Raw genomic sequence first — 144,179 nt, 5'->3', positions numbered from 1 at the left:
GAGTGCATTTTTAGCTCTAATTTCAAGTTAACTGCTAATTTAAACAAGCATTGGTTGCCTTATGAACAACGGTTAGGCAGGCTAGGCTTGTATCTGCTGGAGTTTAGAAGAGTAAGAGGTGACTTGATTGAAACATATAAGATCCTGAGGGATCTTGACAGGGTGGATGTGAAAAGGATGTTTCCACTTGTGGGAAAATCTAGAACTAGGGGTCACTGTTTAAAAATAAGGAGGCACCCATTTAAGATGGAGATGAGGACTTTTTTTCTCTCAGAGGGTAGTGAGTCTTTCATTGGAACTCTCTTCCTCAGAAGGTGGTGGAAGCAAAGTCTTTGAATATTTTTAAGGCATAAGTAGATAGATTCTTGATAAGCAAGGGGGTGAAAGGTTATAGGGGGTAGGTGGGAATGTGGTGTTGAGGTTACAATCAGATCATCCATGATCGTATTAAATGGCAGAGGAAGCTTGAGGGGCCAAATAGCCTACACCTGCTCTGACTTCGTTTGCTCGCATCACTGTCCAGCCCCTGACCATTCCTGCTTTCTGCCTTCCTGAGTGAGCTCTGAACCTTTTCTCAAATTTGGTGTCAAATTCCTGGATTTCTCTGGACATAATGACTATGCTTCTACATTGGGTATCACCATAAGATTCAGCTGCTATATCTCTGATCTGTTGCTTATATTTTAAGGTAATTCTGATCAGTTTACAGCCCTCTTTCCACCACTGCTGTTCACTGCTGAGCCTGTGCCTGACTTACTGGAATTACAGGTTTATCACCTACATTTCCATCTTTTTCTCACTCAAGGGATTTTGGTAAGGTACACAAATTTCAAAACAAAGTTGAGTATGAAGAAAAGAAACAACATGCTGAACAAAAGTAAAGCAATGTCAAAGCAATAAATTAATTTTTTTAAAATAAGTAACTAATAAAAATGACCATAGGAGTGTAAGAGGGTGTGAATGTGTGTGTGTGGCTCAATCCCAGTCTCAAGGTGTTTTCTCACTCACCCTCACCCACTGTGAGAATGGGTGTGAGTATATGTTGGTAAATGAGGATGAGGGTGACTGAGAATCCTGAGACTGGGGGCTGAATTTATCCAGAGTTGCACTAAGTGCAGTAGCGGGTGGGTAAAATGGATTCCTACCCGCCAATGAAAATGGCGGGCTTTCACACCGTATCTTCCCGAGCCCGCCTCATTATATATTCACTCCCGCAAAACACGCCATCTCCATGGCGGGCGGGCTCTCATTCACCCGCTCGCCATCACCCCGCTGTTGTATCACGCTGGCCGCCATCTTTAAAAGGCAGCCGCCAGCAAAGCGTGCATCACCATCAGCTCACCACCGCTGCCTGGGAGACATGGCCAGCAAATGCAAAAAGACTGCAGGCCCCAGCTTTAATGATGGGTCCCTCAAGCGACTGCTGGATGCGGTGGAGGCCCACCGGGATGCACTCTACCCCTGCCCTGGCCGCAGGATGGGTAACAATGTTACCAACCCAGCTTGGGAGGCAGTGGTCAGCATGAATGCCCTGCGGAGGAGGACAGCCACCCAGTGCCGCAAAAGGATGAATAATCTCCTCCGTTCTGTTAGGGTAAGTCACTATTTCATCACTTCCAATTCACAGACCCATCACACATCCACAGGGCCCTCACTCACTGCCAGTGCAAGGGACATCACCATTCACTCATTCACATGCAGCTCCTCCATCTCCTCAGCCAGGTCCTTACCCCTGCTGCCCCTTCTTCATGAGGTAGCTGCTCCTGCCTTTGTACAGCCAGGTGCCTCAGTCACTCTCTCCTCCATCTTCTATGGTCTCTGTAGGCCATCAGACATGCAGCTAGGTCACCAGGATCGATGATCCTGATGTGCACCTCCTGCAGCATGAAAGAGAGAGAGAAGTGGTATCATGGCTGTACTTAGCACCTTTCCTGGCCCTGTGTGACTGCCCCTTAATGCTTCCCGGAGAGTGCTGGTCACCCCTCAGATGGGCAGGGATGAGTGCACTGCATGGCTGCCCTGTCAGCCTGCGACATGGGGGACACTGGTCCAAACCAGGATGCTGAGATTGCAAGGGACTGTGAGCACCTCCAGCAGTGACTGCTACATGGCCTGGGTTGGTGAGGAGATTGTACGACCTGTGCAGTCCAACTGCTCTGCAATCCAATAAAGTGGCGGGGGGCTTTAAGTCTGTGCTAGGGTGTAGGGGCGGGGGGGGGGGTGGGGTGAGTGGTTGGGGGGGGTTGTGTGGGGGGGGGATAAGGTATGGAGCGCTTGGTGTCCCTTTGGCGCCTCCATGTAACTTGCATGGGTGGGCAGGCTAGGAGCCTGACTCCTATCATATCACTGTGGCTGCGGCTGATCTGCCTCAGTTGCTGAGCCCTGGTCAGTTTATACAGGTGTCCCTAATGTGTGGCCACTTCCCTCGCTTACCCTGTCCCCCACCTGTCTGCGGGATGCAGCGACAGGGCAGCACTTGACCCTCCCCCCCTCAGTAGTTGCCTCTGAGGCTGGCCAGCACTTGCCCCTGGACACCCTCACCCCTCAGCAGTCGCCTGCAGGGCCAGGCATCAGTTGCCCCCGCCCCCCGGCGCCCCTGAGGCCTGTAAACAACAGGTGAGCTGTGGTGAACACTGTTGCTCACTCACCTCAGTTCCCCCAAAGTGAAGGACGCCAAGTGCACTGCGGCTGTTATGAAACACGTCAGTGTGCTTTCCCGCCGACGTGGACGGACGATACTATGGGGTTCCAAGAGCCTGGTGGGATGGCCTTTTATTTATATGCTAATGTATTAGAATTAACTCCCCTTCGATCGATGGCGGGAAACGCATCCCGCCGTCGGGGGGCAGAGCGGAAGATCACGACCTGCCTTAACACCGTCGTGAAGTGGGTCCCACTATATTTTCCACGCATGTCACCTATCACATCCACTGCCAGCGGGCTGGGAAAACTCCGCCCTGGGAGTGAGCCAGACATACAGTGACTCACTCACTCCCTCTCTCACACACACAACACACACACTCTCCCTCTCACGCACACTCACCCCCCCTCCACCTTTCTCACAACACACATTCTCTCCACCTCTCACACACACACACTCCCTCCCTTTCTCACAATACACACTCTTTCTCCCTCTCTCTCTCACACAACCCCGCCCCCCCTACCCCCCCCACCCCACCACCACCACCAGCCCCGGCAATACCCCCATCGACCCCCTGGGTCCCGCATCTTCTTTCTCTCCCTGGGCCCCACAGACTCTGTCCCCCTGGCCCAGACAGCTTCCCTCTTTCTCCCAGGCTCCAGAGCCTCTCTCTCTTCTATCCACGCCCCCTTCAAATCCTTCTCCCCTCAGCACACTTACTTCTGCCGGTGTTTGCTGCTCATCCAATCAGAGACTGGTTCTCTCCCACTAGTGAGCCTATTATCAGCAAGCGTGGGAGAATAACGGCCTGTGATTGGAGGAGCAACCCCTTGCAGAATCTTCAACCTCATTTACCTGTCTTTCTGGCATTTTGAATAGTGGGTCCGGGGCCACATAGAATGACTTCAGGGCTATAATCCAGCCTCCAGGCTACATGAGACATGCCTGAGTTACAGGTACAGTATGGTCCCTGGCCAGAGTTCCACTCTCCTGGGCTGAATTACATTTCTCCACCTCTTCTGGATTATTTAATGACCTTTCATTTCACTGTCATCTTTCTGCCCTGCAACCAATTCAGCACATGGCCTGGACCTTCATTCTGACTGAAATACCTCCATCAGCGCATCCTTCAATAATACTCTAACCTTTGAATAACTTCAGCACTTATTGACACACCTGTTTCCAAACTTGAACAACGGTTTGTCAACCCCACCTATGCCAATTTTATCTCACTCTGGGATTTCTAACTTTAACTCTGCGGTCCTTCTTATTGCTTTCTCGCTATTCCCCATTTACTACCAGGATATGTGCATCCTAATGCCTACTATATAACCAGGCCTTTATAATTTGATTTTTCCCTGGGTCTATTCATATATGCATTTTGGCTGCTGACCTGGACCCGAGTACATGACATCCATTCCCATTTTTACTTCTTTTCTCTTTATCCCTCCTAGATTCTTCTCTCATGTTGTTATGTCTCCTTGCATTTCACTCCTCTAGGGTACTCTGACCTCCCAAATCCCTATCCCCAATTCTTCAATGCTCCTCAACTGCCCTACTCTCCGACAGTTGCCTCAGGCTTGAGTTCCATTCAGCTTCCCTCTCTGCCTCTCTCGGCATCCTTCAAAGGGCCCATCAAGGCACATGTTGCTAACTCCTTATGAGCAGCAACCGCAACTACCCCATTCTACTTTCTCGGCAACCTTTCCATCAGGGCTGATCTTGCCAATCTCACCAATCTTCCCCTCATCCAATCCATCCCCACCCCCCCCCCCTCCAATACTCATCTTATGGACTTTGCCAGTGGCTCAACTAACACCATCCCTATTCACACCTCACTTCAGAATGTCAATTCACTTGTGATCAAGGCTATTGCCATCCATAGGCTTACAGTAAGTCCTCTATTAAAGTTGTGATTGTGTTCCTGAAAATCACGACTTTATGTAAATCACAGGTCCCCCATAGGAATCAATGTTAAAACCGGAGTCAGGTTCCTTCAGATATTTTTTGCCCAGAAAAACCAATGTATAAGTTGAAATACTGTACTGCAGCACTGTGCAGTCCTAGCTAGATTAAATTGCAAAATGAAATAAATCACTGAATATAACAGAAATACTATATACATTGAAATCACATAACACTAAATCACCCAAACAAGCCCCAAGTAGCACAGCTTCTGTGTCTCACCCACAGCACTCCTGAAACTCAGTTTAACTGTTTGCTTATTTTCCTTTCCCACTGTCTCTCTCTCTCTCTTTCTCCCCTTTCCCACTCTATCTCTCTCTCTCTCTCTTCCCATTCTATCTCTCTCCCTTTCTCCCCACTCTGTTTCTCCTCTTTCTCACTCTGTCCCTCTCTTTCTCTCTCTCCTTTCTCACTCTGTCCCGCTCTCTCTTTTCACACTGTCTCTCCCTCTCTCCTTTCCCACTCACCCTCTCTCCCTCCTTTCCCACTCTGTCTCTGTCTTTCTGTCTCCAGAGCCTAGACCCGTTCCTGACAGCCTGCAGGGGCAGTGAGGTGCCACAGAAGAGGCCAGTGGGGGCGGCATGGAAGAAGCCAGGGTGGGGGGAGGTCATAGAGGAAGCCGGTGCAGTGGTGGGGGAGTCACAGAAGAAGCCAGGGCAGGGGACAACAGAGGAAAAATAGAAAATGCTGCAAAAGCTCAGCAGGTCTAGCAACATCTGTGGAGTGAGACACAGAGTTAACGATTTAAGTCCATTTGACCCTTCTTCAGAGCTGAAGGGAAGTGGAAAATGAAATTTATACTGTTTAAGTGGGGGTGGAGCAGGTGGAGCTGGATAGAAGGCCAGCGATAAGTGGGGACAAAGGAGGGATTGACAAGGATATCTTGAACTAAAGGACAAAGGGAGTTTTAATGGGAGTAGTTAGTGTTAAAAATGATGCTGATAGAGGCATAAAGGTAAAAAAGCAGTTTGTGATAATAGCAGAACAAGGGTAGCATTGTGTGAAAGAACAACATGGAACAAGTAACAGATGGCCCTGTAGGGAATGGGGTGGGGGTAGGGGGCAGTGGTTGGGAAAATAGGATAGAAAATGGGTTAGAAGGGAGATTTTAAAAAGGGGATAAAACAGCCCTATGAAAGTTAAAGATAACATCCTTCGTGACTGTGACAAAGGTAGAGTATCCCTCCTTGCCCTTCTTCATTTTCTTTCAAACTTTGACATGGCTGACCACACCATCCTCCTCCAACACCTTTCCACTGTCATTCACCTGGATGAGATTGCACTCGCCTGGTTCCACTCTGATCTATTTAATCATAGACAGAGAATCACCTGCAATGCCTTCTCTTCTTGCTCCTGCATTATTGTTTCTGGTATCCCCAACGATCTACCTTTGGCCTCCACCCCTCCATTTCTCACCACATAATGTCCCTCGGAGACAACATATCAGGTTCCACATATATGCTGATGACACCCAGCTCCACCTCAGCACCAGCTCGACATTCTAATTGTTTCTAAGTTATCGGAATGTTTAACTGACATCCATTACTGAATGAGCAGAAATTTCCTCCAATTAAACATTGGGAGGACTTCAGTCTCTGTCACAAACTCCACTCCCCAGCACTGACTTCATTCCTGCCCCTGGCAACTGGCTGAGACTGACCCTGAGATGAGCTTCTGACCACATATCCAAGCCATTACTAAGACCGCCTTTGTCCACCTCCAGAAGAGTGACTCTGTTCCTGCTTCAGTTCATCTGCTGCTGAAATTCACATTCATACCTTTGCTACCTCTAGACGTGACTATTTTAATGTATCCCTGGCCGGCCTCCCATCTTTCATCCTCCATAGACTTCAGATCATATCCAAAACTCTTCTGCTGTTTCCTTATTCATATCAATTCCATTCACCCAACATTCCCATTTAAGCAGCGCTTCAATTTAACAACTCTCCTCCTTGTTTTCAAATCCATCCAGGGCCCTACCTTTCCTATCTCTGCAATCTCCTCCAGCCGCACATCCCTCTGAGACATCTGTGCTCCTTTAATGCTGGCCTCTTGAGCATCCTCTATTTTGATCAGTTCACCATTGATGGCTGCGCCTTCAGTGGTCTAGTCCCTACAGGTTTCTACAGCTCTCTCTCTTTCTCTACAGCTCACTTTGTTAAATTTCAAGTTTGGAGACAGTGAGTCTGGGAATCCATGGATTTTAAATTTTGGTAAGCCCATAGACAATCGAAGATGTGAATTCCACAGACAGCTTTGTCTCAGAATGTCAATTCAAGGAAGGGCACCCCACCCAGGGAAATTTAATTAAGAACTTTTCATAGATTTGAGGTCATCCTGAGTCACAAAAGTCACCTGATGCTACAATTTGATAGCCATTACAGAGACATAGCTATAGGAGGGCATGGATTGGGACCTGAATATTAACGGGCACAGGATATTTAGGAAGGACAGTAAGCGAGGAAAAAGTGGACGGGTGGCTCAGTTAGTTAATGACGGTATTAAGGCAATAGAGAAGGACCTAAATTCAGGAAACCAAGATGTGGAAATGGTGTGGGTAGAGATGAGAAATTGTAAAGGCAAGAAGTCACTTGTGGGAGTCATGTACAGACCCCCTAACAGTAACCACATGGTAGGGTTGAGCACAAAGGAAGAAATAATGGACCTTGTCAGAAAGGCACCATGATAATTATTGGAGATTTTAATTTACATATGGACTGGAAAAGTCAGATGAGCAAAGATAGCCTAGATGAGGAGTTCATAGAATGGTTTCAGGATAGTTTCTTAGAACAGCATCTTCTGGAGCCAATCACAGGGCAGGCTATACTAGGCTGGTATTGTGCAATGAGATGGGAGTAATTAATGATCTCATAGTGAAGGGTCCCCTAGGTAGCAGCAACCATAATATGGTTGAATTTTACATTCAGTTTGAGGGAGAGAGGAATGGATCTGAGACTAATTTTTTAAGCTTAAATAAGGCAATTATGAGAGTCTGAAAGCTTAGCTGGCTAAAGAGAATTGGCAAATTAGGTTAAGGGATAGGTCAATAGAGATGCAGTGGCAGACATTTAAAGGGGATACTTCAGAATACACAGAATTGATACATTATAACGAGTAAGAGCTCCAAGGGATGGACACACCATCTGTGGTTAACTAGAAATGTTAAAGATAGTATCAAACTTAAAGAAAAAGCATATAATTGTGCAAAGATAGGTGGAAGGCCAAAAGACTGGACAGAATATAAGGCATGGATAGAAGATTGGTTGGCTAACAGGAAGCAGAGGGTAGACATAAATGGGTCTTTTTCAGGTTGGCAAGATGTAACGAGTGGTGTGCCACAGAGGTCAGTGCTGGGACCTCAACTGTTCACAATTTATATAAATGACTTGGATGAAGGGATTGAAGGGATGGTTGCCAAATTTGCTGATAAGAAAAAGATAGGTAGGAAAATAAGTTGTAAAGAGGACATAAGGAGGCTAGAAACAGATATTGATAGGCTAAGTGAGTGGGCAAAGATCTGGTAGATGGAGTATAATGTGGGAAAATGTGAAATTGTCCATTTTGGCAGGAAGAATAATAGAGAAGCATATTATCTAAATGGTGAGAGATTGCAGAGCTCTGAGGTGCAGAGGGATCTGAGTGTCCTAGTTCATGAATCACAAAAAGCTAGTATGCAAGTACAGCAAGCAATTAGGAAAGCTAATAGAATTTTGTCATTTATTGCGAGGGGAACTGAATACAAAAGTAGGGAAGTTGTGCTTCAGTTGTACCAGTGAGACCACATCTGGAGTATTGTGTGCAGTATTGGTCACCTTATTTAAGGAAGGATGTAAATGTGTTGGAAGCAGTTCAGAGAAGGTTTACCAGATTAATACCTGGAATGGGTTTTCTTATGAGGAAAGGTTGGACAGGCTAGGCTTGTATCCGCTAGAGTTTAGAAGAGTAAGAGGTGACTTAATTGAACATATAAGATCTTGAGGGGTCTTGGCAGGGTGGATGTGGAGAGGATGTTTCCTCTTGTGGAAGAATCTAGAACTAGGGATCACTGCTTAAAAATAAGGGATCGTCCATTTAAAACAGAGATGAGGCTATTTTTTTTCACTCAGAGGGTAGCGACTCTTTGGAATTCTTTTCCTGAAAAAGCAGTGGAAGCAGAGTCTTTGAATATCTTTAAGGCAGAGGTGGATTGATTCTTGATAAATAAGGGAGTGATAGGTTATCAGGGGGGTAAGTGAGATTTCAGGTTACTATCAGGTCAGTCATGATTTTATTAAAAGTCAGAGCAGGCTCGAGGGGCTGAATGGCCAACTCCTGCTCTTTGTTCGTATGTTTGTCTGTTCGGTGGCCATCTTAACAGCTTTCTGCTTCAGTCCTTTTACAACTTAGTGATTTTCAGCCAGTAAATTCATAAAATCATTTTTTGGTAAAGTATGGCTTGTAACAATTAACTGTTATAATATACTTTATGTTGATTTGAAGTTAAATATTCAGGTTCTTAAAATCTGTGAGTTTCATGGTGTAATTTGGGTGGGCGTGGAACATTTTGGAGCAAGGTCCAGTTTCCTCAGGTCTCTGCCCCATTTGTGGGTGGGGAAAATGACTGTTCCTGCATCAACCCGTGGAAAGAGGCAACACTGGCAGAAGGGTGTCACCAAATGGAACTCTGATTTCATAATGTAACTTAAGTTTGCATGAAGCAGATGTACAATACTTGCAAGCAGATCAAAGTGGGGCCCACCATCTTTTTAAAGGCTGGTTTCCTGTCACAGAGTTTCCTACCCCTCCCTGGACCATGACCCCACCACTGAACATCAAGCCATTGTTTCCAGGACTGTTACTGACCTCATCTCCTCTGGAGATCTTCCTTCCACAGCTTCCAACCTGATAGTCTCCCAACCTCAGACAGCCCGCTTCTACCTCCTACCCAAACTCCACAAACAGGACTGTCCCGGCAGACCGATCGTGTCCTGCCCCACGGAACTCATTTCTTGCTATCTTGACTCCATTCTCTCTCCCCTTGTCCAGTCCCTTCCCACCTACATCCGTGATTCCTCTGACACCCTACATCATATCAACAATTTCCAGTTTCCTGGCCCCAACCGCCTCCTCTTCACCATGGACATCCAATCCCTCTACACCTCCATCCCCCACCGGGATGGTCTGATGGCTCTCCGCTTCTTCCTCGAACAGAGGCCCGAACAATCCCGATCCACCACTACTCTCCTCTGTCTGGCTGAACTTGTTCTCACACTGAACAATTTCTCCTTAAACTCCTCTCACTTCCTCCAAATAAAAGGTGTGGCTATGGGTACCCGCATGGGCCCCAGCTATGCCTGTCTCTTTATGGGGTATGTGGAACATTCCTTGTTCCAGTCCTATTCCGGCCCCCTCCCACAACTCTTTCTCCGGTACATCGATGATTACTTCGGTGCTGCTTCATGCTCTCGTCTGGACCTGGAAAAATTTATTAATTTTGCTTCCAATTTCCACCCCTCCATCATTTTCACATGGTCCATCTCTGACACTTCCCTTACCTTCCTTGATCTCTCTGTCTCAATTTCTGGTGATAGACTGTCCACCAATATCCATTACAAGCCTACCGACTCCCACAGCTACCTCGGCTACAGCTCATCACACCCCGCTTCCTGTAAGGAGTCCATCCCATTCTCTCAGTTCCTTCGCCTCCGTCGCATCTGTTCTGATGATGCCACTTTCAAAAACAGTTCCTCTGACATGTCCTTCTTCTTCCTTAACCGAGGTTTTCCACCCACGGTCGTTGACAGGGCCCTCAACCGTGTCCGGCCCATCTCCCACGCATCCGCCCTCACGCCTTCTTCTCCCTCCCAGAAACATGATAGGGTCCCCCTTGTCCTCACTTATCACCCCACCAGCCTCCGCATACAAAAGATTATCCTCCGACATTTCCGCCAACTCCAGCATGATGCCACCACCAAACACATCTTCCCTTCACAAAAACAGAATTACCTGGAAAAACTCAGCAGGTGTGGCAGCATCGGTGGAGAAGAAAAGAGTTGACGTTTCGAGTCCAACACCTTCCCTTCACCCCGCCCCGGCAGCATTCCGCAGGGATCGTTCCCTCCGGGACACCCTGGTCCACTCCTCCATCACCCCCTACACCTCAACCCCCTCCCACGGCACCTTCCCATGCAACCGTAGAAGGTGCTACACCTGCCCCTTTACTTCCCCTCTTCTCACCGTCCAAGGGCCCAAACACTCCTTTCAAGTGAAGCAGCATTTCACTTGCACTTCCCTCAACTTAGTCTACTGCATTTGTTGCTCCCAATGCGGTTTCCTCTACATTGGAGAGACCAAACACAGACTGGGTGACTGCTTTGCAGAACACCTTCGGTCTGTCCACAAGCATTACCCAGACCTCCCTATCGTTTGCCATTTCAACACTCCATCCTGCTCTCATGCCCACATGTCCGTCCTTGGCTGGCTGCATTGTTCCAGTGAAGCTCAACGCAAACTGGAGGAACAGCACCTCATCTTCTGACTAGGCACTTTACAGCCTTCCGGACTGAATATTGAGTTCAACAATTTTAGATCGTGAACTCTCTCCTCCATCCCCACCCCCTTTCCGATTTCCCCCCTCTTTTTTGTTTTTTCCAATAATTTATATAGATTTTTCTTTTCCCACCTATTTCCATTATTTTTAAATATATTTCCATCCATTGTTTTATCTTTACCTTTTAGCCTATTTCGATCCCTTCACCCCACCCCACCCCCACTAGGGCTATCTGTACCTTGCTTGTCCTGCTTTCTACCCTTAATTAGCACATTCCTTTAGGTAATATCACCACCTTCAACACCTCTTTGTCCTTTTGTCTGTGACATCTTTTGGTTATCTCCACCTATCACTGGCCCTCTATCCAGCTCTTCTTGTCCCACCACCCCCCACCCAAACCAGCTTATATTTCACCTCTTTTCTATTTTTCCTTAGTTCAGTTGAAGAGTCATACGGACTCGAAACGTTAACTGTGTTCCTCTCCACAGATGCTGCCAGACCTGCTGAGTTTTTCCAGGTATTTTTTTTTTGTTTTGGATTTCCAGCATCCGCAGATTTTTGCTTTTATCCTGTCACAAAGTGACTTGCTGCTGTAAGGAAATTGGACATTTGTGGAAAGGACTTTTTTGGTGACAAGTTTCACTCTTAGACGAAACTTGCACCTCTGGTCGCCAGCGGCTGTCCTGTGTTACTATTTGTTTTGCACCTTGTGGGCACGCAGCTCTTGTAGTGCTGGCAAGGATCTCATCATAGTTTATTTAAATTACCTGTTGCTAGGAATTCTGACAGAGTCATAATCAGTCTTGCTGTTATAGCAACAGAGTACAGTTGCAGTCTCCGTAATCTTTCTCAGACCATCAAACTTTGTGATCATAAAACCACTCTCAAACTTCAACAATCTTCTTCAACCTTCTGACCTTTCTTGGTAGCTTTTCACAATTTCTTGAGGCCTAATTTCAGGAGGCAATGGGTGGAATCTTCCTAGATTTGCATTTAGTGCATTACTAGGTGGGTAAACGACGTTTTACCAGCTGGCTGCAATGGTGGCTTTGCATGCCACATCGTCCCAAGCCTGTCGCATTAATTATGCATTCCCAGGAAACATGCCATTTTGATGGTGGGCAGGCTGGCATTCAGCTGCCAGCTCAAGGGACATCACCATTCACTCTCTTACCCACACCTTCATTGTACTCATCCTGTCCATTGCACCACTCACCACCCACACATGCCAGGCATACTTATCACTTGGCCTGGCAGGTATCCTGCTTACACACCCTCCAGATCTATTCATGCAGGTGAAGCTGGCACACAACAAGAGGACGAGGTTGCAGACCGGTGGTGGAATGCCTGAAATCAAGGTCCTCACGGATTTTGAAAACAGAGCCATCCAGCTGGCCAGCAAGGATCTGGACCATTCCTGTGCCGATGGTGAAGTCGGCGATGCTCTACCAAGTGAGGACCTAGCAGTGCAACACCCATCAGGCAACCATGCTGTGAGGGATGTGTCCTGTTTCACAGGCCACTGCCATGCATTAATTATCTCTCCTTGCTTCCGCAGGCACATCTGGGAGACAGCTGACAGAGTTCATGACCCAGGGCCTCCAATCAAACGCCGAAGACACCTCTAAAGAGGAATCTGAAGGCAGCCTCCTTGAAGTCACATCACAGCGCTCACCCACACCCTCCACCAGAGCAGAGACACACATATCGTTGGGACCTAGCTTTAGCATAATCTTGGGATCACAATCGGGTGAGCACATCGCACTTTCTGATCCACAGCAGGCGGTGACTGAGACTTTCCAGGTCCCCAGCACTCGGAGGACTGCTGGAGGCCAGAAATTTGCTAAGTCTGAGTCAGATGATGAGCCTCTGGACTCGGTCATGTCTCAGTTGCTGGAGCTGCAAAGGCAAGCTAGGGAACATCAGGAAGGGATGTCCGCTGCATTCCTCAGATTGCAAGGCACAATGGAGGAGTCCGTCCATCTTCAGTCTGAGGTGATAGCGCCAGCATTGCAAAGCACCGAGGTCAAAACTGGTACGATGGAGGCCGCCATGGAGACCTTGGTCCAGGACATCAGTCCTGCACTGCCGTGTGGACTAAACACTATCACTGATGCCATAGTTGGCCTCCAAACAGTGTTTACATGAGAAGGGTGCTGGGCAGCTTGATCTCACTCCAGCTACCCCTTCTCCTCAAGGAATTAGTCAGGGGCCCTCGGGCACCCATAGGGAGGAGGATCAGCAGGTGCACACTCCGGGGTCATCCACTGAGGTGGCTCCGGGAGTGTCTAGCCCATCTGAATCATGTCTTCCTGTGACCCCAGCAGCTGTAGCTCCACAGCTCAAGAAGGGTGCCACTGCCACACAAAGCAGGACCCCGAAAGCAGGCTGGGGCCCTCCAAGTCTCGGCCATTCAGAGGGTGCCCGTCAAGGTCATCACAGACAGGGCGTAGCAGTCAGCAGGCTGCTTCCACCCCTGCTGTGGATGTCCATCGAGCACCAAGATGTAGCAGCAGGGTTAAGAAGGTTAAGAAGATGTAGTTGCATAGCCTGGGTATGGGTGTTAATCACTTGTACATAATGTTCACTGTTGTAAATAAACTCTCAACAATGTACCCCTGCCTATGGCTCCTTGTCCTGATGAACAGTGTTCGTGTCACTCGGATGTGAAACCTTTCTACGCAAGAGAAGGCCTCTTCCGTGAGCTTTGTGCAGCTTTCAGAAAAAAATGATGATCCAGCCTCACACTCCCTATACAAATTAGTGACGCCTGCACTTCGACGGTGCTGGTCATGGCTGGCAGAATGTCGTGGGCAGACATCATCGAGTTATATCATTCTCTCCGTGTGCTCTCAGCACCTTTGAGGTTGGGCTGACTCCCATCTCTTCAGAATCTGTGGCCACTGATGCTGTGCTCTTGAAGGGGTCAGGTGCTGAAGGCGGACAAAGGATTAGGTGCTTTTAAAGTTTCATGGTTGCATCTCTGTCGCGGAAAACGGAGTGAACACTCAGACCCAGGAGGTTTGTCTTGGAAGTCTTTATTGAATCATGATATCATGCAGAGCCCAGCAGCATACAACGGAGCTAGCCGGCACTCTGAGGAAGCATCACAGTACACACATATTTATAGTAAAAGTTGTACATAGCAAAGAGCTTGAAGGTGATAAGACTGTCTAACCTTCATTAATTAATTACATTGAGAATCATTGTCTTTGGCATGCAACACACAATTAGTCTATTCTAATTTATGACTATACAGGATATTGGGGGAAGCCCATCTGGTAATAAAAAAGTGAGACTGAGAATAGATAACCATGCTTGACCTTATCTTTAGTGCTAGGGGGTGTACACTCTAGAGAACAGATGACCATTGCTTGATCCTGTCTCTTTGTGTTGGGGGCAGACATCCTAGCCTTGTCTCAAGGATTCTAGGAAGCTTGTTTAAGATACTCCTTTTCTCCTTTCCTGCTCAATTAGCTGGCAGTTGCAGATGTGCCTGCTAGAACAAGAGGGAACTGTGCTGTAGTATTCCACTATGGTTTTAACTGTTTAACCCTTAGTTGTCCTGTAGATGTATTTTATTCTTCCACAATCCCTCCTTGTTAATCTTTCAGATTAATACCAATGAGGAATAGTATCTTTATCATCATAAGGGGGCTCATAACCATAAGGGAAAGGCCGATCCCTGGCAGGGTAAACTTTTTCTCCCCACCAGTGGGCCTCACTGGGACCAGTGCATATCAATTGAGGGACAACTGGAGCTCCTCCTGATCCAGTAGAGACACTGTTAATAACCTGGGAACAGCAAATCCGCAAAGCAATACATGCACAACACTTTATAACACATGCTACGACCAACCCAATTAAAACGTATAGCAACCAACTTCCCCAACCGGAGAACCAACCTAGTATTACAGACCACCAAGAATCTTTTTTATAAAAATTGCTCAAACTTTCCGTTTCAATACATAATACAAGTTAGATCACTTGGTAACAGCTGCTATATTGTTGCCGGACAATGTCTTTTTTTACAACGAGTGGCGTGCACCCAGTCTTCCTTCCCTTTAACCTTCAAGGCAGTTTGAGTTGTTAGCAGCACAAGGTAGGGTCCTTTCAACCCTCTCATGCAATTCAGCTGCTGTTTTGCATAGAGGAAAATGAGTACAAATCCAACATTTAGTCCGATTAACTTGCGAGGCTACGGCCTGCATTCGTTGAACTGCAGAATTGGTATTCCATGCCCCCGCAAGGAACACGCAGGACAGGATCCAAATCAGAGTCAGCATTCTGACGGCTCAGTTAAAGGTCTTGCACAAGCACTTCCGTCCGAGGTCAGCGTCCGCTTGACGTGCAATGAGTGGATCCACAAGGGCATCCTTCAACGTTTACGGCCATATGGGTGGTGAGCAGGACTTGGAAAGGCCCTTCCCATCGAGGTTCCAAATAACTCTTTCTCCTGAAGGTCTTTACTGGGACTAGGTCCCTGGGCTGGTATTGATGGCAGTCTTCAATGGTGGGCTTTTTCTGAGCTTCTACTACCTGTATATGCAAGCTCTTGAGAGAATTAGTGAGCACTATACAGTATGTAATCATTCCCTCATCCATAGCGTGGATGTCCATTTCCCTAGCAGACAAGGGTGGGGTCACTGGGAGGCGCATAGGACATCCCATTACAACTTCATAAGGAGAGAGGGAGGTGGTACAGTTCGGGTGAGAGCGCATAGTCATGAGCGCCAAGGGTAGAGCTTCAGGCCATTTCAAACCAGTTTCTTCACATAATTTAGTTTGTTTTTTCAGAATACCATTTTGTCTTTCCACCACTCCAGTAGACTGGGGGTGGTATGGGCAGGAAAGGTGATGGTTGCATTGTAAGGCCTTCAACAGTTCCTTTATCACTTTAGCAGTAAAACGAACAACAATTTTACAACAACAACAGCATCATTTCGTCGGGTGGGATACGCCTCCACCCATCGCGAGAACAAACATACTTGAATTAAAACATAATTATATTCCATACATTTAGGCATTTGTATAAAGTCCATTTGTAAGTGTACAAATGGGCCCCATGGCTGGGGTCCCGTACCAGCAGTCACAGTGGGCGTCATGCCTGGGTTATGTCATTGACATAGGTATGACAGGTATTACTAATACAATGCCTATTAGTATATTACTATTCACTATACATTCAGCATTCATTCTACATACAGGTGTTAAACCCCTGAGCTGGCAACCGGTCAAGTCATGATTCTTGTGTCGTGAGAGATTCAGTAGATGCTCATTAGTTACCCATGAAGGGACTACCCCTTCTTTAGTCTGTCTTAAATTTTCTCGGGCTTGTTCCAGTGCCCAAGATCCATAGGTGTTGCATACATCATTTCTGCTCGCTTTGTCTGAAATATTTTTCCCTATTTCAATTAATTTATTGATAGTCCCCGCATGACTTTCAAGCACGGTAGCCAGACTTTGGATTAACCAATGATGTCCAACAATGTTGAATTTCGTAGCAGCATCATTTATCAGGCTGCGCTTAACGCGGTTCCCTCCCAAGCCTGATTGTATCTCGCCACTGAACTGAACTGCTTCAGTCATCAACTGGCGCGTCAGAGCCGTATAGAGTATACGGGGTATGGGTTGAGCACCATTGGGGCAGGACGACACCGGATACATTCAAGACTATGGGTACCAGCTCATGGTGTACATTATCATACAAAACTTCTGATTAACCAGTACCAAACCATTCGCCGGTCCTGGATGCATAGTCGGACAAGATGGATCAGTCGGTGTGGTTTGAGGGGCTTCAATTATCTCTACTCAGACTGTGAAAGTAGAGGTGGGAGGTGGCTGGGTATTGGCGGACCTCCCATGCTCGATCTGAAGCAAACCCTTACTACAATTTGAAAGCACTTGTTCTCCTACTGTTACATTTATCATTCCCCGTTGCGAGTCATTCGGCACTGTCCATGCTGTACCAAAGTTCCTCCTGCTGTGCAGGATGAGCAGTGATGTTCCCCGACCTTGTTGCCAGTACTAATAAGCCCACGACCAGGATCGTAGATCTGTGGAGACATTAACATCGGCTCCCGTTCTCTGGGTTACCGCTTGGTCAATTGTCATGTATCTTTAACTGTGTGTAATGCCTCCATTTACTTCCCGTTCTCATATCTACAAGTGCGCATGTATCACCTGACATAATTACCTGGTATGGTCCATTGTTGCTCTTTGGACTTGCCTGTTTCCATATCCTTAATCACCTGTCAGTCTCTAACTTCCTCTCTCAACTTATGTAATTGCCTACTTAATTCCCTTACATTGTGCTGTATTTTTCCTTTCTGTGGCCCTACACTTCCTACTATGATACCTTCAGGTAATTGCATGGCCCTTCCTGTTATCATTTCAAATGGGGTGAACCTGTCGGTACTGCTTGGGGTAGCCCACGGCGCATTAGAATATTGGGCTGTTCCCTGTCTCTTGATTGATGTTTTTTTTTAAGTTCAGTTCATTCTTTCCACCATCCCTGGACTCTGGGGGTGGTAAGGAATATGGAATTTCTGTTTAATCTCCATAAGATTACACATTTCTTTAATGTCTCTCCCTGTGAAATGAGTTCCCTGATCTGAATCCATGTGGGTAAACTCCTTCCAGTTTACTCTTTCCTGCTGCTGTCTCATGTCAGGCCTCAATTCCTTAAACAACTCAACAATGCACCTTCTTATCCTATCTTTCAATGGCTCAGTATTTTCACTTCCAGTGATGGTTCTCTCTGGGAATCGCTTAACTCTGCCTGTCATCAAGGTGTTAATCCTGTGGTTTTACTTTTTGTAGCTTGCAGGCACATTAATATAGTCAGTAATACATCTATTTAGCCTTTTTCCAGCTTTCCCTTTACCTCTAAGTTTTCTTTCCTGACCATGATCATTCTAAGGTTCTCTGGAGTTCAGTTTCTCTATTGTCTTGATTGTTTAAAATGTTTCCTTACTCTTTAGGCCATATTAACTATTCCATTTCAACGGGGATCTCTGTCTCTAGATCTTTGCTTATCTCCCCCTGTGCAGTTCCAATGCCTCAGTTGATGGCCAGATTATCAAATTCATTTCCCTTAAAACAGTTTGTACATTATGTCCTCTTTCCCTAACTCATTCTCCTACTTGCCTCATACCATTTTACACTTGCAACAGCTACCATCTTATCTTGTTCAGGTTGCCTGGAGAGACTTTAAAATATTCTCATAACAGTTTTAAAAACAGAAATCAGGTATTGACAAGTTTTGCTTCCTCTTCTTCTTCTCAAAGATTTCATTGTCTTAAAAGAAACCCACTAAATTGTGTCTGACCCTTTTCTTTTAGAATTATCCCAGATTCATTAACTCGGCCAAAAATTGGATTTCTGCCAAACTTTGTCAAGGTCTTGAGCTTAGCTTCATATTTTGGGAACAGACTTACAAACTCAAAAGCTTGCAGCATTTGAATTAGTGCCAATTGTTGTCAGACCTTTTAAAATGAAAATTCCCCTTTGAGAACTTTATCAAGAACCAAACCTCAAATTTTTAAACTTTGTAAGAACTGTAATTTACACTGTCAATATTAAAACAACCTCTTTTTCATGTGTAATGATTTGTATCCAAGTTATAATTTAAGTATGTTAATCGACACATTCTTTATCTTAGATAGCATCCTAGTGATTCAAAAGTAACCTGTTAAATTACACTGCACTTTACATCTCAAGATTGTCCCAAATTCAAATTCCAGTGCTTTTGGAAAGCAGATTTCCTTTCATATTTAATTCATCTCTTTCATAAGAAATCCCTTTTTATCCATTGGAACTATCTAGACCTTGTGTTTATGTCTTTTGGTTTTCCTAGAATCCTTCTGAATTTCAAGTAATTTCTTTTTTCTCAGAATTTTAGAATACGAACTCGTATGTATTAATCCCAATCAGCTTGGAAGCTGATGATGAGGGTTATTCCCTACTAGTCTGCGAGGGGGTGGTACAAGGGTTGGTTCATCTCAAGGATGAGATAATGGCAAGCCCTGTTTTATCTTTACACTCCCTTCAAATTACGATTTTTTCCAGAAATCTCAACTCAAACCTTATACTCAAGACTTTGGAATATTTGAATAAACTTTTCCTTTAATCTAATATGGGGCTTTCGACTCTAACGTGCTCAACTACACACACAAAAAACAATCCAGGGAAGAAAACACATTAACGCTCACATACAAATGCTTCATTGCACACAAACAAACTCATAGATAAAGGTATGTATAGATACTCCTATAATATTGAACTTAACTCTAAACGAAGCTTCGAGAAGCAGTGGGGGAATAAAGGGATCTTGAAGGCTCCACCTATAGGGACCTTCAAACTGACAAAAGCTCACATTTTCTCTGCTGCTGCTTGTCGATTGCTCATTAACCCCCTAGGGGTACCCTTTCTCTCTATCTCTCTCTTCAGCACAAACAGCTCTTGTAACTTAGATCAATTTTTTTTTAAGTTACAGAAAATTCAGTAGCGGACTATCTGCCTCCCTTAAAACATATTATAAGCGCTCAATTTGTCCCGATTAAAAGTTCCAGCTGGTGGGAATCTCTCTCCTTTACTTTGAGTCCATTTAACCCAATCAGAAACATATTGGACAATTTCAGGACGGTAATGGACACAAAAGAAAACACAGAAATTACTTACTTTTCACCTCCAGGGGACTCGAACCCCTGGGTATAATACTACTATTTTTTTTCCGTTTTCTTACCCATCTTCAAAGTTCCTGATCTAAGCTCCGGTTTCGCCGGTTTCGGTTTGTTCTTAGTACTTTGCGAAGCGGGGGGGAGTGGCAGAGCCCGCTCTGCTGTTGCAACCTCCCATTTTTCTGAAAAGAAAACACAATTAACAGCGTGGCGCGTTTCCTCCCCTATGCGCTCACCGGTGTTTAAGAGTTCCTTAACAAGTCCTCCGATTCTTTGGGTCACTTAAGTCTCTTTGGTCGGTAGCTACCCTTTTACTCGCACTCCCCCTTTCAGCTAGGTTGCAGTTCGTACTCTCCCCAACTTAGGAGAGTTGTTCCTCCCTTTCTCCGCGAGGGTTCTTTTTTTTAGAGATCCGACGACCCAGGATTTCAATCACCTCTCCAATTTAAGAGGTTACTGGACTTCAGTCAAATCCCATCCTCGTCGCCAATTTGTCGCTGAACACTCAGACCCAGGAGGTTTGTCTTGGAAGTCTTTATTGAATCATGATATCATGCAGAGCCCAGCAGCATACAACGGAGCTAGCCGGCACTCTGAGGAAGCATCACAGTACACACATATTTATAGTAAAAGTTGTACATAGCAAAGAGCTTGAAGGTGATAAGACTGTCTAACCTTCATTAATTAATTACATTGAGAATCATTGTCTTTGGCATGCAACACACAATTAGTCTATTCTAATTTATGACTATACAGGATATTGGGGGAAGCCCATCTGGTAATAAAAAAGTGAGACTGAGAATAGATAACCATGCTTGACCTTATCTTTAGTGCTAGGGGGTGTACACTCTAGAGAACAGATGACCATTGCTTGATCCTGTCTCTTTGTGTTGGGGGCAGACATCCTAGCCTTGTCTCAAGGATTCTAGGAAGCTTGTTTAAGATACTCCTTTTCTCCTTTCCTGCTCAATTAGCTGGCAGTTGCAGGTGTGCCTGCTAGAACAAAAGAGGGAACTGTGCTGTAGTATTCCACTATGGTTTTAACTGTTTAACCCTTAGTTGTCCTGTAGATGTATTTTATTCTTCCACAATCTCCATGATATGACCCTGATCACAGAGTGCAAGCGAGCTACCCTTAGCGAGACAAGAGTCAGGCAGTCTCAGAACCTATGTGACGACCTGTGGAGTGTCCTCACTGCATGTCGTCATCATCCTCCTACAATCAAGTGACTATTAGGGCCTCCACTACGCCTCCATGACAGGACCATTATCACAGAGGGTATGTGTGCTGCCATAAGCCAGACTGGAGTCAAACCTTTATAGATGCAATGTGAGAACCTGTGGTGTTTCCTCACTGCATGTTGTCATCATCATCCTCCACAAATCTAGCAGCTACGAGGACTTCCTGAGCACGCCTGCCTCCTCAGGCCAGTGTGAGGGCCTCAATGCCATCATCGTCGCCTTCTAGATCTCCTCACCCTCATCACCATCGACGTCCTCCTCATCAGAGGAGACCTCCAGCTCCTCCATCTCCTCCTCAGCCAGCTCCACTCCCCATTGCTCAGAAGATCCAGCGTGGGGGGATGATTCCAGCAGGCTGGCCTTATAATGATATCCAGATGTATTACAATAAGGTTCCTGACGTCAGATAGCAGGAAAGGTAGCCCGCTATCAATGGGCTGAGCGGATGATCGCAAACTGGTTTCACTACGTCATGAAGCCGATTTTTGGCATTCTCGCCATATTGTCCACTCATGCCGTTGAGCATGCCTGATGCCAGTGAGCATGGAAAATTCCACCCAATGTCTGACTTTAAAAACCTTAAAATGTTACAAAGGGTTTTCCTCTTCAAGGAAAATGATAAAAGGTAATCAGTTCAACCATGTGGATCACTTTCAAAGATCATGATCAATTTAGCAGATGCGTCAAGCTTATAATTGCTGAATATTAATTAGCTTGAGAAATAGCAGACTCCAAATTATTCTTTTACCCGCTTCCCCTTGCCTAAATCATGTTAAAGAGACATATTTTCTGATAAAAATTATCTGCCAAGATCTAAATGGTTATGAAGGAAGTGATTATGCGCTCAAAGACCATGACACATTAATGTGTTTGCTCTTCACTTTTGGCAGCCTGTGATTTGAACAAGTGCAAGGAGTTTAATTAGGAACATTTTGATATACGTGAGGGACTAAGACCTCACACTGTATAGTTTTATAAAATATATGTAGACATCCTCATAGCTATTTCTAAAAATTTTAAAAACTGAACAAAGATCCTTAAATTGGCTGAATCTATGGGCAGAATTTTCCAACCCCGCCCACCACCAGGATCGTCCCATCTTGCCAGAAGTACCCCCCACCCCCCACGGTGGGTCCGGCCATGGCAGGGCCGGAAAAGTTAATAACATCAGTGATCCAAACTTATGCACCTGATTCACAACAGGCTAGATTTTACAACTGACACTTTTAATGGATGAGAGGCAACTGCCTTGTTGACAACACAAGCCACAACTTTGTGGAATGGTTATTTACACTAGATAACATACCAAATTTGATTACACCTGTCTGAGCTACTCCCAGCATTTATCTCTCCCAAAGGAGTTTGATACCTAACCAATCCACAGCTCTGCTGTATTTTAGTTGATTTCTTAAAGAGATAATTGGGTTTGAAAATGCATTTTCATGATTTTACCTTTCAGTAGTTAATATTTGTACTTGATGTTTAGTTTTTAGTTGTTGTTATGCCATTTTCATTTTGCATCCAAGGCTCTGCTGCAGTCCCTTTCCTTGCTAATTCTTTGTAACTTGCATCTAACAGCATTTGATGTCCTCATTGGATTGCATTGCAAGATTAGATTAGGGCAACTTCATGAGGAGGTGTGACATCCAGGTGTGACCATACCTCTAGAGGCATGTGAACACTCATTATTACATACAAATTCAAACTTATAGATATCCATAGTTGGATCTGGGCAGATCAGAGGAGACTTGTCTTCACTGCATCTGTCTTATCAAAGAGGATATCATGTCTCTATACCATCTGTTTCAGGTTGGCCTGCAGGCAACATCATGGGGTGGCTCTTTCAGTAACTGTGAAGGTCAGCACTGTGTTAACTTACGGTACTAAATTTTCAAGGCATTGCATGGGGCATCTGCTGAATCAGAATTTTTTTTTGCCCATAGGTGCTGAAAGATGCCATCTTTGACATTCAGAACAGCTTTCAAACTTATCCTTTGCAAAGGAGGCAACAGTTGGGGAAGGCATGGAACCTTTTCTATTGGTAGGCTTCCCAAGGGTATACACCAATATTGATAATACCTCTATGGTTAGTGCACATCCATCCTTGTGTGAAGGCATTCCAATGTAGCACTGTTGCTGATTCTAGTGGTAATATTACCTTCCTCCATTCAAGTAGCAGCTTAACTTTCAGAAGGGGCAGGGCTCTTGCAGCAGAGCTTTCAAGGGCATATTGTGAAAGTGGGGGAACCTTCCTCATGTCTCCTTTGGATTGATTTTATGCCCCCTCTCTGCCAGGCTAGCCTTCCTCGCTCCCTGTAGAGATGCATCAGTGCGATGGGCAGGGATAGCCATGATTTTGGTATCTCACAAATCAGAGCTACAATGTTAAGTCAGTTATCCATCTATGATATCACAAGAAGAAAAAATATGTTTAATTCCCAATGCACACAGCACCTGCGTTCAACCCCTCAAACTGGTTGAGTGAATTATATTACCTGGGAGTCTCAGAAATAAGTGTTTCCTGCTCATTTTAAAAAATTCATTTTTGGGATGTGGGCATTGCTGGCGAGGCCAGCATTTAAGGCCCACCCCTAATTGTCCTTGAGAAGATGGCGGTGAGCTGCTTTCTTGAGCCACTTCTGTCCATGTAGTGTAGTTACAATGCTGTTAGGGAGGGAGTTCTAGGATTTTGACCCAGGGACAGTGAAGGGACAGCGATATATTTCCAAATCAGGGTGGTGAGTGGCTTCGAGGGGAACTTCCAGCTGGTGGTGGGTTTGGAAGGTGCTGTCTAAGGAGGCTTGGTGAGGTCCTGCACGGCATCTTCTAGATGGTTCACACTGCTCCTATTATGCATTAGTGATGGAGTGAATGTTTGTGGATGGGGTGGCAATCAAGTGGGCTGCTTTGTCCTGAATGGTGTCGAGCTTCTTGAGTGTTGTTGGAGCTGCACTCATCCAGGTAAGTTGGTATTTCATCACACTCCTGACTTGTGCCTTGTAGATGGTGGACCGGCTTTGGGGAGTCAGGAGGTAAGTTACTCACTGCAGGATTCCTAGCCTCTGACCTGTTCCTGTAGCCACGGTATTTATATGCCTAGTCCAGTTCAGTTTCTGGTCAATGTTAACCCCCAGGAGTTTGGTAGCAGGGGATTCAGCGATGGTAATGCCATTAATTGTCATGGGGCGATGGTTAGATTCTCCCTTGTTGGAGATGGTCATTGCCTAGCACTTGTGTGGTGCAAATGTTACTTGCCACTTGTCAGCCCAAGCCTGGATATTGTTTAGGTCCTGCTGTATTTGGACATGGACTGCTTCAGTATCTGAGGAGTCACAAGTGGTTCTGAACATTGTGCAATCATCAGCGAACATCCCGACTTCTGATCTTATGATGGAAGGAAGGTCATTGATGAAGCAGCTGAGGATGGTTGGGCTGAGGACACTACCCTAAGGAACTCCTGCAGTGATGTCCTGGAGCTGAGATGATTGATCTCCAACAACCAGAACCATCTTCCTTTGTGCTAGATATGACTCCAACCAGTGGAGACTTTTCCCCCTGATCTCATTGACTCCAGTTTTGTGAGGGCACCTTGATGCCACACTTGATCAAATGCTGCCTTGATGTCAAGGACAGTCACTCTGACCTCACCTCGGGAGTTCAGCTCTTTTGTCCATGTTTGAATCAAGGTTGTAATGAGGTCAGGAGCTGAGTGACCCTGGTGGAACCCAAATTGAGCATCAGTGAGCAGATTATTGCTAAGTAAGTGCTGCTAGATAACATTGCTGATAACCCCTCCCGCGAAGAGTAGACTGATGGGGTGGTAATTGTCCGGGTTGGATTTGCCCTGCTTTTTGTGTACAGGAGATACCTGGGCAATTTTCCACATAGCTGGGTAGATGCCAGTGTTGTAGCTGTACTGGAACAGCTTGGCTGGGGGTGCAGCAAGTTCTGGAGCACAAGTCTTCAGTACTGTTGCCAGAAAATTGTCAGGGCCCATAGCCTGTTCAGTATCTAGTGCCTTCAGCCATTTCTTGATATCACGTGGAATGAATTGAATTGGCTGAAGACTGGCATCTGTGATGCTGGGGACCTCCAGAGGGGACCGAGATGAATCATCCACTTGGCACTTCTGGCTGAGGATTGTTGCAAATGCTTCAACCTTATCTTTTGCACTGATGTGCTGGGCTCCCCTTCATTGAGGATGGGGATATTTGTGCAGCCTCCTCCTCCAGTGAGTTGGTTAATTGTCCACCACCATTTACAACTGGATGTGGCAGGATTGCAGAGCTTAGCTCTGTCTATCACTTGCTGCTTATGCTGTTTGGCATGTAAGTAGTCCTGTGTTGTAGCTTCACCAGGTTGACACGTTGTTTTTAGGTATGCCTGGTGCTGCTCCTGGCATGCCCTCCTGCACTCTTCATTGAACCCGAGTTGATCCCCTGGCTTGGTGGTAATGGTAGAGTGGGGATTGTTGTTGAGTACAATTCTACAGCTGCAAATGGCCGACAGCGCCTCATGGTTGCCTAGTCCTACTAGATCTGTTCAAAATCTATCCTATTTAGTACGGTGGTAGTGCCACAGAACATGATGGAGGGTATCCTCAATGTCAAGATGGGATTTCGTCTCCACAAGGACCGTGCGGTGGTCACTCCTACCGAAACTGTCATGGACAGATGCATCTGCGGCAGGCAGGTTGGTGAGGATGAGGTCAAGTATGTTTTTCCCTCTTGTTGGTTCCCTCACCAAGTGTCGTAGACCCAGTCTAGCAGTTATGTCCTTTAGGACTCGGTCAGCTTGGCCAGTAGAGGTGCTACTGAGCCACTCCTGGTGATGAACATTGAAGTCCCCCGCCCAGAGTAAATCTGAACCCTTGTCACTGTTATGACACAGTTGTTGATAAAGGCGGAGTTATTTAAAATCCCAGAGGGGAACTTGAACAACTGTCATAACCTATATTTTCAATTGGTATGTTTGAGATGCAGCTCTGAATTCAGGAATAAAAACCAAACCTCGAGGTTAAACATTTATTAATTTAACAACAAATTTAAACACATACACATGTCTACAAATTACTACCATAATAACTTTTAAACAAATCCCCAAATTAATCACTCCTGAAATCTTCACCAAGGCAACAACAACCCATAGACTTTAAACAGACACCAGGCAAAGCGCATTATATCTTATGAGTTCAAAATGAGGTTCCTTTCAATTTGGTTCCTTCGCACAGTTGTAGGCTTACAGGTGGCATACCTCTGAACCACACACAAAACTCTTTTCTGTATATACTTACCTTCCTTTGAATATAAATTCTCACTGTATCACCAGGCCCTTTGAACTCAACCTCTTTTAACAATAAAACCCTTTCAAGGTACAAATTTTATGAGTAATATAAACATATTGCTTGGTGTCTCCTAGCTAGGTGCAAGATTTCACCCGCAGTCTTTGAATGGTTTATTCAACAAAGTGCAAATATACCCTCTATCTTACTGTTTAACCTTTCAAAACTACTAGACATCAAAGCACCCAGACTAGCTGGCTTTAATCCAGTTAAGACACACACACTCACGCCCATAGACAAAGATTACTACAAGTCCAATTTAAAATAATTTCCAATAACATTAAATACATTAATATCTTAATGCCAGTCACCCTCAGTGCTTCCTCCAAGTGGTGTTCAACATACAGGAGTACCGATTCATCAGCTGAGGGGGTGGGGGGGGCGGGGTGGGGGGGGAGCTGGGGGGAGCAGGGTGGTGGTAATCAGCCGGAGGTTTCCTTGTCCATGTATGACCTGATGCCATGAAACTTCATGGGGTCTTGAGTCGATGTTGAGGAACAACGTATTTTGGCACTAGCCCTGAGGTGTTAGTAAAGAGGACATTGCAGGATTGACAGGGCAGAGTTTGCTGTTATCATTTCCAGTGCCTAGGTCGATGCTGAGTGGTCCGTCCAGTACCATTCCTTTTAGGCTTTTTATTGGTTTGATATGACTGTGTGGCTTGCTAGGCCATTTTAGAGGGCAACTAAGAGTCAACCACATTGCTGTGGGTCTGAAGTCACATGTAGGTCAGATCAGGTGAGGGTGGCAGATTTCCTTCCCTAAAGGACATTAGTGAACCAGATGGGTTTTTATAACAATCGGCAATGGTTTCATGGTCATCATTAGACTTTTAATTCCAGATTTTTATTGAATTCAAATTCCGCCATCTGCTGTGGTGGGATTCAAACCCAGGCCCGCAGAGCATTACCCTGGGTCTCTGGATTACTAGTTCAGTGACAATAACACTACGCCACCGCCTACCCTAATTAATAAGCTTTCTGTAAGCTTATGAATGTTTTATGTCCTTTAGCCATTTGCTCATTTTCCAAAATACGTAGGGAAGAATCTTACATTCTTCTGCTGGTGGGTTTGTAGGTGGGTGATGAGGGTTACCCATAAAATTCCTCAGATCGCCTTCCCTCTAGCCTCCCACTCACCCAGATCTCTCTGCAATTTTATGGTGGGGCAGGTGAGGCCTAGGTCCCAGCCTCCACCACCCTTGCCCCAATTGCCATTATTAATGACCACTTAAGGGCCCTTTTACACTCAGCCTCGATTTTCAGGCTGGTTGGAGGAGTTTAGGGGCATGGGGAAATGCAGAAATCACCCTGCTCAGATCTTGGCCTCTATCAACGGCCTCCTTTGAACATCGGCGCCATCCACCCCGTGCAGGTGCTCCCTCCATCCTTGGCTTTTCCACCAATGCCTTACCTTCCCTCTGTCCACACACCTGGGCTTCACCTCCCCTCCTTGACCTAATTTCCCCCACACTTACCGGGTCCTGGACTCTAGGACTTAGACTATGAGGTCTGCTCGTTAGCCCCAGTCCTGTTCATTGCAACTTCTGGTGCTGCTCAGACTAGGGAGCCGCCAGCCAATAAGAATGTCTGGCAGCTCTCTAAGGCAGGACTTCCTCCTGAGTGAATGGTGGAAGTCCCATCTCCAGCCAATTAATGCTCCTTGGATAGTTAAACGGCTATGGGGAAGCTGATATCAGCGGTGATGTGTTCTCCACTGACTGTTCAGGTTGTGGCCTGGGAAATCCCAGCATCCGAAAAGCCCTGGCCATAGTTTTCTCTATTGAAGTCCACCTAAACTTTAATTATTTTCAAGAATGTTAACACATCTCTTTTCTATTTTTCTCAAGAGGAATACAGAAGGTTCAAAGGGGAGGTGAAAAAGCATATTAGAGAAGAGAAGAGGGAATATGAGAAAAGACTGGCAACCAACATAAAGGGGAATCCCAAAGTCTTCTATATGCATATAAATAGTAAAAGGGTGGTAAAAGGAGGAGTAGGGCTGATTAGGGACCTAAATGGGAATTTACACATGGAAGAAGGGGCCATGGCTGAGGTATTAAATGAATGCTTTGCCTCCGTCTTTACCAAGGATGTAGATGCTACTCAGGCCATGGTGACAGACGAGGAAACTGTCACTAGAAGAGTTCAAAATTGATAAGGAGGAAGCGTTTAATAGACTGCCGGTACTTAAATTTGACAAGGCATGGGGACTGGATGAGATACAGCCAAGGATATTGAAGGACGTGAGAGTAGAAATTGCAGGGGCACTGGCCATAATCTTGCAGTCTTCCCCAGACTCGGGGGTGGTGCCAGAGAACTGGAGAAGTGCAAACATTACGCCCTTGTTCAAAAAAGGTTGTAAGGATAAGCCCAACAATTACAGACCAGTCAGTTTAACTTCAGTAGTGGGCAAGATTCTAGGAACAATTGTTCAGGATAGAATTAGTAGTCACATGGAAAAATATGGATTGATAAGGAAAAGCCAGCATGGATTGCTAAAGGGGAAATCGTGTTTAACTAACTTGCTGGAGTGGTTTGAAGAGGTAACAGAAAAGGTTGATAAGGGTAGTGCTGTTGATGTGGTGTTCATGGACTTTGAAAAGGCATTTGGCAGAGTGAAAAAAGTTATTGCTCATGGAATAAAAGGGACAGTAGCGACGTGGATACAAAATTGGCTGAAAAACAGGAAGCAGAGAGTAATGGTCAATGGATATTTTTCAGGCTGGAGTAAAGTTTGTATTGGAGTTCCCCATGGGTCAGTATTGGGACCCTTGCTTTTCCTGATATATATTAATGATCTAGATCATCTTGGTGTGCAGGGTACGATTTCAAAGTTTGCGGATGATACGAAGATTGGGAATGTTGTGAATTGCGAGGAAGATGGTGTGGAACTTCAAGAGGACATAGACAAGTTGGTGGAGTGGGCAGATAGGTGGCAGATGAAATTCAATGCAGAGAAGTGCATTTTGGTAGGAAGAACATGGACAGACAATATAAAATAAGGGATGGAATTTTGAAGGGGGTGCAAGAGCAGAAAAACTTGGGTGTATATGTGCATAGATCACTGAAGGTGGCAGGACAGGTGGAGAGAGCAGTTAATAAATCATATAGTATCCTGGGCTCCGTTAATAGGGGCATAGAATACAAGAGCAGGGAGGTTATGCTGAATTTATATAAGAGCCTCATTAGACCTCAGCTGGAATATTGTGCACACTTCTGGGCACCATATTATAGGAAGGATGTGAGCACATTGGAGAGAGTGCAGAACAGGTTTACAAGAATGGTTCCAGGGATGAGAAACTTCAGCTATGACGATAGATTGGAGAAGTTTGGACTGTTTTCCTTGGAGAGGAGAAGGCTGAGAGGAGACTTGATAGAAGTTTTCAAAATCATGAGGAGGCTGGACAGAGTAGATAGGGAGAAACTGTTCCCACTCGTAAAAGGATCAAGAACGAGAGGGCACAGATTTAAAGTGATTTGCAAAAGAAGCAAATGTGATATGAAAAAAAACTTTTTCACATAACGAGTGGTTCGGGTCTGGAATGCACTGCCTGGAATTGTGGTGGAGGCAGGGTCAATCGAGGCATTCAAGAGGGCATTAGATGTTTATTTGAATAGAAACAATGTGCAGGGCTATTGGGAAAAGGCAGGGCGATGGCACTAGATCATAATGCTCATTTGGAGAGCTGGTGCAGACACGATGGGCTGAATGGCTGCCTTCTGTGCCATTAATATTCTGTGATTCTGTGATTCTCCATTGAAAATAAAACATAATTTGAGTCTTTCTCCATAAATTAGTTCCCGAATGATGTCAGCCCAACTGCTCTTCCCTGAATCCTTCCTTATATTTTCCTCTTAGTCTAAGAGCAGGAGTAGGCAATTTGGCCTGTTGAGCCTGATCCACTGCCATTGCACAAGATCATGGTTGATCTTCTACCTCAGCTACACCTTTCTGCACCATCTGTTGATTCTTCTGCTATCTGAAAATCTGTCCACCTCCATCTTGAATATACTCAATGACTGAACTTCCACAGCTCTCCGGGGTAGAGAATTCCAAAGATTTACAACCTTTTAAGTGAAGTAATTTCTCCCCATCTCAGTCCTAAATGACTAACCCCTTATTCTTAGGAGTTCTAGACTCCTCAGCCAGTGAATACATCTACCCTATCAAGTCCCTTAAAATGTTATATGTTTCAATGAGATTACCTCTCATTCTTCTAAACTCCAGGAAATATTGGCCTAGTCCACTCAGTTTTTCCTCATAGGACAGTTCCCTCATCCCATGCCTCATATCCTTCTTTAGGTAAAGAAATCAAAACTATATACAGTTTGTCAGGTGTGGTTTCACCAAGTGCCTGTACAACTGCAGTAAGACTGTGAAATATGGATTAATTATTTAAATGTTTACCATTACTTATCTACCATAATATATTTTAATCTAGTTTCCCAAACTACCTGAGCCAACTTGCCCCTCATACTTAAATAGTGTTCAGACTTAAGACACCAGATTCAGACTGAATCACTTTCAAAATCAAGATAAAATTCTCTTCTCCAGAGACTCCTTTACTACGAGATTATTAAATTACTTTGTTTCATTGCGCAATACTAGCTGTAAAATATCATGTTCCCTTTAGTTAATTCCCCAACACACTGATATAAACAACTATCTTGTATACATGCCATGAATTCAGCCTCCACACTATTGCTGCAATTTGGACTGCCCAGTCTAAGGAAATATTGAAGTTCCCCCAATATCATTATCCTAAGTCCTACGTCCTATGTTCCTTTGTGTGTTACATGCATCTCTAATTTCCTGATTTATACTCAGCTCAACATTACAATTGCTGTTAGGAACCAAACTATTCCCACCAGTTATCCTTTCTGCCCCTTGTTGTTTTTTACTTCAACCAAACTGATTCTAAATCTTGATTTTCTCAGTCAAGATTCTTTCTCTTTGCTGTCTTTATTCTATCCATTATTATCAGGGCTGCCTCTTCTCCTTTTCCATGTTGCCTATCTCCTCTAAAAGTCAAGCATCCTTAAATATTTAATTCTGAACCTTGGCCACTCTGCAACCATGGCCAGGATTTTCCGATCGTCGGGCAGGCTCGGCAGGGGTGAGCGGGAGCGGCTGCAAAGCGGACCACCACCCACGATCGGGCCCGACCACGGTTTCACGCTGGCTGGCCAATTAACACTAGCCAGCGTGAATCGCGCACTGCAGCGCTCAGCTCTGCCAAGGTGGTGGAGGGAGGAGGGCAAGCACAGAAGTTCACGCATGCCTGCAATAAAAGTTCCCTGAGGCACAAAGCTGCCTCAGGGAGCTGAAGATTTTTAAAATAAAAAATAAAGAATTTGAAAATGTTAACTCTGTCACATGAGCAGGGACATGTTAGAAATTAGTTTGAAACTTTTTTTAAAAATCACTGATTGAAACCTCATCCTGCCTGTGGATGAGGTTTCACAAAAAATCCAAAGGCCTGATTTGCCTGCCCGCCAACCGTAAGGCGAAAGATTTATTTTAATTATGACTTTAATAGCCTTAACAGACCGCTTAATTGTCGTTGGGCGTGCTGTCGAGTCCCCCGCGCACCCGCCGGCCGAAATATCGCGCGATGATGTCAGGACGCTCGCCCAACGTCATCGCGCATCATTTTCTGTTCATTTGGGTCAGGCACACGCCCGCCCGACGAGTGAAATATTCTGTCCCATGTCTCCGTTATGGCTATTAGATTCAAACTATTTATCTGTCCTATTAGTTCATTTACTTGTTGTGAATGCTTCACATATTCAGATATATTGCCTTTAGTTTAGCTATTTTCTATTTTTCCCTGATGTTACCTTAATCACTAATGTCCTACTACCTTTGTTAACTCTGTCTCTTCCTGACCCACTATGCTATTTTTTCCTAAGCATCTACATTGCTCCACAAGCTTGAGAGTTCTTTTACCACTTTTGGATTTACGTTCTCCTGAATCATCCTACCCCATCCCATCTTTAGTTTAAAGCCTCGTCTTTTGCCCTAGTTATTCGATTCACCAGAATATTGGACTCAGCCCAGTTTATTTGGAACCTATCCCAATAGAATCTCCAGCACCGGCAGCATGCCCCATGAATCAAAACCCCTGCCTCCCACACTACTCTTTCAGCCATGGTCAGCTGTCAGGCACAAACAGCTCTTCTTTCTCCTTCTTCCTCTTCTTGATACCTCATGTCTTCATGACTTCTCAAATTATCCAAGATTTTTAAAATTGAAGTCAGCCTCAAGAGGTCTCCTCAGCTGCCTAGCTGGACTGAGGCCTTCCAAACTCTCTGATTTTATACAAAAACAGAATTACCTGGAAAAACTCAGCAGGTCTGGCAGCATTGGCGGAGAAGAAAAGAGTTGACGTTTCGATTCCTCATGACCCTTCATGAGGACTCAAAACGTCAACTCTTTTCTTCTCCGCCAATGCTGCCAGACCTGCTGAGTTTTTCCAGGTAATTCTGTTTTTGTTTTGGATTTCCAGCATCCGCAGTAGTTTTTTGTTTTTATCTCTTATTTTATACCTTATTTCAGGGATGGGCCTCAATGTTATATTGAGAATCCCTTACTGTCCTATAAAGATTTCCTTTATTAAAATATGCCCAATGTTATGTCAAGTTATTTGTTTAAACCATGGGGTAAAAGCCCATCCTGACATATGCACCTTCCATGAGCTTCTGAGGCCATCACCTTTCAGGTTTTACATCATCTTCCCTTATATCATCCTTTGGCGCTCCCCATGACTGGCTGCATCCTTGAAATATCCCATTTCTAGCCTTTTCAGTTATTTATGCCCATAGCTGTCCATAAGGTCTGTTAATGAGCAGTTTATAGTGGCTATTCAGTTCAACTGCTCTTATTTCTTATCACGCTATTGAACCATAATGATTCACTAAAGTAATTCCTATACTATTCCTAAGTACTAATTAACTTTTGTATTCCTGCAAGGATCTTAATTAAGCAAGGTTAAGTGAAAAGCCTAACTCAGCTTTGTAGTGTGGTTATTTATTTATGCATTTACCCTGCTATGGCTCCTTTTTGGGCAAACTGCCATTACCTAAGAATACCTATTACACTAGTTTGTGCTTCTAGAGAAATGCATCCTTAAGCAGTTTCCAAGAAAACTAAACTTAGATAAGGGCAAAGGCGCAGACCCCCTAGCACTGAACCTAGGATCCTCTTACCTACCTAAATTGCAGTCACACCCTCCTGTCCCTGACTGCTAAACAGGGCTGTACTAGTTCCTAATCTAAAAATCAGGTAAATCTTCCCCTCCCTTGTGACCCACAATGTCTAAATCCTATATTCCAGCTCAAAAATTCTGAGCTGAAGTTCTTTTAGATGCTGACACTTAATAACAATGGTCTTTTATTCAAGAAACTCTTTGCAGCCTAAAGGCTGAATTGCAGTGTGATTTTCTTCAAAAATTTCATATATAGACTAATTAATCAAGTTACATGGAAATGTGACAATCACATAGTAACAAAATAGACCAACAAATTCAGCAGGTAACAGGGAAGTGGTGGACCAAATAATTTAAAAAAGGGATATCTAATTAAATTATATTAAAATTACAAACCAATACACCTTTCCTACATTACTCTGGCCACTGACAGAGCGACAGCGCTCTCCCCTCACACAGTGAAAGTACTGGTCCATCACACAGTGACAGCACTGGCCCCTCACACAGTGACTGCACTAGCCCGTCACACAGTGACAGCACACCCCACCCCCCTCACACAGTGACAGCACTGACCCCTCACACAGTGAGAGCGCTGGCCTCTCACTGAAGTACATATATGCTTCTTCATTTAAGTGCTTCATTGATGTCGTGAACCATGTAAGGAATAAGGGTACATCTTATGGAGTTGAATTTAGCTGAGATATTGTGACCAAAACCTGGTTACTCTAGAACTGCCCTCACCATTGGCCTGTAAAATGTCAACATTGAATATTTTGTCTTGTAATCTAATATCCTCCAGATGGCCCACATGCCATAATACCTAATTTACCTTATGATAACTGTCTCCCACCTTCAGAGTATGTTCACGGATCACTTCCAAATCCTTATCTTTTTCAGCTATTACGCCTATTACTTTTGGGTGACTGAGTGTTTTAGGTGATCTAATTGGTAAATTTCCTCCAAGGCCTGCTCCTGTTCCTGGAAAACTTTTGTCATCCACAGGTCTGCAATATGTCAGACCATTAGTTGGACTTCATTTGACTGTCTGTTATGCGTCTGTCACACCTACATGACACTTGAGAACCAAAATTTATGGATCACTGGTCTTCTTCACTGACACCTGTCACCATAGGAAATTCTTGTTTTTCTTGATTTTATTATTCATTAAATCTTTACAAGTTTAGTTATTTTTAATTGTTAAAAACTATTTTGGGTGAGCCACCTTTTCTGAAATTTTTATTGCACCAAACCTTACGGAAGAGGCATTTCTTAAATTCTGGTAGTGCCAGAATTTACTAAACTAAATTACTACTACTTCACTAAATTTAACAGTTCCCAGGGACCCATGTTAAAATAGAATATCTTAATATAATACCTATCTTTGCTGTTACCTGTTCTTAAATGTCTACCCTTCATTTTTCCACATTAAAATTAATCTGTCACATATTGGTCAATCTAATAGCTGGAGATAGACAAGCTTTTCTATAACTAACTGCCTATAAAGCTTTGTTCAAATTGGCAAGTTTAAGAACGTTTACGTTCAATTTAATTGAACAAAAGAAAACCAGCTGCAGAAGGACTGAAAGAGAGAAAGCTGCCTGTTTCATGAGGACAGGACAGAAAATCCATAAATATGTTCTACCAGCCAGGATTTGGAAAATACGAGGTTATATCTGTGATTTCCCCTGTGAGTTTCTATATTGATTGTGCTGCCTGGGGCAAGCAATAAATGCCACACATGGCCAGAAGGGAAAAGTAAAGTTGGAAAACAACTCAATCAGCTACAGTCTTCACTTCCAGATTCATCACAGCATGGTGTAAGTTTACTTACCTTCTCAATTGAGTTGATACTCTTTCGAGTTATCAACAGTCACAGATTGCAACTCTTTTCAAGTACAATCACAGTTCTTGGTTTCCAGGAGTGGGACATGAACCCACAACCCTCTGATTCAAAGGCGAGGGTGCTATGAACTGAGCCACAGCTGACACCTCTCAGTTGAGTTGATAATGCACTGTATGGAAGGATCTTTAAAGGAGGAAAAAAAGTTAAAAAAAAGACTGACATAAGCCTATGGATTTTACAAATTTAAGGAAAAGATTACTACTTAAGTATTAATATTAGAAATTAGGTTATTTGACAGTTCCTCGGCAGCTTATTTTGTAAGTATCTTTGCTATGCAGATCAAAAGAGTTCTAATTTGATTCATGGTCTGTGGTGAGTTAACAGGTCTTAGCTGGGGTTATTGGAGGGCATTTAATTGGCCTTGGGTGTCCCTAGATTAGAAAGAGGAACATCACCCAAGGTAACCGATTGTTACCTAGCAACCGGTGCTGTAAGTGTGTTTGTTTATTGCGTTTGGCTGTGATACTGCCCAGAGTTGCATAATACATTGGTTCTCACTGTTAAGGCCCACATTTGAATAACGGCTATTTTGGTGAGACACGTATCCAAATGGCTATTATTCAGGATGGGTACAGACTGGGTTCTGTGGTGAATTGCATTTTCCACTGATTCAGTAAGGGATTAGGGAACATTTGTATATTATCTATAAATGATATTAGGAAAGTACTTGCAGTAATATTATTGCAAAGTTCATGCATTGTATTGAGGCACTCTCCTGAACCCTCAAGTTTACTTAGTGCAAGGAAGTATATAAAAGAGTGGCCCAGATCTTCTGATCTCTGGATAGCCCAATGGGGAAAGGTCGCTGTCTAAGATAGTGCCATAGTGCACCGAGGGGCTGGGAAAAATATAGACCCCTTGGGTTGTACGGCTCACAATAAATGTATGCATTGAACACTAATTGTATTATAATTGTATTGAAGCACCTCAGAGTGCAACATGATGTATGTTGATAACTCCAATACCATTGCACTGTCTGACTGTCTGTAATGACCATATTGAAATGATTGTAATATTCATTGATTGTATTGAAGCACCTAGTGATCCATGTAAAAAAGTTGAATCTCATTGCACTTTTTGTGATGGTGATTTAGAAACGTTTTGTAATGTTCTTTCAGATATTTTATGAATAAAGTATATTTTTCAAAAAAAAAATCTTCTGATCTCTGCATAGTCGGAGGCCAGACATGCCCTGGAAGCCCCTAGGCACTGACTCCATGGGAATTGCCTGGGATGTTTGAACTTCCAAGGGGCAATTCTCCTGGTCCCTGGGACCCTCCAAAAAAGCCTCCAACTCTGAGTTAGAGTCAGAGACATTGGACAGTTCTGATGTACTTACTTGAATAGTTACCAAGGAAATGGTGGACAGAAAAATTCTAGTCTAATACCCGGGTAACTGGCCCCCTCGATTCCCCCCTCAGCACCCCAACGACCCCCCAACTCCCTCCACCGACTCAACCTGATTAACGCCCAACACCACCTGACCAGCCCCCAGCAGCCTACTCCCCCCAACCCCCAACTACCCACTGACCTGACCTGACACAGTCTTGCCACCCGGCTTCCCCCGACCCACCTCACGTCCTGACTACCCCCAACCCAACCTGATTACCCCTGACCCACCTACCCACCTCTCCACCTGCCACCGTATCCAGCTGCTACCCTACCACCTCACTCACCTGCCACCCTACCCACCTGCCAACCTACCCAGCTGCTACCCTTCCACCCCATCCACCTGCCACCCTATCGCCTTACCCACTTACCTCACCCACCCTACCCCCTTAACCATCCTACCTCCTTATACACTTACCTTCTCTACGTAGCTTTTCAAAGAAGTTTTAGAGTATTTAAACTCCTTACTTCCAGAATACAGCAGCTAGTGCTGTAAAAAGGGAGTATAGCTTCTGTACGAATTTCCTTCGTTGATATCTCTAAGGTTTCCTGCACTGAGTTCTGCAGGATCCTCCTTCAGGAGATTTACCTAAACAATTGGAGAAAGGTAAGTGGGTATTTTTATGTCTGATTAGGGTGAAATGAAGTGTTCCGATCCTGATTGGTAGATTTAGGCCAATACATATAACTCATGTCAGATAGGCTAAGCACTATTGTTAGGTTTAGGTTCTAATTAACTCATGAGACATCAGTTTAGTGAGTCAAAGTCCATGCAAACTCAGTTACAACATTAATGACCTTTATGAATGCAGGATGCAGTTTCAAAACTTGGAAGCATTGTGAGCTGTAAGCAGGAGAATAATAGCTTCCAAGAGGACATAGACAGGCTGGAATGGGTGGACACGGGGAAGATGAAATTCAGTGCAGAAAAGAATGATAATGTTTTGTAGGAAGAGTGATGAGAGGCAATATATAAAACAAAGAGTACAATTCTAAAATGGTGAAGGAACAGAGAGACCTGGGGCTTTATGTGCATAAATTGTTGAAGATGGCGGGGCAGGTTGAGAAAGTGGTTAAAAAAGCATACAGGGTCATGGGCTTTATAAATAGAAACACAGGGTACAAAATCACGGAAGTTATGATGAACCTTTATAAAACACTGGCTCAGCCTCAATTAGAGTATTGTGTCCAATTCTGGTACCACACTTTAGGAAAAATATGAAGGCTTTCGATATTCTATTTGATGATATGTACCTGCCTTATCCCCCTACTCAACTCCCACCTCACCCTAATCCTGTTATCTCACTTTACATCCCATCACCAACTCCCCCTGACCTCAATCCTCCCCTTCTGATATTATGCTTTCAGATACCAAAGACCTGTTGCCCGGCCCCAAACCAGCCCCTGGAGAAAGAGAGAGAGAGAGAAAGAACAGCTTCACAGTGCCGGTGAAGAGGCCCAATCGTTTGATCTGACTCGCAGCCAGCAGTTCAGATGCTGACACCGCACACACCTTAGAGGCTAGTATAGCGTCAGAATATGGTGAGTCACTGGGCACAAGTGGACTTCAGCTAGGCTGGGGAAAAGATAGCTCACGTGCCAGCTCACCAGAGGACGAGGTAGCAGATGAGTGTTCCTGTAGGGAGCACAAATGAGGGGGTAGCATATAGGAGAACACTGATGAGGATGCATGAGTTGCTAGGTGCATTGGCTGACCTGCCAGATAGCCTCATGTCACTGTCTAGGAGCATGCAAAAGTCCAGCTCCAATGTATCAGGAGAGATTGCACAGAGCTTAGAGCCCATCCTTTCCAACATGGAAGTGGTGGCCAACTTCATGTCAGCACTAACTGGACCCAGTCATGATGCACTTTAGCACAAGCAGCAGCTATCCAACATCTCAGTACTGCAGTGGAAGCTCAGATTGAGGCCATGGGGTCTGTACTAGCTGTCATGCAGGCTCAGACTGCTGCCATCATGGCTGCAGATTTCAATGTTCAAAGGGACATACAGGCTTTCAAAGCAGACTAGCAATCTGTGCTCCAGCAGGATTGCTAAGCAGCTCCATGGGAGTGAGAATGCACCATGCAGCACAAACCCACTGTCCTCTCTCACTTCTACTGCCCTTGCTATTGCTGTCAGCCAGCCAGCCCGTTCAGGCTGCTGCTGCCCAAGCTGAGGTGGTGCAGCCTGAAGTTGAACTTCAAAGCCCAGAACTGCTCAAGGGCATCATCCTACAAGGCCATCTGCAGCCTCCCTGCAGTGAAAGTCAGCAGCCTTCCATCAGCCATGCTGCAGCCACTGGAGCACCAGGCCAGGCAAGGGCACCTGCACAAAGGGGAAGCATAAGAGTGAATAGTTCAGATTTTTTTTTTTGTGTAATTTGATGTATTGTTGGATAAAGGTGTTCATGAAAATATTTTTGTTGGTAGTTTTTATTGTTGGATGTTGGCCAAGGGGACCGTAATGAAGGATTCTGGAGTCTGAATAAACATTCTCTGACAGCCCATCCAGACTGAAGGGGTCAATGCTGCATTCTCCCTGCCTGCCTCCTGTCCCTCCTCCATTCCCTTCCCCTCTGCCCCCTCCCAATGTGCCTCTGGATTGCTGCTGGCAGGGGCCATGACCTCATGATAGCAATGGTATGGAGGATGCAGCAGGTCACTATGAACTTGGACGCCACTCCAGTGTGTGCTGAAGGGCTCCCTTGAGCAGACCAGGCATCAGGAGCATTGCTTTAGCATGCCAATGGTCTCACTAATGGGGTGCAAAGTAAGGCCCGACTTGAATCGTCCCCCCACGCCCGATTTACTGTTACACCAGCAGGTAAACACATCGGACCAGAACTCATCTGGTCAAGAGAGACATGCAGAAGTCAGGACTTATCTTTAGGCCCTTGCTCAGATCGTGGACATCAGAGGAGAAGATGCTGGAGCCCTACAGCTACTGGACCCTGGAGGAACACATGCATCACGTACTGGGTGGATCCTCATGCAGATGGCTCTGCCGTGAAGCAGCTCTCAGAAGGTAGGAAGTCTCCGCACAGCAGCTTTGATTTCACTGAGGTTTCAGACCTTCACGGACTTTGCCATGGGCCCGCATTATCTTCCATGGTCTCCGCTGAAGTTTCGGACCCGCTTTTGACTTAATTGACTTCGCCATTAGCTGGTATGGATGATTGGCGAAGGGTGATGGGGGCGACAGGAAATTCTAGGTGTGAGTGGGAGAGCAAGGTGTACTGGGGAAGGTGGGGTGGGATTGGAAGTGGGGGGACAAAGGTGTCAACGAGGGGTGAGTTTGAGGGGGGGGGTTGAGGTTGGGGGTGTGGGTTGAAGGTGTCAGAGGGGTGAAGTTGGGAAGGGGAATGAGGGTGTTTGGGGGGAGGAAGGAGTACAGGGGGAGGAGGGAGTATGGGGGGAGGGGAGAGTACTGGAGGGAAGGGGGAATTCGGAGGGTAGAAGGTGTCCAGAGGGAGGAAGGAGTTTGGCGGGGTGGTGTGCAGTGGAAGGAAGGAGTAAGGGTGGAGGAAGGAGTAAGGAGGATTCGAATGTCCAGGTGAACATACAAGGGAGGGGTCATAAACAAAAATTGCTGGAAAAACTCAGCAGGTCTGACAGCATCTGTGGAGGGAAAGACAGAGTTAACGTTTCGAGTCCATATGATTCTTCTTCAGAACTAAAGAGAAGCAAGAATGTGGTGAAATATATACTGATAATGGGGGGGTGGGACAGGTGAAGCTGGATAGAAGGCCAGCGATGGGTGGAGGCAAAAGAGAGATTGACTAAGATGTCATAAACAAAAGGTCGAAGGGGTGTTGACGGTGGTGATACTGGCTAAAGGAGGTGCTAATGGTGACATTAAGAGTAGAAAGCAGAATGAGCAAGTGACAGATGGCCCTAGTGGGGGTAGGGTGGGGGGTGGGGACGGTGTGGGAGAAAAGATTGAAATAGGGTAAAAGGTGTGGATAAAACAATTGTGGAAGAATAAAATACATCTACAGGACAACTAAGGGTTAAACGGTTAAAACCATAGTGGAATACTACAGCACAGTTCCCTCTTTTCAGCTAGCAGGCACATACCTGCAACTGCCAGCTAATTGAGCAGGAAAGGAGGAAAGGAGTATAATAAACAGGCATCCTGGAGTCCTTGATACGGGGCTGGGATGTCTGCCCCCAGGATCAAGCAAGGGTTATCTATTCTCTAGTGTGTACACCCCCTAGCACTAAAGATAAGGTCAAGCATGGTTATCTATTCTCTGTCTCACTTTTTATTACTACGTGAGCTTCCCCCAATGTCCTGTATAGTCATAAATTTAGAGTAGACTAATTGAGTGTTGCATGCCAAAGCTCAATGTAATTGATCATTGAAAGTTAGACAGTCTTATCACCTTCAAGCTCTTTTGATATGTACAACTTCTACTATAAGTATTTGTCTAAGTCTGATGCTTTTTCAGAGTGTCAGCTAGCTACCTTGTATGCTACTGGGCTCTCCGTGATATCACGATTAATAAAGGCTTCCGAGACAAACCTCCTGGGTCTGAGTGTTCACTCCGATTTCCGCGACAAATAATGAATGGAAATAAATTTAACCTCCTTAACCGAGGTTTCCCACCCACGGTGGTTGACAGGGCCCTCAACCGTGTCCGACCCATCTCCCGTGCCTCTGCCCTCACACCTTCCTCTCGCTCCCAGAACCATGATGGGGTCCCTCTTGTCCTCACTTTTCACCCCACCAATAGTGCCTCCTTTATCCAGTATCACCACCATCAACACCCCTTCGACCTTTTGTTCATGACATTTTTGTCAATCTCTCCTTTGCCTCCACTTATCACTGACCTTCTATCCAGCTTCACCTGTCCAACCCCCCTTAAACAGTATATATCTCACCACATTTTCACTTCTCTTTAGTTCTGAAGAAGAGTCATACAGACTCGAAACGTTAACTCTATCTTTCTCTCCACAGACGCAGTCAGACCTGCTGAGTTTCTCCAGCAATTTTTGCTCTTGTTTCAGATTTCCGGAATCCGCAGTATTTTGCTTTTATCTTATGCAAGGGAGGGGTCTGTGGAGTCAATGGCTATCTCCTGGGGAGACAACTCAGAGTGGGCATGGTAGGAGGGAATGATGAGTGTGAGTGGGGGCAGAGGGAGCCAGTAGGGTGGGAGAGTGAGGGTGCGTCCATCACAGTAGAAAGGACAGCAAGGGTGGTTGGTGCGGGGGGTGGGAAGGAGGAGGTCGAGGAGGTCAATGTGGATGAGGGTGGGATTTTCAGGAAGGTAGGGAACATGCATGTTCACCTGGACATCCTGAAAAGACAAGGGTTTGGGTTATAGGATAATGGTGGGGAAGTGGAAGGTGATGCCAGGGGTTGGACTGTGAGTGGGGAAAGGGCATGGGTGACTGGGGGAGGGGAAATGACATGGGAGCTAATCAAAAACTAAACGGCTATCATGCTATGCAAATGGAAAGTGAGCAGAACCTTGTGTTGGATGGGCACAGGTGTTGCATGAGCAATCAGTGGCTGGGTGGAGATGCAGGTCGGCTCAGATGGACAACCGAAAGGGAACCCCAGTAGGCAGCTTTGAAAAGGCTCAGGACAGTAAGGTGAGTGTGATGGATGAAGGCTCCATGTGCATGGGAGAGTGCTTGCACAAGGCTCTGAAAGGCTCTGCCACACACACACTTCTCCCTCCAGAATCACTCATGGTCCGGCTGTGTGAAGCTGAACTGCCAGTGGAGGGGGATGCAGGGGGGGACTCACAAAGCCTCTAAATGAAGCTGAAATACACCATTACACATTATTCAGTAAAAGTGAATATATTTTCAGATTATAGAGTAACAAAATTTGTCCACCTGTGCAACCACTTGTGATCAGAATTTCTTAACTTTTCTAGGCCTACCACTTCTTCTAGGTGCTGCCCTGACATCCGCAACAGGGGTGGAGACAGCCTGTGTAATGGTTGGCCTTATTGCCCCTGATGACGTTGGTGTGCATCCTATGGAGAGCCGAGGACTTGAGGGCCCCAGCTTGCTTTGGATGTCCTGCAGGACAGCTGCTCCCTCAGGAGTGACAGAGGCCAAGATTGAGGGGTCACAGGCAAAGCAGACTTGGAGGAATCAGACAGCCTCTGCGATTCCTGAGTGGATGACTCAGGGGTGTCCAGTTGCTGCTCCTCCACCCTTTGGGATGCCCAAGGATCTCGGCTAACTCCTTGAGGGGAAGGAGTATCTGGAGAGATGTTGAGGTGCCTCCTTTCCCTCTTGCATTGCCACTGCAGAACTCACGCTACATAGCTACTGCTATGGAGTGCAGGTCTGCGCCCATCTCCTCATTCTGCTGGACCAGGGTCTCCATGGCGACCGCCATCCTTCCCATGAAGGCCTCCGTACGCACACATGTGGGAACCACTTCATCAGAGACCAGGCGGACATTCTCCTCCGACTTGCGCACCGCTTTGTTGAGGGCTTCTAACAGCTCTGCATGATGTTCCCCTGCCTTCGGCTGACTCTCCACGATGAGTTGGAAGACTGAATCCAGAGGCTCATCATCTGACTCAGACCTCACAGATGCCTCTTGCCCAGCAATCCTCTGGGTGCCCTGGAGCTTGGCTGAACCTGCCTCCTCCTGTGGACATGTGTCTGTGTGGTGACCACCAGATTGTGAACCCCAGCCTGCTCTAGATCTAGGACCCACTGAGGTGTGTGTCTCTGCACTGGTGGAGAATGTGGGTAAGCGCTGTGACGGGTCTTGCATGCTGCTTATTTCCAACTCTTCAATGGGGGAGGTGTCCTCTTTGCTGGAGGTGAGGACCTAGATGGGGTTGAGGGACTGGCTGGCTGAGGGTGTCGGTCACTTGGCAGATCGTCCTGTGAACCAAAGTAGAGATAATTAGTGAATAGCAGCAGAGTCAAAAACAGGAGAGAGACCACTCACATTTGCGTTGAGAGGGGGTTGATATGGTGCAGGATCCTCACAAGAGTGTTCGCCATAAGACCATAAGACTTGGGAGCAGAAGTAGGCCATTAGGCCCATCAAGTCTGCTCTGCCATTCAATGAGATCATGGCTGATCTGATAATCTTCAACTCCACTTTCCTGCCTTTTCCCCATCACCCTAGTTTCCCTTATTGATTAAAAATCTGTCTATCTCAGCCTTGAATATATTTAATGACCCAGCCTCTACAGCCTTCTGCGGTAAAGAATTCCACATATTGACTACCCTCTGAGAGAAGAAATTCCTCCTCATCTCTATTTTAAATGGGCGCCCCCTTACTCAGATTATGCCCTCTGGCCCTAGACTCTCCCACAAGTGGAAACAACCTCTCAGCATCTACCCTGTCCAGCCCCCTAAGAATCTTACATGTTTCAATAAGGTCGCCTCTCATTCTTCTAAATTCCAATGAATACAGGCCAACCTACTCAATCTCTCCTCATAAGAAAATCCCTCCCTACCTGGGATCAACCTAGTGAACCTTCTTTGGACTGCCTCCAGTGTCAGTATATCTTTCCTTAAATAAGGGGACCAAAATTGTTCACAGTATTCTAGGTGTGGCCTAGCTAGTGCCTTGTATAGTTTTAGCAAGACTTCCCTATTTTTATACTCCATTCCCTTTCAAATAAAGGCCAACATTCCATTTGCCTTCCCTATGACCTGCTGAACATGTATGTTGGCTTTTTGGGATTCATGCACAAGGACCCCCAAATCCCTCTGTGCTGCAGCCTTCTGTAGTCTTTCTCCATTTGAATAATATTCAGCTCCTCTATTCTTCCTGCCAAAGTGCATAACCTCACATTTTCCCACATTATATTCCACCTGCCAAGTTTTCGCCCATTCACTTAACCTGTCTATATCCCTCTGTAGACTCTTTGTGTCATCCTCACCACTTGCCTTCCCACCTATTTTTGTGTCATCCGCAAACTGGTCAATAGTACATTCCCTTCCCTCATCTAAGTCATTAACATCAATTGTAAATAACTGAGGCCCCAGTACTGATCACTGTGGCAGTCCACTAGTTACAGGTTGCCATCCCGAAAATGCCCCCCTTAACCCAACTCTCTGTCTTCTATTAGTTAGCCAATTCTCTATAATGCTAATATACTACCCCAACATCATGGGCTCTTATCTTATTAAGTGTTAGAAAAGGACAGAGATAAGGCAGAAGTAAAAGTCTTGAACTGGGGGAAGGCAAATTTTGCAGAAATGAGAAGGGACTTGGCTGAGGTGGACTGGACAGCACTTCTGGAGGATAAAACAGTGGAAAACCAGTGGGAAGCACTAAAAAGCGAGATCCTAATTGTACAAAGTAGACATGGCCCCTACAAAAATAAGAGTGGTACTGCCAAATCTAGACCCCCCTGGTTGTCTAGAGGAATACAGGGGAAGATCAAACAGAAAAAGAAAGCGTACAATAGGCACAAAGAGCTAAGCACTGCAAATAGCCTAGATGAATATAGGAGGTGCAGGGACGAAGTAAAAAAGGAAATAAGGAAATCAAAGAGAGGGCATGAAAAAAGATTAGCAAGTAAAGTTAAAGATAACCCAAAGATGTTTTACCAATGTATTAATGCTAAAAGGTTAGTTAAGGAAAAAGTGGTACCTATCAGAGATGAAGATGGAAACTTGCGTATAGATGAAGAGGTTGTGGGAAGGGTTTTGAATGAATATTTTGTCTCCATGGTTACAAAGGAAAGGGAGGATGTAGATATAGTTGTCCAGGAGGAACACTGCGAGATATTGGATGGGATAGTCATAAAGAGGGAGTACTTGAAGGGTTGAAATCCTTGAAAGTTGATAAGTCACCAGGGCCAGCTGGATTGTTTCCGAGGCTGTTGAAGGAAGTCAGGGAGGAGATAACAGATGCTCTGAGGATGATTTTCCAATCTTCACTAGATACAGGGGAGGTACTGGATGACTGGAGAAATGCAAACATAGTTCCATTGTTTAAAAAGGGATCAAAGGAAATGCCAAACAATTATAGGCCAGTTAGTCTTACATTGGTGGTGAGCAAATTAGTAGAATCAATCCTGAGAGATAGGATTAACTGTCATGTGGAAAGGCATGGACTAGTCAGGGATGATCAGCATTGATTTGGTAAAGGAAGGTCTTGCCTCACAAATTTGATTGAATTCTTTGAGGAAGTGACAAGAAGGGTTGATGAAGGTTGTGCAGTGGATGTTGTGTACATTGATTTTAGCAAGGCATTTGACAAGGTCCCACATGGCAGATTGGTCAGGAAAGTAAAAGCCCATGGGATTCAGGGTAATGTGGCAAACTGGATAAAAGGCTGGCTTTGTATCAGGAAACAAAGGGTAATGGTCGATGGATGCCCTTACGAATGGAAAGTTGTCTCAAGTGGTGTTCCACAGGGCTCGGTGTTGGGACCCTTGTTATATATGTTATATATTAATGATTTGGGTTTGGACGTGGGGGACATGTTTGGGAAGTTTGCAGATGACACAAAGATTGGCCGAGTAGTGGACAGTGTAGAGAATAGCCATAATCTCCAAAACGATATAGATGGGTTGGTGGAGTGGGCGGTAAAGTGGCAGATGGATTTTAACATAGAGAAATGTGAGGTCATACATTTAGGGAGGTCAAACAGTTACAAGGATTACACAATAAATGGGAATATACTAAGAGGGGTAGATGAAGTGAGAGATCTTGGCATACAAGTACACAGGTCCCTGAAGGCAGCAGTTCAAGTAGACAAGGTTGTAAAGAAGGCATATGGAATGCTCTCCTTCATTGGCAGAGGGATAGAATATAAAAGTAAGAATATAATGTTCGAATTGTATAAAACACTGGTGAGGCCACAACTGGAATATTGTGTGTGGTTCTGGTCACCATATTACAGGAAGGACGTAATAGCTCTGGAGAGAGTGCAGAGGAGGTTTACAAGAACATTGCCAGGGTTAGAAAAGTGTAACTACGAGGAGAGATTGGATAGGTTGGGGTTATTTTCATTCGAACAAAGGAGGGTGAGAAGTGACTTGATTGAGGTGTACAAAATTATGAGGGGAATAGATAGAGTGGACAGGATAAAATTGTTTCCCTTGGTGGAGAATTCTAGAACCAGGGGACATAGATTCAAGATAAGTGGCAGAAGGTATAGGGGGGACATGAGGAAGAACTTTTTTATGCAGAGGGTAATTGGTGTCTGGAATTCGCTGCCCAAGTTGGTGGTAGAGGCAGAAACTCTAAATTCTTTTAAGAAGCACCTGGATCTGCACCTTAAGTGCTGTAAGCTGCAGGGCTATGGGCCGGGTGCAGGAAGGTGGGATTAGAATGGTGTCCTCGGGCTGGCATGTACAAGATGGACTGAATGGCCGCCTTCTGTGCGGTAACTTTCCTATGGTTCTATGGTTCTAAGTAGCTTCATGTGCAGTACCTTATTGAATGCCTTTTGGAAATACAAATATATTACATAATCTGGTTCCCCTTTATCTATCCTGCTTGTTACCTCCTCAAAGAATTCTAATACATTTGTTAGGCCTGATTTTCCCTTCATGAAGCCATGCTGACTCTGCTTGATTAGATTATGTATTTCTAAATGCTCTGCTATTACCTCCTTTTTAAGAGACTCCAACATTTTCCCAATGACAGATGTTAAGCTAACTGGCCTATAGTTACCTGTTTTTTGTCTCCTTCCCTTTTTGAATAAGGATGTCACATTGGCCATCCTCCAATCCTCTGGGACTTTTCCAGAATCTAAGGATTCTTAGAAGATTACAACCAATGCGCCCACTATCTCTGTAGCTACTTCCTTTAATACCCTAAGATGCAACCCATCAGGTCCAGGGGGCTTATCGGCCTTTAGCCCCATTAGTTTCTTTAGTACTTATTCTCTCGTGATGGTTATTGTATTTATTTCCTCACCCCCTTTTGCCCCTTGATTATTTAGTATTTTTGGAATGCTATTAGTACCTTCTACCATGAAGACTGAAGCAAAGTATTTATTCAACTCCTCTGCCCTTTCCTGGTTCCCCATTATTATTTCCTCAGCCTCATTCTCTAAGGGGCCTATGTTCACTTTGACCTTTCTCTTCCTTTTTATATATTTAAAGATGCCCTTACTGTCCATTTTTATATTACTTGCTAGTTTACCCTCAAAGTTTCACTTTGTTTTACTTTCTCCCTCTTTTTTTTTTGGTCATCTTATGTTGGTTTTTTAAGCTTTCCCAATCCTCGGCTTACCACTAATCTTTGCCACATTGTATGTTTTTTCTTTCAATTTGATACTGTCCTTAACTTCCTTAGTTAACCATGGTTGAATTATCCCCTTTCTAGAATCCTTCTTCCTCACTGGGATATATCTTTGTTGAGAATCATGAACTATTTTCTTAAATGTCTGCCATTGTTCATCAACTGTCTTTTCTGCTAAACTGCTTTCCCAGTCCACTCTGGCCAACTCTGCCCTCATTCCTTTGTAATTACCCTTACTTAAGTTTAGCACAGTTGTTTCTGAACCAGGTCTCTCACTCTCAAATTGAATGCAAAATTATACCATATTATAGTCACTGTTTCCAAGGGGATCCTTTACCCTGAGATCATTTATTAAACCTGCCTCATTACACATTACCAGATGCAAAATAGCCTGATCCCTGGTTGCATTCACAACATGTTGTTATAAGAAACTATCCCGCATACACTCTCTGAATTCTTGCTCGTGTCTACCTCTGCCAATTTGATTTTCCCAATCCACATGAAGATTAAAGTCACCCATGATTAATGTACTGCCTTTTTTACATCGTCTTATTAACTCCTGATTTATTCTCTGTCCTACAGTATAGCTACTGTCGGGAGGCCTATAGATCACTCCCACCAGTATCTTCTTCCCCTTGTTATTTCTTACCTCCACCCATATGGCTTCTAAATCTTCTGATCCAAGATCCTTTCTTGCTATTGAACTTTTTCCATCTCATACTAACAAAGCTACCCCACCACCCTTTCATTCCTGCCTTCCCTTTTGAAAATACCCCTGAATATTTAGTTCCCAGCTTTGGTCTCCTTGTAACCACATCTCCGTAATGGCTATAAGATCAGACCCATTAACTTCTGTTTGTGCCGTTAATTCATTTATTTTGTTCTGAATACTATGTACATTTAAGTAAAAGGCCATTAATTTTGCCGTTTTACCATTTTCTCCCCCTTTGACCCTATTTGCTGCTTTTTTTTATGTTTGTATACTCTATCCCTTCCTGTCACACTCTGGGTATCATTACTTAAATAGCTGCCATGTCCTTTTGCTTTGTAAGCCTACGTATTCCCTTTCCAGAACCCTCCCCCAGCTCTATTTAGTTTAAAGCCCTCTCTACAGCCCTAGTTATTCGGTTTGACAGGACACTGATCCCAGCACAGTTCAAGTGAAGCCCATCCCACCAGAACAGCTCCCTTCTACCCCAGTGCTGGTGCCAGTGCCCCATGAACTGAAACCCATTCCTCCCACACTACACTCTGAGCCACGCATTTAACTCCTTGACTTTATTTATCCTATGCCAGTTTGCCTGTGGTTCAGGTAACAATACCAAGATTATTACCTTGGAGGTTCTGCTTTTTAATTTAGCTCCTAACTGTTCAAATTCTTTCAGCATAATCTACTTTCTAGTCCTATCAATGTCATTGGTACCAACATGGACGACGACAACCGGATCCCTCCCCTCCCATTCCAAGCTCCTCGCTAGCCCTGAGGTGATGTCCTTAGCCCTGGCACCGGACAAGCAACACAGCCTTTGGAACTCACGCTCACGGCTGCAGAGAACAGTATCTATCCCCCTAATTATTCTGTCTCCTACCACTACTACGTTCCCATCCCCCCACTTGAATGGCTCCCTGTACCACAGTGCCTTGGTCAGTTCACTCATCCTCCCTATCGTCCCCGCTCTCATCCACACAGCTTGCAAAACCCTTGTAACTGTTGGACAGTTGCAGGGGCCGAGGCTCCTCGAACACCAACCCCTGGGTCCCCAAACATGCTTCACCTGCAGTCACACCCTCCTGTCACAGAACAAATTTGAATTATCTAATGTGTGGGGTGTGGCCGGCTCCTGGAGCAAAGTATCCAGGTAACTTTCCCCCTCCCTGATGTGGCGCAATGTCTGCAGCTCAGACTCCAGCTCCTTAACTTGGATCCGAAGTACCTCGAGCTGCAAACACTTGATACTGATGTGTTCGCCGTGGATCATGTTGGTGTCCAGCGGGTCCCATATGCTGCAGCGGCAACACATCACCTGTCCTGCCATCACTATCATATTTTTATTAATTATTAATAATATTATTTATCATTATTAATTAATTACACTAGTATTCCCACTCTTTACACTTTATTATAATTATTTTTTATACACACTAGTATTGATCTTATACTTAACAAGCTATCTTTAAGAAAAAGAGAATAAAGACTAGAGATCTAAACACAAACTAAGACCTTACTTTACTTTAAAGAAGAAATTCTCACCAATCCTACTCACCAATCAGCTGCTCTCTGTGCTCTTTTCCCTCTTGTGTTCTTTATTGGCCTCACACTCTTCTTTCACTCTCTGACTGTTAAAGGCCCCTCTCCTCTCGCACTCACTCCCTGTAAATGACCACACTGTTTCTCTCACACTCTCTCCCTGTAAATGGCCACACTGCTTCTCTCTCACTCTCACCCTGTAAATGGCCCCGCTGTTTCTCTCACACTCTCCCTGTAAATGACCACACTGCTTCTCTCTCACTCTCACCCTGTAAATGGCCACGCTGTTTCTCTCACACTCTCCCTGTAAATGACCACACTGCTTCTCTCACAGTCTCTCCCTGTAAATGGCCCTGCTGTTTCTCTCACACTCTTGCTGTAAATGACCACAATGCTTCTCTCACACTTTCTCCCTGTAAATGGCCCTGCTGTTTCTCTCACACTCTCCCTGTAAATGACCACACTGCTTCTCTCACACTCTCTCCCTGTAAATGGCCCCGCTGTTTCTCTCACATTCATGGGAAACATGCCAGATCACTGGCAGGCAGGTTCAGATTTACCTGTCATACCGTGACCTCAGCGCTTCCTCACTCCAGGTGCCATATTTAAAGCGAACCAGAGCACAGCTTACTTCATGTCTCCAGACCAGGACTGCTCTAGGCAACAGACAGTCTTGAAAGCAAAAGTGACTGCAGCCCCCAAATTTAATGATGACTCTATGGGGCATCTGCAGAGCCATGTGTCCTGCTCACACTCTCTCCATCTGTTTTCATGCAGGAGAAACTAGCTCCCAACAGCAGGAAGAGGCCACAGACCAGGGGTGGAATGGCCCACATTAGGCTTCTCGCTCCCTTTGAGGAGCATGCCATTGCTCTGACTGGTGAGGGCGTGGACCGTGTCTATGGCGATAGTGAGGTTGGTGGTGGTCCCTTGAGGTGTGAGATCCCTGTGGATGCGTGAGGGGTTTGTAAGTGTGTGAGTTGAGAGTGATGAGGTGGTTAACTTACCCTGGCGGAACGGATGAGAGAATTCATCCTCTTCCTGCATTGGATGGCTGACCTGCTCTGTGCTCCGTTGGCGCTGACCCCCGCTGCCTCCCAGCTGGGCCTCCTGTGGCCAGAGCAGGGGTAGAAGACACACTAGCATATCCAGAAACACTTTTATTGGAACAGCAAGAGGTATCTGGGGTTTTCCAGACTTCTACTTTCAAGTAAGTACAAGTAAGGGCAGAGGAAGGAGTTTGGAAGGAGGACGGAGTAAGGCTGGAGGAAGAAGTAAGGTTGGAGGAAGGAGTCGGGAAAAGGGAAGGGCTAAGAGGGAAGAAGGAGTCCGGGGGCAGGGGGGTGGGGTGGAGTCCAGTGGGGAGGAGTTCCAAGGGTGAAAGAGTTCTAAGGAGGGAAGGAGAGGTGTTGCCCAGGTGAACGTGCAACATCTTTGGAGTCAAAGAATGCCTCCTGGGGAGCAAACTGAGGGTGGGTATGGTAGGAGGGAATGGTGAGAATGACTGAGGGCAGAGTGAGGCGATAAGGTGGGGGAGTGACGGTAGTGATAGAAGGGACGGCGAGGGTGATTGGTGGTGACTTGGAGGCAGACACGAACTCTGGGTGTGGGAAGCAGGACATTGGCAAGGTGAATGTGGACGGGGGTGGGATTTTTGGGAAGGAAGGGAACATGCACGTTCACCTGGACATCCCCGAAGGAAAAGGTTGTAGCTGACAGGTCGCAGAGGGAGGTGGAAGGTGATGCCAGGGGTGGTCAACAGCGATGGGGGAAAGGAAGTGGGTGGCTGTGGGAGGGGAAGGGATGGGGGATCCTCAAGAAAAACTATCGCACTACCATGCTGGCTAAATCAAAAGTGAATCGAGAGTCATGGTGGGTGAGAATAGGTGCTGCAGGGGGGTGTGATCAGTGGGTGGGTGGAGATACAGGTCAGCTCAGATGGTCAGCTGAAAGAGTACCCCATCAGGCAGCATTGAAAATGCTCGGGACAGTGAGCTGAGTGTGAAACGGGGAGGATCTGTTGCGTGGCTCCGAAAGGCCCTGCCACACACACACTTTCCCCTCCAGAATCACTCATTGTCTGGCTGTGTGCAACTGAATTGCTAGTGGGGGTGGGATGCAGGGGGAAATGACTCGCGAAGCCTGTAAATGAAGCTGGAAGACACCATTACACATTATTCAGTAAAAGTGAATATATTTTCAGATTGTAAAGTGACAAAATGTGTTCCCACTACCACCAACCAACCAACTGTGATCAGAATCTCTTAACTTTTCTACTGTCAAGAAGATATAATAATGTTATTGGAAATTATTTTAAAATAGAGTTCTAGTGGGGTCTGTGTCTGTGTGTGTTTTAATTGGATTAAAGCCGGCTAGTCTGGTTGCTTTAATGTATAGTAGCTTTGAGATGTTAATTAGATATATCTAAGGAGGTAAAGTGTAAATTTGCATTTGTTAAAAGAAACCATTCAAGACTGTGGGTGCAATCTTACACCTAGCTAGAAGATGCCAAGCAATATGTTTATTTTTCTTCAGCTTACTAATAAAATTGGTGGGATGAAAGGATATTATTGTTAGAAGAGGTAAAGTTAAAAGCTTAGCGATACAATAGAAAATTTACATTAAAAGAGAAAGATATGTATAAAGGAGAAAGGATATTGTGATTAAGGTAGAGGCATTTTAAGATCCAACAAGAGTGAGAAGCCTCCAGCCTATAAGCCTCAAGTCTGTCTGCAAGGACCCAGAGCTGAAAGAAGCTCATTTTGAATGTGAATGTTCAGGGTATGCTTTGCCAGAGGTCTGTTTAAATCTATGAGTTTTACTTTTGCCTTAATTGGGGTGTGACTGAGAGTCAGGTTAATTAGGGAATTTTTGTAGTTATTATAGTAATAATTCTGTAGACATATGTATGTGTTTACAATCTTTCTTGTATTAATAAATGTTTAAGTTAGCTTTATAAAAAACTCTTGAGACTTGGTGGTCTTATTACTACTGAATTCAAAACCTGCATCTCAAAACATACAAATGGCAAAAAAAATAGGTTATGACAGTTGTTTCAAGTTTCCCTCTGGGATTTGAAAACTCAGCCTTTACAATTGGCTGTGTCATAATACTATGCCTTATACTGCTAGCTGCTGCCCTGATATGGAGACAGCCTGTGCAATGGTCGGCCCTGTTGCCTCTGATGACTTTGGCGTGGGTGCTTTGGAGAGCTGAAGCCTTGGGGCTCTGGCTTGTTTTCCTGTCCTCCTATGGGCCATCTGCTCCCTCTGTAGTGACAGAGGGTGAGGTTGAGGAGGTCACAGGCAAAAGAGACTCAGAGGGAGAGGACAACCTTTGAGATTCCTGAGTGGATGACCCAGGGGTATCCAGCTTCTGCTCCCTGTGAACCGAAATAGAGATAATTAGTGAATGGCAGCAGAGTCAAAAGCAGGAGAGAGAGCCCTCACATTTGCATTGAGAGAGGGATGATGTGGTGAAGGATTCTCACGAGGGTGATCGCCGCCGGCCTCACCATCACCACAGGCACCGTCCACATCCCTACCTATCAGCACGATGGCACGCTCCTCAACGTGAGTGAGGGGCTTAATGTGGACCACTCCACCCGTCCCGGTCTGGCTCCTCTCCCTGCTGCTGTCAGCCAGTTTCTCCTGTGTGAAAACAGATGAAGAGAGTGTGAGCAGGACACATGGCTCTGTGTGGAATGTTTGTGTGATGAGCGAAGCCATGGACAGGATGAGGACGCAAGCTCCAGAGGATATGAGCATGATGGAGATGTGAGGGTGTGTGTGAGAGTGAGTGGTTTTGTCCCTTGAGGTGTGAGGACCCTGTGGATGTGTGATGGGTTTGTAATCGTGTGAGTTGAGAGTGATGAGAAGAGTGACTTACCCTGCTGGAACGGAGGAGATCATTCATCCTCTTTCGGCACTGGGCGGCTGTCGTCTTTAGCAGGGTGTTGGCGCTGACCACTACCTCCCATTCAGGATTGATGACCTTGCTTGTTGGCCTTCACCCAGAATGGGGGTGGAGGACATCACGGTGGGTCTCCATGGCATCTCAAAGGCACTCAAAGAGGGACAGGTCATTAAACTTGTGGGGGGGTGGGGGGGATCGGGCTGCAGTCTGGTTGCATTTTGAGGCCATATCTTCTGTGCAGTGGTCCTGGGCTGGAAGTACTGAGATGTGCGCATGAGGCTGCACTTTAAACATGGTGCCTGACTTAAGGAAGCAGCAAGGTGATGAGAACCCATCCGCCATCAAATGCATGATTAATGAGATGGGATTAGGAAGGTGCTGTGTGAAAAGCTGCCATTGCGGCTAGCAGGTAAAACATCCTTTTTCCCGCCCGCTACCGTACTTAGTGCAAATCTGGGAGGATTCTGCCCTTAGAAGTATATTAATTCTGTTATATGGCTTTCTGGCATAACAGAGAGATTCATAACTCCTTGCTTTACACCAATTCTGTGCTTCACCATTATCCAACCTTTGATTTGATTGTCAAGAAATTTGGAACCCAATTAACTTCAGTCTCTTCTAAATTCTTTTGAAATTGGTTTAAGAAAAACCCACCACACGTAATGGCTTTGGATACCTTTTGATCTTGATTTGCTCAATTTATCCAAGTGATATTTTGTTAACCGTATGTTGTGCCTTTTCCATACTGTACTTTCTGTTAGCTGTTTTATGAATGCAACTGAATTCTGTTGTTCCCCCATTGAATCCCCAGTTTTCTTATTGTCTCCCTTATACAACCCCTTCAACTATTTTTGCACAGGCTGCCCTGCAGCCATTTAACTCTGGGAGCAACATTAAATGGTTGGAGGGGAGAATTCTGCCCATCTCTTGGCAGAAAGTCTCACCTTAGAGATCTGCCAGCCAAACAGGTGGCTCGCAGCTCTGTAGACCCAGCAGCACCATTTGAAGTGGTGACCACTGCTGGGGCTAGAGGCAGTCCACTATGCTGAGGAGCCCAGACTGACAGGTAAGTACAGGGTCTCATCACAAGCAGGTTGGCAGGCCCCAGTGAGGAGGGTGAGTGGGGTGAGTGTGGCAGTTCTATGAAGCCTTGGGCAGGGTTAAATGGAAGGATTACCTTCAGGGTGTTGTCTCTAATGGGCCCAAGCAGCCTGCAAAGTCGGGACTTTACTTGATATCAGCCTGTGCAGCTAAGCCTGCTGGGTGTTCAAAATGGTATGGGCCTCCCCACCCCACTGTGGGGGTAGTACCTGTGGCAGCAGAATGAGGCCCTTAAGTGGCCTTTAATTGGCCACTTAAGGGCCATTATAGGCCCAAGGGAGGGCAGGACCCCGACTTCTCCATTGTATCCCACTTAATTTAGATGAGGGCAGGGGCAGGAGGGTAGATGGTGGGCAGGGTACCTGCTGAATTTTACGTGCAACCCCGCCTTCAAACCCACCAGCAGGAAAGCATATAATCTAGTCCTATGTCAGTCCTGTTCCATGTCGCAGTACCTGCAGTGGATCCCAAACTTCAACAAGCAACAGACAGATAGGTCAAGTGGCGTTAGAAGTTTAAATTTTTTTTATTCATTCATGGGATGTGGGTGCCACTGGCTAGGCCAGCATTTATTGCCCATCCCTAATTGCCCCTGAGAAGATGGTGTTGAGCTGCCTTCTTGAACCGCTGCAGTCCTGAAGTGTAGGTACACCCACAGTGCTGTTAGGGAGGGAGTTCCAGGATTTTGACCCAGTGACAGTGAAGGGACAGCGATATATTTCCAAGTCAGGATGGTGAGTGGCTTGGAGGGGAACTTCCAGGTGGTGGTGTTCCCATGTGTCTGCTGCCCTTGTCCTTCTAGATGGTAGTGGCCATGGATTTGGAAGGTGCTGTCTAAGGCCTTTGTGAGTTCCTGTAGTGCATCTTGTAGATGGTACACACTGCTGCCACTGTGTGTTTGTAGTGGAGGAGGTGAATGTTTGTGGATTGGGTGCCAGTTAGTGGGCTGCTTTGTCCTAGATGGTGTCAAGCTTCTTAAGTGTTGTTGGAGCTACGCGCATCCAGGCAAGTGAAGAGTATTCCACTAATTGGCACATGAGATGCCTATTCAACACATTTCTTTGTTAACCAAAGTTGATGCATAACATTAATAGACAAATAACAAGAGTTCTGTCAACAAACCTATTACTGGGATACATTTCAAATGAATTTAATTATGGGCGATTCTGCAATCCCATGTCCCAGGGGAGCAATTATTGGATGGAGTGCAGATTCAGGAATTGGGGTGACATGTTGTCATACTCCGACTTGCATTCTTTACCTATGCAGCTCCATTGCTCAGGGAATGGGATATTTTACTCCTACACAACTCGTCGACAATTCAAAATGTTGTGTGAAATTTGATTACCTTGATTATTAAGATATTTGCGTGTGTTAGTGAAGATTCAAAAATGACTCCAGTTTTGAAATTCTGTTTGCTAGCTGGACACACGATTGAAGCAAAGAAATTGAAATGAGACTTAAGCCATGTTTTTTAAATGCTGAAAGACATGGATTGTGCAATTATAAGCAACCTAACTTGTGATTTCAAAACTAAACCCAAAAGTACAATTCACAGTTCACAGGGGAGTAAGCAGATAAAAACAATCAACAATGAAGAGTGCAGGAGAGCATGCCAGGAGCAGCACCAGGTATACCTAAAAATAAGGTGTCAACCTGGTGAAGCTGCAACTCAGGACTACTTGCATGTGAAATGGTGTAAGCAGCATGCAATAAGTGATCCCACAACCAATAGATCAGATCTAAGCTCTGCAGTCCTGCCACATCCAGTCGTGAATGGTGGTGGACAATTAAACAACTCACTGGCGGAGGAGATTCCACAAAAATCCCCATTCCCAATGATGGAGGAGCCCAGCACATCAGTGCAAAAGATAAGGCTGAAGCATTTGCAACAATCTTCAGCCAGAAGTGCCAAGTGGATGATTCATCTTGCCCTCCTATATAGGTTCCCAGCATCACAGATGCTAGCCTTCATCCAATTTGATTCACTCCATATGATATCAAGAAATGGCTGAAGGCACTAGATAGTGCAAAGGATATGGGCCCTGACAATATTCCAGCAATAATGCTGAAGAGTCCAGAACTTGCTGCATCCTTAGCCAAGCTGTTCCAATACAGTTACAACACTGGCATGCCTATGGCCATACTAGTCTGAAAATGTTTGATCTTGGAAGCTAAGCATACTCAGGACTAGTTAGTAGTTGGATGGGAGACTGCCTGGGAATAGCAGGTACAGTGGGCTTTTTTCAAATTTTGTCTTTTGATTTTGCAGTTTCCCTTTAAGGGGCTTCCTTTTAATTTGTCCCTTGGTTTGTTAATTCAGTTCATTTGTTTTGTAATCAAAAGAGTTACAACACTGGCATCTACCAGGCAATTGCCCAGGTATATTCTGTAAACAAAAAACAGGACAAATTCAACCCGGCCAATTACCGCCCCCCTCAGTCTACATTCCATCATAAGTAAAGTGATGGAATGGGTCATCAACAGTGCTATCAAACGGCATTTGCTTAGCAATAACCTGCTCACTGACTCTCAGTTTGTGTTCTGCCAGAGTCACTCAGTTGCTCCCCTCATTACAGCCTTGGTTCAAACGTAGACAAAAGAGCTGAACTCCAGAGGTGAGGTAAGAGTGACCGCCCTTGACAACCACACAGCATTTCACTGATTGTGATATCAAGGAGCCCGAGCAAAACTGGAATCAATGGCAACCAGGGGGAAAGCTCTACACTGGTTGGAGACATACCTAACACAAAGGGAGATGATTCTGGTCATTGGAGATCAATCATCTCAGTTCCAGGACATCACTGCAGGAGTTCCTCAGGATAGCATCCTAGGCCCAGCCATCTTCAGCTGCATCACCAATGACCTTCTATTCCATCATAAGGTCTGAAGTTTGGATGTTTGCTGAAGATTGCACAATGTTCAGCACCATTCACAATTCCACAGATACTGAAGCAGTCCATGTTCAAACGCAGCAAGATCTAGACAACATCCAGGCTTGGACTGACAAGTGGCAAGTAACATTCATGTCACACAATTGCCAGGCAATAACCATCTCCAACAACAGAGAATCTAACCATCGCCCCTTGACATTCAATGGCATTACCATCACTGAATCTCCCACTATCAACATCCTGGGGTTACCATTGACCAGAAACTAGACTGGATTAGCCATATAAACACTGTGGCTACAACAGCAGGTCAGAGGCTAGGAAACTCACCTCTTGACTCCCCAAAGCCTGTCCACCATCTACAAGGCACAAGTCAGGAGTGTAATGGAATACTCTCCACTTGCCTGGACGAGTGCAGGTCCAACAACACTCAAGGAGCTTGACACCATCTAGGACAAAGCAGCCCGCTTGATTGGCACCCCATTCACAAACATTCACTCCCTCCACCACCGATGAACAGTGGCAGCAGTGTGTACCACCTACAAGATGCACTGCAAGAATTCACCAGGGGTCCTTAGACAGCACCTTCCAAACCCACAACCACTACCATCTAGAAGGACAAGGGCAGCAAATACATGGGAACACCACCAGCTGGAAGTTCCCCTCCAAGCCACTCACCATCCTGACTTGGAAATATATCGCCGTTCCTTCACTGTCACTGGGTCAAAATCCTGGAACTCCCTTCTTAACAGCACTGTGGGTATACCTGCAGCGCATGGACTGCAACGGTTCAAGAAGGCAGCTCACCACCACCTTCTCAAGGGCAATTAGGGATGGGCAATAAATGTTGGCCTCATCAGCAACACCCATATCCAATAAATGAATAAAAAAAAAAATCAGGACAAAGAATCAGACATTTGGACAGCTCACCAAAAGTTTGGTTAAAGACACAGATCTTAAAGGAGGGAGGGCAGGTTAAGAAATTGAAAGGTTTGGGGAAAGAATTTGAAGGCTTACGGCTGACGTTTTGGCAGATAAGCTGTGGAAGCTTCAGAAAAATTGAATAAATTGTGTTAATGATGTTTCCACAACAGTTCCTGGGGCTCTTCCATAAAGTCTCCAGGTAAATCCATCCCTGAAAGTTTTATTTTTAGGAGAGAGTGAACTTATTGGGTTTGTTGCAATTCTATTAGGCACAATTAATGTTTAAAAAAGAAGTCTGAACCCATAGCAGTTATCTGACAGAAGTATGTCACAAGATTTCATATACTTAAACAAAAACAAACTTTATAGTATGTCAAAAAGAATTAAACAAAGTATGCCTATGAATCTAACACTATAGCTTATACAGACATGCTAAGAACTCAGTTCTTCTTTCTATTTCCCCAAGGAGTTCCCCTATCTTAGAAAATCTTGATGGTTCATCAATTTGCCTGGGATCATCCCAAAGGTATGCTTATCGGAACCTTCCATTACCTTTTGGCTAAGCAACCCTCCAATTTTCTTTAAATACCTCGTGACTATGAGCCCTTGAGCTACTTGTCCTGGTTTTGGACATAGACTACTTTTTTCCAGTCTGCTCCCACTGCTTCTGCACAGCCCTTTCCAAGCTAACTATTCAAGCTAACTGCTTTCTGCTACAAGGTTCTGTGAGGATCACCGTAGATTTCTTCCACTAGCTTCAAGCTAGAGCAAATGTTCCAGCTGTTTCCCCCCCAAAAAATCCAAACTGAGATAGAGCCCCATTCACAATCCATGCAATGAACAATTATGTTAGAATTTTCTCTGCTTGAAGTGCAGGCTTAGCTGACTAACATTTATTGTCTTTGGCTCTCCCTACTTAGCGAGTTGCAGCCTACACAAGACCAATTCTGCAACTGCCTCTGTCTGTCCCCAAACTGAGCTGCCTGCTTCCATCAGCAAAGGCACATAGATAAATCAAACAAAAAGACACTCTAACCAAGGCTCCCCCCTGAATCACTATCTCTATGGCAATATGCCATGCATTGGGATGGGCACAAACAGAAGTGTAAACAAATTAGTTTACCTTCAACACAACTCTTTGATTCTGTAACCCACATGAATAATTTACATTGCTAATGGAGCTTTTTCTTACCCTTTTTCTATACTTCCTTGCTCCATTACAAGCTTAGAGATGGATAATTTAGTGTTCATGTTTTTTCACTACCAACTCTCACCTTGCAAGATAAACACAGGAGACATCTTAAGTGTAATAAGCCCAGGCTTGCTTGAGTTGCATTTACATCAGAGTTGTTTTTACCAGTTTCCCCCATTTTTCTACAGTTAAAACTGTAATTCCTAAAACTAAAAGTTATATTCTAAAACGCAAGAGTTATGAACTAGATATTCACAACAGATTGAATTCGCTGAAGCACTTAGAGAGTAGCACCAAGCTCTGGCTCACATACCCATGATGATGTAGAGTAGCACATGTGGATGAAGTTAACAGTGTTGTCCTGAAGGAGAAAACTGCACAGTAAGAACATTGTAATTGAATTGGCATCAGGTTCTGGGAGAAATGGGGATTTAATCAGAAATTGATTGAATTCAAAAAATGTTCAAATAGTGCTGCATTCCCAGTGGAAGTACAGGAGCACATATTGTGAATTTGTGCACTGCCAGCTTGTGGAAAATAGTGCCCATTATACTCACATTGAAGAAATTACAAATTCATGCAGTGAAAAATGATGCACTCTCATGATAAAAAAAAAGCCCTACGTCCTTATAATCTTGAATGCTAACATGTGCCGGTATTCAGAAGGCGTCGTATGTAATTACAGATCCAGTAAGTTATCTTTGATGTTGTGTAAAAATTGAATAAAATATCAGGAATAAACTTGAGGATTTTATTGCAAGAATATGGCAGGCGAACACAGGTTTACACCAGTAAAGGATACATTTAGGAACAAAAATCCGCACAAAATGTGACTCATGAATAGACTTTAGGTTAGAGTGATGGTGACAAAACCCCTGGGATCAGTTAGAGAACAACTGGACAATTTAATATAGAAGGGCTTTAGGGTCTTTCTGGTGATATTCTTTCGAGTTATCAACAGTCACAGATTGCAACTCTTTTGAGTACAATCACAGTTCTTGGTTTCCAGGAGTGGGACGTGAACCCACAACCCTCTGATTCAAAGGCGAGGGTGCTATGAACTGAGCCACAGCTGACATTTCTGGTGATGAATGAAGATGGGTGTAATGGCCTTCCTCAGCCTTAATTATCTTGTGAATATATAATTCAATGTACAGTTAAGCCCAACCTCATTTAAATCAGCATAAATTGTATTTTCCCCTAGTAAAAATGTGGCTAAATAAAGTAAAACAAAACGTTGTAAAATCATTCAGAAAACATCTTTCAATATAATTGTTTTTAAATTGGATAAGTTGGTGAATTGGTAAAATCTGAAAAGTACGACGTCATACCAAAAAGTGCTGACGTGTTGAAAACTTGTTCATTAACCTGCACCCTCATTTCCACGCCCAGTTTTTTTTCATTATTTAAAATTATTCAGCTGTAAAGATGCTGTGACGCTGGATCTGCTCATTTGGCTTGATATCCCTCCTGCGTATCTTGCTGTGAAAAGTTCACAGCATCAGTGGGTTAAAGCCTTGACGTGGATTTTGATTTGCTACCTACGCCCGAAAGGACTCCACAACTCGACCCAGTTCGATCTCCATAACTGCTTCGTATTACTTGTAGCTTAATTTCAGTGAAGTGAATCACCAAAACTTTGGCGAATCGGGAAGATCGAAGGGAAGAGCAAAGGCTGCAACAACCTCTGCTGCTGTGACCTCCCGTTGTTCCTGACAAATTATCCAACAATGGCAGATCTGGGTGTCTGGGTTGTGAGTGTACTGGCGGCGTTGTCACTCGGCTTGTTCCTGCTGCGAAGGATCAGGAGAAGGCGAGTGCAGATTTTTGTTACTGTCTGTTTTCTAGATTCTTGGCAAAACCTTTGTAGCAGTAGAAGCAGTCCCTTTGCAGTTAAACAAAACTCGTTTTGTAAATCCTAGAATAATAGAATTTTACTTCACAGAAAGAGACTAAAGAGCATGTCACCCAAGCCGGCTTTCACTTAGTCTCATTCCCATGCCCTTTCCCCATAGATTTTTTTCACACCTTTATCCGCTTTACTTTTAAAAGCTATTATGAATTCTGCTGCAATCAGTGTTTCTGACAGAGCTTTTCAGGGCTAATTTGCCTGCCCAGAATACCCTGTTTGTGCCAGTTTAGAAGGTGTTATGGAAAATAAATAGGGGCAGAAACCTGGCAATATGCATAATTCGGGGGCCAAATGGGCAGCAGCGATTGCTTCAGTGCCCTTTTGTACATTTAATGCTGGGAAAACATGTGTAGAAGCTGTGTGGAAACTAGGTACTGTGAGTTTCTACTCTTAACATTCAGATCGGAAGATCTTTACGGAGGAAGATAGCAACTTCACCACAATGCTGTAGAGTTTCCACTATGGTGCGTTGTTTGCTTCCCCGCACAATTCATCCAAAATTGGTGCAAATTAAGTTGTGCAATTTCAAATGGAAATTCAAATGGAAATTTCAAATGGAAATTGCATTCAGCACAAATCAAGTTCTCTTTGTGCTTGTTTGTAAGTTAACACGCGCAGCTGGAAGCTGGCTCTGCCTACAAACTGACAAATCAATCACTACAGTCAGTTTTCGCTAATTTTGCTGGTTTGTGGGTCCTTTTTTATTCATTTAAGGGATGTGGGTGTCGCTGGCTGGGCCAGCATTTATTGTCCATTCCTAGCTGCCCTTGAGAAGGTGGTGGTGAGCTGCCTTCTTGAACCGCTGCAGTCCTGAGGTGTACGTACATCCGCAGTGCTGTTAGGGAGGGAGTTCCAGGATTTTGACCCAGCGACAGTAAAGGAACGGTGATATATTTTCAAGTCAGGATGGTGAGTGGCTTGGAGGGGAACTTCCAGGTGGTGGTGTTCTCATGTGTCTGCTGCCCTGTCCTTCTAGATGGTAGCAGTTGTGGGTTTGGAAGGTGCTGCCAAAGAAGCCTTGGTGAAGTCTTGAAGAGGCTCTTAAACTTAAAGTTGTTTTTAGATGCAAGAGCACCAATAGGCATTATATATTCAAATATATTTAATTTACTACTGTACAATGTGAGCAGTGCTGGGCACTGCACCTACGGAAGGATAAATTGATCTTGGAGTGAGTGCAGCTTGGGATTTATCAAATTGATATTGATAGTTAAACTATGTGAAGGGTAATGATGCGGGTAATGATAGCCGAAGTGGACCAGCAAATAAGAGCAGAGTAGGGAAAATGTAAAAAGACATGATTATTGGCCCTTTATCTGATTGAATGCAGCATTCGTAACAAGATTGATGAATTGATAGTACAAATAGAAATAAATGATTATGATACGATAGCCATTGCAGAGACATGGTTGCAAAGTGACCATGGCTGGGACCTGGATATTCAATGGTGTTTGATATTTCAGAAGGACTGGAAGAAAGGAAAAGGAGGTGGGGTAGCTCTGTTAATAAAGAATGAGATCAGTACCATGGTGAGAAATGATCTTGGTTCGGAGAATCAAAATTTAGATTTAGTTTGGAAATTATACTCTGTTTTCAATGATGTCGCGAGGGGCAGCAATTGGATGAGAAATAGGAGGGGGCTATACATTGACCCTTATGGACAACAGGGATAATGTGCGGGAGTGGGAAGAGAAGTCATTGCAGGTGATACCCCGGTTATGACTTAATAGATAAGAGTGGAACCAGGTGAGAGCAATCCCACCCAGCTGGACAGTAGTGGAGAGGCTTTGGGGGAAGATGATGTGGGAAGAAGATAACCATATCAAAAGCTGCACACAGATTGAGAAGGATGAGGAGGGAAAGTTTACCTGGGATGCCATTCTGACTTTGGTGAGAGCAGTTTTGGTACTGTGGCAGGAGCAGAAACCAGACTGGGGGGCTTCAAGCATGGATTTCCAGGAACGGAGATGGGCATGGATTTGTTGTGACAACACATTCAAGGACTTTGGAGAGGAAAGGGAGGTTGACTATAGGGCAGTATTTTGCAAGGACGGATGGGTCTGTGGTTGATTTTTTAAAGAGATTGGAGGTGATGGCAGATTTGAGGAGAAAGGGACGTACTTGAAGAGAGAGATCTGTTAACAACATCAGCTAACACGGAAGCCAGGAAGAGCAGTTTTGTGGTCAGCAGTTTGGTGGGAACAGAGTCGAGAGAGCAGGATATGGATCTGATGGATAAGATGAGGACGGAAAGGGCATGACAGGAAAAAGGAGACAAAATAGAACAATATACATTTTCAGGGACATGGGAACCATCAAGGGAATTGGCCTGGTGACCTAGGGGAACAGAGGGAAGCAGCAGTAGCAGCTAAACAGATGGTTTCAATCTTTGTGACAAGAAATCCATGAGCTTCTTGTACTTGTTGTTGGACTTGAGGGTGTGGAGACAAGGAAGAGGGGTTTAGGAGATGATTAGCAGTAGAGAAAAAGAGCCGGGGCTTTTTTGCATTCCGGGATGAGCCTGGAATAGTGAACAGTTTTGGCAGATGAGAAGAGGACCCAATAGTACTTTATGTGGTCCAGTCAGATCTGGCAGAGATTGGCTAAACCAGTTGGCAACCATATCTGTTCAAACCTGCGTCCCTTGCACTTAAGAGAGCAGAGATGAAGGTCAAACTGGGGGAGAACTGGGTGAGAGAGAGAAAGGGAGACCAACTATTTTGATCGGGAGAAGAGCATCAAAGGTAAAGGTGAGGATGTGGTTGAGTAGATTTGTAGCTGCAGAAATGTTGTGGTGGATGGAGGGCCAAAGGCTAGAGAGATTAGATTTTAAAAGTACAGTTATAATTGAATTGGGGGAGAGCTTTTTTTTCCTACAGGCAGATCCACAAGAAAGTAGGGTTAGAGGGGGAAGGAGGGTGTGGATGGAGAGCCATACAGGGAAATGAGCAGATAGCCAAATCTGTGATTGATACGATGGGAGTATCAAATCTACAGGGATGGTATGGTCAAGTGGGAGGCTGCAGTTATGGGAAAGGGAGTTTATGTGAGGGAAGAGATTAAGGGACAATAAGAGAGCTGTGAACTTAGAGGAAAGAGAACATGATGTGTTGCAATGGAGATTGAAATGACCAAGAATGAGGGGAGGCTGAGGGAGGGAGGAAAGCAGTGCAGCTAGCTTGGTGAGAAATCTTTTATGGTACTAGCGTGAGTGGTACAGAACAAAGATTTGAAATGAGGATTGGAACAAGATGAGATGCTCTAAGACAGAGAAGCAGGGAGACAGTCTAATCTGGGATTTGGTGATCAGAGCCAAATTGCCACCATGACCATCTGGGAGAGGGGAGTGATGGCTGGTATACTCAGGTGGGAAACTTCATTTAGGGGGAAAGCGTCATCGCCCTTCAGCCAAATTTCTGTCAAGGCCATGATGTCAACGCAATTACCCACAACAGTCTTGGGTTGGTACGGGCCTTGCTCACAAATGAACGGACATTCTGGAGGGAGATGTGGAGAGCGATGGTGAGAGCAGATCCAGTGGTAGAGTCCACAGGATCAGCACTGAGAGGGGTGTGTGGGATGGGAAGGATATAGGAAAACTCAGCTGCCAGCTGGCATGCCAGGTCAGTGAGATAGTTGGATGGGATAGTTGGTTTGTAAGGAGGCAGCAATGAGTGTCTCAGTGAGCCCTTTGGCGGATACTTAGAGCGGTACAGAAGGAAGATGCAGGTTTATGTAAGAGGGAGTCACACCTAGGACGATGGCAGGAGAGCAGGAATATTGAAGGGTGCTGAAGGGTTCGGGTAGGAATTTGGAAGGGCAGAGTGCCTAAGAGGGAAGAAGTGAAAGGAAACATGATGACGGGACTCTCTCCCTAAGAGGAGTAAAGGGATAAGATGTAAAAAAAGAGAGAGAAAAAAGTGGAAATAGAAGTGATGGGCTTGGATCTGGAGCAGTAGCCAAAATGTGCTGCAAATGAACATCGGAAAAGCTTAAGTTACTTAGTCTTGGTTACATAGCAGAGTTAGAATACATAGATCCTGTGATAGTAAATGTGGAATCGAAAGGATACATTAGGAGGGAGTCCAGAGTTAAAAGTCCGAAGTCCCATGGCAGGATAAACTTGACATTAGTAGGATGGAGTTGTCATGGAGAATCGGCGAACTGTTCTCCAAGTTTGGAGACAGGTGTGGCAGACAAATGAAGTCCAGAAGCTATTTGAAGGTAGAATGTCCAAAGACAAACTGATGGATGTCTGTAATTGGGAATGAAACTTCAGGAGAGGTGCAGAGTCGGCTGTTGGGCAGAAGAGGAGTTGCAAGGTTGGAGATCAATATAAGATTCAGCCCAGGAGAATGAAACTCTAATAACCATGAACCAGATTGTAGCTGAATCTGAAAAACCAATAGTTTCAGTCACAAGCTCAGCAGGGAACAGGAGCAGTGGGGTAAGGGCTCTAAGCTGCACAAAGTTACTTTAAAATGAGTCTTAATTATCCAGTGTCATTGAGTTCAGAAATATGTCTTAACGTTCAGAAAAGCCCAGGATTCTGCAAGCCAAATTTGATAAAAGATCCAGCAATCACTGAGGAATACAAAGAACAAATGCAGTTAGAGGGTAGGAAGATAACTGGTTTAAAAAAATCTTGAAAGATTTGTATTACTACACAACCTCAGAATGTCCCAAAGTCATTTACAGTCATTGAAGTACTTTTGAAGTGTAGGAACTACTGTAATGTAGGAAATATGGTAGACAATTTTCACACAGACAACAATGTGAAAATGATCAGATAATCTGTTTTTTGTGATGTCAACCGAGGGCTAAATATTGACCAGGACACTGGGGAGAACTCTGCTCTCCTTTGAAATAATGACATGGGTTGCATCCATCTTTGAGAGTGGACAAGGCCTCAGTTTAACATCTTATCTGAAAGCCAGCACCTCCTACAGTGCAGCACTCTCTCAGTACTAAACTGGAGTGTCAATCTAGATTTTTGTGAGACTTAAACGCATAACCTTCTGACTCAGAGGTGAGGGTGCCAACAACTGAGCCACAGCTGGCATAAACTAGCTGCTAACTTCTAGTTACATCTAAAAGGCATCCACTAATCGAATCAGGGTAACTTAAACAGTATAAGAGAAGAGATTAGGGAAGAAAGGGCAAAGGGTGACAGCAGATGTCCATGGATAGAGGTAGACAGTAAAGAACATTTGAGGGAGTGACCAACCCAGAAGCCATCTTCTCCATCTACCTTCAGTAAGAGGGAAAACTTTGGAGGGAAGTGTCTTTAAGAATTCCTGATGCACTACAACACATTCATAGATTCATAGGAACTTATAGCACAGAAGGACACTATTTGCCCACCATGCCTGTACTGGTCTTTAGAAAGAGCAATCGTGTTTAGTTCCATATTCCCGCTTTTTGTGTGTAACCCTATAAGTTACTTATCGTCATGTACCTGTCCAACACCCTTTTAAAATTATTTATGGAATCAGCTTCCATCACCTTTCAGGTGCAGCGTTCCAGATCTCGAGAACTCTGTGTGAAAAAATATCTCCTTATCTCTCCTCTAGATCTATTGCCAATGATTTTAAATCTATCACGTCTGGTCTTGACCCGCTCACCAGAGGGACTGTTTTTTTTCTCTCGATGATCTATTAAAACCCATCATCATCTTGAAAACCTCTATTAGGTCACCTTTTAATATACTCTGTTCCAAAGAAAACAGTTCTAACTTTTTAAAACCCTCCTCATAACTCTCTTGCCCTTTCTAAGGCATTTCCATCTTTCCTGAAGTGTGGTGCTCAGAACTACACACAACACTCCAGCTGAGGCCCGACCAGTGATTTGTAAAATTCTAGCATTATCTCTTTGCTTCTATATTCTATTCCTCTATTTATAAACACGAGCTATTAATATGCTTTTTTAACCACCTTTACCAACTTGCTGTGTCTCCTTTAAGGATTTGTGTCTGGGCACCAAGGCCTCCCTGCTCATTTACACTTTCCAAGATCATTTACAATGTATTGTCTTTCCGTGTTAGTTCTTCCAAAGAGCATCCACATTGAATTCCGTCTGCCATGCTTCAGCCCATCTCACTACCCTGTGTATGTTAACCTGAAACCTTAGGTGAAATTTTCCGTTCCGTGACTTAGTCCAGTGGTGGGGCAGCACTGGGGAGCATTTCCCGCCGTGGAGGCCAGTGCGAATTTGCGCCATATCACATGACACTAGCTTAATTAATTATGCAGTTGGGGGTTTCCCAACGTTTTGCGTGGCTCACACCCCACCATATTTAAAAGGGGGCCATATTTAAAAGGCGCCTGGACATCAACTTACCCACTCCGTTGAAGGAGAAGATCCATCTCCTGGAAATCATGAATGTCATGATAATAGCTGATTGTGGATGTGGACTCCAGTATTAGATACTATACGGTACTTTGTACTATATAGGGGGTCACCTGAACTGGGGGTGGAAGGTCAGATAGCACACATTGGAGCCTGTCTTGAAAGAGTTCAGACACTACAGATGTGTGTTTATGTTAGGAAAATGTATAATCAATAAAGTTAGCTCAGCTACAATGTTGACGGCCCGTGTGCATCATTAAAAAAAGGATCAAGAAACAAGACACTGAAGTTGACCCACATGGTTGATGCTCCACCCACCCACTGCTGCACATGGTGTCCCTAGCCTCCATCTTCCCTTCCGATCTCCACGAGTTGCCCCAGGCCTTCTTGCAGGTAAGTCCGACATTTGGATGTCACATTAGTCCAGACGTGTTCTGGACCAGCATGAAAATCTGCTGGCTGATTGGGGAGGGGGGAGCTTTCATCTGCATCTCATTACCGGGTTCTAAAACGGTTTCACACTGGCCTCTGGCGGGAATGGTGACTCACCATGATGAGCGGGAGCACACGTTCCTGTCATTATTTTACACCAGCGGGAAACCAACTTTTCAGCTCCCACCACTTTGTCCCTCCCCATCCGCCATTAAACCCGGTAGGGTGGGTGGGGGGTACTGGAAAATTCCGCCCCTTATTTTCTAAAGGTAGTATTGTGACCTTATTTGCCCTTCTTGTTTCAAAAGATTTATGATTTATTGATGAAAAGCTACTTTCTAATTAACCTAATGAACCTATTTAAGCTTGATTTAATTAATGCGGTTCATTAATATTTCACTGCTAATGACCAAAAAAACTATAAAGGTTCACAAGACTTCATTTTTTTAGGGAAAGCTTATTTTCAGATTAATTTATTGTGAGGTGATACACTTTGGAAGGATTAATTTGACAAGGAAGTATTCAATGACCGGCATGACACTAGGAAGTTCTGAGGAACAAAGGGACCTTGGCGTGTGTGTCGTAGATCTCTGAAGGCCGAGGGGCATGTTAGTGGGGTGGTGAAAAAGGCATATGGGACACTTGCCTTTATCAATCGAGGCATAGATTACAAAAGTAATGTTGGAGTTGTATAGAACCTTGGTGAGGCCACAGCTGGAGTACTGTGTGCAGTTCTGGTCACCACATTATAGGAAGGATGTGATTGCACTGGAGTGGGTGCAGAGGAGATTCACCAGGATGTTGCCTGGGATGAAACGTTTAAGTTATGAAGAGAGGTTGGATAGACTTGGGTTGTTTTCGTTGGAGCAGAGAAGACTGAGGGGCGACCTGATCAAGGTGTACAAAATTATGAGGGGCATGGACAGGGTGGATCGGGAGCAGCTGTTCCCCTTAGTTGAAGGGTCAGTCACGAGGGGACACAATTTCAAGGTGAGGGGCAGGAGGTTTAGGGGGGATGTGAGGAAAAACCTTTTTACCCAGAAGCTGGTGATGGTCTGGAATGCACTGCCCGGGAGGGCGATGGAGGCGGGTTGCCTCACATCCTTTAAAAAGTACCTGGATGAGCACGTGGCCCATCATAACATTCAAGGCTATGGGCCAAGTGCTGGTAAATGGGATTAGGTAGGTAGGTCAGGTCTTTCTCATGTGTCAGTGCAGACTTGATGGGCCAAAGGGCCTCTTCTGCACTGTGTGATTCTGTGAATTTGATTTATGTAACTGAACTATCCCACCACAAGCCAGCGTCCACTGAAGATGCTGAATTCTCGAAAGCGCACCAAGCTGATCTACACATGTATATTGTGGGATTCCGAACGACCTGTCTTGACTTTCACATGCGACGCGAATGCCTTACAGCATTGCAAGGCCTTAAGACCAACCCGGACATACACATCAGTAAATGACAAAGGGACAGGAATAGTCATCCTTAACAAGCGTGACTATATCAACACAATGCATGCCATTCTTAATGACAGGTACAAATTCGTATCCATTGGACCTGCTGCTCAACACGATCGGACAACCTTGCTCGAAAATAAACAAAAAAATTAAAGCTTGCTGGATTTGTGTAAGAGCAATGAGCTACCACGTGATATAAATGACAGGGTTTGTCCTCATGGCTCGCTGCATCTACATATGTATGGGCTGCCCAAGACACACAGAAGTGATGTCCCTCTATGTCCCATCATATCTATGACAGGTTCTGCACACCATGAAATGGCCAAATGGTTGGACGAATTGTTACAACCAGTTTTTGACCAAGTTTTCCACATACGCGGTGAAGGCCATACAGGACTTGCATATCGATAGCAGTGCTGTGTCCACGTGCTCATTTGACATTGCTAGCCTGTGCCCCTGGCTGCTTAAGGAAGCCATTGGTATTTGTGCTGCAGCACTACATCACGACGATCTAGACCCGCTACCATTGCATGGATCAGTGTTCATTGAACTTATGAACTCGGCAGTTCAGTTTTTATGGCACCAAGTATGCCCAAATAGATAGTGTTGCCATGGGATCTCCTTTAGGCCCACTTGGATATTTCCAATATGTGGATAATACGTTTGCTATATTTAAATATGCAGTTGCATGAAACAATTTTGTTACATGCCTTAGTGGGTTCCATTCTGTGCTCAAATTCACTTATGAAATGGAGCAGTCAAATGAACTCCCCTTCCTTGATGTACTAGTTGAGAAATCTGCCAGAGGATTCTCTACCATGGTCAATCATAAGCCTACCTTCACTGGTCAACATACGCGTTGGGATTCTTACAGTTCTGCATGCTGTAAGATTAGTCTTATCGACAACCTTGTAAATAAGCCCGAGCCATTTGCTCACCATGCAAGCTTGATGCTGAAATAGGGCGATCAAAGGTATCCTACAGGGTAATGGCTACCCTGATCAGATTATTTCACGCTGCATATCACACAAACTCATGAACGGCCCTAAGGCCATCACTTTTGGCCCTGGAAAGTGCCCAGTCTACCTCAGTTTACCCTCGAATGGCAAGGAATCTCAAAAATTTGAGCAACAGTGAAGCTAGCTGTTTCGCACTGCTACTATGCAGTAGCAACACGAGTGGTATTCACCACTAAGAGGCTGCAGCCATCAAGGCAAAAAGACATTCTGCCCATCACACAAATGAGTGATGTGGTGTATGAATTTCAGTGCCAGTGTGATGCTAAGTATGTAAGCCGTACGTCCCATATACTGGTTGATCATATCAAGCAGCATGTCCCAGCCGCTTTTCGCAATGGGCAGGGTACAGACCGTAACCAACCAGCCTGTGCTTGCAAAACTCAAAATAGAGTGTCCAACATTAGATATGATTCTACGATTGGATAAAATTTGCTAAATAATCTTCAATAGCTAAGAATTCCGCTGACAACCAATTTAAGATTGTCAGTCGGGTTTGTACTGTAGCGGATTTGCATGTACTGGAAGCTACATATATTAATACACAGGGCCCTGTTCTTTGCTGACTGAAAGAACATGTACACACATTGCGCCTGTTTCAGCAAACCAAAATAAGTGACAGCCATTTGCTGACTCATTCCTCAGGGCAATGCCTTGACCAATCAGGGTCAAGCTGCCTGGTTTAAATTTCAAACAATGCTTGGCAGTTAACTGTCAGTCACCATCACTGTTGCATTTTCCATGGCAACACCATGGAACACTTGCAAACCAATCAGTACTCTCTTCACATACAGTAGAAATTGTTGCTTTCCTCTTATATTGGTGGTCTTGCGAGTGTCCTGATGAGTGCAAGATGAAAACTTAGACCTGTCGCTTTTTTCAGCAATACAGAATAATTAAGCAATCCGTTACCTGTACTAGCTGCACGCTGCATATTGTGCAACAGGACATCTTACATTATTTCTTTCTCTTTCTTATCATTTACACTGTTATAAGACAAAGTAAAAATGAGTCACAAAATTCATTAAGTGTCCGTTATTAAATTCTCTAAAGTATAAGCCACTTAATCTAGGAGTTACAGAGAACTGAAATGCTTTGCAACAAAGTCCACAAATGAAATAGAACAGAAATATCAAAATGAAGATGTTGTTTACTGACAACGTAAATTAGGAATCATTTAAATCACAAGGGAAGGTGTAGAAGCTCAAGGCAAATAAAACCCTAGGCTCTAACAATTTACCAATGTGCACAGATCCAAAGTGTAAAATTAAAGCGCATGGGATTGGGGGTAGTGTATTGAGATGGATAGAAAACTGGTTGGCAGACAGGAAGCAAAGAGTAGGAATAAACGGGCCTTTTTCCGAATGGCAGGCAATGACTAGTGGGGTACTGCAGGGATCGGTGCTGGGACCCCAGTTATTCACAATATATATTAATGATTTAGATGAGGGAACTAAATGTAATATCTCCAAATTTGCAGATGACACAAAGCTGGGTGGGAGGGTGAGCTGTGAGGAGGATGCAGAGATGCTTCAGTGTGATTTGGACAAGCTGAGTGAGTGGGCAAATGCGTGGCAGATGCAGTATAATGTGGATAAATGTGAGGTTATCCATTTTGGCAGCAAGAACAGGAAGGCAGATTATTATCTAAATGGCTATAAATTGAGAGAGGGGAATATGCAACGAGGCCTGGGTGTCCTCGTACACCAGTCGCAGAAGGTAAGCATGCAGGTGCAGCAGGTGGTAAAGAAGGCAAATGGTATGGTGGCCTTCATAGCGAGAGGATTCAAGTACAGGAACAGGGATGTCTTGCTGCAATTGTACAGGGCCTTGGTGAGACCACACCTGGAATGTTGTGTGCAGTTTTGGTCTCCTTATCTGAGGAAGGATGTACTCGCTATAGAGGGAGTGCAGCGAAGGTTCACCCGACTGATTCCTGGGATGGCAGGACTGACATATGAGGAGAGATTGAGTCGATTAGGATTATATTCACTGGAGTTCAGAAGAATGAGGGGGGATCTCATTGAAACCTGTAAAGTTCCAACAAGACTAGACAGGGTAGATGCAGGAAGGATGTTCCCGATGGTGGGGGAATCCAGAACCAGGAGTCACAGTCTGAGAATACGGTGTAGACCATTTAGGACTAAGATGAGAGTGGTGAGCCTTTGGAATTCGTTACCACAGAAAGTAGTTGAGGCTAAAACACTGTATGTTTTCAAGAAGGAGTTAGATAAAGCTCTTGGGGCGAAAGGGATCAAAGGATATGGGGAGAAAGTGGGATAAGGCTATTGAGTTGGATGATCAGCCATGATCATAATGAATGGCGGAGCAGGCTCGAAGGGCCTACTCCTGCTCCTAGTTTCTATGTTTCTATGTTGGATCATGACTTAAATGGTGTAAATAAAGTGGATGTAACATACCTGGACTTTACAAAAGTGTTTGACAAGTTACCACCTGTGAGATTACCATGGAAGATTAAGTGATTTGGAATTAAGGCCTGAATTTTTCAGGCGGTGGGCGGGTTCGGTGGGAGCGGTCACAGAGCCGACCTGTGTGGACAGGGGGAGGAGGGAGAGTCGGGGCCAGCGCCCTTTCACATATGCACGGGAAAGAGTGCTTCAATCTCCCTGAGGCACGGAGCTGCCTCAGGGAGATTAAATCGATATTGAAATAATTAAATAAACAGAGAAAAAATTTCATTAAACATGTCCCCTCGTGTGACTGTGTCACATGAGATGGGACATGTTTTTATATCTCCGAAATTTTTTTTCTTTATTTCATAAAAGCTTTAGAAACCTCATCCTGCTCATGGATGAGGTTTCCTAAAAAACATAAAGCCCGCTTGACCTTTTCACCTGCCCACCAACCTTAAGAATGGATAGACATTGTTAACATTATGACTCCCTTAATGGTCTTAATAGGCCGTTTATATATCAGCGGGCACGCAGCTGACTCTGGCCTGCGCCTGCCGAATGAAGCATCGTGACACAGTGCGATGATGTCGGGACATCATTGCTCGTCATTTTATGCATCGGCATGTCGGGCCCGCCCCCACACGCCAATTGAAAAATCCTGCCGTAAGCATTTGATAGCAAACTGGAATAAAATTGGTTAGAAGGGAGAAAGTAGAGAGGAGGAGTTAAAGCAGCTTTACAGAGTGATTGAAATGGGGTTGTAATGTCCCACAGGATTCTGTACTGGAGAAAATTCTATTCACTGTGTGGACCAATGATTTGGACATAAGCCTAGAGGGAGGCCTTTGACATTGGCAAATTATACCAAAAAAGAGAATTGTTCCGGATACCAAAGACCAAATAGTTAATTGTTCTGAAGATCATAAGAAACTATAAATGGATATTGACAAGGTGGGTTAATGGCTTAATACGTGACAGGTGGAATTTAATGTCTGTTAGTTAAAGGTGGCACATTGTGGTAAAACAGTAATAGCAGTAATTATACATCTGCTAAAGCTTTTCACTATTCCAGGAGCATCCACCCTCACCTTCAACACTAAGTGCAAGAAGCTCAAGAACACCTTTGGCACTAAAATTGAGACCATTTGACCAGTTGCCTGTGCCACGTGCCACTTCAATCCAGTGCCAGGGAGACAAATCATGGGCCCTGGTGCTTCTCCTGTTTGGAGGTTCCTACCTCCACCTCCCATTTTCCCTCTAACCTCTCCTTCAATCATGCATGTTATTTTTCCCCTTTCAAGATTTACCAATCAATTCACCAAACAACCACAGAAAGGTCCTCGTAAAATGATAAAGAATAAAGATATTGGCATCTGGTTACAAATATCATCTGATATCTATGCAGCATGGTAAGTCATTAATATTAAAAGCAGCAATGATATAATGCAGTTTTCGTTTGAGTGTGCCCATAGATGATCCCACCGCAACTATTAAACAAACCAGAGAGTACAAATTTTATTTTAACAGCATCTTGCAATTTGACAGGAAAATATCCCATTAGTTATTTACAATGCTGCAGGCGATAACACTGACTTTGGTGACTGCTTCAGTCCTTATTAACATGTGCTGCACATTACACTGTATGTACACAGTAACTGATATATTTGGGGGAAAGATTCAATGGTTGCAACGCAAATTTCCCATTTTGTTTTATATATTTTGATTACCTGTCCTGTATAAAAAAGAAAGGCTGTCTCCATGCTGCAGCTTGCATTGTTTCATTGTTGGAGAGTTGTAGATGCTAGGTATGTAGGCCATATGTCCCAAAGACTGGCGGATATGAAATGACATGACAGCATGTCCCAGCCGTTGTTCACAACAGGCAAGGTATAGACCTTACCCAACCAGCCTGTGCTTGCAAAACGCAAAGCACAGTGTCCAACATTAGATGTGATTCCGCGATTGGACAATATTAACTAAACAATCCTGAGTGTGCTAAGAATTATGTTGAAAACCAGTTCAAGATGATCAGTCTGGCTCCCAGTGTGGCGCACTTACACATGCTCAAAGCTACATATATTAATACAAAGGGCCCTGTTCTTTGCAGACAGAAAGAACATGTACGCACATTGTGCCTGTTTCAACTAAACAAAATAGGTGACTGCCATTCTCTGGTTAGTTCCCCAGGGCAATGACTTGATCAATCAGAGGCAACCTGCCTGGCTTGAATTTAAACAAAGCTTGGCAGTTAACTGTCAGTCACCAGTTAACTGGTACATTCTCCATGGCAACGCCTTTATCAATCAGAGTCCAACCAATCAGCACCCTTTTCTCGTGAAGTATAAACTGTATAATCCCTTTACATTTGGTATTCTGGTGAATTGTCCTGATGAGTGCAAGATGAAAAGCTTTGACAACAAGGGCAAAATTTTCTGTTTGATGTGTCCTGCACGTCAGCGCGTAAAATAACGCATGGTGATGTCAGGTGAGTGTCCTGATGTCACCTTGCGCCATCGCGATATTTCACTGGGCGGACGCACGATGAAGTTCGACACGCATCCGCCATTAATTAACGGGCTAGTTAAGTTGGAGCACGGGCGCAACGGGTAGGCGGGTAAGAGACTTTTTAATGAACCTCATTCATGGGCGGGATAAGAGGGCTCAGTGGGGTCGTGAATCTGGCCTGTGAAGTATTTATTGGAGAAAGTTTTTTAAACTTGCCTGTGTGATCTGTAGCAGTTCAAAACAAATTCCAACAGCTTTCTGTGTACTTTGAATCTTCAGCTCAGCACTCTGCAGTCAGTAATCTTTATTAGGCCTGCAACTTTCCGGAGGCCTCCCCTTTGCCTGGGTATGCCTCTGACTGGAGGCAGCTCCTCTGAGGAGGAAGGGAGGGCTAGAATAAGGAGGAGGCCAGGAGTGTACAATCAGCCTGCACGGGAGCCACCTTTGGGATTACAGGCGCATGCACAAGGGGCGCAGGGCCAAGAGGTAGTCCAAAGTGGATGGGGCCGCAGGAGACACCATTATCCTGCTGCCAGGGTATACAGGCGGCGACGCAGCAACCTCAATATGACTGAGGTGCAGTGCCAAAGGAGGCGCCTAGCGTCAAGGGAGACAGTCAACTATATCTGTCAGAGGATTGGGCCTGAGATCTCTCCTAACTGTATGGGCGGACACCCCATGCCAGTGGCTCTGAAGGTCACAGTTGCCCTCAACTTCTATGCCTTTGGCTCCTTCCAGGGCTCTGTGGGTGATCTTTGCGGTGTCTCCCAATCAGCTGTCCACACTTGTGTCAAGCAGGTCACAGACGCTCTGTTCAGACGGGCATTGACCTTCCTCCACTTCCGCTGTGACCAGGCAAGCCAGGCACAGCGAGCCAGAGGCTTTGTAGCCATTGCTGGCTTCCCCCGTGTCCAAGGCGCAATAGACTGTACACATGTGACCATTAAGGCGCCAGCAGGTGAGCCCGGTGCCTTCGTCAACAGGAAGGGCTTCCACTCCATGAACGTGCAGATAGTGTGTGACCATAGGTTGCTGATTCTACAAGTACCCAGGCAGCTCCCACGATGCCTACGTCCACAGACATTCCCAGGTGCCGGGGCTCTTCAGTGCTCCAGCCCGGCTTGATGGATGGGTGCTGGGTGACAAGGGCTATCCCCTCAGAAGGTGGCTCATGACGCCTCTCTGCCATCCAAGAACAGAAGCTGAGCAGCGGCACAATAGGAGCCACACCTCCACAAGGGCTGTGGCGGAAAGAACCATCGGTCTTCTTAAGATGCACTTCTGATGCCTGGACCGCTCAGGGGGTGCACTCCAGTACCCCCCAGATTGTGTGTCAGTGATAGTGGTTGCATGCTGCGCTCTCCACAATCTTGCGCTGGAAAGGGGGGACACAGTGGATGATGAAGACATTGACGCAATGGATGCGGCTGCACACGATGAGTCCAGCACTGATCCTGAGGATGAGGAAGCACACAGGAATGCTGAGGGGCTAAAGGCTGACCCAGGACTACACCAAGGAGGCAGGGACACCCGGGAGACTTTAATCCAACGAACCTTCAACTAGCTCAACACAAATGGATCAGGAGGACCAGCCTTACCTGGCGCATCCATACTCGGCACCTAATCTGCCAGGTCATCAGCTGCAACTAAGGACTTTGGACATAAACTTCAATGTTGAAACAACCACTCATGACTTTTATCTTAAACATACAAATGCAGAACAAGGAGCCACTCTCAGCCATGGTAACACATCTGGTTTTTATTTTAATCATCAGAAGTTCTCACAAATCTAAAACAAAATGTTAATCAAGCAGAAAAAAATTGTAAGTACCTAATCTCGGGCCAATACAAAAGCACCAGTGAGAAACCCGTGGTGTGCCTAAGGTGCCTTATGCTTTCGTTTCCGGGTGCTACGTCTTGGTGCTGCCCCATCGCTCAGAGTGGCATCTGAGACAGCCTGCTGACTCTGCTGTCCTGTTGGCCTTGATGCTCGTCCTCTGGCGCGTGGAGCCTGTGCTGCACCCGCCTGGGAGGGATCTGCCAGTTCCACAGCTGGCATCTCCCCAGTTGTCGCAGCCTCACCCGATGAAGCAGTCACTGGGAGAGGGGCGGCGCAGCTGGTGCCCTCACCCGGAGCGCCATGAGAGAGGTGCGCAGATACGACAGTCAGCTGCTGTGTTGACCTGTGGTCACCCCGGACCTCCCTGCTCACCGTGGATGGATGACAATGAGCTGGGAAGCTTGAAGCCTACACCATCTCCCACATTGGCAATGACCAGCTGTGGCCACTGGCGCTGTGAGGGATTGCAGGTCCGAGCGTAACCCCAGGAGAACGGGATTTTTCTCCTAGAGGTGCCTCTCCACGGGAGTTGCTACTCTCTCAATGGAGGAAGCATGACGCTCTGCCATGAGGCTCATTGCATCAGTGATACTCCGCGTGGACCCCTCCACCACGGACACCAAGCGAAACATAGCCTCATGTATCACACCCAGATGCTCCTGCACACCCAGCCGCGTTTCCTGCAGCTGCTGCATCGCGGACGACTCCAGAGGCACATCATCAGGCACCGACTGAGCATATGCCTGGTCCCCTGCAGTCCTCCAACTGCTGGCGCCATCGGCACTCTCTGTCTCTGTCAGCTCCTCCAGCGATTGTGAAGTTCCCTTGCCGCTGTGCCCCGGGGGACTAGTCGATGTTGCAATTCCCACCGAGGTGCTAGTATCTGCGCTGGTGCCTGCCTCGCAGAAATGGTGTGACGCAGGTGACACTTGAGGGCCCTCAGGTGTGAGAGGGGCATCTGCAATTCCTCCTGACAGCCATGCCCTGATGACGCTGAAATGAACAACAAGGACAGTGGATCAGTTAGCGTGCACACAGTGACACACTTCAGCCCTTTCTCCCTGGCTCATTATGCGCTCAACCTTCCAGAACCTATGGACATGAACATTGGTGGGGTGGCAGATAGTGAGGAGGATAGCCTTACATTACAGGTGGATATAGACCGGCTGGTCAGATGGGCTAATGAATGCCAAATGGAATGTTATGTGGATAAGTGTGAGGTGATGCACTTGGGCAGGACAAACAAGGCACGGGAATACACAGTGAATGATAGGACCGTGGAAAGTAAGGAGGTTCAGAGGGACCTTGCTGTGCATGTTGACAGGTCCCTTAAGGAAGCAGGATAGGCACATAAGGTGTTTAAGAAGGCAAATACCATACTTGCCTTTATTAGCCAAGGAATAGAATATTGGAACAGGGAGGTAATGTTCCAAGTGCAGAAAATGCTGCCTAGGCCACAGCTATAGCTCTGCACGCAGTTGTGAAATGCGCTTCATGGGAGGGATGTGATTGGAGTGGAGAAAGTACAGAGGCCGTTGACCAGGATGCTGGCTGGGTTGGAGAGTTTGACTTATGAGGAGACATAGCATAGACTGGGATATTTCCCCTGGGGCAGAGGAGATTGAGGGGTGACATGATTGAGGTTTTTAAACATATGAGGGGCATAGATAGGGTCGACAGAAAGGGACTTTTCCCCTTGGCGGAGGGATGAGTAAACCAGGTGGCATAGATTTAAGGCAAGGGGCATGAGGTTGACAGGTGATGTGATGAGCAACTTTTGGATACCGAGTGTGTTGGGAACGTAGAATGCACTGCCTGAAAGGGTGGTGGATGCAGAAACCCTCCTAACATGTAATAAGTATTTGGATGTGCAGTTGCGATGCCATGGCATACAAGGCCATGGGCATAGTGCTGAGAAATGGGATTAGGAAACCTAGGAAGGTGTTTGACACACGCATCCTTGAAGGGCTGAAGGACCTTTTTCTATGACCCACACCTCTGACTCTATCACTCTGTGACCGAGCAATGTTGCAACAATAACAAATTAAACAATCATCAGCGCTGTGGATTTTGGGAGGACATTGCGGATCTCACTGTTGGCCTCAACTACCTGGCCGTTCCACCACAGCTCCTGTGGCAGACCCTGCAGCCTGCCCTGCACAGCCGACCCCCTATGGTGTGACCTGGAAGTAGCCATTGTGAGCAGCCTACAGGAGGCTGCCAGACCGTCCTTTAAACAAATTGCTGGGTTTCCATTGGACCCGATGGTCTGTGCACGCCCACCGCCGCCCACACACTCCTGCTATTCACGGGAGTTGGCAAATACACTGGGCGGGCCTTAATTGGCTTCTCCACTTTCTTCTTCTCCTTTAAAAACTTTCTCTAAGCCAAATTTTTGGTCACCCCCTCCAAATCTTTCCTTCCTGGGCTTGTGACCTGTTTCCCATATGCCCTTCTGTGATATGTTTTGGGATTGTTTTTTTACACTAGAGCACTGGATAAATGGAGGTAATTGTAGTTATGTGTTGCATAGATAGCCACATCAGCAATTTGTGCTCACATACAAGCCAGCCCAAGACCTCTTTTGTTATCCTTTTGGATTTTTCAATTCCTTGGTGGATTTGATTTACTTTTTCCAGAAGAAATTTTCTCAGGCTAGCAGCTACAAGGAGTTTATGACTCTTGGAGGTAAGACCCTCGACAATGCATAATTAATGTCAAATTTCCAATACTGTTGTAGCACAGAATCATCTTTAAATTTAGCTTCTGAAAATCCAAATCATGAATGTTTTTTCTCAGCTTTTATGATAGCCAAATCTCTACAAAGCTGTCGCAGATTTTCTGTTAAATCTCAGTAGTGTTGCTTATTTGTGAATGGCCTTTGGACATTTCTAAAATTAGAGGGCACTATACAAGTTGATATCCCTTGTGACATTGAGAGTCAGGATACCATGTACAGAGTTACATGATAACCTTTGTTACTTGCGTTGTTGGGTTTAGTTATGCAACTACAGCTCAGCATATTTGCTATGTGCAGCTGTGTATGTTTCCTGTATTTTAATATGAAGCTATGCTGTTGCAATTTAAGCAAGATGCTTTCAAGGTAGGATCTTAAGAAGCATCATTTTCATAATTGTCCCAAGAGATTTATGATCCAATTCTTTTGGATATACATATTAGTTGAACTTTTTGCATTCAATCCCTGCAGCTGCAAGTGCTTTTTCTTATTAGGGTTTAACTGCATTGGATTGGTTTCACACTTTTGAGTTGTACACTGTGCGTCGGTTCTCCTACAGTGGGAATGCGTTCATTCCTGAACCAGAAACATCACTGCTTATGATGCTCATTTGTGGTATTTCATTATGGACATCGCACCTCTTCAATTCTCCCATCATTGTGGCTGAGCCATGTCTTTTTAAGTAACTTTCTTAAAGGTTTTGTGACATCTGACAAGCCAGTGATGAATTTGCCTAATTCACCATACATATTGTCACAGGTCATTTTGGTTACTGTTGCATGTGTTTGACTGCTTTCACTTCTATTAATTTCAGTACAGTTATGAGTATGTGTTGTGCGTATGGCTTTTTGTACTTATTCAGTTCAGCTTCAAATTGTGTCCTTCTGTTGTTTGGGTTTCTGCCCCTGATAGATGAAATACACATTAGGCAGGATTTTTGTTTTCAGTGGAGAATAAGTGGTGCCAATTATTCCTTGCACTCTCCCACAAACCTTCTATGGGATTTTGCACAGGAACTTACTGTGAAACGAGAGGCATTTGGTACAGTGCCCTCTACAGGCAATCTGGGACTCATGTGAATGGGACAAGCAATTGTGTATCTTTTTAACCAATCAGATTGAAGTAAAGTTAATGAGGTGCATCAAGTCTGAACTCAGAAGTATGGGTGGAATTTTCCATTAATGAGACTAAGCGTGGTGACCGGCGGTTTTGGCAGTGCCCACTCGCTGGCCGGAATGGCGAGAACTCGTGCTCAATTCCACGCTTAGAGGGTCATTATTTATGCAAAGGCACATATTGGTCCGAATCACCTATGCAAAGGTGCATATCGGTCCAAATCACGGGTTTGGAGCTGATGTAGCTGCCCGCCGCCAACTGGCAGGTTCAAAGTTCTGGGCACCATATTTAAAGGTCAGTCCAACACATAATCTCACTCCCTCTAGCCCACCAGAGGTGTCTTGCAGCCAGAAGAAGAAGGCCGAAAGACTCAAGAAGAAGGCAGCACCCTGCTTCACCCACCAGGCCCTCTAGGCCTTTATCAGAGGAGTGCAGGTGCACAGGCAAGTGCTCTATCCCAGGAATGGCTGCAGGAAACACAGCAGCCTCACCTCTCTGGCCTGAGAGGCTGTCACGGAGCAGGTCAGCACAGCTGGCAACCGCGCCTGAAATGCCATCCAGTGTAGAAAGAGGATGAATGACCCCATCTGCGCTGCCAGGGTAAGTCATCCTTCAACTCCCTCCAATATCAAACTCTCATCACGGCGTCATGCACTGAAACAGCTACTCTCTTCAGTGATCTCACGCAACCATTAGCGGGGGACACAAATCAACATTCATTCTCTCACCGAGACTTTCACATCACCACCGTCCCATCTATCATGCTGCTCACACTCCATCCTCTGGCCCTTCTGGGGAGGGCTCACCACGCACAAGGGACATGCATCTCACGCAACCTCTGCTCCATCCTTCTCATCACATGCCTTTCTTTCTTCTTCATACAGGCCAAGCTGGTGCAGAACAGGCGCGAGAGATCGCAGACCTGGGGAGGGACAGCCAACATCATCGCCCTACGTAAGTTTAAGGAGGCTGCAGCCCAGCTGGGTGGGTAGGGCAGAGATCGTTCCTGTGGGGAAAGGGAGATCAGCCTCTCCCATCAACCCAGTACAGATCACAGCTCCATCACCTCATCAAATCCTGACATTCACAGTGAGACATGTTCAGTTTTATCTAGCTCATGCTCATTAACTGAAACTCTATTTTCTATTTTCTAGGCACCAGCAGATCGAGGCCCCCCCAACCCAGTCCAGCACCACCAGACCCCGGACCTCATCTGAGGACAAAACTCTGGAAGAACCATCACGGCTCTCATACACACCCTCCGCCACCTCAGAGACACACACGTCAGTGGGGCACAATGTAGATTAGGCTCAGCCTCACTTTCTGGGGGAACACCTCACTGACACGTCCCACAGCAGTTGGAGGCAGGGACAGCCCAAGTCTCCGGCAGCCTGAAGGCTGCTGGAGACCAGTCACCCACTCAGTCCAAGTCAGATGATGAGCCTCTGTGCATTGAAGTTTAAAGTCCTCATATTCTGTGCCTTGTGAATCAGGAACAATAAGGTGTCCTTCGTATTTAAAAATAACCCAATTGATATTGTTGTTGTCATCCCGGACGAGGTTATACAACTCTCTGCACGCTTCTTTATCAATCTTCGTAGTCATTTCAGTGATAGGTGAATCAGCTGGCGAACTTCTGTACAATAAATCCCTGATCCACCAACTCAATGCTTGAGGTGCAACGAAAGGCAGCAGAACATCAGGCCGTGATTCGACGGTCACTCAGCGGACTACAGCGAACAATGGAGGAGTCATCCATGTTCTGTCTGATGTCGTGGCTCCGACATGCGACCGCCTCGAGGTCATCATGGGAAGGCTGGCAACCACCATGGAGACCTTGGTCCAGCAGGTTTTGCCAGATTTGCGCTCAGCCCTGCACTCCATGGCCACACACACTGGTGGGCACCATCAGAATGTAGGCGACATGTGGACTAGGCACATTGACCCCCCTTCAGGTGCACCATCTCCTGCAGGAGTCAGGACTGGGCCCTCGGCACCCACAGGGAGGATGACCTTCAGCCGGACACCCCGGGGGCCTCCTCTCAGCACACTCCAAGGGTGTGCAGCCGCTCACAGCCCCCACTCCAGCTTCTCAGGCCACTGAGGGCGCTTCTGCTCCTGAGCAGTTGACCCTTATCAGGCCGGGGCCCTCCAGACCTCGGGCCATCAGAGGAAATCCGCCTAGGTCATCGCAGACATCAGGACATAGCAGTCAGCAGCTGCCTCCATCTCTGCTGCGGATGTCAGGGCTGCACCCAGGTATAGCGCTTGAGTTAGGAAAGTTAAGAAAAATTGATGTCACTTTTGGGTCACGGGTGTGCTAAGCATGTTAAGAAATTGCACTTTTGTTAATATATTTAATCATTATGTGAATCACAGAATCACACAGTACAGAAGAGGCACATACACCGACATGTGAGAAACACATTGTTCTTGGCAATTGAAGGCATTGTGATTTTGTACTTTCGAATCCTCTTATTTCAATCTTTAACCTTCCTCCCACTCAGTTATAGTGTCCCACTATTTTCTGTGATGTCAACCTCAGCTGAACTAGTCTCCACACCCTTGTGTGATGTCAGGGAGATGTGTTTAACTCTTTATTGGAAGTGTGTGATTTAAGTGTTTCTAACCCTTCTTCCTCGAGGAGCACCATTGAGTGAGGGCAGCTCATCAGCTTTGATAATCTAGCGGCATTTGTGTCTCCTCAGTGATAGTGGCAGAAGAAAAGACAGGCACGGGAGGAGGAGACCCCTAGGCATGTTCACATCTCAGTCGCAGCAGTGTTTCCATCATTAGATGGCGGCGAAGGCATTGCTCTTCTTCCTAAGTGGGCTCTCAGTTCCCAGAGTGAGCTCACACACAGGGCCTCACGGACCAAAGCAAAGATCATGGCTTGTCGATTCATGAGCCAAGTGTGAATGTGGGACTCATTCTCACTACAAGTACGTGGACATCCCCTGAGCTGAACGTAACTGGCATTGAGGTCTAGGAGAGTTGTGACCAAATTCCCTCACTTAACTTTACTCTTCCTGGAACCTATCAGTAATTAATGTATCGCAGGCTTGTCTCCCACATCTTCCTCCCTCCATGGCGTGATCCTCAGCAGCCTCCTGAGGTTCCTGGGTTCCTGGTTCCTTCATCCTCTGATGAGCCCTCATCTTCCTCAAGTTCGTCCTCTGGCAGGGTGTCATCTCTTTGCATTGCCAGGTTGTGAAGGGCGCATCAATGATGCGGGAAACCCTCAGAATCACAGAATTGTTATGGTGCAGAAGGAGGCCATTTGGCCCATCATGTCTCCACAGGCTCTCTGAGCATTTTAGCTTAACACCAGTCTCCTGCCTTTTCCCCGTAACCCTGCACATTGTTTCTATTTAGATCATCACCCAGTGCCCTCTTGAATGCCTCAATTGAACCTGCCTCCACCACACTTCCTGGCAGTGCATTCCAAACCCTGACTACTCACTGTGTGGAAAAGTTTTTTCTCACCTCGCATTTGCTTCTTTTGCAAAACACTTTAAAACTGTGCTCTCTGGTTCTCGATCCGTTTACGAGCAGAAACAGTTTCTTCCTATCTACTCTGTCCAGGCCTCTCATTATTTTGAAAACTTCTATCAAGTCTCCTTTTAGCCTTCTCCTCTCCAAGGAAAACAATCCCAACTTCTCCAGTCTTTCCTCGTAACTGAAGTGTCTCATCCCGGGAACCATTCTCGTAAACCTCTTCTGCACTCTCTCCAGTGCGTTCACATCCTTGCTATAGTGTGGCGCCCAGAACTGAGGTCTAACCAGTGTCATATATAAGTTCATTATAACCTCCCTGCTCTTGTACTCTGTGCCTCTATTAATGAAGCTTAGAATACTGTGTGCTTTAGAAACAGTTCTCTCTACCTGTCCTGCCATCTTTAATGATTTATATACATATACACCCAGGTGTCTCTGCTCCTGCACACCCCTTAGAATAGTATCTTTTATTTTATACTGTCCCTCCATGTTCTTTGTACAAAAGTGTATCATCTCACACTTCTCCACATTGAACCTCATCTGCCACCTATCTGCCCACTCCAGCAATGTGTCAATGCCCTTTTGAAGTTTTACACTGCCCTCCTCACAGTTTACAATTCTTCCAAGTTTTATGTCATTTGCAAACTTTGAAATTATCCCCTGCACACCAAGATCTAGATCATTTATATATATCAGGAAGAGCAAGGGTTCCAATACCAACCCATGGAGAACTACAAACCTTCTTACAACCTGAAAAATAGCCATTAACCATTACACTCTGTTTCCTATCCCTCAGCCAATTTTGTATTCATGTTGTTACTGTCCCTTTTATTCCAAGGCCTATAACTTTTTTCACAAGTCTGTTGTGTGGTACTGTATCGAATGCCTTTTGGAAGTCCATATACACCACATCAATGGCCTTGCCCTCATCAACCATCTCTGGTACCTCTTCAAAAAACTCCAACAAATTAGTTAGACATGATTTTCCTTTAACAAATCCATGCTGACTCTTCCAAATCAATCCACATTTTTCCATGTGACTATTAATTCTATCCTGAATAATTGTTTCTAGTTTCCCCACCACCAAAGTTAAACTGACTGGTCTATAATTGTAGGGCAAAAAAAAAAACAACCTTTTTTGAACAAAGGCATAATGTTTGCAATTCTCCAGTCCTCCGGCACCTCGCCCGAAACCAGGGAATATTGAAAAATTAATGCCAGTGCCTCTGCAATTTCCACTCTCACTTCCTTCAATATTTGTGGATGCATCTTATCAGGTCCCAGTGCCTTATCAACTTTTAAGTACCAACAGCTAACCCGATACCTCCTCCTTATCAATTTTAAACCCTTCTAGTGACTGAGTTTCCTCCTCTGTCACCATGGCCTGGACAGTATCTACCTCGTAGGTAGAGGCAGAAGCAAAGTATTCATTTAACACCTCAGCCATGCCTCTTGCCTCTATATATAAATCCTCTTTTTGGTCCCTAATCGGCTCTACTCCTCCTATTACCACCTGTTTACTATTGATGTGCTTATAGAATACTTTGGGATTTCTTTTCATGTTAGCTGCCAGCCTTTTTTCATAATCCCTCTTTGTTTCTCGTATTTGTTTTTTCTCATCCCTTCTGAACCTTCTATATTCAGCTTGGTTCTCAATTGTATTTGCTACCTGACACCTGTCGTAAGCACACTTTTTCTTCTTTAACTTAATTTCTATCTCCTTTGTCATCCAGGGAGCTCTGGATTTTTTTTGTCCTGCCCTTCCCTTTTGAGGGAACATGCCTTGACTGTGCCCAAACCATCTCCTCTTTGAAGGTAGCCCATTGTTTAGCTACTGTTTTTACCGCCAACCTTTGATTCCAGTCTACCTGGCCCACCTCTGTTCTTGCCCCATTGAAATCTGCCCTGTGCCAGTTGATTATTTTTGCTCTGGATTGACCAATGTCCTTTTCCACCATAATGCTAGACCTTTTGATACAATGATCACTGTCCCCCAAATGTTCTCCTGCTGTCACTTGATCTACTTGGCCCACCCCATTCCCAAGAACCAGATCTATCAATGCCTCCATTCTTGTTGGACTGGACACATAGTGCTGTAGCAAGTTCTCCTGAGCACAATCTAGGAACGCTTATCCCTCACTGCCCCTTATACTACCACTATCCCAGTCTATATACAGGTAATTGAACTCCCCCATTATAACTACTCTATGATGTTTACACCTCTCTGTAATTTCCTTGCAGATTTGTTCTTCTATATCCTTCCCACTAGCTGGTGGTCTATATATTACAACGAGGAATGTAATTGCACCCTTCTTATTCCTTAGCTCTAGCCAACTTGATTCTTTCCTTGCATCCTCTGACACATCCTCTTTCTCCAGTACTGCAATAATTTCCTTAACCAAAAATGCGACCCCTCCGCCTTTTTTTCCTTTCCTATCTTTTCTGAACACCTTGTAACCAGGAATACTTAACACCCAGATCTGCCCTTCCTTAAGCCAAGTCTCCAATTTCACCACAACATCACAAGGCAATCTGTGCCTGTAACTCCACAATGTTATTAACTATACTATGGGAGCTAAATATCCAAGGATATACATCCTATCGAAAAGATAGGCAGGTTGGCAGCGGGGGGGTGGGGTTGCTTTGTTAGTAAGAAATGAAATTAAATCGATAGCAAGAAATGATGTAGGGTCAGATGATGTAGAATCTGTGTGGGTAGAGTTGAGGAACCACAAAGGTAAAAAAAACCATAATGGGAGTTATGTACAGGCCTCCGAACAGTAGTCAGGATGTGGGGCACAAGATACACTAAGAGATAGAAAAGGTGTGTAAGAAAGGCAAGGTTACAGTGATCATGGGGGATTTCAATATGCAGGTAGACTGGGAAAATCAGGTTGGTAGTGGATCCCAAGAAAAGGAATTTGTGGAATGTCAACGAGATGGCTTTTTGGAGCAGCTTGTGATGGAGCCCACTAGGGAACAGGCAATTCTAGATTTAGTGATGTGTAATGAGGCAGATTTGATAAGGGAGCTTAAGGTGAAGGAACCCTTAGGAGGAAGTGACCATAATATGATAAAATTTACCCTGCAATTTGAGAGGAAAAAGCTGAAATCAGATGTAACAGTATTACAGTTGAATAAAGGCAACTACAGAGGCATGAGGGAGGAGCTGGCCAGAATTGACTGGGAGATGAGCCTAGCAGGAAAGACAGTGGAACAGCAATGGCAGGAGTTTCTGGGAGTAATTTGGGAGACACAGCAAAAATTCATCCCTAGGAAGAAGAAGCATACTAAAGGGAGGACGAGGCAACCATGGCTGACAAGGGAAGTCAGGGACAGCATAAAAGCTAAAGAGAAAGCATTCAATGCGGCGAAGAGCAGTGGGAAACCAGGGGTTTGGGAAGCCTACAAAGACCAACAGAGGACAACTAAAAAAGAAATAAGGAGGGAGAAGATTAAATATGAGGGTAAACTAGCCAGTAATATAAAAGAAGATTGCAAGAGTTTTTTTTAGATATATAAAGGGTAAGAGAGAGGCAAAAGTGGACATTGGGCCGCTGGAAAATGACGCTGGAGAAGTAGTAGTGGGGAACAAAGAAATGGTGGAGGAACTGAATAGGTACTTTGCGTCAGTCTTCACAATGGAAGACACGAGTGACATCCCCAAAGTTCAAGAGAGTCGGGGGGCAGAGGTGAGTATGGTGGCCATTACCAAGGAGAAGGTGCTAGGAAAACTGAAAGGTCTGAAGGTGGATAAATCACCTGGACCAGATGGATTACACCCCAGAGTTCTGAAGGAGATAGCTGAAGAGATAGTGGAGGCGTTAGTGGTGATCTTTCAGGAATCACTGGCGTCAGGGAGGGTCCCAGAGGACTGGAAAATTGCTAATGTAACCCCCCCTGTTTAAGCAGGGATTGAGGCACCAGACGGGAAATTACAGGCCGATTAGCCTGACCTCGGTCATCGGTAAGATTTTAGAGTCCATTATTAAGGATGAGATTTCAGAATACTTGGAAGTGCATGGTAAAATCGGGCAAAGTCAGCATGGTTTCATCAAGGGGAGGTCATGTCTGACAAATCTGTTAGAATTCTTTAAGGAGGTAACGAGTAGGTTAGACAAAGGAGAGCCAATGGATGTTATCTACTTGGACTTCCAGAAGGCCTTTGGCAAGGTGCCGCACAGGAGACTGCTCAGTAAGATAAGAGCCCATGGTGTTAGAGGCAAGGTACTAGCATGGATAGAAGATTGGCTGTCTGGCAGGAGGCAGAGAGTGGGCATAAGGGGGTCCTTCTCAGGATGGCGGCCGGTGACTAGTGGAGTTCCGCAGGGGTCAGTGTTGGGACCACAACTTTTCACTTTATGTATTAATGATCTAGATGAAGGAACTGAGGGCATCCTGGCTAAGTTTGCAGATGATACAAAGATAGGTGGAGGGACAGGTAGTATTAAGGAGGCGGGGAGGCTGCAGAAGGATTTGGACAGGTTAGGAGAATGGGCAAAGAAGTGGCAAATGGAATACAACGTGGGGAAGTGTGAGGTCATGCACTTTGGTAGGAAGAATAGAGGCATAGTCTATTTTCTAAATGGGGAGAGAATTCAGAAGTCTGGAGTGCAAAGGGACTTGGGAGTCCTAGTCCAGGATTCTCTTAAGGTTAACTTGCAGGTTGAGTCGGTAGTTAGGAAGGCAAATGCAATGTTGGCATTTATTTCAAGAGGACTAGAATATAAAAGCAGGGATGTGCTGCTGAGGCTTTATAAGGCTCTGGTCAGACCACATTTAGAATATTGTGAGCAATTTTGGGCCCCGTATCTCAGGAAGGATGTTCTGGCCCTGGAGATGGTCCAGAGGAGGTTCACGAGAATGATCCCAGGAATGAAAGGCTTAACATATGAGGAACGTTTGAGGACTCTGAGTCTATACTCGATGGAGTTTAGAAGGATGAGGGGGGATCTGATTGAAACTTACAGAATATTGAGAGGCCTGGATAGAGTGGACGTGGGGAAGATGTTTCCATTAGTAGGAGAGACTAGGACCCGAGGGCACAGCCTCAGAGTAAAGGGAAGACCTTTTAGAACAGAGATGAGGAGAAACTTCTTTAGCCAGAGAGTGGTGAATCTTTGGAATTCATTGCCACAGAAGGTTGTGGAGGCCAGGTCATTGAGTGTATTTAAGACCGAGATAAATAGGTTCTTGAATGGCAAGGGGATCAAAGGTTATCGGGGAGAAGGCGGGAGAATGGGGTTGAGAAACTTATCAGCCATGATTGAATGGCGGAGCAGACTCAATGGGCCGAATGGCCTAATTTCTGCTCCTATGTCTTATGGTCTTATACTCCATGCATTCACATATACGCAGTGTAACCCTGATTTAGACTTCATTACTTGCTCCCTTACTCCGACTCCATCTATTAGCTTACTATTCTCTATTTTAGTGCTATCTGCCTCTCCCAACATTCCATTCACCCTGGCATTACTTTCTAATATTCTCTCCTGGTTCCCACACCCCTGCTGAATTAGTTTAAACCCTCCTCAACAGCACTAGCAAAACGACCCGCAAAGAACTCAGTCCCAGCTCTGTTCAGGTGCAACCCGTCTGGCTTGAACAGGTACCATCTCAACGAGAGCGAGTCCCAGTGTTCCTCCCTCCTGCCCCATCTTTCCAGCCACGATTTCATCTGTCTTATCTTCCTATTTCTGTACTCATTGGCATGTGGCATTGGGAGTAATCTGGAGATTACTACTTTAGAGATCCTGCTTGATAATTTTCTACCGAGCTCCCTAAATTCTGAATGCAGGACCACATCCCCCTTCTTACCTATGTCGTTAGTGCCAATGTAGACCATGACCTCTGGTTGTTCACCCTCCCCCACAAGAATGTCCTGCAGCTATTTTGTGACATCCTTGACCCTAGCACCAGGGAGGCAATAAATCACCCTGGAGTCATATTGATGGCCGCAGAAACGCCTGTCTGCTCCCCTAACTAAAGAATCCCCTATCAGTACTGCCCTTCAGCTCTTCTTCCTCCCCTGCTGTACAGCTGGGCCACCTGTGGTGCCAGGGGCTTGGCTGTTGCTGCACTCCTCCAAGGATCCATCGCCTTTCAATATCTAGAATGGAAAAACGGTTAGCGAGCGGGACCTCTGGGGACTCCTGCACTACCTGCCTGTTTCTCTTGAACTGCCTGGCGGTCACCCATTCCCCATCTGCCTGCTTGTCCCTAACTTGCAGTGTGACCACCTCTCTGAATGTGCGATCCATATAGTTCCCTGCCTCACGGATGCACTTCAGTGACTCCAGCCGCTGCTCAATCTCTGAAACGCGGAGCTCAAGCTTGTGCAGCTGGTGACACTTCCTGCACATGGGCTTGTCTGGGTCACGAGAAGCGTCCACGACTCCCCACATGCCACAGGATGGGCATTCCACTTGGCTGAGCTGTCCCTCCATGCCTTAACCTTAAACTCTTAAATCACTTAAACATTTAAATTCTACTTAATAAACTTTACCAAAAAGTACAGTTCCTACTTTATTCTAAAGCTTAGGAATAGAATAAACTTTAAACACTTACTAGATACTCACCAGATACTCACCAAACAGCTATCTTCTTCACCAACCAATCAAATTGCTTCTTCCCTATGATGTCACAATGTTTTGTTCTCACTCTCCTTTCGAACTCAGTGTGGGCCGGTTCTGAGCAGCTGGCAGGTCCACCTCCCCGACTGCTCTTCCCCAAGGTGAGTGATGTAGGCCGCGCTCCCCGGGCTGTATTTATTCTTTCCCTGCTCCATGTATCTCCCGCAGGTCCGCCTCTCCGACTGCTCTTCCCAAAGGTAAGTGATGTAGGTCGCGCTCTCCAGGCTCTATTTATTTTCTCCCCACTCTGTGTATCTCACGCAGGTCCGCCTCTCCGACCGTTCGTTCTGAAGAGAAGCGTATTTCCGTGAGCCACCTGAACGATCCAAGCATCTGAAACGCAGCTTCAGAAGCCCTATGGTCTGTTCTATAAGAGAGCTGTGAAGCTGTGAGCAGTCTTGTAACTCTCCTCAGATGGACTCTGAGGGCGTAGCACTGGTGTCATCAGTCAGTGTCTCAGTGGGTACCCCTTATCCCTAAGCAGCCAACCCTGCAGACGTAATGCCCCCTTGAAAATCTCAGGCACCTAGGAGTGACTCAGGATGTAGGAGTCATGGCAACTCCCAGGGCATCATGCACAAACGTGCAGTATGTGCTTCCGGTGATCACACACCAGTTGTACATTGATGGAATGATAGCCCTTCAAGTTTATAAACATTAGGGCCTGCTACCATGGAGCTCGTATAGCCATATGGGTGCAGTCTATTGCATCCTGCACTCTTGGGAAGCCTGAGATGGTGGCGAAGGTGAATCTCGCAGCCTGGCTATCTTCATCCAGAGCAAACCTGACATAATGATGGGTCTTCCTATAAAGGGCATCTGTGACCTCCTTTATGCACTGGCGTTACGGACTGAGAGATGGCACACAGGTCACTTGTTGATCCTTGGAAAGAACCAGAGGCCAAGAAATTGAGTGCAGTGGTCACCTTCAAAACCACTGGTAGGGGATACCCTCCAACTCAGCTCTTCATGAAGAATGTGGCATATGTGATGTACCAGATCTCAGGACAAGCGCAGACTCATTTGTAAATAGGAGACTCTTCTACGATAAACCCTGGGTCTGGTGAGTCACCCTATTTTTTTGTCTCTCCTCCTGACCCTCCTGTTCATGCTTTGGCTCCGCTTGACCATGTCTCTCCTGCTAGAGCTGCGTGCGGAGTCACCTCTCCCTCCTTTGTCTCTTTCATTGCATTAGGACCCTGACAAAAGCAGCATTGGGCCCTGGATCCATATGTCCTTTTGCCTTCTTTCTGAAAGGAAACATTGACAACATTAATGATTCAAGGAGCATGAAAGTGAAGCTCAGAAGATGACACGTTTAGGAACTGTAATATCCATAGTTTTTCCTAACCTAACCTAACCTGATGCCACCTTGTCTCTGAGACACTAGCACATACATCGAGGTGACCAAGATTGCATTGCAGATATATAAAATCTTGAGCCCTGCATGGGATACTAAAGTTTAATTGAGATGAGTGACCCAACCTAGCTCTGTGCTCCAATCTCTGATGTGGCATATTAATGACAAATCAGTTGCTCAAGGTCAATGAGTGGATGCCCTTTGGCCCATTAGGAGTGCCAAATCTGGTGATCACGTGACAGGCCTTCATTGATGGAATGCCATATATGATGCAGCTGTGCTTGCTTCACTATTGCCTGCATTCCCAAATTCTACATTCCTATGTGTTACTCTTGAGATGCAGCAACTGTGATGTGAAGCCACTGAGTTCTGAGTAGCCCTTTAACAGTGCTAATGAAGCCTTTAGCTTTCAGTGGCTTTCATCGCAAGGTCTTCCTCCTTTCTTGTTAAGTCGACTCCTATTCATTCCTTCAGCGGCAAGAGGTTATAGGGTGACCCCAGAAAGGCCCCTTCCCGTGTTCACACTTCCCCCTAATTGCCATTTCACAGTCTTCCCTCCCCATTGCCCCCTCATGTTTGGCAACGCCATTCTTGCCTCACAGCCCACATCTGGTTGAAGTGCTTCTGAAAGTGGAGGTCTGCATGAGTATCACAGCACAGTGGTGTTCTTTGGGGCAATGTAGGCAAAGAACAAGAGCAGACCAACCCTGCAGCCCCAGCAGCATGGCATTCATCGCAACAAGACTGGCGCAGTGGAATGGCAGGCAGGCTATATATGTTCCACTCACCTCGAAGTTACCAGCAAACTGAGGTCCGACCTGTGCACGCCACCCCTTTTCAAATGGGTTTGATGCTGATGTACTTTCTTGTTGGTGTGATGGAAGATTGGAAGGCCTGGCAAGATTCCAGCGACCAGCTGCTTTAATGAGCATTCATGACATGTTAATGAATGCAAATGGCATTCACACCACTAGTCGGCGGGATAACCGACCCACCATGAACCCACCATTGGGAGAATTGCAAGCTGTTTTTATGCCGGTGGCTTTCTGACTTTTTGCCTGCTGCTCCCGCCCGCCAAGAAACCTGCTGGGGACGGAATGGGAAAATTCTGCACTATGAGTTAGAATATTTGATTTAATGTCAAATTACATAATTACATACAAAAAACAAACTAATAGAGAATGGGAAACAAAGATGTGGTTAAGAGAGAGAGATAAAAGAGACAGAAAAAGAAAAAACAAATTTTTTTAAAAATCTCCAACAATAATTAAATTTTGATGGCATGAGAAACCTTAAAATAATATATCTATTTTGAGCTGTTTTTCTAAATTTACACTGAAAATAATGAAGGTTTCGGAAAAAATATTGAATAGAAAAAGTTGCATTTTTGACTAGGTCATGAGCTAGTTCCACATGCATTTTAGTGATTAAATGTAGCAGCCTTCAGTAAGTGGCCCTAATATATGGGTATCTTGTGCAATGGTATGTGTAAACAGCTTCATATTGGCACTCTTAACAACATGAAGCTGGTTGGACTGCATATTTTTTAACATTAAATATTTAGTAGCAGCCTTCCTAAATATACTATTGGGGTGAATTTTCTTGTGAGTTTTCCTACTTATCCACTACAGCTGAAAGATGTGCAGGGAGTATTCATTTCTCAATGTTTCCTTTTCACAGACAAGAGGGAGAACCCCCAGTTGAAAATGGCTGGATTCCATACATTGGTTGTGCTTTAGAGTTTGGCGCAAATCCTTTGAAGTTTCTGAAAACTCGCCAGAAGAAATACGGAGATGCTTTTACATGTAAAATAGCTGGTAACTTCGTCACTTTTATCACTGACCCCTTCTCATACAGCTCTGTAATTCAACATGGAAAAAACCTTGATTTTCAGACCATTGCACTAAAAATTTCAAGAAGGGTAAGGGATTCTACTTGTTTTCTGAAGTATCGCCTAAGTCGTACAATGCAAAATGGTTAACTGAATAATTTGCTAAGTAATTTTATCACAATATTCTGATATTTTCTCTGATTTAAAAATATATCATGTTTATTAAGAAGTTCAATTGACTGCAAACTAGCTTGCAATTACAGTGCTGAAAAAATAGTCACACAGTTGTAATAAATAGTTGAAGGTGTTTGCTGACCGACATTGACTCTCGGTGAAGCAATGTCTTGTTTCTTAAAATTCTCATCTTTGTATTTGAATCTCTCCATGGCCTTGTGCCCTCCTATCTCCGTAATCTCCTCCAGCCCACAGCCTTCCGAGGTATCAGCGGTTCTCTAATTCTGGCTTCTTGTACATTCCCAATTTTAATCGACCCACTGTTGGTGACTCTGCCTTCAGTTGCTGAGATCCCAAGCTCTGGAATACCCTCCCTAAATCACTCTGCCTCTCTACCTCGCTTACTTCCTTTTAGGCACTCCTTACCATCTACCTCTTTGGAAGCATTGTTAATTGTGAGGAGAGTGTTGGTGGAGTGCGCAGATAGGTGGCAGATGAAGTTCAATACAGAGAAGCGTGAGGTGATTCATTTTGGTAGGAAGAACATGGAGAGACAATATAAAATAAGGGGTACAACTCTAAAGGGTGTGCAGGAGCAGAGGGACCTGGGTGTATATGTGCATAAGGCATTAAAGGTGGCAGGACAGGTGGAGAGAGCAGTTAATAAAGCATACAGTATCCTAGGCTTTATTAGTAGGGGCATAGAGTACAAGAGCAAGGAGGTTATGTGGAACTTGTATAGAACACTAGTTAGACCTCAACTGGAGCATTGTGTCCAGTTCTGGGCACCATACTTTCGGAAAGATGTGAATACATTGGAGAGAGTGCAGAAGAGGTTTACAAGAATGGTTCCAGGGGTGAGAAACTTCAGTTATGAAGATAGATTGGAGAGGTTGGGACTGTTCTCCTTGGAGAGAAGGCTAAGACGAGATTTGATAGGGGTGTTCAAAATCATGTGGGGGCTGGACAGACTAGATAGGGGAAACTGTTCCCACTCATAAAAGGACCAAGAATGAGAGGGCACAGATTTGAATTGATTTGCAAAAGAAGCAAATGTGATGTGAGAAAAAACTTTTCACACAGCGAGTGGTTCAAGTCTGGAATGCACCGCCTGGAAGTGTGGTGGAGGCAGGTTCAAGTGAGGCATTCAAGAGGTCATTGGATGATTATTTAAATAGAAACAATGTGCAGGGTGACAGGGAAATGGCAGGGCAATGGCACAGAGTCACAATGCTCATTAGGAGAGTCAGTGCAGACACAATGAACCAAATGGCCTCCTGCACTGTGATTCTGTGCCAAGCTTTTGGTCATCTGGCCTAATATCTCCTTACATGACTCAGTGGCATACTTGTTTTTCAAATGTTCCTCTGAAGTGCCTTGGGACTTTTTATTATGTTAAAGGTGCCAAATTATCATAGGTTGTTGTTATGTAATTTGCTTAATATAGTATATACATTACCATGCACACAGCAAAACTTTAGCTAAAGGACTTAAAAACAGTTTACAAAAGTCCTTACAAAATTGTTCTAAATTTTTTGCCAAAAACAGATTAATTATATTTAGCAATTCCACACAGTATTTAACAATCAGTTTTTTTAGAAAGCAGTTCACTTGCCATTTAGCTAGACTTGAAATGAACTGCGTGTGGTCAAATACACAGTGGCTAAATTGCTGTACATAACTTAATTAAACATTCAACCCTGACACCGTATTGTTATAGTTATGACTTTATTTGGCATAAGCAAAAATGAATACATTAAGCTATTTAAGCAGTAGTTTAAAAAGCACAAGTGAGAATTATGTTAAAGAAGAAGCAAAAGAGTGCAGATGCTGAAAGTCTGAAATAAAAACAGGAAATGCTGGAAATACTCAGCAGATCTGACAACATCTTTGGAAGAAATAACAGTTAACGCGTGGGTTTTTCCAGCCCCTCCCGCTGATGGGACATGGACTGAAATGTTTATTCTGTTTCTCTCTCCACAGACACTGCCAGCGTTTTTTGTTTTTATTTAAGAATTATATTACTCCATTGTCCTTTGAGTAGAAGTTATGATTCTGTTTCAAGAATACAAGAAATAGGAGCAGGAATAGACCATATGGCCTGTTGAACCTGCTCTGCTACTCAATACGGTCATGGCTGATCTTAGGCTTCAACTCCATTTTACTGCACACTGCCCATATCCCTGAATTGCCTGAGAGACCAAAAATCTGTCTATCCTAGCCTTAAGTTCAGCGATGGAGCATCCAGAACTCTCTGTGGTAGAAAATTCCAAAGATTCACAACCCTTTGAGTGAAGTTATTTCTCCCCATCTTAGTCCTAAATGACTGGCCCCTTATCCTGAAACTGTGCCCCGTGTTTTAGACTCCCCAACTGCCAGAAACAATCTCCCTGTGTCTACTCTATCAAGACCCCTCAGAATGTTGTCGGTTTCAATGAGATCGCCGCTCATTATTCTAAACTCCAGAGAATATAATACCAAGCTATTTGGCCTCCCATGAGAGGAAAATTCCCTCATCGCAGGGACCAATTTAGTGAACCTTCACTGTACCGCCTCCAATGCAAGTATGTCCTTCTTAAATGTGGAGACCAAAACTGCACACAGTATTCCAGATGTGGTCTCACCAAAACCTTGTACAACTGTGGCAAGGTTTCTTCATTCTTGTACTCCAATCCCCTTGCAGTAAAGGCCAACCTGCCATTTACCTTCCTAATTGCTTGCTGTACCTGCATGATAACTTGCTGCATTCCTTGTACAAGCACACCCAAGTTTCTTTGAACATCAACAATTATAAGTTTCACATCTTTTAAAAAATATTCCGCCTTTCTATTCTTACGACCAAAGTGAATAACTTCACACTTCGCTAAATTATACGCCATCTGCCATCTTGTTGCTCACTCACCTATATCCATGGCTGGAATTTTATGGCCCCATGACGGTGGGGACAGGGCTGTAAAATGCAGCAAGCCATTCTAAACTCCATTGACTTTGGTGGGAATATAATATCCCCCTGCTGTAAAATTTACCCCATATCACTTTGCAGCCTTCCTGTGTCCTCCCCACAGCTTACCTTCCCACCTAGCTTGGTATCATCGGCAAACTTTGATACATTATTCTCTGTCTCTTCATCGAAGTCATTAATATAGCTTGTAAATAGCTGAGGCCCCAGCACTGATCCTTGCAGCACACCACTATTAACTGCCTACCAACTTGAAAAAGCCCTGTTTATGCACACTCTCTGCTTTCAATCCGTTAACCAATCCTCTAATTATGCTAAAATACTACCCCCAACTCCATGAGCCCTTATCTTGCCTATTAACCTTTTGTGTGGCACCTTATCAAATGCCTTTTGGAAATCAGGTAGGCTACATCTACTGGTTCCCCTTTATCTACCCTACTAGTTACATCCTCTGAAGTGTTTTGTCACTTCTTAACAGTTAAGAATACACACACACAGAGCTATCTGCTTCTGAATCCCAGCTTCCTGTTTAAAAAAAAGGTTTCTTTATTCCTTATTCTATACCAGAGGGCAATACATCCAGGACTTAGCACACCCTACTGTCAGGTTTTTTATATAACATTTCTTTTTAACTAAAATGTCCTTTTACAAAAAAGCATAAACGTTAAACACAGTCATCACATTTCCTCCCCTTTTAGCCAGGAACAAACTGGCCAGGTGGTTTGCAGGTTTGCTTTGGTCTAGAGAGGAGTGTTGGCTTAGGAATCTCAGTTTGTTTGCTTGGAAATGGAAGGTTCTGCTGTCCCACTTGTTTCTGTTCAGGTTCAACAGTTGCAGCTACAGGTGCTACAGGTTTGTCAGTTGAATCAAGTCGGGTTTCACCAACTGGAGCAAATGTTTCCCAGAAACCTTCCACTGTGACTGGAGATCCCTGGAAATTTGGTTCCTTGGATTTGGCTTCTCTAATCTGGTCAGTGTGTCTCTTCCAGATTCCACAGGAAGATTCAATATCATAGGTCAATGGACCTCCATGCTTGATGATTCTCCCTAGGAGCCACTTTGGTATTCCAGAGTATTTTTGGACCAAACAGGCTGATCCAGATTAAACCTATGAGCTGGTTTACTTATGCCATGTGATCTTTTCTGATCAAGTTGCTTTGAAACGATCTTTCCTTTCAAATCCGGACACAGCTAATCCATTCTGGTAGGCAGTCGTCTTCCAAACTCAGCTCAGCAGGAGATATGCCTGTTGTTGAATGTGGAGTGCTATGATACATCATCAAAAAGTTCTTCAGCTTCAACTTCCAATCTGTTTGCATCCCCCTCTTCAATATGGCCATTTTGAATGTCAGGACAAAGCGCTCCGCTTCACCATTTTAGTGTGGATGGAAGGCAAGATGAGAATCTGCTTGATTCCATTGTTTTTCAGGAATGTTGAAATTTATATGATGTGAACTGTGTGCCACTGTCAGACACAATCTGCTCTGGAGAGCATCAGTGGTCTTTGCTGAAGTAGTCAACTTCATGGGAATAACATGAGGCCACTTTGTGCGGCCATCCACCACAATCCGGAATGTATGTCCCAAAAGTGGTCTGGCAAAGTCCACGGATGTCATGGGGCAGGTGCAGGAGAGAACTTGTGAATTACTACGGCAAGTTCATTTCCAGTTTGGCTACCAAGGCAGCACCACTGAATAATCTGCTGAAGAAGAATGCAAAATGGGATTGGTCACAAGCCTGTCAGGAAAGTTTCAAGGAACTCAAGCAAGAGCTCACTTCTGCTAAAGTTCTGGCAACTTTCTCAATTATCTGAAAATTTTCAAGTCGTTCTAGTTCCTGCTCAATTTTCTGTCACATTGAATAGGGAACTGAACGTGGTTTGAAGAACCTCGGAGGAGCTTCAGCCTTCACAGCAAGTTTGGCTTCATTGTCTCTAATAACTCCAATACCTCCTTTGAAGACATCAGTGTGCTTGTCTAACAAGGACTGCAACATGGGGTTGCAATGCACTTTATTTATTTTATTCCAGTCCAGCCAAATTTCTTTTAGCCAGTTCCTGCCAATGATCAGTGGCAACATTGCTATTTGATCTCCATATTTAGCTTGAATGGACATTTTTCCAAGTACATTCACAGACTTGCCAGTGTAGGTGCTAAGCTGGAGGAGGGTTTTCTCCAATGGGCATTTCTTGAACATTTCCTCCCATGTCTTCTCTGAAGCAATAGAAACAGATGTTCCAGTGTCAACCTCCATTTCAATCATTTTACCATTTAAGGCAATGACAACTTTTAATCCTTCATTTAGTTTCAGATCAGACTGAATGCAATCCAATTGCTCTTCTGCATTGTCACTGTTAGTTTCATTTTCTGTCTCATCTGGTCTCGCGTTACTTTTTTATTTTGTTTCCAAGTAATGCATCTTTTTAAACTGCCTGTTTATTTTCAAGCGCGACTTGTCTGTGTGCTCCACGTAATGCCCTTTCCTTGGTGGTACTGCTTTACTGTGATCAACCTTTGATCTACATGCTTTGATCTTTGATCTATATGTGTCCTATTTTTCCACACTAGTAACAATCAACGGTTTTCCACTTACAAGTTTCTGCAATAGGCCCTATTCCATTACAGAGGTAATGTGTTTGAAAGCGAGTAGGCTCTGACTTTATTGTTTTAATTTTGGCATTGTTAGAATGCGCTTTCAAGTCTCCAGTTTGTTTCTCTGCCATTTCTATGCTTTGCACAATCTTGAACGCTTTCTTCAGTGTCAACTCTTGCTCCACTAATAATCTACGCTGAATCTGGGAAAGGAGTTTAGCAGAAAAGACGGTTGATGAACAATGGCAGACATTAAAGAAAATAGTTCATGACTCACAACAAATATATGGTTCAGTGAGAAAGAAGGATTCTGGGAAGGGGATAAATCAACCATGGTTAACCAAGGAAGTTAGTATCAAATTGAAAGAAAAAGCATACAATGTGGCAGAGATTAGTGGTAACTCAGAGGATTGGGAAAGTTTTAAAAACCAACGAAAGATGACCAAAAAAATGATAACGAGGGAGAAAATAAACTAGCAAGTAATATAAAAATGGACAGTAAGAGCATCTTTAAATATATAAAAAGAAAGAGGGAGGCCAAAGCGAACATAGGCCCCTTAGAGAATGAGGCTGGGGAAATAATAATGGGGAACCAGGAAATGTCAGAGGAGTTGAATAAATATTTTACATCAGTCTTCACAGTAGAAGACACTAATTAAATTTAAAAAATACGAAATAATCAAGGGGCAAAAGGGTGAGGGGAAATAAATACAATAACTATCACTTGAGAAAAAGTACTAGGGAAACGAATGCAGCTAAAGGCCGATAAGGCCCCTGGACCTAATGGGTTGCATCCTAGGATATTAAAGGCAGTAGCTACACAAATATTGGATGCAGTGGTAGTAATCTTCCAAGAATCCTTAGATTCTAGAGAAGTCCCACAAGATTGGAAAACTGCCAATGTAACGCCCTTATTCAAAAAGGGAGAGAGACAAAAAAAGGTAACTGTAGGCCAGTTAGCTTAATATCCGTCATTGGGAAAAGGTTATATTGTATTAAAAAGATGTTATAGCAGCACATTTAGAAATGCATAATATAATCAAGTAGAGTCAGCATGGCTTCATGGAGGGGAAATCATGCCTGACAAATTTATTAGAATTCTTTGAGGAGGTAACAAGCAGAATAGATAAAGGGGAACCTGTAGATTTAATATATTTGGATTTCCAAAAGGCATTCGATAGGCACACATAAGGCTGCTTAATAAGATAAGAATCCATGGTGTTGGGGGTAGTATATTAGCATGGATAGAGGATTGGCTAACTAGTAGAAGACAGAAAGTTGGGATAAGGGAGGCATTTTCAGGATGGCAACCTGTAACTAGTGGAATGCCACAAGGATCAGTGCTGAGGCCACAATTATTTACAATATATATTAATGACTTAGATGAGGGAAGTGAATGCACTATCACCAAGTTTGCGGATGACACAAAAATAATGAGAAAGCAAGTGGTGAAGATGACACAAAGAGCCTACAGAGGGATATAGACAGGTTAAGTGAGTGAGAAAAAACTTGCCAGATGAAATATAATGTGGGAAAATGTGAGGTTATGCATTTTGGCAGAAATAGAGGAGCTGAATATTATTTACTTGGAGAAAGGCTGCAGAAAGCTGCAGCACAGAGGGATTTTGGAGTCCCATGAATCCCAAAAAGCTAACATACAAGTTCAACAGGTAATAAGGAAGGCAAATGGAATGTTGGCCTTTATCTCAAACGGAATGGAGTATAAAATAGGGAAGTCTTGCTAAAACTATACAAGGCACTAGCTAGACCACACCTAGAATACTGTGAACAATTTTGGTCCACTTATCTAAGGAAAGATATACTGACATTGGAGGCAGAGAATGTTCACTAGGTTGATCCTGGGTATGATGGATTTTCTTATGAGGAGAGGTTGAGTAGGTTGGGCCTGTACTCAGTGGAGTTTAGAAGAATGAGAGGTGACCTTATTGAAACATGTAAAATTCTTAGGAGGCTTGACAGGGTAGATGCTGAAAGGTTGCTTCTCCTTGTGGGAGAGTCTAGGAACAGACGGCATAATGTTAAAGTCTATTTAAGATAGAGATGAGGAGGAATTTCTTCTCTCAGAGGGTAGTCAATCTGTGGAATTCTTCATCGCAGGCAGCTGTAGAGGCTGGGTTGTTAAGTATATTCAAGGCTGAGATAGACTGATTTTTAATCAGTAAGGGAATCAAGGGTTATGGGGAAAAGGCAGGAAAATGGAGTTGAAGATTATCCGCTCAGCCATGATCTCATTGAATGGCGGAGCAGACTCAATGGGCTGAATGGCCTACGTCTGCTTCTAACTCTTGTGGTCTTATGGTATTTTTGTTAGTTCTTTAAATGTTAGCCATTGCCTCTCTACCTTCATACCTTTATCATAGCTTTTTCATAGCTTCCCAATCAACCAGAGCCAATTTACTGCTCATACCCTTATAGTTTCCTTTGTTTAGGTTTAAGATCCTAGTCTCTGATTGAACTACCTCAGTTTCAAATTTAATGTAAAATTCTACCATATTATAGTCACCCTTTCCTAAAGGCTCCTTTACAACAAGAATATTGATTAGCCCTTTTTCATTGCACAGTACTAGATCTAAAATAGCCCATTCTCTAGCTGGTTCCTCAATGTACGGCTCTAGAAAAAAATCTTGCATGCATCCCAAGAATTCGTCCTCCAGAACATTAGTGAGTTATTCGTCACACATTAGTCACACAAATGAGTTATTCTAAATGGTTCTAAAGGCCAGAATAATGCAGGCATATTATAACTATTATATTAGCTTTGAGCCAAAGCATATTTTACCAAAGATATCACCCATTTCCCCTGTCCATCTCTTGGCTAACTGAAAATTTTCATCAAATATTGTGGGTCTCTTCCCTTTTCTAGTCTGTCGCACCCTGTAAACTGGCACATAAATATGGAGTGATAAAGACAGAAAAACTGTCCTTATAATGGGGTGAGAGGTGAAAGTAGGGCAGAATACCAATTATAGAAGGTAGACTAAGGATTATGAAGAATTACATAAATTGCCTCTATCTAAATGCATGGAGTATAATTACAAAATAAGTGACTCTGAAATGATGGTAAATGGGCTGAAAATAGATATGATGTGTAGGAATTTACACTCTATACTAAACTCCAGAGGAAGAAAATTCTTGTTGAGGAATAAACTTTTTGGCAAAAAGGACAATCACTAATTTAGAATGCAAACTAACAAGGTTTATTGGATAATAAAGATTGATACTTAACAGGCAGAATCCTCCTGCTGTGGGTGGGAGTGGAGAATCCAGTGGGAGGCAAAAAATTCGGAAACCCACTGTCATAAAACCAGGTCGAAATTCTCCCAACGGTTTTCATGGTGGGTCGGTTATCCCGCTGACTAGTGGCATTTGCATTCATTAACCTGTCATAAATGCTCATTAAAACAGCTGCTCGCCAGAATCTTGCCACGCCTTCCAATCTTCCATAATGCCAGCGAGAAGTTACGTCGGCATCAAATCCGTTTGAAAAGGGGTGGCGTGCATAAGTCGGACCTCAGTTTGTTGGTAACCTCGAGGTGAATGGAACATACCTGCCATAGCGCTGCGCCAGTCTTGTTGCAATGAACGCCACTCTGCTGGGGCTATAGGGTTGGACTGTTCCTTCTCTTTGCTTTCATTGTCCCAAGGAACACCACTGTGTTGTGGTACTTTCAGAGACTAGCACTTCAACCAGGGGTGGACTGTGAGGCGAGGGATTGGCTGACAAACACAAGGGAGGCAATGGGGAGGGAGCGCTGTGGAATGGCAGTGAGAGGGAAGGGCGAACACAAGGGGGGCAATGGGGAGGGAAGTTCTCTGGAATTGCAGTGAGAGGGAAGGGCATACAAGAGTGGGGCAACAGAGAGGGAAGGCTGTGGAATGACAGTCAGGAGGAAGGGCGAACACAAGTGGGCCTTTCTGGGGTCGCCATCTAACCTCTTGTCGCCGCAGGTGTGAACAGGAGTCTGCTTAGAAAGAAAAGAGCAAGACCTTGCGATGACCGCCACTGAAAGCATTAGCACAGTTAAAGGGCTGCTCAGAACTCAGTGGCTTCACATCACAGTCGTTGCATCTCAAGGAATAAGTCTCATAGGAATGTAGAATTTTGGAATGCAGGAAATAGTGAAGGAGGCACAGCTGTATCATATAGGGCATTCCATCAATGAAGGCTTATCACCTGTTCACCAGATGTGACACTCCAAATGGGCCAAAGGGCATCTCGATGTGTGTGCTAGTGTCTCAGGGAGAAAGCAGCATCAGCCACCATGTAAATAGGCTATGAAAAACTATGGACCTTTACAGTCTGCAAAAGTGTCTTTCTCAGAGCTTCACTTTCTAGCCCCTTGAATCATTAATGTCTTCAATGTTTCCCCTCAGAGAGAAGGCAAAATCAGATATAGATCCAGGGCTCAATGTTGCCTTTGTCAGGGTCCTAATGCATTGGAGGAGGCCTAGGAGGGAGAGGCGACTCCGCGAGCCGCTCCAGCAGGAGGGTCATGGTCAAGTGGAGCGACAGCATGAACAGGCAGGTCAGGAGGAGAGACCCAGACAGCAGGGGCGACTCGCCAGACCTAGGGTTTATCGTCTAAGAATCTCCTATTTACAAGGCGTCGCCCTCAGAGTCGTTCCAAGGAGAGGTACAATGCTGCTCACTGGTCACTTATGGAGCAGACCATAGGGCTTCTGAAGATGCATTTCAGATGCTTGGACTGCTCAGGTGGCTCATTCCAATACGCTCCCAACAGGGTTTCCCGCATCAAAACAGTGTGTTGCGGCCTTCACAGCCTGGCAATGCAAAGAGGTGACCCCCTGCCAGAGGATGACCTGGACAATGCCGTATGTCGTTTGTGTTTGTCCCGAGATCTGGTACATGGCATATGCCACGTTCTTTGGGAAAACCTGGTGTCACGTGTAGCTGGAGGGTATCCCCTGCCAATGGCTTTGAAGGTGACCGCTGAACTCAATTTCTTGGCTTCTGGTTCTTTCCAAGGATCAAAAGGGGACCTGTGCTGCATCTCAGTCTACAACACATCAATGCATAAAGGAGGTCACAGACGCCCTTTACAGGAAGGCCCATCATTATGTCAGGTTTGCTTTGGATGAAGATAGCCAGGCTGTGAGATTCACCGGCTTCGCTGCCATCTCAGGCTTCCCAAGAGTGTAGGATGTAATAGATTGCACCCATGTGGCTATACGGGCTCCATGGCAGCAGGCCCTAATGTTTAGAAACCGCAAGGGCTATCATTACGTAAATGTACAACTGGTGTGTGATCACCCTAAGCACATACTGCACGTTTGTGCACGGTACCCTGAGAGGTGCCATGACTCCTACATCCTGAGTCACTCCCAGGTGCCTGATATTTTCGAGGGGCCATTACCTCTGCAGGGATGGCTGCTTGGGGATAAGGGGTACCCACTGAGACACTGACTGATGACACCGATGCGTCGCCCTCAAAGTCGTTCCAAGGAGAGGTACATTGCTGCTCACAGGTCACTTATGGAGCAGACCATAGGGCTTCTGAAGATGCATTTCAGATGCTTGGACCGCTCAGGTGGCTCACTCCAATACGCTCCCAACAGGGTTTCCCGCATCAAAACAGTGTGTTGCGGCCTTCACAGCCTGGCAATGCAAAGAGGTGACCCCCTGCCAGAAGATGACCTGGAGGAGGATGACAGCTAATCAGAGGATGAAGTTCCAGAGGCCCAGGAACCTCAGGAGGCATCTGAGGGCCAGTATGAGCGTGAACACACCATGGAGGAAGGAAGACGTGGGAGACCTGCTCGTGATATGTTAATCGCTGACAGGTTCCAAAAAGAATAAATTCAATTGAGGGAATATGGTCACATCTCTCCTAGCCCTCAATGCCATCTTCATTCAACTCAGGGGATGTCCACCCACTTGCAGTGAGAATGAGTCCCACATTTACACTTGCACATTCTGGCCTCATGAATTGCCAGGCCATGATCTTTGCTTTGGTCTGTTGGGCCCTGTGAGTGAGCTCACTCTGGGAGCTGAGAGTCCACTCAGGAACAAGAGCGATACGAGAGAAGGCTTGAAGCCTTCACCGCCATATAATGATGCAAACACTGCTGTGACTGAGATGTGAACATGCCTAGGGATGCCCTCCTCCCATGCATGTCCTTTCTTCTGCCACTACTACTGAGGAGACACAAATGCTGCTAGATTATCAATGCTGATGAGCAGCCCTCACTCAGTGGTGTTCCTTGATGAAGAAGGATTAGAAACGCTTACATCACACACTTAAGGGGAGGTGATGTCATCGTGGTATTGTCGCTGGACTAGTAATCCAGAGACCCAGGGTAATGCTCTGGGGACCCGGATTCGAATCCCGCCACGGCAGATGGAATTTGAATTAAATTACAATTAAACCATTGTAGATTGTTGTAAAAACCCATCTGGTCACTAATGCCCTCAGGGTATTAGTCTGGTCTGGCCTACATGTGACTCCAGAATCACAGAGTGCAGAAGAGGCCCTTCGGCCCATCGAGTCTGCACCAACACATGAGAAACACCTGACCTACCTACCTAATCCCATTTACCAGCACTTGGCCCATAGCCTTGAATGTTATGAGGTGCCAAATGCTCATCCAGATACTTTTTAAAGGATGTGAAGCAGCCCGCCTCCACCACCCTCCAGACCGTCACCACCCTCTGGGTAAAAAAGTTTTTCCTCACATCCCCCCTAAACCTCCTGTCCCTCACCTTGAACTTATGCCCCCTTGTGACTGACCCTTCAGCTAAAGGGAACAGCTGCTCCCTATTCACCCTGTCCATGCCCCTCATAATTTTGTACACCTCGATCAGGTCGCCCCTCAGTCTCCTCTGCTCCAACGAAAACAACCCAAGTCTATCCAACCTGTCTTCATAACTTAAAAGTTTCATCCCAGGCAACATCCTAATGAATCTCCTCTGCACCCCATCCAGTGCAATCACATCCTTCCTATAATGTGGTGACCAGAACTGTACACAGTATTCCAGCTGTGGCCTCACCAAGGTTCTATACAACTCCAACATGACCTCCCTACTTTTGTAATCTATGCCTCGATTGATAAAGGCGAGTGTCCCATATGCCTTTTCCACCACCCTACTAACATGCCCCTCGGCCTTCAGAGATCTATGGACACACACGCCAAGGTCCCTTTGTTCCTAAGAACTTCCTAGTGTCATGCCGTTCATTGAATACTTCCTTGTCAAATTACTCCTTCCTACCCCCCACATAGTCATCTATGTTGTTTATATAAATGACAAATAATAGGGGACCGAGCACAGATCCCTGTGGTAGGCCACTGGACACTGGCTTCCAGTCACTAAAGCATCCTTCTGTCATCACCCTCTGTCTCCTAAAACTAAGCCAATTTTGAATCCACCTTATCAAATTACCCTGTATCCCATGTGCATTTGCCTTCTTTATAAGTCTCCCATGTGGGACCTTGTCAAAGGCTTTGCTGAAATCCATATAAACTACATCAACTGCACTACCCTCATCCACACACCTGGTCACCTCCTCAAAAAATTCAATCAAATTTATTAGGCATGACCTCCCTCTGTCAAAGCCATGCTGACTATCCCTGATCAAACCTTGCCTCTCCAAGTGGAGCTAGATTCTCTCCTTCAGAATATTCTCCAATAGTTTCCCTACCATTGACGTGAGACTCACTGGTCTGTAGTTCCCTGGCTTATCTCTACAACCCTTCTTAAATAGCGGAACCACATTAGCTGTTCTCCAGTCCTCTGGCACCTCCCCGGTGGCCAGAGAGGAATTAAAAATTCGGGTCAGAGCCCCTGCGATTTCCTCCCTTGCCTCCCTCAGCAGTCTGGGACACAAATCATCTGGACCTGGAGATTTGTCCACTTTTAAGCCTGCCAACACCTCCAATACCTTGTCACTCCCTATATCAATTTGCTTAAGAACCTCGCAGTCTCTCTCCCCGATTTCGATACCTTCATCCTCATTCTCTTGGGTGAAGACGGACATGAAGTATTCATTCAACACTCTAGCGATGTCCTCTGGCTCCACTCATAGATTGCCCCCTTGGTCCCTTATGGGCCCTACTCTTTCCCTGGTTATCCTCTTCCCATTGATATATTTATAGAATATCTTGGGATTTTCCCTACTTTTACCAGCCAGAGCTTTCTCATATCCTCTCTTTGCTCTCCTAATTGCTTTCTTGAGCTCCACCCTGCACTGTCTGTACTCCACTAATGCCTCTGCTGATTTGTTCCCCTTGTACCTGCTAAAAGCCTCTCTTTTCCTTCTCAACATAACCTGAATATCTCTGGTCATCCATGGTTCTCTGGGCTTGTTACTCCTTCCTATCACCCTAGAGGGAACATGTTGAGCCTGTACCCTCCCCATTTCCTTTTTGAACACACCCTACTGTTACTCTGTAGATTTCCCCACAAGTAGCTGTTCCCAGTCTACCTTGGCCAGACCCTTCCTTATTTTACTAAAATCCACTCTCCCCCAATCCAAAACATATTTTTGCAACTTGTCTATTTCTTTGTCCATAACAAACTTTAAACTGTACCATATTGTGGTCGCTATCACTGAAATGCTCCCTCACCACCACCTCAGCCACCTGTCTGGCTTCATTCCCCAGAATTAGGTCCTGCACTGCGCCGTCCCTTGTTGGACCCTCTACATATTGACCTAAAAAGTTCTCCTGTACACAATTGAAGAAATCCACTCCATCCAAGCCCTTAACACTACGTCTATCCCAATTAATGTTGGGAGAGTTGAAATCACCTAATATAATTACCCTATCATCACTGTTCCTCCATGTTGAATATCACTTGGAGGTAGCTCTGAGGGTGGCAAGGGTGCAGAATGTACTCTGGTTGGAGGACATCAATGTCCATCACGAAAAGTGGCTTGGTAGCACCACTACTGACCGAACTGGTCAAGTCCTAAAGGACATAGCTGCCACACTGGGTCTGCAGCAGGCAGGTTGGTGAGGATGAGGCCTAATATGTGGTGCCCTCATCACCTGTCATAGATGCATCTGTCCATGACAGTATCAGTAGGAGTGACCACCGCACAGTCATTGTGAAGACAAAGTCCTGCCTTCACATTGAGGATACCCTCCTTCATGTCGTGTGGCACTACCACCGTGCTAAATAGGATAGATTTCAAACAGATCTAGCGACTCAAGATTGGGCATCCATGAGGTCCTGTGGGCCATCAGCAGCAGTAGAATTGCACTCGAACACAATCTGTAACCTCATGGCCCGGCATATCCCCCACTCGACCATTACCATCAAGCCAGGGGATCAACCCTGGTTCAATGAAGGGTGCAGGAGGGCCTGCCAGGAGCAGCACCAGGCATACCTAAAAATAAGGTGTCAACCAGATGAAGCTCTAACACAGGAGTATGTGCGTGCCAAACAGCATAAGCAGTGACAGACATAGCTAAATGATTCCACAACCAACAGATCAGATCTAAGCTCTGCAGTCCTGCCACATCCAGTTGTGAATGGTGGTGGACAGTTGAACAACGCACTGCAGGAGGAGGCTCCACAAATATCCCCATTCTCAATGATGGTTGAGGCCAGCACATCAGTGCAAAAGATAAGGCTGAAGTATTTGCAACAATCTTCAGCCAGAAGTGCCGAGTGGATGATCCATCTCGGCCTCCTCCTGAGGTCCCCTACATCACAGATGCCAGACTTCAGCCAATTCAGTTCACTCCACGTGATATCAAGAAACGGCTGAAGGCACTGGATAGTGCAAAGGCCTGACAATATTCCGTCATTGGTATTGAAGACTTGTGTTCCAGATCTTGCCATGCCCCTAGCCAAGCTGTTCCAGTACAGCTACAACACAGGCATCTAGCCGGCTATGTGGAAAATTGCCCAGGTATGTCCTGTACACAAAAAGCAGGACAAATCTAACCCGGCCAATTACCGTCCCATCAGTTTACTCTCGATCATCAACAGTGCTATCAAGCGGCAGTCGCTTAGCAATAACCTGCTCACTGACGCCCAGTTTGGGTTCCGCTAGAGCCACTCAGTTCCTGACCTCATTACAGCCTTGGTTCAAACATGGACAAAAGAGCTGAACTCCCGAGGTGAGGTCAGAGTGATTGCCCTTGACATCAAGGCAGCATTTGACCCAGTGTGGTATCAAGGAGCCCTAGCAAAACTGGAGTCAATGGGAATCAGGGAGAAAGCTCTCCAATGCTGGAGCCATACCTAGCACAAAGGAAGATGGTTGTGGTTGTTGGAGGTCAGTCATCTGAGTTCCAGGACATCACTGCAGGAGTTCCTCAGGGTAGTGTCCTCGGCCTAACCATCTTCAGCTGCTTCATCAATGACCATCCTTCCATCATAAGGTCAGAAGTGGGGATATACGCTGATAATTGCACAATGTTCAGCACCATTTGTGACTCCTCAGATAATGAAGCAGTCTATGTCCAAATGCAGCAAGACCTGGACAATGTCCAAGCTTGGGCTGACAAGTGACAAATAACATTCCCGCTACACAAGTGCCAGGCAATGACCATCCCCAACAAGAGAGAATCTAACCTCCACCCCTTGACATTAAATTGCATTACCATCACTGAATCCTCCACTATCAACAACCTAGGGGTTACCATTAACCAGAAACTGAACTGGACTAGCCATATAAATACATTGGCTACAAGAGCGGGTCAGAGGCTCAGAATCCTGCGATGAGTAACTCACCTCCTGACTCCCCAAATCCTGTCCACCATCTACAAGGCACAAGTCAGGAGTGTGATGGAATATTCCCCACTTGCCTGGATGAGTGCAGCTCTCACAACACTCAAGAAGCTTGACACCCTCCAGGGCAAAGCAGCCCACTTGATTGCACCCCATTCACAAACATTAACTCCCTCCACCACCAACGCACAGTAGGAGCAGTGTGTACCATCTACAAGATGCACTGCAGGAATTCACCAAGGCTCCTTAGACAACAGCTTCCAAACCCAAGACCACTACCATCTGGAACGACAAGGGCAGCAGATGGATGGGACCACCATCACCTGGAAGTTCCCCTCCAAGTCACTCACCATCCTGACTTGGAAATATATCGCCGTTCCTTTACTGTCGCTGGGTCAAAATCCTGGCACTCCCTTCCTAACAGCACTGTGGGCGTACCTACACCACATGGACTGCAGCAGTTCAAGAAGGCAGCCCACCACCACCTTCTCAAGGGCAACTAGGGATCGGCAATAAATGCTGGCCCAGCCAGCAAATCCCACATCCTGTGAATGAATAAAAATAAACTTCCAATAAAGATTTAAACACATCCCCCTGACATCACACACGGAGTGCTGATACTAGTTCAACTGAGGCTGACATCACAGGAATGTAAATCTCACAGTGAGACTATCACTGAGTGGGAGGAAGGCTAAATATTGAAATAAGGGGACTCCAAAGTACAAAATCACAATGCCTTCAGTTGACAGGAACATCGACATAACCATCAAATGTATTAAGAAAAGTTCAATTGAGTTACATGTCTAGCGCACCCGTGACCCAAAAGTGACATCAATTTTTCTTAACTTTCCTAACTCTACTGCTACACCTGGTTGCAGCCCCGACGTCCGCAGCAGAGGTGGAGACAGCCTGTTGACTGCTACATCCTGATGTCTGTGATGTCCTCAGCAGATGTCCTCTGGTGGCCCGTGGCCTGGAGGGCCCCGACCTGATAAGGGTCACCTGCTGAGGGGCAGAAGCGCCTTCAGTGGCCTGAAAAGCTGGAGTGGATGGGTCACAGGCAGAGGGGGCTGTGAGCGGCTGCACACCCTTGGAGTGTTTTGAGAGGGGGTCCCTGGGTGTCCAGTTGGCGCTCATCCTCTCTGTGGGTGCTGAAAGCCCCAACCTGACTCCTGCAGGAGATGGTGCACCTGGAGGGTGGGTCAAGGTGCCTTGTCCCCATGTCACCTACATTCTGATGGTGCCCACCAGGGTGTGTGGTCATGGAGTGCAGGCAAGACCTGCTGGACCAGGGTCTCCATGGTGGTTGCCAACCATCCCATGGTGACCTTGAGGCGCTCGCATGTCAAAGCCATGACCTCAGACAGAATGCGGATGGACTCCCCCATTGTTCGCTCTAGTCCGCTGGGTGACTGTCGAATCTCTGCCTGATGTTCCGCTGCCTGTCGTTGCATCCCCAGCATTGAATTGGCAGTTGCTTCCAGAGGTTCATCATCTGACTTGGACTGAGCCGGTGGCTGGTCTCCAGCAACCCTCTGAGTGCCGGAGACCTGGGCTGTCCCTGCCTCCGACTGCTGCGGGGACGTGTCAGTGAGGTGTTCCCCCAGAAAGTGAGCCCGAGCCTAATCTACAGCTGTGCTCCACCAACATGTGTCTCTCTGAGCTGGTGGAGGGTGTGTTTGAGAGCCGTGACGGTTCTTCTGGAGCTTCCTCCTTGGATGTAATCTGGGGGCTCGCATTGGTGGTGCTGGATTGGCCTGGAGGCCTCGATCTGCTGGTGCCTAGAAAATAGAAAATAGAGTTTCAGTTAATGAGCATGAGCTAGATAAGACTGCACACGTCTCACTGTGAATGTCAGGATTTGATGAGGTGATGGAGCTGTGATCCGCACTGGGTTGGTGGGAGAGGCCAATCTCCCCTTCCCCACAGGAGCGATCCCTGTCTTCCCCAGCCAACTGGGCTGCAGCCTCCTTGAATACACCACGGGCGAGGTTGTCGGCCATCCCTCCCCTGGTCGGCGATCTCTCACGCCTGTTCTGCACCAGCTTGGCCTGTATGAAGAAGAAAGAAAGGCATGTGATGAGAAGAGATGGAGCAGAGGTTGGGTGAGATGCATGTCCCCTGTATGTGGTGAGCCGTCCCCAGAAGAGCCAGGGGATGGATTGTGAGCAACATGATAGATGGGATGGTGGTGATGTGAATGTCTTGGTGAGAGAATGAGAACCCTGCTAATGGTTGCGTGAAACCCCTGAAGACAGTAGCCATTTGATTGCATGATGCCATGATGAGAGTTTGCTATTGGAGGGTGTTGAAGGATGACTTACCCTGGAGGAGCGGATGAGATCATTCATCCTCTTCTTGCACTGGCTGCACTTTGGGCGCGGGTGCCAGCCGTGCTGACCTGCTCTGCTATGGTGTCCCAGGCCCGAGATGTGAGGCTGCTGTGTTTCCTGCAGCCACCTGTGGGGTAGATCATGTGCCGTTGTTCCTGCACCCCTCTGACCAAGGCCTGGAGGGCCTGGTGGGTGAAGTGGGGTGCAGACTTCAACCTGAGGCTCTCAGCCTTTCTCTTACATCTCTGCTGGGCTGGAGAGAGTGAGATTGTGTGTTTGACTGGTGTTCAAATATGGCACCCGGAACTTCGCACCAGCCAGCTGATGGCAGACGGGCGAATCAGCTCCCGACCCGCCAGGTGATTCAGAACGAAACGTGCCTTTGCATAATTAATGAGGCTCCAAGCGCAGAATCGGGCGCAAGTTGCCACCATTATGGATGGCAGGCTGGTTACTGCCAAAATCACCCACCACCGCACTTAGTTTCATTTTTGGAGAATTCCACCCAACATTTCACGAATCGAGACATGACACGGTAAACAAGTTCAATGTGTGTCAGCCTGTCTTTTCTGTAGATCCCGGGACCTCTGGGGTCTTCTCTTCTTGGTTCCTTGAACCTGATCTCTTGACTCACAACATCCTTTGAGAATTTAGCTCAGGCAGCTAAACTCTAACATACATACAAATCTCTTTGCAGCTTTAAGATTTCAACTCCAGTGGATCCTTTTTCAACACACAACTTTCAAGTCTACCTTAACCCCTGAAGCTTTCAATCCACATTAACTGCTGAAGCTACATGCTTCATAGCTGCCTGCTGCTGAGTATTTTCTCTCTTTCTCTCTCTCTCTCGTTACAGCAAACCTCAGCCCTGTGACAATTACTTTATTCACTAAATATGCCTGATACCAGGCTCTTACAGCAACCCCATAAACTGTGGCAAATACCTGTTAGCTCGCAATGTCCTACGCAAATGCTAACTTTCATGCAAGTGCCCACCCCTAACTCGATCTCCTTACAACTGCCCACCTCCACCTCCACCTCCACTTACCCCACCCCCTCGCCCTCGCCCTCGATGCAAACATCCTGTTCTTGGCAAGTGCAAGTCCTCAGTGCGGCACCCCTAGTTTACCCTTTTTGCAGGTAGCATTTGCAACATTTAGTCCAAGTATGTGCACCTGAAATTAATGCAACTATTTCTAACCCAATATTTGCAACTCTTGACCAATGGGAAGAATTCTCTTGGCTTCTCCATAACAATATAACCTCAGCTTTTGACCGAAGGCTCTTGTACATCTAGTCCTCAGGCCATTCTTCTAACCAATCAGCATTGCAGCCTTAGCTTCTGTTTACTGCTAATTCTAGACTCACTGGAGCCCAAATGTGCAAATGTGTCCCAACTACCTCAGTTCACTCCTGTGTTTTTTCCCCTTAAAGCTACATCACAGCACCTGGCACTTATGCCATCTTTAAGACTTCATAACAACATCCCAATAATACATCCAAATTAAGGCTTTTCATCACTAAATGTATGTACAGTATAATTTGATAGTTTAAGCCTTATTAATTACACCAGTGTGCCAATGAGGTGAAGTCTAACAGATGAGTAGCTGAAACTTGATTTAAGGAGAAAAGCAAGTGTGCTTTAGGAACAGAAGAAAAAGAGGTGTGGAGATGGCACCATAAGACTGATTTTCATGGTTATGACTCCAGGAGGGAGATTCATGGTAAATTATAGGTATGCACCCATTATATTCTGAAGTGTGAGTTGTAAGGTGGGGCACAGAGAGAGGCTCTCTTCCAGCAATGTAAACCCCAAAAAATAGTCCCCACCCCAAAACAGCACACAATTGCCAGAGAAAAACTACTTGTAACTGAGAAAAGTAGAAATGATTGAATTTAGAAGTCTGCAATTAGAAAGGTTTACTGAAAGGAATGTGTTATACTCCACCTAGTGATCCAAAGGAGACAGGTGGACTGTTGTGGAAGATCATAAACCAGTTGAATTCTAGCTCATTGATTAGGATTTACAACAGAGACAGCCTGCAAGTGATCAGAAATTTGTCAAAATTATATGGAACTAATTTCTAAAACAGCTTGGGGTAGATTTTTATATTATGAAAATCAAGTGAGTTCTATGAAGAGCAGACCATTCACCTTGTTAGATTACTGCTCAGGCGATGGAGATGAAGATCTACCCTTTGTGACAGAATTGACATTAAGATCCTTATCTTTAAATCCTTCCATGGACTTGCTGCACCTTATCTCAGTGAATTCCTCCATCCGTATCTCCTGGCCAGACCCTCAATTTCACTGACTCTGGATTACTGCTTGTTCTCATTCCTTCCACTCCAACATCAGAGGCCAACCTTTCAGTTGTTATGCAACTGTCTTCTGAAATTCTCTTTGAAAAAATACTTTCACCTGCTAACCTCGTCTGAGTTTCAGAAGCCTCCTACAAATCCATTTCTTCAAACATGCTGTTGTCTCCCAAAGCCTATAAGTGCCTCCTTTTTCATGCCTTCACCTCTTTGCCTTGTAAACTGCTTTCAGATTTTCTTTTTAAATAAATGTACATTGTTTCTTAGTATAGTATTAGCTTATTCAACTCACAGGAAACCTTTGTGATTTCCAACCACACAGCTATTAGTGTTTTAAGTCAGTGAAACAAAATGCTATTAGTTCAAAGAAATCTTTTGACCTCTTCATTATAAGTTAACATTTGGTGAACTTTTAATTGAAAACAAAAGAAAAGCAGTTTAAAATTTGTGACATGAGGTAACATTGTAAGCTAAGCATTTAAAGAGGTTCAGAATTGCTGATTTTATTTTTGTTTTTATCTGCTGATTTTATCTATTCATCCCTGAATGCATACAGCACCAAACAGTAATGTGTTAAAGACATTTCATTTGAAAGCTGTGGTTTAGAAAGCAACTAGTCTGCATTTATTGCCCTCAAAAGTAAAATTTTTGTTTATACTGAGATAAATGCAATTCTTTATGAGCTATCATAAGCAAGAATACTGACAGTAAATATTGATTTCATTTAATTTTCCTGTATAATAAATAGAACAATATTCCATTTTGTCTTCTATAGGCATTTGGTCATGTAGATTTTACTGATGCTAAATATGGGATAAGCTATGAAGAGATACATCAAATCTTCAGCAAGACCCTGCAAGGATTCTCCTTGGGCCACCTAACCTCAAGTATGATGGAAAATCTCCAATTTGTAATGTTACAAGACAAGAAATCAGACTCAAGCAACTGGACCATCGAAAGCCTTTATGCATTTTCATTCAGGATAATGTTTGAAGCTGGGTATTTAACATTCTTTGGAAAAAATGAAAAAGCAATGAAACAAAATAATATTGAAAAGACAACGGCACAGCATGCTGTCATTCAGTCTGTCATGGAGAATTTTAAAGTGTTTGACAATGTAGTTCCTGCTTTAGCTGGTGGTATTCCGTTGTTGTTTTTCAAAGCTGCCAAGCAATCAAGAATGGCTCTAGCACAAACATTATTGCACGATAACCTAAGACAGAATGACAATAAAGCTCAGATCATAGAGGAGAGAATTAAACTTTTTGATCGTTCACCTGCACTTGATGAACTCAGCAAGGGGAAGATTCATATCTCAATATTGTGGGCTTCGCAGGCTAATACGCTTCCAGCTACCTTCTGGAGTGTTTACTATTTAATAAGGTACTATTACTTACAAATTTCATCCTACAAGTTTGATCAATTTGTAGCTATTTTAAACCTGAATCTAAACATAATGCCATCTGTCTGTCTTGTTCCTATAACTTTTTATACCCCTTTCCTTCAACCACCATTCTAATCTATTCATGCTGACATGGGAGAGAAGATTTTTACCTTCGTTGCCTGTCTGTAATCTGGTGCAATGGACAGCTGTGTGTTGTAAATAGAATGCAATTAGGTAGGTTCTACAATGGGTGGGCAATCTCCTCTGCCAGAACACTACCCAACTGGTGAAGACAAGGATTTTTCCATGGTCTCTGCTGCAATCACAAACTCTGGTAATGCATTTCACTAGCTCACAACCATTTGTGTGAAGAGGTTTTGCCGGCTTTCTGTCTTAAGTCATAATTTAATCTTACATCCATGCCACTTTGTTTTAGGCTCCTCAACCATCGTCCTGTCAACCCTGCCTCATCCTTTCATAATTTCAAACATCTTTTCTCAAATCACCCTGCATCATCCTTTAACAACACAAATAGTCTTGGTTTTACAGGGCATTGGTGAGACTGCACCTCGAATACTGTGTGCAGTTTTGGTCTCCTTATTTAAGGAAGGATGTAAATGCATTGGAGGCGGTTCAAAGGAGGTTTACAAGAATGATACCTGGAATGAGTGGGTTGTTTTAGGAGGAAAGGTTGGACAAACAGGGCTTGTTTCCATTGGAGTTTAGAAGAGTGAGGGGTGATTTGATTGAAGTATACAAGATCCTGAATGGCCTTCACAAGGTGGACGTCAAAAGGATGTTTTCTTATGTGGATGAGTCCAGAGCTAGGAGGCACTGTTTTAAAATTAGGGGTCGCCCTTTTAGGACAGAGATGAGGAAAAAACTTTTCTCTCAGAGGGTTGTGCGATTTTGGAATTCTCTGCCTTAGAAAGAGATGGAGACGGGGTCATTGAATATATTTAAGGCAGAGGTAAATAAAATCAAAGGTTATCGGGGGTAGGTGGGAATCTGGAAATTGAAACACAAGAAGATCAGCCATGACCTTACTGAATGGCGGAGCAGGCTTGAGGGGCCGAATGGTCTACTCCTGTTCCTATTTCTTATGTTCTTATGTTCTTTACAAGTTTCTCTTTGTATTTTCTCATACCAGTCATTATGACAGCAAATCTGTCCTATACTCTCTCTTTTGCCTTAATTCTATAGTGTGGAGCTGATAATTACACACAGTACTCCAACTGTAGTCTTGTTATGGCTCTGTAAAGCTTCACCGGGAGTCGTGAAGTATGCTGGGTGGGGTTTAATTGGCCCGCCCACGTAAAATGGCGGCACGGACCCAATCGTGGTGGCAATCGGGTCTGCGCCCACCCACGCCCGCTCCCACCCTGCCTTTCCCGCCATCCAGAAAATTCTGCCCTAAGAACCCTGTGTTCTACATTCTGCAGAATCGGAAACCCTTTGTCATCTACCCTGTCAAGCTCTTTACAATATATGTGTTCCAATTAGATCAGCTTTCATACTTCTAAATTCCAGGGGATATAGGCCTCGTCGACTTAATCTCTCTTCATAGGACAATCCCCTCATGCCAGGAACCTGCCTAGTGAACCTTCATTGCAGGCCCTCTCGAGCAAATAAATCAATCCTTCCTTCCAGTGCCTTGTAAAATTGTAGCAAGACTTCTTTATTTTTATATTCAAATCCTGTTGTAACAAAAGCTGACATTCCATTTACTTTCTTAATTGCTTGCTGCACCTGCACATTAACTTTCTGTCGGTCATGTGACAAAGATACCCAGGCCCCTCTGAATAACATTTCCCAGTCTCTCACCATTCAAAAATTACCAGGTGGAATTTTATGCTAGAGGCAGGGTCCCAACTTCGGACATAAAAGTCAGGGACAAGCTTACCCCAGCTTGGCTGGCTCACCCTACAGCCGTTCAATGACAGTTGGGCAATTATTTGGCTTGAAGCAGACCTTCCACTACCATTGGGCAGCAAGTCTTGCTTCTGAGAGCTGTCAGCCAATCAAATAGCTGGCAGCCCTCTTTCCCAGCAAAGCCACCAAGAGCAGTGGCCACTGCTGGGATTGTAGCAGTCCCCAAGGAAGGCAATGGAGCAGGATGAAAGGTGAGCCTGGGGTTTTTCCAGGGCCAGGCTGGCAGGCCCCAGCGAGGAAGGTGTGGGTCGGGATGGGGAGGTGGAAGGGAAAGCCCAGGATCTGGGGGGGAACTATCTTGGGAAGGCTTCCAAAATCTTGATGGGAGGCCCAAAAAGAAGGCATCCCCTCAGCCAATTGCCCAGCTGTCACTCCACCAGGTTTCAACAGGCGAGCTGGACCCTTGGCGATGGTCTCCCCCGCCGTGGGTAAAATCCCAGCGCTGGTGGAGGAGACCCTTAAGTGGGCATTAATTGGCCGCTTCAGAGCCTCTGTTGTCCCATGGGCAAGTGGCCACTCAATGCTTCCCCTTCCACTGGTAAAATCACAGTGGGGGTGGGCAGAGGCAGGCAGGCATGGTGCCACTGCCATGGTGTCTAATCTTACAGCACGCCCCCCTCCCCATCTGCCATCATGCCTCTGGGGGGGAGGCTGTAAAATTCTAGTCTTTCATTTTTATTTTCCTACCAAAGTGGATAACTTCACACATCACCATGGTGTATCCCATCTTCCATGTTCTTGTCACTCACCCAGCTTGTCAGTATCTGTCAGCACCTCTTTGTGGCTCCCTCAGCACTTATTCTCCCCCCTAACTTTGTATTGTCAATAAACTTGGATACATTATACATAGTCCCCTCATCTAAGCCATTCATGTAGGTTGTAAATAGCTGAGGCCCAAGTACTGATCCTTGTGGTACTTTGCTAGTTAATAGCTGCCAAGCCAAAAATCTCCTGTTTATTCCTACTCTGTTTTCTGTCCATTACCCATCCTTAATCTATGCTAATATTCATCCCCAAACCAATGAGTCTTGATTTTGTGGAATAACCTCTTGTGTTTCTATTTGTCAAATGTTTTTTTGAAAATCTAAATATACAACACTGGTTCATCCTAATAGTTGCATCCTTAAAAAAACCCTTAACAGAACTGTCAAACCCAATTTAGCTTTTATAAATTTGTGTTGATTCTGCTTAATCACATTATGATTTTCTACAATGTCCCTAATAACTGATTCTGGCATTTTGCCTACTACTGATGTAAGGTTAACTGGCCTAGAATATCCGGTCTCCTTTCTTCCTTCTTTCTTAAATAGGGAGGTCATGTTGCTACCTTCCAATTCTTGGGAACTGTTCTAAAATCCAAGGAAATCTGTGAGATCAAAACCAATGCATCCACTATCTCTGTGGCTCCCTCTTTTAAAACCCTAGTATGTGGGTCATAAAGTCCAGGGGATTCATCGCCATTTAGACTAATTAATTTCTCCAGTATAATTTCTTTACTTGTACTGATTTCTTTAAGATAAAAACAAAAAGCTAAAAGCTACTGCGGATGCTGGAAATCCAAAACAAAATAAAAACAGAATTACCTGGAAAAACTCAGCAAGTCTGGCAGCATCAGGGCTCGAAACGTTGACTGATTTCTTCTCCGCCGATGCTGCCAGACTTGCTGAGTTTTTCCAGGTAATTCTGTTTTTATTTTGTTCTGATTTCTTTAAGTTCCTCATTCTTGCTAGACCCTTGGTTCCCCATTTTTTTCCAGAATGCTTTTAGTCTTATATCATGAAGACTGACACAAAGGGCAGAATTTTCCCAGCCTGCTGGAGGCAGTGTGTGTTTGGGGTGGGAAAGTCCCAGGAGATGACATTGATCTTGGATCCTGACATAATTCTGCACAATTCTGGCTTTGCCCAGGGGGCATGAAAGTGAGCAGGAATCCTGCCTCGGATCTGTCGGGTGCGAAATTTGGAAATGTTTCAGCTAGTTAAGAGGGCAATTAAGACCTGTTTTAAGCCTGAATCCTGGCCTTTCCTGCCAGCGGACCCATTTCCCAACTTATAAACAACTCCCCCGGATTACCAAGGCCAGTGTACAGTGGAAGGAGCTTTTTCAGTGAAAGTGACAAGCTGGAAACCTTTGATAGTTACACTGAAAGCAACTATGGCTACTGAGAGACTGTTGTTCAAAACACTTCTGTCAGAGTGTATCTCCTTAACCAATGGAATTAAAGATTGAGAAATAGACAGAGGTGGAACTGAGAAGGATGGTAAGTTAGAGTCAAATCAGGTATTTAAAGAGAAATAAAGAGAGAGAATGGATTGAGAGATTAAAAGTGATCAAAAGAAAAAGTAAGAAAAGTAATTTTAATGTTTTTAAAATATCCTGAAACTATTCACTCAATACAGGAAGGATGAGAGGCTACACTTTTAATTGTTCAATTCCTGGGCCAGAGAGATAGATTGACAGACATTGACAATTATTATGTTGTTGTAAGGGAGGCTGGTGGGGGGGGAGGTATTTAAGGTTTTAATTTCTAAACTTGCTTTCTGTGTTGCGTTTAATTGTCAATTAATGCGTAAATGCAGCAACTTCATAAAAATAACCGGGAGATTAAAGATGAGATACCATTTTTGCAAAGCTAATGATGGAGCAGTGCAAATCGTCCAACAACTTCTGGTGATTTGCAATTCATGGGGTACCACTTTCTCGCCACAAGGTGCTGCTAATTTGCACATTAATAATAGGATGTGTCATTAACATGTCATTATTTTTTTCAGCAAATTCTGGACCACTAGGTTTTGTGACAAGAAATGCATGCAGAGCTAAGATTTTTAATATTGGGATGAAAAACTGTCATACTTGCTATCTATGACACATTATTCACACCATCATTTATCTAGTTTTACATAATTTCCAGGTCTCCAGAAGCATTGAAAGCAGTGAAAAATGAAGTTGAAGATTTGCTTCGTGTGACAAATCAGAAGCCTGGAGACATTAATAATCTGATTATCTTCACCAGAGAGCAATTAGATAGCATGAAAGCAATGGGTAAGAACATAATCATATCTATCATTCTAATATATATCTTTGCAATAGTAATCCACATGATCTGAAATAATAAGGCTCCCAACTAGGTGTTAAAATAGACAGTCATGTATAATCATATAAGTGGCCTGGGGTTTGACAACAGGTTTTATTTATTTCCCTTTCATTAACACAACAAACACTTAATTTTATTGCTAAAACAGCCCAAAAATTAGCTTTAACAAACTTTCCACAACATAGGAACAAAGGTAGGTCATTCAACCCCTTCAGCTTGTTCCGCCATTTAACTAGATTATGGCTAATGGGTACCTTACCTCCATCTATCTGCCATGGTTCAATAACCCTTAACATAAGTTCAGTATTGAAATTTTCAATTGACTTAGCCTCAAGAGATTTTCAAGGAAGACAATTCCAGATTTCCACTACCCTTTTTGTGAAGAAGTGCTTTCTGACATCACTGCAGAACTGCCCAGCTCTAATTTTAAGGTTATGCCCCTCTTGTTCTGGACTCTCCCACCAGAGAAAATTATCCGTCTACCCTTTAAACTCTTTTGTTCATCTTAAGCACCTCATTTAGATCACTCCTTAATCTTCTACATTCAAGAGAATACATGCCTAGCCAATGCAACTAGTCCTCATTATTTAACTCTAGCATCATTCCAGTGAATCTGCTCTTTTCCCGCTTCAAGGTTAATAGGAGGTGCAATGCCCAGAACTGAACACTGTGCTCTAGGTGGGGTCTAACCAGAGCTCTGTACAGCTGTGACATAACTTCTACCCCTTTGTATTCCAGCCCTCTTGAGGTAAAGTACATCATTCCATTAGCCTTCTTAATTATTTTTATTATCTATCGACTAGCTATTAGTGATTTCTGTACTTGAACTTCTAAATATTTCTGCTCGTGCACAGTTTCTAGCATTTCAAAAATGCTCTGACCAAAGTGGATGGTCTTACACTTTCCTCACATTGAACTCCATCTGATACGGTTTTGTCCACTTACTTAATCTATCAATATCCCTTTGCAACTTTCTATATCCACCCTATTTACTGTGCCCCCTAACTTAGTGTCATCAGTGAACAAGAAGTTTAATGCAGCAAATCAACCTAGTGCTCCCAGTGACATTCATAAGATGCCTTAACTTTGTTGTAGTTTACAATGTTATTAGAACCATTGGGCAGAAACCTGTTGTGGCGATGGGTGTTCCGACGGCAGGACTGGAAGTGAGTGGGATGTCTGTAAGAGGCGGGAAGGCTAGCCATGCGCAATTATGTAGCAGCCAGCCACAGTCGAGGGGCCCAGCCAATTGTGTGGTGGGAGTGGGCAGAACCCCACCATTACATCATGGGGTCAAAGGCCAGGGTGCCATATTTAAACCCAGACAGGCATCCACTCGCTGCAAGCCAACAGTATCATTTTGCCTGTCTGAGAGGAGGATTTTGAACTGGAACTGCTGTCACTCCCTGTGCACCTGCCACAATTGGGTCCCTGGAGGTGCTTCCACCTTTACTTTCTTGGACCTCCCTGGACATCCGCCACCCAAGCTCAATGCAACAACTCAGCCTCCTTTCCCTTGGTCCAACAAAATTCCCCATATGAGAAAAGCAGCTCCTACTCACTCCAAATCCACCAGGGAGACAACCTCGCTTGCTGCACATTAGCTTTAACCAGTTTTGAATTGGAATGTACATGTTCCTCATTTGCCGCCAACTTAATTGCAGAGGTACAATTTTATCTGGCGACCAATGTGTTTCAATGTGTATGCATGACCTGCTAATGCATCCAAAACAGGGTCTTGCCACTTAGTGTCGGGAACCACGATGCACCTTTAATGCACGTCTGTTCCCATAATTCCCAACTGTCATCCTGCTGTCAGGAGGCTGACATTTTACCTCCACACAATTAAGTGCCTCTGCCCACCTCCTTTCCTGCTCCCGGAAACTTCACTAGATTCCGCCCATTAAGTTGAATTAATGATTTATATCATACTGTCCAATTATCTACCATCCTTTATCATTGTAGCTAATTTCAGTAATAAACTTGTACATTATTCAGTTTTTTTGTAACATTTCTCGACAATAATTCTTTGAAGAAACAATTTTGGTCTTTGTTTTATGTAATGTTTTTTGATTCTCTGCTAAACGATCTTCTGAAAAAATTAAACAGGTAGCCTAATAAATGAAAGTCTGCGCTTATCCAGTGGATCAATAATGCTGCGTGTTGCCACTGAGAACACTGTATTAACTCTGGGTACCGGTACAAAGCTGGCTGTTCGAAAAGGAGACCAAATTGGTTTATACCCTCAACAACTGCATATGGATCCAGAGATTTATGAGGATCCCTTGGTAGGTAAAATATCAATATTGTGCACCTTAAATTCCATTGTGAATAATTTTAGGAATCCTGAGTATTACACAGGAAGTGAGCACTATGAATGAATTTTTTAACAACTTCCTTTTACACGTCAGGAGCTGCAAAGCCTGCAATCACAATGCAAATTTTAAGTGTATGTGATGGGCACATGTCGCACGTGCAATCACGTGGTGGGGAATTGCACTCAGCAACCTGAATTCCCAACAGCTGCTGATGTTAGGGTCTCAACAAGGCATAATTGTTATAGAAGAAAAATTAAGAAGTGTTAAGGGCACAATGGTGCCACTCCCCTAGGTCTTCTAAGGGGTAGAGGATGTGTGTAATAAGGTAGCTCTTGATGGAGACTGGCAGAGGTGGGTGCACAATTGGAGCAAGCAAATGTTTGCAGTTAAGAAAATGGTCAGGTAGGTGCATCACTTGTAGTCATTCAAGATGAGGTTGCCCCTGACAGCCCTCACACCTCTCTACATGGCCTTAGCATCTGGGAGAGTTGCCACAAGATTTCTGTCCTCCTCCTCATCTTCCTCCCCATCGTTCTCATCTAAGGTGGTTCGTAGCTACTCCATGTCCTCGATTCATGATTCTTCTTCCCTTTATAATGCCACATTGTGCTTGATACATCAGACAACAACAATCCTGGACATCCTCTGTGGTGCATATTGTCAAGGTTCGCCAGGCTGGTCAGGTATCAGAAGTGCATTCTGAGTAATCCTATGGTTTATTCTATGATTGCCCTTGTTGAGCAGTGTGCAGCATTGCAACACTCCTCTGCAGGGCTTTGAAAATGATGCACTGGTGTCAAAAGCCACATTCTGAGGGTATAGCCCTTGTCACACAGGATTCAATCCTGCTCTTGGGCAAGAGTCTCTGTGGCAGCTGGGAGCTCCTTCAGAATTCCTTATACGCCATGAGAGTTCCCTGGAAAACAAGCACACGCCTGCTTCATTTTTTTCTGGTGGTCACGGGCAACTTGAACATTAAGGGAGTGTAACCTCTTCTGTTACAATCCCAGCTGATGTTGATAATGGACAAGTCAGATCCCAGGGTGAAACCTGGCTTGATAGATCCTGACATTTTTTTAGAAACCGTGGAGATAAGTTACTGAACAAATTCACAGGAGTCTACTGATGAACTTAATAAAACATTTATTAAACAAGAAAAATGATCTATATTACACCAGACAAATAGGTTGGATAAACCTCAATACAAACACAAGGGGCAAAATTTTGAGGTTGGCAGGTGGGCACAGTCGTCAAGACCGAGGCGGGGACCTGTTGGCCGCTGGGCCCAATGGCGACCTGGTAGCCGGTTTAAAAATGGCCCAGGCAGCCCCAGAAAGGCTGCCATGGAAGGACGTCTGTTCTGCGTTGTTTTGATGGAATCAAGTATGGCTGGAGACGTCAGGCTGGAGGTCAGGTCGGGTGGGCCTTGGGCCCCTGCTTTTTGGATGAGTACCTCGCCACCCTGTTGGAGGAGGTGGCTGCCAGGAGGGATACCCTTGTCCCCAGAGATGGGAGAAGGAGACCACCACACCTCAGAAAGAGGGCATGGGAGGAGGTGGCAGCGCTGGTGAGCAGCCATGTTGTGGTGCAGCCCACCTTGGTGCAGTGCCGGAAACGCTTCAATGACCTGCTGTGCTCAGGAGGGTGAGTACTGTGTTGGCATGGGTCAATGTGCAGAGTGTTAAGGTGTTGCCATCTCCCCATGGACCTCAGGGGTGCTAGATGGCCAGCTGTCAATGACGCCAGAGTTGGCCAAGTGGGTGAGCCCTGGCTGCTTGGACTGAGTGCCTTGTGGCTCGAGAGCCACGACTCGGATGTGCCCTGCAAGGTGTTCCTCAGCTGGGGTTGGCCAGGCTGCAATGGCGCTGCAGGTAGAGAGTAGACTAATCAATGCTCCTTTGTCCTTTTGGGAGAAGACAAGCTATAACCAAGCAGAGAGGTCATGTACAGGCGGAGGCCCACCCAACCTGCTGCTGCTCACCAGATTCGAGCGGGGTGCCCTAGAGCTTGAGAGCTTGATGAAATGTCCTAGTTCCCCGTTTTATGTTCACCAGCAGGCGTTCGCTCTGCGGACTCCGAAGGGCCACCCCTGACACCGGAGGACCGCCAGGCTTCATTGACACCTGCGTCACACCCGATCTCTGAAGCAGGCACCAGCGCAGATACTAGCACCTCGGTGGGCATTAGATTAGCAGCTAGAATGTCAGTGCACATTGGTGATGGCACATTACACTCACTTGAGGTGCAGTCAGAGGCAGAGAGTACCCAGGGCACCGGCAGCAGGAGGACTGCTGGAGACCAGGACGATGCTGGGTCGAAGACAGACGATGAGACTATGGAGTCGTCCATTAGGTGGCAGATGCTGGATATCCAGCGAGATGTGCAGGAGGATCTGGCAGAGATCCATGAGGGTATGCCATGGTCTCCGTTTGTGGAGGAGTCCATGCGGAGCATGAGCACTGCGTTGACCCTCATGGCCGAACACATTGCCTCCTCCATTGAGAGACTCTCATCGAGAGGCAACTCCAGGGACAGAATGAGGGTTTCCTGGGGTTGCGCTTGGACCTGCAAGCCCTCACACAAGCAATGACCTGAGGTGGTCAGTGCCAGTGTGGGAGATGGATGAGGCAACCAGTATCCCAGCTAAGTGCCTGTCCATCATTGGTGAGGAGAAAGGTCCAGAGCAACCTCATGTTGGCGCACGAGCTGCCTGTTGTCTCTGCGGGCTCCTCTCAGGGCACTCTGGATGATGGCAGCAGTTCCTTTGCCCCTCTGCCAGTGACCGTCGCATCTGATGAGGCTGCGGCAGCTGGGGAGATGCCAGCTGTGGCACTGGCCACTCCCTCCCAGGCTGGGGGAGCACAGTTTCTACTAGCCAGAGGATGACCGCCAAAGTAATCAAGGCCAACAGGACAGCAGAGTCAGCAGGCTGCCTCCAATGTCAGTAACAGTGGGGGGGAGGGGGGAGCAGTGGGCACCAAGTCCTAGCCCTCACAAACGTAAGTTTAAGGCACCAAGAGCACGAGAGGGTCAATTCACAGTTGATTTTCTGTCAATTTATGTTTGGTTTATATGTCTGCTGGTGTGGACATCAATACCAGTAATTGTAATGTCATAATGATTTCAATGTGATGATAACATTAAATTTGCTTTGGTTCTGATGGCCTGAGTATTCTTCACCTTGTTTCCTTATGGTTCATGGTACGCCAGTATGTAGTGCTGGACGTAAGTGGCTTAATACTTGATTGCACAGGCATTGAGTGGACTTTGGGTGCAAATGAAAGGGGCATTTCAGACATCCGGGATGGAGCCGGCAGCCCTGGGTGTGAGGTTGAAGCTGATCTTGGTAGCCAAGCTGAAGCAGTGTTGGATCAAGGCGCCTCTGCCTCCCTCGAGGTTACAGAGGTCTGCCTCCATGCCCTCAGTGTTCACCTCTTTGTGCTCCTCTCCTGACTCGTTACTGGGCTCATCATCTATGGCCTGTGCAGCTGCGTCAAGACCCTCTTCCTCCAGTGGGACCCCCCTTGCCAGTCCCAGATTGTGGAGAGCGCAGCATGCAACCACTATCAGTGACACCCTCTCTTGGGGGGTATTGTAATGCACCCCCTGAGCAGTCCAGGCATCAGAAACGCATCTTGAGAAGACCAAAGTCCTTTCTATCACCGCCCTTGTGGAGCTATGACTCATATTGTAACGCTGCTCTGCCTCTGTTCTTGGGTGGCAGAGAGGCACCATGAGCCACCTTTTCAATGGATAGCCCTTGTCACCCAGCAGCCATCCATCCAGTCGGACTGGAGCACTGAAAAGCCCCAGCACCTTGGGCAAGAAATTTCCTGATGGCAAGCGGGGGCAGGGCCCAATCGCTGACGCGTAAAATGACGCGGAATGACGTCGGGTGGAACTCCCGGTGTCACCCTGCGTCATTTGCATTTTCAGGTCGTCGGGGCGCAGCCGAATCAGCTGTGCGCCCACCGACCTGTCAAATCAATTAAGCTCATTAGTGGACCTGCCCGTCCAATCTTAAAGTTGGCGGGCAGGTCGGGAATTTTGGCAGCCACATGAAAAAGCATGAAACCTCATCCACGGGCAGGATGAGGTTTCATTGCTGAATCTAAAAATTAAGAGACACTTTCAATTAACGTTATGTCCATGTCCCAACTCATGTGACATTGTCACATGAAGGGACATTGATGGCAAATGAAATTTTCACTGCAGTGTTTTTTTTTTACTTTGGGAACCAATCTCCCTGAGGCAGCACTCAGTCTCAGGGGGATCGGAGCGCACTTCCAATTTTAGGAATCCCCCCTCCCCCGCACAGGAAGCGCATAGGGCTTCCCTGTGGATGTCACGCTGGACGGGCCTATCACTAAAAATGGCGGGGGTGCCAATCGGAGGGCCACCCATCCACACCCGCCCCAGCACTTCCTCCCCCCACCAACGGGGAGATAATTTTGCCCTTGGAGTGTCTCAAGATGGGAGCTGCCTGGGTACCTTGCACAGACTTGCAGAATCTGCATCCTTTGGTCACACACTATCTGCACCTTCATGGAGTGGAATTCCTTCCTGTTGACAAATGCACCCAGCCAACCATCTGGCCCCTTGATGGCCATGTGTGCAGTCGATTGCACCCTGGATGTGGGGGAACCCAGCAATCGCTGTGAAGCCTCTAGCTCGCTCATCCTGGCTGGCCTCGTCCGTACGGTGAAGAATAAAGGTCAGTACCCGCCTGAACAGAGATTCTGTCACCAGCAACGCAACTGTGGATAGCTGATTGAGAGACTCTACACAGATCCCCCACCGACCCCTGGAAAGAGCCAGAGGCATAGAAGCTGAAGGTCGCTGTGACCTTCAGAGCCACTGGCATAGGGTGTCCACCCATATAGTCGGAGGTGATCTCAGGCCCTATCATCTGACAAATGGAGGTTACGGTCCCCCTTGAGAGGCGGAGCCTCCTTCGTCACTGTACCTCAGACATGTTGAGGTAGCTGCATTGCTGCCTCTAAACCCTGGCTGCAGGATAGTGGCGTTTTCTGCGGCCCCTTCTGCCTTGGACTTCCTGCTGGCCCTGCGCCCTTTATGCCTGCACCTGTCCTCCAACAGGCCCCTCCCTTGGAAGCTGCATTGGGACACCTCTCCCTTCTCCCCCTCACTTCCTCCTCAGAAGAAGTGCCACCAGCGAGACCATAATCCCCATTACCAGGGTAACAGATGGCTCTCTGTTACCTTGAAGGGTCCGCAGAGTCTGAATCCTCCGGGGGTCTTTGGAGACACCAATGAGCCTGGAAATGCTAATGATGAAGTCCTGAATAGAGAAGAAGCTGCCAAGTACCAATAAGTCACCAGCAGCAAACTGTGTACCAAACTCCTCACTACTGAAACTGGCAATGCTGCTGACCACTTTTATCGCACCCGTGGATATGTTTTTGAAATTGTTGGCTGGCCGCCTGCCCGTTTTGCCTGTGCAATGAACACAAAATCACATGGGCAATGAAAAATCACCATCAATTGGCTTTTTAAAGGCCTTATGTGACCTCTTAGTTAATGGTGGGTGTGGCTCCGGTACCCGCTCGTGCCCGCCGACAGAAATATCGTGCGAGTGCATGATGATGTCAGGATGCTCACCTGATATCATTGCGTGCTATTTTATGCCCAATGGGGTCAGGTGCATGCCCGCCCGTGGGGTGTAAAATTCTGCCCAAGAAAACAATTCAAATATTCACTATTTCTTCACCGCAGCTATCTCTTTACAGACACACACAAATTCAGAAAGATAAAACTATGTACCATATTTATCTTGTACTCTAATATTCAAGGTAAGTATGTGGTACATGTGAATTAACAAGCGAACTGTGTTCAGACACACCACACTCCAAAGTAAATGACAGATGCGACCAAAGCAGTTTCTATGGATTTCTCAACAACGCACCCAGTTGCTTGTCAGACCATGATCCAACCGATGTCATTGAAACTCTGCCTTTCTCATGAGGATTTCTAATCTCCACATTTGAAGAACTCGCCTTGGAATTCTCTCCCAAATGTCACTCCCGCTCAGACGGCTTCAACAGGGATCCACCTCCAGGGTTTCAATCTTGCCTCCTGAGACTCTTTTCCTCTGGATCTCTGCGTATACTCAAGCTTCACCTGCCAAAGACAATTTCAGATCTTTGGCTGTGCCGAACACCACTGCTCCATAGGGTACCTTTGCCCTTACAGCCTGCAGCAAGGAGTCACCACCTTCAGCTGCCCTCTCGGATCTTCAGGGCTTTGCTCGAGCCCACTGCATAGCTTTCTCTCTTTAATTCAGAGCCTATTGCTCTGCTCCTTTTTCTCAACTTTACATAACAGGATCTGTTTCTGACCTTTGTCCTTGTCCCTTACCTGGGACTGTCTCCTGGGATCTGTTTCTGCCACACTCCCTGGTTTGGGATCCTCTTCTTTGTTGGGATCTCTCACTGCCCTCCTCCCCGTGTCCTGCTCCCTGGGACATCTTCTCTTGAAAGATGCTCCTCTTCAGGTCACCTGACCTTCAGTTTTACACTGTTTCACTTTCCTTCTTTTTCTTCTGTGCCTGTGTGCAAGGCCAGTTCCTGGCCTGAAGACATGAATGTGGATGAGCTGCGCATGTGCGGCCCTTTTCCCGGCCAGCACATGCATGAAATCAATGAACTGCGCATGTGCAGCCATTCTCTGGCCAGCGCATACAGGTGCAGGAAGCTCCAGGCCTGCTGTGAACTGTAGTTCCCAAACTCTGAACTCCTGATTCAGGTAAGTAGTTCTGAGTTTCCTAACACTTCCGATTTACAAAGCTGTTCCCAGGGCGCCCTAATGGCTGCAATCGATTGAACCCTGAGCCTGTGGGAACCACACAATGGCCCCAAAACCAACTGCTCTCGTGACCTTGCTATCAGCATCTGTTGAGAATCTGATGAATGCATTTGCCCTTCTAAACAGGGCATTTGTCGCCTCCCGTATGCACCTATGTGTTGCAGCTTAGGAAATACCACACATGTCCCTCATGGAGCCTTGAAATGAGCCATAGAAGTTTAGGGTCAAAGTTACCTTGAGGACAACTGGCATGGGTTCCCTTCAAAGTCACGAGGCTACAGGTCATGTAGGAGCGCACACAGGTCTGGAACCACCTCATGACGAAGCCTTAGCCATCTCCGACATTGCCTCTCAGACAACTGCAGGGAGTTGGTGCACGTTCTGAACAAGCACCAATGCTCTTCGCCAATGAAGATGGTCCTGGATGGGTTTCTCCTGACCTCCCTTGGCTGGTGGCCTATGTTGTAATGCAACCAAGGCCCTCCTCTGGAGAATCCTCTCCTCCACCATCCGATTTTGGAATTAGATTGGGTGTATGAGACTCATTGCAGAACCACAAAGCAAGCAATGATATGAACACCTCTGTTGACATGGCGTTCATTCCTAGAGCAGCTGCAGTTAACCAATGGGAATGCATGACCCTCCTATGGGCCATACCAAGAACTCCTCCCATCCCACAGTAGCCTTCTTCCAGCAGCACCTAATGTCCAGCAAGGTAGCAGTTTCTTAGCAGCCATGTTGATGAACACTAACACTGCAACCTTGCAGCTGGAACCCATCCAACTCCACACTCCCTCTCTCACCCTCGAGCTTTCTCCCATCTTCCCCGCCCCTAACATTACCCTGCTCCTTCCAGCAATCATCCTGCAGCATCCAACCACCCTTCCCATGCCTTCACTTTCCCTCGACTGTCCCTCTGAGACTATTGACTTGCTTCCCCTGCAGCTGGACCTGCCCTGCTTCAAACTCAGGGCTCCTTCCCTGACAGTTGATCTGCTATGTGTGGTGCAGCTGCCTCCCTTGGACACACAGGGCGAGGCCACTGCAATAATGGACCACACCCTATATGCCGGAGTCTGGCTCCCTTTAGACACCTCCTTCCCACAGCCTCCAAACGTGCTAGTGCCTTACTGTGCTGCCACTTGAGGATCCAAGCACAAGCCCCACCCTCTTGCAGCCTAACTGCTGCAGCAATTGAATACCCAAGCACCACATGCTTTATCCTTTCTGCTATCTTCCTCTGGTTATGTCCCTGTGCCACTGAGTTAGGCAAAGACAAAACCTCACCTCAGATCCAAAGATTGAACAATCTCACCTGGTGCATGCCATCTTTCAGCTATCTGAAACAGGATGCATGAGATTTTCATATGCTATTAACTTAATCTTGAAGGTAGGACTGAATTTGGTGCGTTTCCCAATTTAACCCAATAGGTATGTGGTGGTGTTTCTGCTCCACATGAGTCTCTTCCCAACTAACTTCGTCTCATTCTATCAACATATCTTACCATTAGTTGCATCCTATAGGAGGTCTTGTGGCACAGTGGTAACATCCCTGCCTCAAACATTCACTCCCACCACCACCTGATGCACAGTAGCAGCAGTGTGTACCATCTACAAGATGCACTGCAGGAACTCACCAAGGCTCCTTAGACAGCACCTTCCAAACTCATGACTGCTACAAACTAGAAGGACAAGGCCAGCAGATAGATGGGAGCACCACCACCTGGAAGTTCCCCTCCAAGCCACTCACCATCCGGAATTGGAAATATATCACCGTTCCTTCACTGTCGCTGGGTCAAAATCCTGGAACTCCCTTCCTAACAGCGCTGTGGGTGTACCTACCCCACATGGACTGCAGTGGTTCAAGAAGGCAGCTCACCACCGCATTCTCAAGGGCAACTAGGGATGGGCAATAAATGCTGGCCCAGTCAGTGAAGCCCATATCCCATGTGTGAATAAAAAAATGCCAAAAGCCCTGTGTTCAAGTCCCACTCCAGGACTTGATGATCAAAGAAGGCACATTCACAATGTGGCTAAACAAGTTGAGTATCAACTTGTAAATCCTTCCAACATACACCAATGGCAGGAGAGATTCCTGGGCAGCCATGTGATGAAAAGGAATTGGAGCTTCTTCCATCATGATCCATAGCTCCAGGCTACAAAATGCATGCAAAAGTGTATGTTGCCACAGTAACGTCAAATCCTTGGGGGGCCAGTTAGCTCAGTTGGTCAGACAGCCAGTGTGGGTCAGATTGGTGCCAACAGCATGGGGTTCAACTCCCATCTGGCTGGCGTGACTTTGGAACCTGCCTCCTCACCCTACCGGTGATGGAGATTGTGGCGCTGTGGGTTGGACCTGCCCTTGGGCAGAGAACTCAAGAAGAAGAAGTGCATCTCTGTTATTCACCTCAACTAGCACGTTTCACATTTTAACCATTCTCTGAGTAAAGAAGTTTCTCTTGAATTCCTTAATGTATTTATTGGCAACTGTCTTACAATTAAGGCAGTTTTGGACTCTCTCACAACTGGGAACATCTACCCTATCAAACCCTTTCATAATTTTAAAGACCTCTATCTTGGTCTTCCCTTTTCTAGAGAAAAGAGCTCCTTCGTGTATAACCTTTCCTGATAGGTATAACCTCTCAGTTCAGCATTCCTAGTTATCCTGAGGTGGGGGGATGGCTTCACCTTGAACCACTGTAGTCCTTGTGGTGATGATGGTCTCATGATGATGGTTGGTATGGAATACTAAGATTTTTGTCCAGCTACGATGAAGAAAAGATAACATATGCCCATGTCAATACGGTATATGATTTGGAGGAGGACTTAGGTCTATATGGTATTCCCATAATGTTGCTGCTCATTCTTTTTAGTGGTAGAGTTCATGGGACTTGTAGATGTTGACAACATATGGTGAGTGCTGTGGCAGTGCATCCTGTGTATGGTGCATATTACAGGCGCATGTGCTGATGGTGAATGAGGTGGATATTGAGTTCCCAGAAATGGTGAAGGAGGAGTTTGAGACATTGACTGAAAGATGATTCTGCAAGACTGTGTCAGGCTATTGTTTGACTGGTCTGTGGGACAGCTCCTCCAAGTTCCCAGATGTTAGGGAGGTGGATTTGCAGGGTAACTGGGTTGGGTCAGCTTTTGTTGTCTTTGGTGCCTAGGTAAAAATTTCCCCATATCACAATCTTGCTCTAGAGAAAATGTAGGTATATCAAGAGGATTTGTTTGCCTTTAAAATATTCCAAATATTTTTCATGTGATAGTTTAATAAATGCACTAAAACAAAGTTTCATTCCTTACCATTCAGGAATTTAAGTACGACAGATTTTTGGATGAAAGTGGAAAAGAGAAGACTACATTCTACAAAAATGGTAGAAAGCTTAAACACTATCTCATGCCTTTTGGTTCTGGGGTCAGTATGTGTCCAGGTCGCTTTTTTGCAGTCAATGAGGTCAAACAGTTTTTGACTTTACTGCTCTGTTATTATGACATGGAACTACTTGATGCCTCAGCACCTACTCCACCCCTTGATAACTCAAGGCTTGGACTTGGAATTCTGCAGCCATCTCATGATGTTCAGTTTCGCTACCGGATGAAATAATAATGGCATAATGATTTCACAGAAAGTTAACATTTGGTAAAATGCCATGTATAGAAAATCAGTTTCTCTCCATTGAAGCCAAAATGAAAAATAATACATAGAAACAAAGAAAATTTAAGGCACAGAAGGAAGATGAAAAATGATATCTAGTCTAATCCCAGTTCTCAACTCTTAGTTTGTAGCCCTGCAAGTTATGGCACGTTAAGTTCAGATCGCAGTATTTTAAAATTTGTGACGAGGGGTTCTACCTCTCGCACACTTGCAAAGAACAAAGAACAAAGAAAAGTACAGCACAGGCCCTCCAAGCTTGCGCCGATCATATTGCCTGTCAAACTAAAACATTTTGCACTTCCGGGGTCCGTATCCCTCTATTCCCATCCTATTCATGTATTTGTCAAGCTACATCTTAAACACTACTATCGTACCTGCTTCCACCACCTCCTCTGGCAGCGAATTCCAGACACTCACTACCCACTGCGTAAAAAACTTGCCCCGCACATCTCCTCTAAAGTTTTCTCCTCTCACCTTAAATCTATGTCCCCTAGTAATTGACTCTTCCACCCTGGGAAAAAGCTTCTGACTATCTACTCTGTCCATGCCACTCATAATTTTGTAAACTTCTATCAAGTCGACCCTCAATCTCCATCGCTCTAGTGGGAACAGTCCGAGTTTCTCCAACCTCTCCTCATAGCTAATAAACTCCAGACCAGGTAGCATCCTGGTAAACCTCCTCTGCACCCTCTCCAACGCCTCCATATCCTTCTGGTAATGTGGCGACCAGAATCGCACGCAATATTCCAAGTGTGGCCTAACCAAGGTTCTATACAGCTGCAGCGTGACTTCCCAGCTTTTATACTCAATACTCCCCCCGATGAAGGCAAGCATGCCATATGCCTTCCTGACTACCTTATCCACCTGCGTTGCCACTTTCAGTGACCTGTGGATCTGTACACTCAGATCCCTCTGCCTATCGATGTACTGAAGGGTTCTGCCATTTACTGTATAATTCCTACCTGTATTAGACCTTCCAAAATTCATTACCTCGCATTTGTCCGGATTAAACTCCATCTGCCATTTCTCCGCCCAAGTCTCCAACCGATCTATATCCCGTTGTATCCTTTGACAATCCTCTTCACTATCTGCAATTCCTCCAACCTTAGTGTCGTCTGCAAACTTACTAATTAGCCCAGTTACATTTTACTCCAAATCATTTATGTATACTACAAACAGCAAAGTTCCCAGCACTGATCCCTGCAGAACACCACTAGTCAAAGCTCTCCATTCAGAAAAGCACCCTTCCACTGCTACCCTCTGTCTTCTATGACCAAGCTAATTCTGTATCCATCTTGCCAGCTCATCTCTGATCCCATGTGACTTTACCTTCTGTACCAGTCTACCATGAGGGACCTTGTCAAAGGCCTTACTGAAATCCATGTAGATAACATCCACTGCCCTTCCGTCGTTGATCATCTTTGTCACTTCCTCGAAAAACTCGATCAAGTTAGTGAGACACGACCTCCCCTTCACAAAACCATGCTGCCTCTCACTAATACGCCCATTTGCTTCCAAATGGTAGTAAATCCTGTCACGAAGGATCTTCTCCAATAATTTCCCTACCACTGATGTAAGGCTCACCGGCCTGTAATTTCCTGGATTATCCCTGCTACCCTTCTTAAACAATGGAACAACATTGGCCATTCTCCAGTCCTCTGGGACCTCACCCGTAGCCAGTGAGGATACAAAGATTTCTGTCAAGGTCCCAGCAATCTCCTCCCTTGCCTCCCTCAGTACTCTGGGGTAGATCCCATCTGGCCCTGGGGACTTATCCACCTTAATATTCTTCAAGACGCCTAACATCTCTTTTTTTTATCTCAACATGATCCAGGCTATTTACACACTCTTCCCTAGACAAACCGACTGCTAAGTCCTTCTCTTTGGTGAATACTGATGAGAAGTATTCATTTAGTATCTCTCCCATTTCTTCTGGCTCCACACACAGATTCCCACCTCTGACCCTGAGTGGGCCTACCCTTTCCCTGGCTACCCTCTTGCTTTTTACATATGTATAAAAGGCCTTGGGATTTTCCTTAATCTTGGTTGCCACTTTTCATGACCCTTTTTAGTCCTCCTGACTCCTTGCTTAAGTTTCTTCCTACTTTCTTTATATTCTCCACGGGCTTCATCTGTTCCCAGCCTTCTAGCCCTTACGAATGCTTCCCTTTTCTTTTTGACTAATCTCACAATATCCTTCATTATCCAAGGTTCCTGAAACTTGCCATACTTATCCTTCATCCTAGCAGGAACATGCCAGTCCTGAATTCTTATCAACTGACGTTTGAAAGCCCCCCACATGTCAGTTGTTGATTTGCCCTCAAACATCCGCCTCCAGTCTAGATTCCTCAGTTCCTGCCTAATATTGTTATAATTAGCCTTCCCCCAATTAAACACCTTAACCCGAGGACTCCTGTTATCCTTATCCACCAGTACCTTGAAACTTATTGAATTATGGTCACTTTTCCTGAAATGCTCCCTTACTGAAACTTCGACCAACTGGCCAGGTTCATTCCCTAATACCAGGTCCAGTATTGCCCCTTCCCTAGTTGGACTATCTACATATTGTCTCAGGAAGCCCTCCTGGATGCACCTTACAAATTCTGCACCATCCAAGCCCCTAGCACTAAGTGATTCCCAGTCAATATAGGGAAAGTTAAAATCACTCACCACAACAACCCTATTGCTTTTACATCTTTCCAAAATCTGCCTACATTACTGTTCCTCAACCTCCCGCCGGCAATTGGGAAGCCTGTAGTTAAACCCCCAACATTGTGACTGCACCCTTCCTATTCTGGAGCTCTACCCATATTGCCTCGCTGCATGAGCCCCCCGAGGTGTCCTCCTGTCGTACAGCTGTGATATTCTCCTTAACCAGCAGTGCAACTCCCCCACCTCTTCTACATCCCTCTCTATCCTGCCTGAAACATCTAAATCCTGGAACGTTAATCTGCCAATCCTGTCCATCCTTCAACCAAGTCTCTGTAATAGCAAATACACCATAGTCCCAAGTACTAATCCAAGCTCTAAGCTCATCTGCCTTGCCTGTTATACTTCTCGCATTGAAGCAAATGCATTTCAGACCCCCAGTCCCACTGTGTTCAGTAATTTCTCCCTGCCTGCTCTTCCTCTTGGTACTACTGGTCATATTCACTAGTTCCCAGTCATTTATTTCACCTGCTGACCAATTGCTTTGATTCCCACCCCCCTGCTATACTAGTTTAAACCCTCCCGAGTGACACTAGCAAACCTCGCAGCCTGGATATTGATGCCCCTCCAGTTTAGATGCAACCCGTCCTTCTTGTACAGGTCCCACCTGCTCCGGAAGAGATCCCAATGATCCAGATATTGGAAACCCTCCCTCCTGCACCATCTGTTCAGCCACGTGTTTAGCTGCACTATCTTCCTATTTCTAGCCTCACTGGCACATGGCACAGGGAGTAACCCTGAGATTACAACCCTAGAGGTCCTGTTCTTTAACTTTCTGCCTAACTCCCTGAACTCCCGCTGCAGGATCTCGTCACTCTTCCTGCCTATGTCGTTAGTACCAATGTGTACCACGACCTCTGGCTGTTCTCCTTCCCCCTTCAGAATGTCCCATACCCGATCAGAGATATCCTGGACCCTGGCACCAGGGAGGCAACATACCATCCTGGTGTCTCTTTCACGACCACAGAAGCCCCTATCTGAGCCCCTGACTATAGAGTCCCCTATGACGATTGCTCTTCTGTGCTTTGACCCCCCCTGCTGAACAACAGAGCCAGCCGTGGTGCCACTGCTCTGGCTACTGCTGTTTCAGGCAATGAGTCCCAAACTCTCACCACCCTTTGGATGAAAACATTTTTCCTTAACTCGCAATCTTTCTTCCAATTACTTTAAATCTATGCACCTTGGTTATTGACCATTCGTTAAGAGAAATAGATCCTTCCTACTCACTCTATCTGGGGCTCTGATAATTTTATGCACCTCAATTAAACCTTCCCTCAGCCTCCTCTGTTTGAAAGAAAACAATTCCAGCCTATTCAATTTTTCCTAGTAGCTAAAATTTTTTCATTCCTGGCAACATCTTTGTAAATGTCCCCTGACCCTCTTTGGCGATCAGAGCTGTATGCAGTACTCTACCTGTGGCCTAAGATTTTATACAGTTCTGACATAACCTCCCTGCTTTTATAGTCTATGCCTCAGCTAATAAAGGAAAGTATTCGGTATGCTTTCTTAACTAACTTATCTACCGGTCCTACCTTCAGGGGTCTGTTGACATGCACTTCAAGATTCTTTTGTTCCTCTACACTTTCAGTATCCTACCATTTATTATGTATTTCCTTGATCTGTTTGCTCTCCCAAATACAATATTTCATAATTCTCCAGATTGTATCCCACTTGTCACTTTTCTACCCACCTGCTCAGTCCATTGATATCTTCCTGCAGTCTACAGCTTTCTTCCTCACTATCAACCACATGGACAATTTTTGTATTGTAAACAAACTTTTTAATCATGCCCCCTACAATTAAGCCTAAATTATTGATACATACCATGAAAAATAAGGGAACTAATAGTGAACCCCACTGGAAACAGCCTTTCTGTCACAAAACTGCCTGTAACCATTACCCCTTGCTTCTTACCACCAGCCAATTTTGGATCCAATTTGCCACTCTTCTTTGAATCTGATGGGCATTTGCTTTAATGACCAGTCTGCCATGTGAGACCTTGTCAAAAGCCTTGCTAAAATCCTTGTAGATTACATCAGCCAAGCTACCTTCATTGACCCTCCTTGTTACACGCTCAAAAAATTCAATCAAGTTAATCAGTTACAACCTTTCCTTAACAAATCCATGATGACTGCCCTTGACTAATCTGTGCTTTTCTAAGTGAAGATTTAGGTGGTCCCTCAGAATTTTTCTAATAATTTGCCCACCACCAGAGCTAGGCTGACTGGCTGTAATTATTTGGTCTATCCCTTTCTCCCTTTTTGACCAACTTTACAACGTCCAATCCTCTGGCATCATGCCTATAGCCTGGAATACATTTCATTCAGGCCTGGCAATTTATATACTTTCAAAGATGCTAAACCGCTTCAGTTCTCTCTCACTATGTTTATCTTCTTAACTACAATATCTACATTATCGTCACTTTTATGAAGACTGATGGAAAGTATTGCTTAGTCTCCACCCTCAACATAGCATTTTAGTCGCAATGGACCTTGGTTTTCCTCTTGCTCTTTATGTATTTATAAAACATCTTTGGGTTTTCCTTGATTTTACTGTCCAATATGTTTTCATGTCCCCTCTTTGCTTTCCTAATTTCCTTTGCACTTTCCATGCTCCTCTGGGCTTTCTGCAATATTGAGCTCTCAGTATCTGACATAAGATTCCCTTTTTTTACCCTGTATGCTCTTTGATATCAGTCAGGTCTAGATTTGGAAGTTCCACCCCTTTTCTTTGTGGGTATATGTTTGTTCTGAATTCCCTCTACTTACTGCTTGAGTGGCTCCCACTACTTTGCCACGGATTTACCTTCAAGCAGCAGTTCCCAGTCTACTTTGCTAACTCACATCTCAGCTTAGTAAAATTGGCTCTTTCATAATTATGAACTTAGTTCTGGTCTGTTTTTGTCCTTTTCCATAACTACCCTAACTAAATTTTGATCACTACCGCTGAAATGCTTTTCCACTGACACTCCTATCACCTGTCCAGCTTAATTCTCTAAAACTAAGCCCAGAATTGCTCCAAATCTTGTTGGGCATGCTATGTACTGGCTAAAAGAGGTTATCCGAATGCATTTTAAGAATTTTGCACCATCAATAACTCACAAACTGTTTTTTAGTCCAGTTAATGTTAGGATAATTGAAATTCTCAATTGTCACTACCCTATTGTTTCTGCAATTCACAGGAATTTGCCTACATATTTACTCCTCTATCTCCCTTTAACTATTTGGAGATCTATAGTATACTTCCAGCAGTGCAATTGTCTTATTTTATTCTTTAATTCAATCCATATGGCCTTATTTGATGACCTTTCTGGCAGATCATCCTTCCTCCCAGCTGTGATTGTTTCTTTAACCAATATTACAGTTTCCCTACCCAACCTTTTTTATTCCGCCCTCTATCCCATCCTAAAACCCTGCAGCCAGGATTGTTGAGCTGCCATTCCTCCCTTCCTTTAAGCCATGTTTCAGTGATATACTTGCAAGTGTCTGTGTCCGCAGCTCCTCTGCCTTATTCACTCCCATTAAAATGTATACCACTAATCAGTGAACAGCTCCTTTGTTGTCTATGTTTGTTTCATCTGCCCTCCATACTCGCTTGCTAATTTTCTGCCTTCTATTTCTAACTTTGATTCTCTCCCTTCTGCTCAGGTTCCCATCTCAAGCTACTGTAAATTTAGAAATCTTTATTGCATGAGGCCATTAAAATTAAAAATTAGCAATTAGGTCCATCATCACATTTTTTAAACTTTTCTACTACCAATTGACACTGGAGGATATACAACACAGAAACTGGCCATTTGGCCCAATCAGTCCACTTGAACTTCTGCCCATCTTTCCTCACCTAAATCTATCAACATAACACTCTATTCCCCTTTCCCTCATAAGCACCTTCTTCCTCTTAAATGCATCTGCATTTTTTGCTTCAACCTCTCCCTATTGTAACAAGTCCCACATTCCTACCACTCTTTGGGTAAAGAGATTTCTTCTGAATTCCCTATTGGATTTCTTGCTGACTATGGACTGGACTGTATGGCACCCCACCAAGCGTGTTTTCGGCGGTGGGGGGCACGTAAAATACTATGGGTGGCTAGCCCACTGCCTTCCGGCCCACCCCCAACCCGGTTCCCATAAAACTGTACGCAGGCAGTTGCCAAATTGGCAGCTCACCCACCACTTTAAAATAAATAATGAATGGACAGTTGAGCTAGTTACCAAGGCAGTTGACCCAAATATTACGCTGCTCATGCTTTACACATTTGGCGTGGGCAGGCGGGCAGGAGTGAGAAGGCTGTTTTCTTTTTAACTTTGTGGAAAAAGCAGGAAGGAAGGGGGAGCCACGTCATTGCACATTGGGGCACCACCCTTTGTTCCTCCCCACATAGTCTCCAAAACCCCATCCCCTCGGCACCCTCTCCTTCCGCTCCCAGATTCTTCCCCGTTCAAAGCCCGGGACTTACCTGGGTCTGGATGCTATGGCTGTCTGCATCTCAGGGCCTGCTTGCAGTCCTAGCAGCACCACTACTCAGTTCTGGCTCTTGACCGGCAGCTCTCGAGGGCAGGACTTCTGCCCACTGAGGGCAGGAATCCCACCCTCTGTTACCACCTCAAAAAATTGATAAAGTTGGTCAGTTACTGAGGTGTCAGTAATGCCAGTGGAAAGGTCTAACAGGAAGCCTACTTGCAGGTCTCTGTTTTGCTGACAACTTTACTTTAAAGTTAACAAAATATTACATATAATTACATGGAGTATACAGGACAGAAATAAGCCATTCGGCCCAATTAAAATGTGTTAGCCTGCCATTCTACCTACATAGAACCATAGAAAAGTTACAGCACAGAAGGAGGCCAATTGGCCCATCTTTTTCATACCAGCCCGAGGACACCCAGGTGCCCTTTCTAATCCCACCTTCCTGTACCCGGCCCATAGCCCTGCAGCTTACAGCACTTAAGGTGCAGATCCAGGTACTTTTTAAAAGAGTTTAGAGTTTCTGCCTCTACCACCAACTTGGGCAGTGAATTCCAGACACCCACTACCCTCTGCGTAAAAAAGTTCTTCCTCATGTCCCCCCTACACCTTCTGCCACTTATCTTGAATCTATGTCCCCTGGTTCTAGAATTCTCCACCAAGGGAAACAATTTTATCCTGTCCACTCTATCTATTCCCCTCATAATTTTGTATACCTCAATCAAGTCACCTCTCAGCCTTCTTTGTTCTAAGGAAAATAACCCCAACCTATCCAATCTCTCCTCGTAGCTACACTTTTCTAACCCTGGCAACATTCTTGTAAACCTCTCTCCAGAGCTATTATGTCCTTCCTGTAATGTGGTGACCAGAACTGCACACAATACTTCAGTTGTGGCCTCACCAGTGTTTTATACAATTCCAACATTATATCCTTACTTTTATATTCTATACCTCTGCCAGTGAAGGAGAGCATTCCATATGCCTTCTTTACAACCTTGTCTACTTGAACTGTTGCCTTCAGGGACCTGCGTACTTGTACGCCAAGATGTCTCACTTCATCTACTCCTCTTAGTATATTCCCATTTATTGTGTAATCCCTGTAACTGTTTGACCTCCCTAAATGTATGACTTCACATTTCTCTATGTTAAAATCCATCTGCCACTTTACTGCCCACTCCACCAACCCATCTATATCGTTTTGGAGATTAAGGCTATCCTCTACACTA

The 144,179-nt window shown here is 45.2% G+C and overlaps 1 protein-coding gene across 1 annotated transcript; it reads left to right on the top strand.

Annotated features, from left to right (window-relative positions):
- The first annotated feature begins 61,779 nt into the window (after positions 1 to 61,779).
- LOC144679745 (cytochrome P450 7A1-like) lies at positions 61,780 to 136,116 on the top strand. Its single transcript, XM_078540453.1, has 6 exons — positions 61,780 to 62,185; positions 95,321 to 95,561; positions 117,342 to 117,949; positions 122,794 to 122,924; positions 125,086 to 125,264; positions 135,436 to 136,116. The coding sequence occupies exons 1-6, from the start codon at positions 62,103 to 62,105 to the stop codon at positions 135,727 to 135,729; spliced, it is 1,536 nt and encodes a 511-aa protein (XP_078396579.1). The 5' UTR covers positions 61,780 to 62,102; the 3' UTR covers positions 135,730 to 136,116.
- The last annotated feature ends 8,063 nt before the right edge of the window (positions 136,117 to 144,179 follow it).

This window comes from Cetorhinus maximus, chromosome 4, assembly GCF_964194155.1.
Source record: "Cetorhinus maximus chromosome 4, sCetMax3.hap1.1, whole genome shotgun sequence".
Lineage (NCBI taxonomy): Eukaryota > Metazoa > Chordata > Chondrichthyes > Lamniformes > Cetorhinidae > Cetorhinus > Cetorhinus maximus.
This window is presented reverse-complemented; position numbering and strand designations above follow the sequence as displayed.

Excerpts from the sequence above, each read along its gene's own strand:
- LOC144679745 (XM_078540453.1), top strand. The coding sequence starts at position 62,103 with ATGGCAGATCTGGGTGTCTGGGTTGTGAGTGTACTGGCGGCGTTGTCA. Across the intron at positions 117,950-122,793 it reads AGTGTTTACTATTTAATAAG|GTCTCCAGAAGCATTGAAAG; the intron begins GTACTATTACTT and ends CATAATTTCCAG. Across the intron at positions 122,925-125,085 it reads AGATAGCATGAAAGCAATGG|GTAGCCTAATAAATGAAAGT; the intron begins GTAAGAACATAA and ends AAAATTAAACAG.